Below are 136,655 nucleotides of genomic sequence, written 5' to 3' on the forward strand. Positions count from 1 at the left end.
TAGAGATAATTAAAATGAACACCTCTGGTTGATTTATATATTCATAACCTTGTAAATATTTTGTAATTTATGAGGATACTTCTAAGCGATAAGTTCATTATCCCATGCAATATTCCATATTTAGTTCTTTTTTTAGTAATAGCAATCACATGAGTGAAACTTGGTAAGCCCCTGCCAGGGATTTTACTTTACATCTATAATATCAAATTAGTTCATCTTTGCACTGCATGTGTCTTATGAAGTCAGAATTGACATCACACTTTCTTAAATGTGGCAGTGGAAGTCATAATTGGAAAAATCTACGTTTATAGTGAACTCATTCAAATGCATGTGCAAATGACTGTGCACTCGAGGCTACAATTGAAGTCAAGTGTGCAAATCTGTCTTATGGGGAGTATATTGGAAAGTGTTCAGCATCAATTGGCATGAGAAGGTGCTGTTCACAACACAGGAAAGGTTAAGAAAATGTATTATATATTTCAATGTACTAAAGGTCAAATACTAAAATATTTCTCCCACTGGTTCTAAGATTAGCAACAATACAACAACTAAGAACTTCTTCTAAGATGAAAAACTTCCCTTCATACAAGAATATAAAATGCTATCGAGAAAAGAACAACTGTGCACAGCCACATTTGAAGGCTGCCCTGCTGGATCCTAGTCTTGCTATGTTGATGTGCAGGATGACTCATTTACCTGCTTTGTCACAATATGTACTAAAACTTTATATTAGAGATAACAGATGCCCTAAAAGAATGCTTCCAGCCATCTGCTTCTGTTTGTGCAAAGCCTTGTAACAAATGCAACTAATCCACATATGCAATTTAAATGGGAAATTGTTTTAGATTTTAATTCAGATTTTCCCTTTCCAAATCTGATTATACACATGTTAAAAAATTAAATTGATATTTAAACAGTGAAACTAAATTGAAATATGTACAAAATGTTATACATGATGCTATTAGCATTCCTAAATTTGATTAGATAACATTCAAAACACAAACCTTCATCATCACAAAAGATTAGCTTCCTTCGGCTGCATTGGGACTAATGCACATAGAGAAAACAAGTTAGAAGACAATTAAACCCAAATCATCTTTGTCTAATTCTTTATCTAATTAGTTTTGTTTATATTTTTCCCCATTAAATAAATTAGTGCTTTGCTGCTTAACCAAGAGAGGAAACAACTACTTAATAACTCAGTGTGAAGTAAAGAACAATCAGTTATCAAATCCTGGAGTAGGATTCCAAACTCTCAAACTGAAGATCACTGAGGAAGTCATAGAAAGAAGATAGCACAGCTAACAAGAAACAAAAGGCATAGAAGTGTCTTTCTGATTGGCAAGATATAACAAGTGGCTTGCCACCGGAATGTGCTGAGGCTTCAATATTTAACAATTTAGATACACACCAGATGAAGGTACTGAAGGTATGGTTACTAAATTAGCTGATTACACAAACATAGATGTGGAACTAAGATGTGAAGACACAAACATTATGCGACAAAATGTTACAAAGGAATATAGGTAGATCAATGATCTGGCAAAAGGAGCATAATAAGGAATAATTATAACAAAATAACATAGTGACTGTGTTTGACCAATACTTGCTTGGATATAATATTTACAGACCTCTTTCCCCTGCAAAAACCATAAAATGTCCTGGGAGAACTGAATAAAAAACAGATAAAACCCAGGCTAAATTTGACGACAAATCTGCAAATTCTTTCTCTAACCCATCTCGGCAAATGAAACTAGCTCAAGCGATTATTGCTGAATCTCCTGCCTTTGCATACAAGTGGTGTTTGCCCAAGCCAGAACTGGCTCAACTTATGCTTTAAAGGAGTTTAGAGAGTCAGCACCAGCCCCCATTTGTCCCCGAGGTTCATCTCTCTCTGGAAGCAAAACTTCCTGTTGTCTAACCTAGACCAGGATTAACAAAATTTAAAATTGTGAACCTGATCCTCTGAGTTATTTAGAGCAAACCATTTAGAACACAACATCATACAAGCCTCAATCAGATTATCTCTAAATCTTTGGTTTTCTAGTGTAGCGTCCCACATCTTTTCATCATCTTGATAACCAAGATTCTTTACAGTGGAAATTATTCCAGTAGTATGTGCTGTACTTGATTGTCCCTTAAATGCATCACAACACTGTGTGTGCTGTAGCTATAAGTGCTGCCATATTACTCAGTTATTTGAGGGATGGGCTAAGTTCCCAGATTTGTTTCTATTTCCACCTTTTTAATGCCATTCCCTGAACAGTTATGTGCATGGAGCATTCACCCTGCCTGTGTAATTACAAAACACTTTTCTAAATTAAACAACACTTACCTTTCATGAGCCAAATCATCTTGTGGAAGCCATCAAGAATTATCCATGTCCCATTCTCAATCCAGGCTAGAGGCTCCAGTCTCATGGAGAAGCCTCTTGCATACTATTTTCTTTTACAGATATCTGGAAACTTAAGTGGGAGGTGTCAACTGTGCTTTTGCATCAACTTTATGATCTCCTTTTGAAAAATATCAGATTTAGAATCTGTGATCTTTTTAATGTGTTGGTTTAGGATTTATTGAACATATTACCTATTGCTGATGTCATTACTTCTTTTCAATGTGGAACAACATTGAAGTGTGCTGTGAGCCATGGGCTAGGGGTTCACATCGCAACAAACCAAATGCAATATATATTTTTGGCACATGATTCAAATTTTAAAGCTGCTCTAGCTCACCAGCATTTATTGGATACTAGATATTCTATGTTTGTAATAAAATGCTTTCTGAAATCATCTTTGAAATTGTTCTGTGTGTCCTTAAATTGATGTAATGTACTGATTGAGGCCACTTGCCATGTCATGGTTCTGTCTGTCTGCATGATGCAGAATGAACACTGCAAGTAGTTACTGGAATGAAAGCTGAAAAAAATGTAAAAGCAAAGACTGGCCACTACCCAAAAGTATCACAAACATCACAAATCAGAGAGATGTTGGGCCACTTAATTATAAGAACAGATGGCAGCCAACTTGCATAGCTGTTATCAAAAACTTCTGAAATGAAAGAAAATGAGTGTTGTTGGTAATACTGCCTGAACGCATCCCACATTTCTTGGACTTCTAGAAGGTCAACAGCTGAGCTTCAAACAGTATAGCTTTGTTCTTAAGGAGCAGATTTTAGTGAAAGAGATTCACTTATCAAGTTATGCAGCCTCAGCCACATCTGCTGAACACCTAATTTAATATGTTCCTGGTAGAGTGTTCATATACACATCTGCTGGTTTTGTAGGTCAGGATTAAGATGTCTGTTACAGTTAACAGCTCTTAGCATTTCACTGTGATACAAAATATAGCCAAGTAAAAGGTTAAAGTTGAGTCAAAACTGATAAAGCTATGGCTATAATTCAGGAAAGAACTGGGTAAATCTTGTTGTTACAAAACTGGTCTACAGTTCTAACCAGTAATCAGAAAAGGCAGAGTGACAGGAACATGGGTTCTGCTCTTGTTTTCTATACAGTTGCCTGTTTTTCAAATGTTGCATCAGTGGATGCCTTAGTAACACATTCAATACAATGTCCGCAAGAATTGAATGAATCCATTACAAAAGATGTGTCTATCCTGAACCTCAGTGGCCTCAGGCTTAGAAGAAGCTACTCTGACTGCCTGAGGCACTACAACCAACTACAGGTAAGAAGCCGAAGTTGGGTAATCTTAAATTGAAGAACAGGATTAATTTTCTTTATGTAAGTCTTGGGCATTTTGGGTTAATGTATACTTCTTTTGCAAATTTCAGTTATGGAAACAAAGTGACATTGGAATTTAGTTCTCCAAAGTTAAGACAGCAAGAGGATTTTTATTACAACCAAGTGAAATAAGTATTTTTTTGATCAAAATATTCACCAGTTGTTGAATTATTGCTTAGAGTTTAAAAAGTCACCAATAATATTAATGTATTTGGAAAATGGTCCATCTTCCAGAATTGTGTGGCTTGTTTTGAGTTCTGCTTGAATGTGGATTATGACTATTATAAAGTTTAAACTATAACAACTTTTGCAATCCAAATATGAGAAAATGACATCAGAATCAACATAAAATCCTCTATGTCAAAGCCTCAATGTAGGTGCCAAAAAGTATAGTTCTATAATGTGGCATTACTTTATAACAAAAATCATGTTCATGTGAGATTATTTTGCCTGTTAGTTTAATGGATGTAGTAACCAATTTTAAAGAAACAGTATAATAGCCTTGGAAAAATAAGAACCAAAAGAATCTATACAACAGCTCTGTACTAAATTATGTTGTCATCAATTTTCCAGAGGATAGGATTTGAGGCTTCAAAAGGAAGATATTTTTATCCACCTCCTTTCAGAATAATTCCTACGATGCACAGGTTTATAAAGATCAGGTCAGAAGATACATACTTATGAAGTTTCATGCTTATTGAAGAATCACTGAAATAATAGTCAATGTAGCAGGAGAAGAGGTTAGAAGTTCAGGCATACGAGACCCATTCACCTTAGAGGAAGGCAAATTTTGCACAAATTGCAGTCAGCATCGAGACTTCAGGGCAAGTCCGGCCTCTGTATCTATTACAGCATTCATTGTCCCGAAGTATAGTAATGATGATGTACAACATTGTGCTAGAGCAGTTTGTTGTAGAGATCAGAAATGAAATAATACTTTCCACATCATAACACAAGTTAACAACTGTTCACCATTATAATTATTGATTGCTAATGTTCAAATGTAGAGTTTGAAATATTCATCAGATTTATACTCAACATCAAATAAACTGTTCTGTTTTGTTCAGGTCCTACTTCTGAACACTTCCAACTTAGATACTTTGGATGATACAACATTTTCAAACATATCTAGTATTAAAGAGCTATATCTACAAGACAACAGGTTAATAGAGTTTCCATCCAAACCAATGGTTCCTCTCACTCAGCTCCAAGTCCTAGTTATCAATAACAATTATATCAAGGAGATTAAGTCAGGTACGTCTCCATTGCCTCTCTACACTGACAAGAATTTATATCCTGTTTATGGGATGTTACCGATAGAAAATAATATTGTAATTACTTCTATAATTGATTAAAATAAAATTGTTGGAGGCTGCTGTGAAATATTGCACTTTGGTGAAATAAACCTTATCACAATTTCATCTCAACAAATTAATCTTCTGCTACTGAGTTCTTAGCTACAAATAAGCATGTTTATAAAAGTGAATTTATTTGCTTCAAAAGAGAAGACATAATTACTGACCAGTTTACATGGCTTCAGCACATCCTCAAGCACTTAATAGCTAAATAAGTACTTTAATGTGTAGACACTGTTTAAGTGTGAATGAGTTTAAAAGGGCCGTGGTACCTACAAATATTAATAAAACCAAATTACATGGTTTGATTATGGGTCCCATATATTTCCAGATACATCTGGACAAACTTTAAGACAGGGAGCAGCCTCTGGTTCTCAGATTCTGGGAGAAGTATGACTTGTATTGAAACATCTCCCGTCAAATTTGCACCTTTAGGTCAAGTCCTAGTGCATGTTGACCTTTACTTGTAGCCAATGCTGCAACAGATTTGGTGCTGGAAAGGCCAACTGGTTTGTAATCCTTCAAAACACACTCAAAAACTACAAATGTCAAACAGCAGTTCACGGCAACAAATGATCAACGCACAATAAGAAATCTGATGGGTTTTTGATAGGATGTCACACTGAGAAATCAGTTGGTCAGATAATGATTAAATTTATAGGACTTACACGAAATGATGTTAATTAATACTTTCTTCAACAGAAGTCATTGTTAAATATTCCCCATTATGTGGCCAATATATCATAAAAAAGGGAATTTTCTTTTGGTATTTTAAATACCAAATAAAAATTAAAATATAATAATTTTAACCTTGTCCAATTGATGTAAACATGAAAATTCACCCCACTGCAATTAAAAATGTTATGCATGGATGTTAAAATAATATTATTACAATTAACCTTTGCTTCTGAACAGATGCTTTTCAGGACTTGAAGGAGCTCAGACAGCTTCACTTGGGGCCCCAGGTGCAGTTTCAAAGCTTTGAATATCAAGCCCTGCTCCCTTTGAAAAACGTTAAGGTAAGAGTAAAGCTTCATGGGGGAATAATGAGTTGAAGAATGTGACGGTGGTTACAGATGAATCTTCCTTGCTCGTTGATCCATAACACGTAATTTCAATAGTCCTATCACTACCAGGAGTTCAAGATCACTCAGAAGAGAATGGGTTTGTCAAGAGTAACCTTTGTGTTGCTAGCTATTATCACGTTAACATTTTGTGATCTGCAGTCTGCAGCACAAATTTCAAGAAAGCAATTTCATAATACAGTGACACTACATTTGAATTTCTAATTAGCCCAAACAAATCACATCTTTGCATTTGAATGAAACTGAAACAGCACACAATAAAAAGTTCAAACTCCACCCTACAATGTGATACAGAGGATGGAAGATGAGAGAATTCAACTTTCATTTGACCAAACCCGAATTAATTCCATATTAGCAAAGGATTAGCTCCATAATCATGGGGTAGCAAGGGAGCATTTATACTGAACATAATACTTTATGACTTCCTAAGTTTATTATCAAACTAAATTATAAAGGGATTAATGCAAGGGCAATATTTGATTCTCCCTCTCCACCACCCACTTAACTCTTCTTCCCCTACCACAACTCTGCCAGAGCCATTTAACCATAGACTAGACAAAAAAAACCTCAAAGTTGCAAAGTGTTTTCCTGGACAGAATGTCTGAGTATTGAATGCTTCACTTTGACCAGTTCACACCACAGAGTCAAAGTCAAAGTCGCGTTTATTGTCATTTGCACAAGTATATGTATGCTACAATGAAAAACTTACTTTCAGCAGCATCACAGGCACATAGCATCATTCACAAGAAAAACAAATTATACACAATTTTTTACAAGAAAGAACACAATCAGAACAAAAAAAGTACATTTTAGTGCAAAGTGATCACAGAGTTGCTAAACTGTGGTGATTAGGGTTGTGCTGGTTGGTTCAAGAACCGAATGGTTGAAGGGAAGCAGCTGTTCTTGAAACTAGTGGTGTGGGACTTCAGGCTTCTGTACCTCCTGCCTGATGGCAGCTGCAAAAAGATGGCATGGCCTGGATGGCGAGGATCTTTGATGATAGATGTTGCCTTCTTGAGGTAGCATCTCCTGCAGATACCACCAGTGGTGGGGAGGGATGTGCCCGTGACGTATTGAGCAGAGTCCACAGCTTCTTACATTCCTGCACATTCGAATTGCCGTACCAGATCATGATGCAACCAGTCAGGATACTTTCAACAGTGCATCTGTAGCAGTTAGTTAAAGTGTTCAATGATAAGCCGAGCTTCCTTAACCTTCTAAGAAAATAAAGATGCTGGAGCACCTTCCTTATGCTTGCATCAATGTGCTGGGCCCAGACAGGTCATCCGATATGTTAACGCCAAGGAATTTAAAGGTGCTGACTCCCTCCACTGCCGATCCCCCAATGTACACTGGCACATGTTCGCCCTCCTTCCCCTTCCTGAAGTCAACAATCAGCTCTTCAGGTTTGCTGACGCTGAGCGAGAGGTTGTTGTTGCGGCACCACTCGACCAGGTGTCCTATCTCACTCTGGTAAGCTGACTCATCGCCACCTGTGATTCGTCCAACAACAGTAGTGTCATCAGCGAATTTGAAGATGGCATTGGAGCTGTGCTTAGCCACACAGTCAATGTGTGTATAGAGAGTAGAGCAGGGGGCTAAGCATACAGCCTTGAGGTGCACCTGTGTTGATGATCAGCGAGGAGGAGATGCTGTTACCAATCCTCACTGATTGAAGTCTGCTGATGAGGAAGTTGAGTATCCATTTGCAGAGGGAGGTACAGAGGCCCACGTCCTGAAGCTTGATGGTGAGTTTGGATGGGATGATGGTGTTGGGATGTTTGGATGGACTGTAGTCGATGAACAGCAGCCTGACTAATGAGTTCCTGTTGTCCACATGGTCTAGACCAGAGTGAAGAACCAGAGAAATCACATCTACTGTTGACCTGTTGTGGCAGTAGGCAAACTGGAGAAGATCCAGATCATCTCTGAGGCAGGAGTTGATTCACGCCATAACCAACCTCTTCAAGCACTTCATTGCAGTTGATATAAACGCTACCAGGCGGTAGTCATTGAGGCAGGTCACCACGCTTTTCTTGGACATCTTAGATGCCTTTTTGAAGTAGGTGGGAACCTCAGACTGCAGAAGCCAGAGGTTGAATATGTCCGTAAATACTCCAGCCAGTTGGTCCACACAGGTCTTTAGTACTCGGCCAGGTATGCTGTCTGGACCAGATGCCTTTTGTGGAATCACCCTCTTGAAGGATGTCATAGGCCCTTTCATTGGATGTCATTGGACAGCATAGGCCCTTTGGCCCACCGTGTCAATGCCATCCATCATGCCTATCTATACTAATCCCACTTGCCTGCATTAAATCCACATCTCTCTATGCCTTGTTCATTCAAGTACCTGTCCAGATGTCTCTTAAAATGTTGTTACTGTTCTTGTCTCTATACCTCCTCTGGGAGCTCATTCCAGATACCAACTAGGCTGTGTGAAAAATTTACTCCTCAGATCCCCTTTAAACCTCCTCCCTCTCACCTTAAACCAATGTCCTCTAGTTTCAGACATTCCTACCATGGGAAATAGATACTGGCTATCTATGCCTCTCAGAATCTTATATACCTCTGTCATATCAGCTCTCAGCCTCCTTCGCTCCAGGGAACGGGGTCCAGGCTGTTCAATGTGTAAATAAAAGTAGTAGTTCATCAGCCCAGAATGAGACTCTAGCACAAAGGCAGCAATAGCTCCACAACACAACAAAGAGTGACTGACATGGCAGTAATCATATATTGTTCAACTGCAGTTAATGTGTGACAGAAGTGAAGGAATCACTCGTGATTTTGCCATTCTTTCCAGTGGAGATACTGGTCTGTTTTATCAGTTCAGATGAACTCTCAGATGTTCTAAAATGCACATTCTAACCGAATGCTGCAAAACTGCTGCTAATGTAACTAATAATCCAGCAAATTGAAAATACCAGTGTAAATTCAGCACTTCTGTTACTCAGGTCAAACTGACCACAAACATTCTACTCAGACTGTCATAAAAGTCCAGTTTTAACCAGTTCCACCTTCCAAGGTCTCAGAAACTTTACAATCACAGAGAGTTGTAAATACCTCATAAATCTGATGGGCCGACATCTGTTGGTTCTGTTCATCACCAACCACAAACCACACACACAGTTGTTGTCAGGCAGACATACACATAAAAACAAAGGAAGGCAAAGACACCAGGAATTTTCTTGGAAGAGATGGTAAGCATTTTGAGCCAAGAAGCCTCGATGTGAATATCTCCATTGATACAGTGCTCTAAAAGACATTGACTAATGATAAACTCTTTCCTGCAGGTACTGGTTCTCAGGGGCCTCAACCTCACATTCGTACCTGTCATTAATCAAATGCGGCTGCTTCAGGATCTGGACTTATCTGATAATAAGATTGATAGAGTATTATCACAGTACTTTTATAATCTCACCAAACTCCAGACACTGCAATTGGCAGGTAACACAGACACAAGCTAGTGTCTTATGTTTCTTATAAAATTGTTCAAGGTACTTTAGTAGGGGCAGGCACAGTAGTGTAAATGGGCAGGCACGGTAGTGTAGCAGTTAGCATAATGCTTTACAGCACCAGCGACCCGGGTCCAAATCTGGCCACTGTCTATAAGGAGTTTGTACGTTCTCCCCGTGTCTATGTGGGTTTCCTCCAAGTGCTCTGGTTTCCTCCCACATTCCAAAGGCGTAAAGGTTAGGAAGTTTTGGGCATGCTACGTTGGCGCCGGAAACGTGGTGACACTTGCGGGCTGTGCCAGAACACTATGCAAAAAAAATGTATTTCACTGTGTCTTTCGATGTTCATGTGACTAATAAAGATCTTAGTCTTTAGTGCTTCTAACATAGCAATTCATTGACACCACAGATTAACATTTCTTCCAAAGGGATAATTCTGATATATAGTCTGTCTTTAGATTGACATATAAAAAAAATTACAAAGAAAAAACAGAAAGCACTGGAGGTGCATAATAGGCCCAAGATGTGTAAGTTTTCATTGGAATTAAGGGAAACAAGAATTTTTATAGAACCTTTTTTGCTGCAGCTGAAGTCTCTTATCAATGTGACACATGACGTTTTTCCATTTCCTGTTCCGCTGCTCTCCCCCTCTCCATTCACCGTACTTCTGTCCCATCAGACTTGAACCCACCATACGTGCCACTAACTGCACAATCGCACCATATCTTCTCCTCACCTCCTTATGTCCCAGATGAGCTATTCCCTCCAGAATACTTTATTCATACTTCAAGCTGCCCTTGCCCTTTCACTTTCCAGTGTAGCTACCACTGGAACCATATTCACCTCTTGCCACAGCACTGTCCAGTTATTCAGCAAATGCACACAGGAGTCACGTTTAACTGTTACCACTGGGCAGGAAACCGACATGGCTTGTTGACCACCAATTTCACATCAGCAACATTTTATTTTCCATTCATTCCTTCACCAACTCATGTTCTGTTCTCTCACTGACCTCCAAACAGAAGCAATCCAAACATTGGCAACAGAGATTAAAATTATAACCTGGAAAACCACAGGCTGGATGCACAGTTGTCAAGCTGAGCTTTTGGTTAATGGGAGGGTTAAGGAGGAAAACCTCTCCCAAGGTTCTTGTCCAATCCACTAACTTCCCATTTCAATACTTAATGACACATTATTTCTCTTCACCTTTTCCTGTGTTTGTAAAATGAGGAGAGATTAGTGAAATAGAACCAGAGTCTTTAAGAATTGATAAGTGGTTTATCATTGTAAGATGTACCAAGATACAGTTAAAAATTTATGTTTACATGTCATCCTGACAGATCATTCCATACACAAGTACCTCAAGGTAGTACAAAAGGGAAAATAAAAATAGAATGCAGAACACAGTGTTACAGAGGAAGTGCAGTGCAGGTAGACAAATAAATGCAGGGGCCATGGCAAGGTAGACTGAGAGATTTACCTTGAGAAAAGATCTCATTGAAATGTAGAAAATTCTAGTAGGTTTTGACTGGCTGGATGCAGGGAGGATTTGGCCGCTGGCTGCAAGTGGGGAGGTATAAAACCGGAGTTCCAGTCTCAGGTTATGGAGTAAATCATTTAGGATTGGAATGAAGAGAAATTTCTTCACTCAGAAGGTGATGAAACTGTGGAATTCACCACCACAGAAGACCGTGCAGGTCAAGTTGCTGAATATATCAAAGAAGGAGATAGATAAATTTCTGGACACAAATGGCATCACAGGGTTTGGGGGGTGGGGGTGGGGAAGAGCAGGACCATGGCATCCAGGGGATCAGCCAATGATTTGTATTGAATGGTGGAGTAGGCTTGAAGAGCCAAAAGACCTACTGCTGCTCCTATTTTTTGTTTCCAACTTTCCTCATAAGATACTCGGTAATGTTTTACCAGAAAAATGTAGGGATTGTTATATAACCTTAACAAGTGGGAATACAGAGGAAATGTCACTTGTCTGATGAGCTTTTGCAATGCTTTGATTGATGGTAGAGTTTTGTAACCAGTCCAATGTTTGCTAAATTTACAAACCAAATTATGCAAGCTATTTGCTTAAATATATTACGCCATTTAATCTTTGATCATCTTGCAAACAAGCTTTTACATTTGCACAACTAATATTTGCAGTTAACCACGCATAATATTTACATGATTCAATGTTACTGTTTGCCTCAGTTTAATACATGAAACCCTTCTATACCTTCCATGTATATCTTGAGTTTATTCACTTCAAAACTATGAATTGTTTTTGCAGGGTCTAGATTACATTTATCAGCAAATCAGCCTTCAGTTCTCAGAAGAACCTAAGGCTGTTGGATTTATCTGGGAATGGTCTTGTCACCCTTTTCAAAGAAACACTCAGTCCCATGATTCAGTCAGCAGGCGGTGCTGTGGTCGTTCAATTGGCTCAGAACCCATTTCACTGCGATGCCAGCATGTGCCCGATGAAGAGGTGGTTGGATACTATAAAGGTACGAGCCTGGTTCTTGTTACTGTAAAGAACATTTCAATTTCAAGCCATCTTTTCTCCCCCCAAAAATAATAAGGTGCTAAAAGTTTTCCAGCATGCTAAAAACTGCCTTCCCCCACTTGTTAACAGCTTCACTCCTACTCCAACCTATTCCTCTGAAGTTCAAGCATAACCTGCACACGTGAAGGAGGTGAGACGGAAGGGTGAGTCAGGTGATGGTGGACCTGTCACCTGCCAGCCTCTGCCTTACCCTTCCCTCTCACCTCTTTATACTGGTCATCTCCCCTCTGCACTCTCAGTCCTGATGCAGGGTCTCGACCCAAAAACATTGACCATCCTCTGCCTCCACAGATGCTGCCTGACCCCACTGAATTCCTCCAGCTGTTTGATTTTTTTTGCTCCAGATTGCAGCATCTACAGTCCATTGCATCTCCGTGCATACTGTACATTAATTAAACTCAGTTCTTAAATACAATCACTCTTTAAACCCTCTTGAACTGTTTCAGGTGACTTAACTACATTGCTACAACTGGAGAAACCACACTTAGTCAACTGCTTACAGTTTGGTCTATTTAGAAGGAATATATTTACATTGCAGGCAGTTCAGAACGCTCACTAGATTGGTTTCTTGGGATAAAGGGGTTGTCTTATGAGGAAAAATTGAAGTTAGACCTATACTCATTCATGTTCAGAAAAATAAGAGGTTGATTATATCGACTCCTATTTCTTTTATTTTTATGAAACTATTTACACACCTCCACATAAACACAGCAAGCCTCAGCCACAGGTTTCAGAATCCTTTGCTTTAACCTCCATGGGAACCTACTTACACCCTCACCAGCCCAGCATTATTTCCTATCAGCTGCCCTCTCTCTCAAGCCCAAACACCGGACTCAACATCAAAGACCGGCTAGATTGCCGAACAAAGGTTTATCGGTATCTGCGTTAGTGTAAACATGTTACAGGATCAGAACGTTTTACAGAGTGCAAGGATGACAGCAAATGTGGGGGAAACTGGCGATGAGAATTCAAATGCTAAATGATCTTTTATACGTACCCTTTTAAAGCAAATGTTCATTACTATTTCAGTGTTATAGTGAACTTAGTATATTTCAAACCTTGAGGGTACTGGTCCTGGACTCCCTGGGACAGACAGCCAACTTGATTGGAGCAGTCAGCCAGGGGTGATTCCATTTTCTCTTGCTCAGCATCCCACTGTATCAATTTATTCAGATCAATGACTTAACTTTCAAGCTGATTGAGGAGGTGCAGAGGACAGACAGTACAATGCTGAGAATGAGTGAGCAAACAGGGATAACAAAGAAAGTATGCTGGAAACAAAAAGAGGCACTCTCATAATTTTAATTGGATAATGAACTAAAGTATTTCCCTGAGCAGGGCAATGTAAAGTTCACTGGAAACTTACATTGTGTATTTTCCAGATTTAACACAGGGTGTAATCTTTGATTCTTGTCCTTCACAGTTGCCCGTACAGCTGGACATGATGTGTAACAGCCCTGAGAGCCTCAGAGGACACTGGATGACTCAACTACCACTCACAAATTTTAATTGTGTAAAAGAGCCTATTTTCACACTTCTACCCAAAGCTTCACACATCAACAAAACTGCTATAGCACACTCATTTCTTGGGAAAGGTAACATTCAGAAGTTATTCAGTATTCTAGTTATTAAATCGTGGAATTTTATTTTATCAAAATATCAGTTTTTACTTCAATTGATGATTTTCTTTTTGCATTTTACCAGGAATCACTGGCATCATAATAGTTGCTGCAGCTGCAACTTCCCTTCTCCTCATCTCCATATCATACTTGGCATCAGCAAAATTAATTCATTGGTCATTTCTCAGGAAACACTGTACTCGTCACAGTGCAGAATCCACTCAGCAAGGGAAAGAGGAGGCTGCCACAAACAGCATTCGTCCATACGGCACAACTCTAATCTACCATCACAAAAATAAGACGCATGATCCCAGTCCTTAGTAGATTTTCACTCTTGTTCATACACCTTCATCCAATAGAATGAATGAAGATTTGGAAAAGGAAAAGCTTTCTTTACATACCCCTATTGGCAAAAACATCCAGTTGCTTTTTTCCAGTGCAAAGAATGAAGAAGTATGTACCCTTTTCACCTACCAACAGATCGACCAATTAACCAGAAAGTCCTTCCCATTGACTTCTTCTGGTCCAAAACTTAAAGGAACAATTTAAATTGAAGAACTTTCAAGCTTGATGTACAGATTTTATATTTGTTTTCAATATATTTTTTACACTGAAGTGCCTTCAGCAATCAGGCTTTTGACATTTGAAACAGAAAACTAGAAATACTTAGCATCTGTGGAGAAACAGTGTTATAGTTCTAGGTCATGACCATTTATCAGTTCTCCTTGCACTGATGTTGCCTGACCTGCTCAGTATTTCTGTTTTTGTTTCAGATTTCCAACATCTGCAGATTTTATTTTGCTTGTTGGCACCTGAATTGCCTAAATTATTCTTCCAAGGCTGTGCTTTGACAGTGTAGGTTGCATCCTTAGGATTCATAACCAAAGATATTCTTATTATGTTTAGTGGTCATCTATAACAGCTGGGGAATTTCTTACTCGATCCAAATTAAATGGACTTCCAACCCATTAAACTAAGCTGGGATGAAAGGTGATGAAGTGATGTGGAAAATAATCAACCTGCAAAAAGGTAAAGATTGTACCAAATATTAGTAATCTTACTTCTTCAATAATCTTCCAATGCTGCAATAGTTTCAACATGTATCCCATTCCTACTCATGGGATCTATGTTCTTAGAGACCCCACATTTTTCCATACAACAATCACTATAATTAAAAGTACTTCATTATATGTAAAGTGAATCAAGACATTTCCCAAGCACAATAACATAAAAGTCTGCATTTAATACGTGGGATCTTTATCTGAGAAGTGAATGTTAGTCAGGACATGGGAAGAGCTCCTTACTCTTCTTCAAAATGACCCAGCAAGTATCTAATGTCCACCTAAATATGTTGTTTTGTCCAGAAGATTGTACTTCCAATTAAGCCCAGCTAACTTTAACTAGTAACATAAATGCAAAAGGCCTGTGCTGAGGGCCTGTTTGATGAAAACAATATGTTGAAAACTGTCTGATGAAAACTAATGGAAGAACCACTTATTTTATTTTAAATTAGTCTATTTCTCCTTTGTAATTATAAAGGATTAAAAGCTCGGAAGAAATCTAAGGAACAAAGCAACATATTCAAATCCACAGGATAAATTTTGTTAGAAAGCACTATCTTCTATTTGCAATTTAAAATATCTATTATGCTGAGTGAGATACTTACATTCCATTTACTTTAAAGAAGCAAAGCTTTTGATGTAATTCCTTTGATATTTTTCAACAGAGTTATTTTGCATAAACCTGAAACAATTCTGTACTGGGTCAAATATTCCAACATTAATTAAATGGAAAACAAAACATGAGAGCAAGTTTGTGTTTCTCCTCCAAAGTCAGAGTTTCACAAAACTCAAATTGATTGAGCAGACCTATTACCATCAATATTCATGAATATTTAGACTCTCTATCTAATGGGGATTATGTGACAAGGTCCAAAACTATTTAAACTGCTTTACTTACAAGAAAGCAAAATTAAAAAGAGAATTAGAATTTATGTTTTATTGACAACTCCCTATAAAGAAAAGATCATACTTTAAAGAACTTTTCATTTAAATTACATTTAAAACAGTACATTTAGAAAAATATGCTTCAAATTTGAATTGGGCATTTCAAAACAATTGTGTTAATAAAGTGAAAATGTACATTCAGATATTTCACAATTCTGATGCATTTACTCAGGTTTTTACACTCATGGATGAACACAATAAATGAAGATGGTTTTGTATCTTTGGTAGAATTTCCAAAATCAGTTAAATTATTTCAATGCAAGTGTTCTCAGGCATGCTTTCAGACTGGTAGAGACATCATTATTCTGTATGTCATTGTGAGTAAACAAGGCGTGATCATTCAGAAGCACTGCAGGGAAAACTAGTGATGGAAGAGTTGTACAAAGATGTACTTCACCAACTTTCTCAGTGAATTAAAGATCCTCTAAGGCTTACTGTTCTTGCGAAGGCTGAAACTGGACTGTGTACATCCAGGAAAGCCTCATTATTTAGCAGTGCACACAGTCAGTCACCGACATCACTGTTTATTCTTTCTCTTCTGCTTTCTTTTTGATTTCACAGTTATCCGTTTGAAAGTTTTCTTCTTTCCCATACTCCTTTCTTGGCCTTGTTGCTTGGATTTGTTTGCGGTACCCTCTTCATTCATTTCCAAAGATTTTCGTTTACGTGGCTTTGACTTGTCACTGAATTCAAGAGGGAATAAATCACAAATTATTAAAGCCCTGCCTAATTTGAGATATGAACTTCAAAATGAATGCAAAGGTAAGCAAAAGTGTGGAAAAGTAACATCTACTTTAATTGTGAAGTGACTGAGGGGGTAAGCTAGGACTCACCTGAAGTGGGTCAGGGGTCACCAGGAGCAGGGTGCATTTGACCTTTCAAAATGCAGGGTCAACAGATCAGGTTACTTGATCCATTAAGGCCTTTTATTATGCAAATTGCAGAACCCTCAAAATCATAACTTAGGTAAGGCCCTCCAAACTGCCCAAGTATTAATAGTGCCCACAATTTAGATCACTGATGTCAGACAAAAAGAAAACATTAACCATCAGAAGGAACAAGCAGGCAGGTAAACCACTGCTTGCCTGCTCAGTCCTGCAGGGCAACCTGGAGGTGATTAGAAGGATTGAACAAGAAAATACAGAGAAGAATACACAGGGCATAAAAGGATCACTGTAGCAGTTTTCACATGTACAAATTCATTGAATTCAAAGATTCAACCCCGACAGAAGGAATGTGAGACAGACCCAGCTGAGAAATTTTCACAAGGGAGAATAAGTAAAGGAGTAGGGTGGACTATTAATTAAGATCACAATTACCCTTAGAAAAGCAAGTGTTCCATTCAACCGAAGTTGTAATATTGATGATTTTAATTTACATTGCCCATCATTAAACAGTCAGAAATATTGAGCTTTATTTTATAGAGATCTGCAGAAGTAATGGAGTTGTAATAAGAAGGGAATTCAATCATACTTGGGTAAGTTAAAGAAAATCTGACAGTAGAATGCCTGGGAATTGGTGAATACAACTAGTTATACAGACAAAGAAAAGATTGAGAAAAGAAAAAAAGATGTGAATTGTTTTTAACTTAACATTAGGGTGTCAAACTGCAAATTTGCTTGTTTCAGTAAGATGAAAGGATACCAATCCTGAAAATGACAATAAAGCAGAGAGCTGAGAAATTTGATTAGTCTTTGAAGTTAGAAAAACATTTGATGGAGTGAGTAGGTATGGACTACTGTATTGGGGAGTCAATGATGCGGTGTATTCAAGTTAAAATGGAATGGACCATGATGGAAGTTAGAAGAGGTGACTGTATATAACAGGCTTTCAGAGCATGGAATGGTTTGAACAAAGGATGGCTGATTTGGATTGCTAAAGCAAGGGGCTCTTACAGACCCAGCAACCTAGAAATTCAATCATCTCTCTTTTATGCACCAGGTATCTGATTGAAAGCATAGAATTAATCACTAAACATCGTCAGCATTTTTGAGTCTGTGCACTGCACAATGGAAATCTGAACCACACTTTCATGTGCATGATGTACTTCTGAACAGAGGCCATTGACGAGCAGCAGTAATATCAATCAGAATGCATAATGTTTGATGTCACTGTTGTAACAAAAGCATACAAGTGCACTGGAAAACAGCTAGAGCCTCCACCAGGAAGGCAAGGATTACACAGGAGGAAAAGGGTCTGTTGGAGCTTGAAGGAAAGTCCCTTCCATGCAGCTTATTGGGAGTTCACCATGGAAGACAATGATGAATTCTTCTCCAATGCACTGAGAAACTAGATGTACAGTGCATTTGAAAACCCTTCCTTTAACCCGTGTCATTTTAACATACACTTCTGTACTTGCAACAAGTTCTGGCCCAAACTGTAAATTTTTATATTTACTTAACTGCATCTCATGATTTCAAAACTGATCCCTGCTTGTAAGTTTCAGTATATTCAATAGAAATAATTTGAAGGCTTGTTCTTGCTGTAAATTTTTATATTTCTTTAAACTGTCAGTGAGAGTTTTTTTGAATATGGGATGAATAGATACAATTTACATACTTTTCTATTAACAATAGAAGGAGATATACCAATAAACATTTCTATGGGTAGAGGTAAAAGCAAACTTTTGTTTTCAATGGCCAAAGTTACTTAATAAGCAAGGAATATAGAAAATAATACTGAACCATTCAAATGCTTTATAAACGTTTGTATGGAACTAAAAGAAAACAATAAGGACAGATGAAACATATGAAGGAAGACTCATATATGGTCCTGGCTAAAAGTGAACACATTTAAAGCGATTATTTTTTAATATAAAGAAGTAGGATGACTTCAAGATAAAAAGGATACCCTGTACTTGAACATGGTGAAAGGGTAAAAGATGATTAATTAAGTATTTCACATAAGGTTTGTGCATAGTTGCTTTTAAAGAAAGTGGACTTGCAGACTGCCCAAAGAGGATGTGGAATAGCCAGCAATGAAGATACAGCGCAAACGCAATATAACATGCATTGTTCTATCATCGTTTTGGTATACTGTGGGTATAATCATGCATCCCAAGACTGATATGTTGCTGGGTTTTCTAGCTTTGTTAATGCTATTTGATTGCGTTACATTTACAAAGAACACCTAGTGGATTAAAGGGCTGGGCAGAGTTGCAGCAAATGGATCCCAAGAATGGCAATTGTGAGGTCATGAAAAGTAGCCAGGAACCCATACCAAAGGGAGAGTTGGTATGCATGGGACCAATCCCCCAGTGAGAGAGGGAGTCCATGGGACCCATGCATTTTTATTCCAGGGTCATGGAAAAACAGTAGTGTTCCCATGAATAGGGTTAAAAGGAAATTCACCAGGAGGCATTAACAATGATTTTCAAAAAAAAATGTGGAGGCTGGCACTGGGACAATAATTGTTTTGCGTTTATTGTGGTTAGTGGTCAATCATAAATCAAGGGTTAATTGGACAAAACTGATATAGATTTGTAAAAGACAATGGCTGTTGGCTAAATTCATTGAATTTCTGAGGCAAAGTGCAGAGAAATGATATGTGTGGATTATCAGGGGAGATTTAATAAGGTGGGATGTCACATCAGAAATTTGAGAAAATGAAAGCAGATTGTATTAAATAAAGTGCAGCAACTGAGAAATTGTGAAGGATTAACAAAGCAAAAGTAGGGCTAAAGGAGTTTTCATCCATTTGGTGTGATGTAGATAGTGGTTAGTCCAAACAAGGCGTGTTAGATCCTCTTCACTGTTCTATTTATACAAATCATGTAGAATTACACATAAGAGGAAAGGTGTAGAAGTTTCCTAACAAAATTAATTACAAAAGGTATAACCAGCTGAGAGAAACAATGAAGGGAGTTGAAGAACAGAGAAACAGACATAGATTAGTGGTGTAGATATTGGAGTTAGTAACCCATATCCTCATCACATTGTTATAAGCTGCTAAACCCTTTAAAACAAGAGACAACACTTATTGGTTCTGTCCAACACAATCAGGCAGTTATCAGATTGTGGCTGGGGTGACAGGGAAGAATTTAACACAAGTAGCTCAGAATGGCACTTAACATTCCTTTTAGTTAAGGTTTTGTATTAAATGTCATCACACACTCACGTGATCTTGTTTTGGAATGCTGCATCATGACATTCTCTACGTTTATGCTCAGTACTTCCACAGTTAAAGCATCCACTTCCAGCCACACCACAAGAATGATCCTGAAGGACACAACGACTGCAGGTTTCACAGTGAAACCAAGCTGGAAAAATAAATCACTTCTTAGATCAATATCTATCTGTACTTCAACAGAAAATCCAGATTGCTTTAAAAAATACAAAACAGACACATTTATTATATCATGATTCCAATTGGTTTGTAATTAATCCTTATATTATACTGGAAATAAACTGGAAACAACAGCATAAACCCCCACTCCTTTGTATCCTTTTAGATTACTTCCAGTTAGCAGTACCACCATCTTTATTGTTATTAAACTCAAGCAACTCCAGCAATTAGCACTGTTGCCTCTCGGTTTCAGGAATCTGGAATTGATCCTGATCTCGGGTGTGATCAGTGTGGAGCTTACATATTCTCCCCACGACCATATGGTTTTCTGCCAGATGCTCTGGTTTCCTCCCACATTTCATGGATGTGCTGATAGTTAACTGGCCACTAAGTTACTTTTGTGAGGCAAAAGAATCAAAGGGGAATTGATGAACATGTAAGAGAGAACAGGTTACAGGGAAAATGAGAGAAAATGGCATTGATGGAATGATCTGCTGGGAGTCAACATGGATCTGATGGGATGAAAGGCTTTCAACTGTGCTGTGATAAGTAAGTAGAGATAGATTCTGAGTAGAATTGTCAGCAGAGGGATTGTATCTGTCTCTCTAGACAAGGAAAGTCAACTTGAAACACCACTTTATAGCCCCATTACAAGATTCTCCTCCCCACTAAGTTATTAATTAGAGAACATGCACAGAAATCAAAATACTTCCTCATTAAATGGCACCCAAGGAAGGGCAATATATTTGGGCTTGGCAGTGTCACTCACATCCCAAGAAAGAATAAGGGAAATAAGCTACCAAGATTTTTCTAAAAAGGTCAGAAAATATGCTAAGTGAGAGGGAACAGAGTACAAGTCATTTTTCTCTCCCCCACAGACTAGGCAACATGGTAGTTGCTTTTGCAAACTAAATATTCTTTTGCTTTAACTGCCAATTGATCAATGAAACAGACTCGTTGAACATTAATATACATTAGCTGGTTCTACTCACATGGCTTTACACACTTGTTGCAGATGTGACAGTGCTTCCACTCCTTTCCATCCTATTGGAAATGTAGAACAGTATTAATCTAAGCATGAAACCTTAGAAACATAACCACTAATAACATAATCTAGAAAGCTGGCAGGCTGATATTCCCCATAACAGAATTAAAAGTGATAAAAAGACAACAGAACATGGTCCGTTAAGTGTTTGGTAATAAAAGCATTCCTGTAAACTTGGGCAACCAAAAATCATGCAATCAGTACATTACTTTGAAGGATTTTATTTTTAAGATGATTCCGTGATCCCCAAAGTGACTGTCAGTTACTTCAAACTATTTCCTGTACCATTCTGAAGGCCAGTAGGTATGCAACTACATCTTAGAGTAGATGTTCAGACTCTCCCTCCCTTTTTGTGGGAGCCTGTTGCTCTAAGGTCTCTGGTATAAACTTTGAGGGCAGCACATCAAAAACTGGGAACCCATTACATGAAAGGCAGCAAGTACAAAGCAAAGGCCAGACTACGAGGTCCTTGATAAACACCCTTCACAGGGAAGAAAGACATCTCAGCAGCAAGCAGGTGCTGCAGACGGTTAAAAACAAGCAGTTTCCCAGGCTAGGAATGCAGTGTTATTTACCCAAGATAATCTGCCCTGATATGCCAAATGCTAAACAGAACACAAGAAAAAGAAGCAGGCAATTCATCCCTTCGTGCATGATCAACCATCCAAGATTATAGTTGACCTTTTAACTCAGCACCACTTTGCTGCACTGATCCCATATCCTTTGATTCCCTTAATATCCAAAAATCTATTATTCTCTTGCCTTGGAAATACAAAGCCATTGAGCCTACATAGCCCTCTCTTGGGTGAACTCTACAGATTCACTCCCCTCTGGGAGAGGGAAATTTCTTCTCCGCTCAATCCTGAATGGCTGACTTACATACTTTTGAGCCTGTGACTCTGCTTCTGGGCTCCCCAGTCAGAGGAAAGATCATGCCTGTAGATCCTTGTACAAATCTTGTATCTCTCATTCATGAGCACCTCTCCTTCTTCTGAACTTGAAGGTAAAGGCCTAGCCTGCTTAATCTCACCTAAAAGGACAATGCCTTCATCTCTGGGATCAATCTGGGATACCTTCAGTGCATGTATATTTCTCCTTGGGTTGGGTTGGGTTGGGTAATATGACCTGCACAGAATATTCAAGGTGTGGTCTTACCAGATCCTGTATTATTACATGCATTACATGCAGCCAAACTTGAGGAGAATATTCCACAGACCCTCCTGATTAAAGGAGTGAAAAGTCTTAGTGATCTCAAAAAAAGGTCACACACAATGGCACGTGCTGCTCCCTGCATGGAGTTGCCCTGTGACAAAGATCATGTCCACAGCACCTCGAGATGAATGGAATCTACACTGCAATTCAGGGAGCAGCTCTTTGGCCACTGGGAGGAGGTGATTGAGAAGGATCCCGGAAATGACTTTCCCTGTGGCAGGGTGACCCCTCTATATTCACCTTCATCAGTCTTGTCTGCTTTCCTGACGACGGTCGTCCCCTGGTATAGCCTCCTTTTCCCAAATGTGGACAATGAGATTTGTGAATGATGCTCTTCATCATACATTTGGGCAGATATACCGTCTGCTCCCACGTATTGAGGGATATGGCCTTTTTTAACGTCTTGTTGGTCAGGAGAGGCTCACTGGGCAGATTTCCATAGATGGAATCAAGGGTGCTCACGTCAGGAACAGAACTGCAGTTGGAGGTCTTAGAACTGTTCTTTCCAACGGGCACTGACTGACTTTTATCCCTGATGAGTCCACCCCCAATCATGGCCCTCATTGGGGTAGGACCTTGAGTGCTTGGGCCACAGATAGCCTTGGAAGCACAGAAGGATGTAAGCATGTCATTGCTGTCGGCAAAGCTTCCTGCTTTCTCTCCATCTACCTTCTGTTCTTTACTCACGGGTTTTCAACCGGACTTCTGCCTTCAGCTGGAGCACTGCTTCTTTTCCCTTGGGAAATGGTGGTTTCTAATCAACCAACTTTTCTCACTGCACCTTGCCTCCAACAAACTCCCCACAGAAGTTGAGACAATCTTCGTAACTAATGGGAAAGTGTTGAACCTTTGGTGACTACACTCCTGATTCAAGGTCACCTGAATGTCAATAGTCACACTGCAGTATGAAGGTACTTTTGTTTGCCTGTGCCCAAAGGTCATCTGCAAACCATCATCAACTTGTTTACTTAGGCTTACGAGAAGATGGGCGTTATGCTCAACGCCTGTAGGACAAGAGTCCTTTGCCAACCTTCCCCCACTGTACCACACTACCCTCCAACAATGAAGTTTCACAGTGAAACCCCAGAAAACATGGACCACTTCCCATACATCTAGAGCTCAAAGAAGGCAGATATCGATGGTGAAATACACCATCGTGTTCAATGCATCAGCACAGCTTTCAATCGATTGAGTAACAGGGTTTATAAAGAACCAGACTTCAGACATAGCATAAAACTCATGGTCCTTGCCCTTCTGTATGCTCCTTGCCCTTCTGTATGCTCCTGACACTTGAACAATCCACAGCAGACATCTTAAAACACTGAAAAGATATAATCAATGCTGCCTTGGCAAAATCCTCCAAATTCACTGGGAAGCAAAGCACACTATTGTCTGTGTCCTCTTCCAGGCCAAATTCACCAGCAATGAGACCTTGGTTACACTCAGGTGGCTACAATGTTTATGTCATTTTGCATGTCCAACACCAGACCTCTGGAACAGATACTCTTTTATGAGCTCTAAAATAGGAAGCAATTACAAGGTGGACAGAGAAAAAGATTCAAGAATGTGCTCAAATTCTCCATGGGCAAAGAAAACGCAATATTGCCCGACTCCTGGGAATCTCTATCCCATGACCATTCAAAATGGAGGAGGAGAATTTGGGATGGTGTTGATTCCATGCACCAGGAGCATGAAGAACCCCTGCATAAACGGTGGAAGAAGCTACCTGATAAACTACCCACCTGCCTACTGCACCAAGCATCCATGGGAACACCTAAAGTTCTCGCTTTGGCCTCATCTACTACCTCAGCACCCACAAAACTGGACTACAAGCACATTATCCTCAATCCCAAGAAGAAAGAAGAATCTTTTAAGTGACTCAAGCAGTGGGTTCTCAGATTAGGTAAGGAGAATGCAAAAAATTCTCTGGATCAGTATTTGAAGCATTCTGTCAAGTGGTGCTTTCAGTGCAGGAAGTTTAACCTGAGGTAATGGTTTCCTCATCTTTCTCAATTCAAGGTATTCAGTTAAACCACCATCAATTAGCTGAATTGCCAAAATTTGAACTTTGTTGCGACAGACAAGACTTACAAACTATAAAAATCCAAAGTTGGAAGCATCCAATGGCATTTCTGAGGTTATCAAATTCACTTTGGGTGCTTCTGTTGACCATTTTGATTCATGTTCTAGACCATTTTTTACCAAAACCTTATAAAGTGTTAAATCATAAACAATTGAATGTGGCACAAATAAAAACTTGCTTACTTTAGATGTGCAAGCTTGGCATATCTCACAGTGTCTGTTTGCCGAGGATATGTACCGCTGACAAAATGAACAGTACCTAGGGGAAAAAGACTGGAATTTGTAAAAATACAACTTAAAGCCCAGCAAGACACATTTTTAGGTGTGGAACTATTTCATCAACTTAATCAAATGAAGATTTACTTTCTTGATTAAATTTAACTACTAATCTATAATAAAAGTACACTGTGTAGAGAAGACAACCTTTGGAGGAGGCACAAAAATCCTCAGATTGCAAATGCAAAATATATTTGTTTGATAATGTCATAAAAAGATATACAAAAATTATCTATTGTTATTAATTTTAAAAATAGCTTCCCCCACACATTGAATTGCCTAACAATGACAGCAGCTTGGAGCGAATCATCATATGATACAAGGAGATAATGAGAACTTTCTTCTGGAACATGGGAATGTTCAGTCCTGATATTAATTTCATGGAACAAAACACAATGTACGTCCCTAATAACTCATGGGGCAAATGTCCCTTAGGATGTGGTTCTGAAGACCAAGCTTGACCAGTGCTTTAACAGTTACCTACTTTAAGTGGGGAAAGTAAATCAAATGAGAGAACAGCCATAAGCTTATCAGTATACCGCCACTTCTAGAAAGTGTGGGTGTGAATACAGAGGAAGGACAAGGCAGGGATTGGCTTTGACACCCTCTGATTAATTTTTTAAATACTGAACAAGTGTTACCTCTTAAAAGTCTTAATCAGTTACTCACTGCCAACACGATTATTTGAGAACCACCAAACTGGGATTCTCTCTCTGACTCAGGATATTTGAAGTTAAAAGAACTTTAATATTGGAATTGATTTATTATTGTCCACATGTACTGAGGTACAGTGAAAAAGCTTGTCTTGCATACCATTCATACAGATCAATTCATTACACAGTGCATTGAGGTAGAACAAGGTAAAACAATAACAGAATGCAAAATAAAGTGTAACAGCTGCAGAGCAGTGAAGTGCAGGTAGGCAATAAGGTGCAAGGTCATAACGAGGTAGATTGTGAGGTCAAAAACTCCATCTTATTGACAAGGGAACCGTTCAATAGTCCTTATAACAGTGGGATAGAAGCAGTCCTTGAACCTGGTGGTACATGATTTCAGGCTTTTGTATCTTCTGCCTGATGGAAGAGGGGGAGAAGAGAGAACATCTGGGGTGGGTGGGGTCTTTGATTATGCTGGCCGCTTTACCGAGGCAGTGAGAAGTATAGACAGAGTCCACAAGAGGGCAGGCTAGTTTCTGTGAGATACTGAGCTGTATCCACAACTCTGCAAATTCTTGTGGTCATGGGCAGAGCAGTTGCCATACCAGCCATGATACATCCACATAGGATGCTTTCTGAAGTCAATAACTAGCTCTTTTGCTGATATTGAGGGAAAGGTTGTTGTCATGACACCATGTCACTGGGCTCTCTATCTCCTTCCTGTACTCTGACTCATCGTTATTTGAGATTGGGCCCACTACAGTGGTGTCATCTGCAAACTTGTAGATGGAGTTAGAGCAGAATCTGACCAAGCAGTCATGAGTGTATAGGGAATAGAGTAGGGGGCTGAGGACGCAGCCTTGTGGGGCACCAGCATTGAGGATAATCATGGCAGAGGTGTTGCTGCCTATCCTTATTGATTGCGGTTTGTTGGTGAGGAAGTCAAGGATCCAGAATATTAGAATAGCAAACCATTTTCACTTGGTAACATTTTTGAATTAGAGGGCTACCTGTATCCTTCTTCTGCGGGCAATACGATGGCTTTAGGTGGAAGGTTGGTAAATATGCGCACGGGAGATTGTTTCCGACCACTGTTCCCATGCTTGTAGAGTGCATGGTTATCATAATCCACCTAAAAGTAAAATCATGGTTTTATCATCAGGACTGTATTGGGATCTTTCCATTCTTTTTAAAATTTCCTCGAAATAAATTTCTCTCTACCACTCTAGTCTAGATTTGTATGAGCTACAGATTATAAATATATCTGATCAAATATGCCTTGTACATCCTTGATGTGCTGAAGAAATACTTCCATCACTTAGTTCGTGTTTCAGCTTCGGTGACAGTTTAAATTTTGCTCTGCTACTTGTAATGCCCACAAAGAAAACTCCATCTTTATAAAGCAGATTAAAAGAAGAAAGTTTTGTCCACAATGCTAAATAAGAAATTCTACTTGGCTGAGTTTTTAAAACCTGCAAGCTGCCTCTTGCTGATGAATGCTGAAGGGCAACATTCTTTTACTTTACACAGCTTGCTATTTCTTGCACTAAGCACTGTCAAGAAATTCCAGTTCTTCCACTTACCCAAAGGCAACTTGATTTTCACCCCACCCCAAGCTAAGAACATAATAACAACTGCTCAGTCTCAAGCACTGCATGTGAAGAATGGCCAAAGCCATGGAACATAGGGTTTCAAATGAAAATTAGTATTTTTTTAGGGAAGGGGAAGGAAAGAGATAAGACATATGGCATGGAAAAAAGTATCCCTAATATGGTCAACCACACACAAGACCACAGCACAGGACTCTTCATGTTTCAGTAGAAAATGAGAACTTCACATCAGGAGACTAAAAGCACTGTTGGTATGAGACATGGAAAAATACATCAGCCTATATTCCGGAAACTCACTAAAAGTGGGTTGTGCTGAGTCACAGCACAGTAAAAATGCCAAACAATTTTGCTTGAAACTAGGTACGAGGGGAAAAACTTGCCCAGCAAGCTTTGGCTAGGTTACATTTGACTGGGGATTGAAAAACAGATGCAGGAGGAGCTTTTTAAAAAAATGCTGTTTTCCCAAAGGCAATATTTTCATTGGGAGTCAGAAAAGTTGACTAATTGCTTAAAATAGTACAGCTATACAAATGTCTGCTGATGATCCAGGTCTAAAGGTTCTGTTGCAGAAAGGGAGTTCAGAGCTCTGGGCTGAAGTCCTCCTCCATTTACAAACAGAGGTAGCAGCTGCTTGGCTGACAGGTGCTGACTTAGTTATTGCTTGTATCTGACTGCAAATAAGGAAGAGATATGACAGTACCAGAGGAAAGACAAAACTAATTGCATTGCTCAGTTTTGTTTGCAATTGTCAGAGAGACATATAGCACAGAAACAAGCCCTTCGGCCCAGCTCGTCCATGCCAACTGTGTTGCTCAGCGAGCTAGTCCCATCAGCCCACATTTGGGTAATAGCCCTCTAAACCTCTCCTACGTGTGTATTTATCTAGGTGGCTTTTAGATGTTACTAATGTGCCCACCTGAACCACTATTTCTGGCAGCTTGTTCCAAATACGCACCACCCTTTGTGTGAAGACACTGCCCTGAAGTCCCTTTCAAATCTCTCACCTCTGATCTTAAACCAATGCCCTCTTGTTTTAGCATCTCCTCCCTGGGAAAAAGACTGTGCTTTCACCCTATGTCCCTCATGATCTTATATACCTCCCTCAGGACACCCGTCAATCTTCTACTTTCCAGGGAATAAAGTCGTAGTCTACACAACCTCTCCTTGTAACTCAGGTCCCCAAGTCCAGGCAACATCCTGGTAAACCTTTTCTGCACTCTTTCTAGTTTAATAACATCTTTCCTATAACAGGGTGACCAAAACTGTACACAATACCCCAAGTGAGGCCTCACCAACATCTTGTATAACTGCAACATAACTTCCCAACTCCTATACTCAATGCCCAGATCGATGAAGGCCAGCGTGCCAAACACTGCCTTCGCCACCATCTACCCGAGGTGCCTCTTTCAGTGAACTATGTACTTGCATTCCTCGGTTCCTCTGTTCCATAACACTCCCCAGGGCCCTACAATTCACTAAGTCCTACCCTGCTTTGATCTCCTTGTATTTATCTGGATTGAAGGCTATTTGCCAATCCTCAGTCCACATACCCAGGCTGATCAAGATCCCCCTGTAATTTTTCATAACCTTCTACATTGTCTACAACCACCTATTTTAGTACCATCCACATACTTGCTAACCATGCCTTGTATGTTTACATCCAAATAACTTATATAAATTACAAACAGCAAAGGTCCCAGCACTGACCCTTGTGGCACCCTACCAGACACAGGCTTCCAGTTCAAGCAACAACCCTTGACCATCGCCCTCTGCTTCCTAGCACTGAGCCAATTATGAATCCAATCAGCTTTCTCCCACTGGATCCCATGCGTTCTAGCCTTCCACACTAGCCTGCCATGAGGGGCCTTGCTAACGTCTATATAGACAACATTCATACTCCTTGCTTATCTCCATGAAGACTCCAAGGGATTTGTCAGACACGACTTCCCACACACAAAGCTGTGCTGACTGTCCTGAATCAGACCCTGTCTCTCCAAATTTTGGTAGATCCTGTCCCTCCAGCAATTGGCAGCTTTTTACAATAAACTTCTGAACTTTTGGAGGCACAGCCATTGCCTTTTCTACCATTGTGCCAAAGCTTAAGAGCACAGGGCTCTTGAATGCAGCATTGGCAATTAAAGAGTAGCAAAGAGTGGTTGAGGCATCAAGACCACAGTGTGCCTCAGCCCTTGAGGCTTTTTATTTCAGGGCAATTTCTCAGTGGAATCAGGTGTCATGGATGCATGGAATAACCCATTCTCCTGAGAGACACTGTCACAGGGGTTGTTCCGTCAAATAATGAAGAGAATGTAAAATGCTGCAGGTTAGATGTACTTTGACTGTTTCCTGAATATCAGACACTAATGATGGCCCTGATTGTAAATTGGGGCAACGTCTCCTTGTATAGTCCAGAACACCATTCCTGCTCTCTCTCTGATTAAGGAGGAAATCATTAATAAAATAATGAAACTATTGTTGTCTGGCCTATTCTAACACTGATGTCAGTGTATCCTGCTATGAATGGTTCTTTGCATTATGGAGGGCAAATGTGGAGCAAACAAACTGAATATTATGCACTAAAAAAGTCACCAGTGCTCTTGACCTTTAAGAGAGAAACTGTGCAAGGGCTCATTTGCACCTGTAAAATCAGACCAGAGCTGTTTATAGCTCCATTGATGAGATACCTACCTGGACTCCAGATCTTTAAAAGCCCCCAAAATGATAGAATTTTGGGACAAGCACACAATGTCCTGGATCAGAATTAATAAGCTTTGCTGGATGCATGCAAATTGAGGTTAAGACCTTAGGAGGTCAGGAAGAAACATTCTCTGTGCAAGAGCAGTCGTCGCACTGCAAGTTCAATACATACATAGAACAGTACAGCATTGGACAGACCATTTGACGCATGATGCTGTCCTGATCTTGATGTCAATTTATACTAAATGTCCTCTTCCTGTGTATCATCCATATCCTCCATTCCATTCATATTATGTGTCCTCCCTAAAAGCCTCTTAAACTCCACCAAACTGCCTGCTTCCACTACTACCCCGGTAACCCATTCCAGGCACCTACCACTCCCTGCATAAGAAATTTGCCCCTCACATTACCTTTAAAACTCCCCCCCCTCCCCCCCCACACACACACCTTAAAAACATATCCTCTGGTGTTTGACATTTCTATCCTGGTGAAAAGATTTTCTGTCTGTCCTCCCTATCTATGCCTCTCATAACTTTAAAAACCTCCATCAGGTCTCCCCCCCAGCCTCCAACCCTCTAGGGAGAACAACCCAAGTTTGTCCAAACTTTCCCTATAGCTCATACCCTCTAATCTAGGCAGCATCTTGGTAAACCTCTTCAGCACCCTCTCTATATCCTTCCTATAAAGGGGCAATCAGAACTATACACAATGTTTCGTGCAGTTCGACTAAAGTTTTATACAGCTGCAGCACGACTTCCTAGCTCTTATTCTCAACACCCCTACCAATGAATCTGTGACACATGGCACAACTGTTCCCTTTCATGGATCAGAATTCATAGTTTTACAACAGAAGAGCTTCCTCTCGTCCACTTGTGGGATCCAAAGTTAACATTCCAGGCAGAACTACGAGTAAAAAGATTCAGTGGAGGAACACACTGCTACCATTTGTAAATTCATCAGATATGAGGGCGGCAGCATTGGACTATATTGCACATCACGTGAGCCTGAACATGCAGCCTGGCTGGTGAGGCAAAGCAGAATTAAGTATTTGCTGATCCTGTTTAGTATTTTAACAAATGAATTTCACACTCTGCTCCTTTGTAGATAGAGTGTTTTCCCCCCACCCGAAAGCACCTAAATGAATTATATTTAAAGCCAATGAGTGGCTGCAGGTTTACAAATGACTGCCTTAGCTTTTCTGATGTTAGACAAAAAACCTCATAACTTGATCTAAAATTAATCTGATTTCAGGTATCATGAAATTTCCCCATGCTGCGATGCTGTGTCAAGAAGCTACTCACCTGGTAATCAAGCATGCTGAATGTTTGGAAAACACTGTAGAATGCGAGGTTCAAGAAAGTATGGAAAAAATCCAAAATATTGGTAATTCATCATCTACAGAATGAAAACAAAACAATAATAAGCCACCGAACTGTAAAGATCCTCAGAATAAAAAGCTTTGCATGGAATGAGAAAATACCATTTGGGTAAAAATGCATGTTATATAAGTGCAGGTTCTCTTCCTTCTTTCAGGTGAAATACGCTAACACAGGAGACTGGGAATCAAACTCAGCACCTCTGGCCTTTTACCAGATGATTTTTCTTTGGAGTAAAATATTTACTGATATTGCAGATTTCAAAAGGAACAAAAACCCAGAAAGAATCTATAGCAACTATAAATTCTTTCAGCAAAAGTCTCCAGAGTGTGGTGCAAAGCTGATATGTATTCTGGCCTACGGGAGTTAAATTATGAGGACGGTTGCATTACTTTCCCTTACATAATTGAAAATTGAGGGGGTGATCTGATCAAAGCAGTTAAAAGGATCATCAAAATGAAGGGAAAATTTCAGGCAGGCAATAAGATTTTTATTTTAATCGCAACTAATGGTCGTAATTCAGAATTGCCTAAAGATTCATAACAGCTTCATTAGTTACTTCCAAAAGCAAATTGGATTAAGTATTTGAAAAGAAAAATGTCCATGGCTTTGGAAAAAAAGCAGGAACTGAGACTAACTAATGTCTTCAATGTCCATCTGTATGCGTCCATTCCTGGCAAGTGGTTTTAAACTAGTGGCATTGCTTTGGTCATTCAGATGTAAAAAACTTAACACTTCATCCAAGAATTTATGAGCAGTTGTCATGTGTATTTACCTGCTGGATTCCACAGCAGATCTGCAAACAATCTAGCTTCAAAATAAAGATATCCTAAGTAAAACCATGATGTTTATTACAGCCGCTTTTACATTTGCCACTGAACTTGTTGAGCCCTGAAGACAGATGTTTTAGCCTGCTGCAGGCCTTTAAATTCCAATATTCCATCTTCCCATTGTGTAGCTGCAGATCCAGAAATTTTAATGCACCTGATAGCAAAGAATTTGCCTAATTAGGGTTCCAACAATGCATAGGTAAGACCAAGATGTCCCAGAGGGTCCCACATTGAATAACACAGTCCATGCTCCCCCACAAAGCTCCAAAAGAAAACTGTTTAGGGGTACAAGAATAACACATGGTCAGAGGGGCCCTGTTAAATTTCTAGAGTGACATGAAACAATCCCTAAATGATCATTATTGCTTTTTACTCGTGAAGAAAAAAAACATTTCTAACACTGAAAAGCAACAACATTGGGCAATTGACTCTTACGGCTATAGAGCAATGAAAATTTGGATCAATAGCAGCCATCAAGAATAAGCTAGCAGGATTGAGATGGGTAAATAACTGAAAGCAGCTCATGACTTCTGAGATCAGTTTAAAACAGCAACACTTTTGATATCTTAAATGAGCCAAACTAATTAGTTTGTATCTACACCAGGATCAAGGCCCATTCACATGTGAATAAACAGGTAGTTCAAATATTAATCCCCTTACCCATTGTTTTCCCTTCCTCATCATCATCTACATCAGTATTAAATTCAGAAAGTAAAGAAATCATACATGTAGCAAGTTTGCACAAAGAACATTTTAAAATATGCACCCAGAAACCTATCGATTCACATTAACACTAAGCCCTGCAAAGCAGGTTCAAATCTTGTCTTGTGACAAATATTGGCATGATTGAAAGTGATTAAAGCTGATAAAACTGGTTTTAATAAAACTAATCTATTAATGGCTGTTGGTAGAGTACATGTAATGGCATTATGATTGGCCACCAGTCTTATCTGCTTGGTCTTGGACAGGTACAATGGCTCATTATGAGGACAATAAGTTGATAGAAAAGCAGCCTAGAAGTGGAACCTGAAATTAAACATTAAGTCAATTAGCAATGAGATGTTGCATCTATGTGAAGTCAAATTCTGGAGTGCTTCTGTTTGGTAATCAGTAAACTGTGGGCAATATCATCTAACACTGAATGTTGCCTGGGATTCCCAGACTCAACAAAGTTATAAATCAACTAAAATCTGTACATTCAGTATTGTGAGCTAATTTCTTCTATATGGTCAGGAAGGTATACTATTCATGCTGCTTTTGATCATTTCTCTGTGCAGCTTGGGGAAAAAATCTCTGGATTCAACTAATGTAAAATTGCACATTCTTTCAGAATGTTCATTCATTTTCTTAAAGATTTTATTTTCTTCATCCCTTTTCTCCATAGCCAAGTAAGATGACCAAGTTCACAAATCATTAAGAGCAAGAGGACAAGTATAATGAGAAGTCCAAAAAACGAAAGGAATTTTGACCTTTAACTCGGAGAGGGTGGAACAAAAAAAGTGAAGTGGTATTCTTGAGTTATATGGAACACCGGGTTCACTTTTGCACACCATCATAACTCTCCTTGAAGGGTAAAGAATGTAGATTCAGCTGAATGATACTGGGCTGAGAGAGCTGAGATAGGAGGATTAAATATGGCTTGAACTTCCTTGACTAAAGACAGAAGTGATCTAATGGAGGTGCTTAAAAATACTGGAACTATTTGATAGGGCAGTTACAAAGAAATTATTTCAACCAATGTGGATTGTAAATCAAAAAATTTAACCTAAACTATCTAAGAAAATAACTAGGTGGTATGTTTTCCCCCCCACAGAAACTGGCTTGGAAATCTGACCTCTTTCCCTCAATAGGCTTGGGTTGTGGCAATAATTGGAGCTTCTTTGACAGAGATCATTAGTTATTTGTTAGAAACAAGAATTAAGGGATTTGGATCAAAGTAAGTGGAGTTGAGATTTAGGCAAGGGAAGCATGTGGGATCTTTCATGTACCAGTTAGGTTTTGCAGGAACTGTTCTCAGGGAATGAATGACCTACTCCATTTCCTAATGTCCCTGTACTGTTTCATACAAAACATTCTTCTTCAATGCACTTGAAAGCTTTCTGTACCTTTATTCCGTGATGTCTTCCACACATTAACAATCTTTTTGAAACTGTGAGCTAGCGCCTCCACCAGGCCCCCAAATGGTGGGTCAGTCACCATAATAACAGACTCTCCATTGTCCTGACACAAGAATGTTTGAAATCCTTCAAAGGCAGACTATATTAAAAAAATAAAATGCATCAGTGTCCAGGTCCTACACTTAATTTTTGGGCTTTACAGCTTTACTGACAATTGCATCGTGAAAAAAAGATACACAAATACATTTATTCTACAATATTTGAAATAATGTCATTATTATGCCCTTTCACTGGCAGCACTATTAATGCATATTAAAACATACAGGGGAAAAAGATTTTCTTAGTACATAGAATAATAATTACAGGTATTGGAAGCAATATGGCAGAATGCAAACTACTTCATTCTATAAAGATTCCCACAAATCAATATTTTTAAATCATCAACCCAATGTCTGAAGGGAAATATATGAAACATTCAACGGAATTCAATACACAGTTGATTAAATTGTGCTACTTTAATTCCTTCAAAAGTGGAGTAAAATACAGAAGTTGGAGAAGAGGTCCAGGGCAAGTTTTATCGACACACTGTTTTGTTACTCTATAGTTGTTCAACATGTGCAAAGGCCAAAATTAAAACAAGTTCAGAAAGGCAATGAGGAGAAAGTTCGAAACAACATAATGATTCATTTACGAGGACGAATTATGTAAACTGGGATTACTCTTGATACAGCAGAGATGGTTAAGAAGAAATTTAAAAGAAGTGGTCACTCTCAGAACTGGTTTTGACAGAGTAAGTTATGGTTGGGATACAAGTTAACAGAACCCAGAAGTTGCTATGGTCTGGAAAGCACCATCTATTGTGAAAACTTGATTTATGGGAGCAATGTCACTATTATTACCATTTCTGATTGGCCTTGAGAAGGTACTTGTGTACTGCCACCTTGAACAATTGCACTCAGTATGAAGGCAGTCCTATAGTGCTGTTGGACAGAGAGCCCTGAGATTTAGACCCAGAGATAATGAGAGAATGGTAATACATTTCCAAGTGAGGATAATGTGGCTTGGAGGGAAATGCTTCACTATCTGAGAAGATGCACATAGGACCCAACACTACAGAAGCATCCCCATTTTTGACTTGGATGAGGAAGATGCCCTGAGGAACTCCTGCAATGATTTCCACCAATCACTAGGCAACAGCACATGGGTGTTGTCAGGAGATGAATGCCAATAATACGTTACTTACTATCCAATTGTAAAGGATAATATAAAAGAGCAGCAAGAAGTTTTTAAATCAAACAAAGCCTGCAACTCTGGCAGTTTTCATGCCAAATTTCCTTATACAAATTCAAAATAGTCTCCTTCATTCTCCTTCAAAGCTTAACCCTCACTGGTACTCTTGGAAGTATCTTAATATTCTCTTTGATCTGAGAGCAGAGAGAAGAGCAAAATGGGAATGCACAGCAGAATAGAACATGAATGTACAAGGAGATAAAGAGATGCAAGCCTTGCACTGATCGTTTATGATCTAAGAATTTCATTACAACAGAAACAAAACTGACAGGATTATGGATCAAACCTGAAACCAAAAAAGACTGAAAAGAGCTGCGAATCTCTTAAAAAAAATCAAACAAAAAAGGTAAGATGTTCCAAACTGGATGATACATATATTACTGTAAATGTTTACAGGTCTAATAATATACAATAAACAGTTACTAGTTATTACTGGTATAAACAATGTAAGACTTTTTTTAATTCTACAGTGCATTAATTTGTTTCAGTAATTGAATAGTTAGAAGAGAGATCTAACAAAACCATGTACTTAGCTTACTTGGCAGTTTGCCTGGCTTTAAGTAATATCATAGCAAGTGTCCATAATTATATAAACTAGAGTAAATGGAGAATGCAGTTTGAAGCATAGAGAAAAAACAACTAGATTTCAATGAATGGTATATGTGGTTGAAGGGCTAAGTTATCATTTGAGGGATGCAAAAGCAAAATCAAAAACCAGTTTAAGGAGTCAGAGATAAAAAGCAAAGGTTAAGTGTAAGCATAGAGTTCAAACAGAATGATCTCGTGCAAAGTGAAGCATTTGTACAGAGAGATTATGGAATAAATTGTCAGATAAGGCTTTAAAGCAAACAATGTAAATAAATTCAAGAAAATAACTGAAGTGTCGATGGAGTAAAAGGGTTTGACAAACCAGATCGGGTGCTTGATATTTACAAATGTCAAATAAGCCTGTCTTTTATCTGAGGGGAATAGCAGACTCAAGAAAAATGGAGACCACCAGTCTGCCTCCAAAATAGCTGAACTTATTGCTTTAACTATTACAATCCCAGCATCCAATAATCATGAAAAAAAGGAACTCACAAATCCATATTGATTTTACTGGTTAAAAAATGGATAAAATCAATTGAGGTCATTAAATTGAAATGGAGGTGGAAGTAAATAATTTAATGTAAATTCTGAATGGAGCACCAGAAAGGCCTATGTACAATAAAATGCATGCTTTACTGGCATATCGCAGAAGGATGTATTTAAACACTGAAAACATTTAACAATCTCAGGAAATGCACATCAGGTGTTATACTTTATTGCCCAAATTGGAAAGCACTCGTGTCAGTTGCAGAATTCTGAACTAGCTTTTCACTTATACACCTACACATCATTAATTTCACTCTGGAACAAGGCTCACTTTTTGCGAGGTGACATGTTTAGGATTACAAAAGATACAGATGGAGAAATTTACATCTGAATGTGGGGATTTGTTGAAAATGTTTTGATAGGAAACAGGTTAGATTTGGGCAAAAGCACTCCTGAATTCTTGCGTGCAATGGGAATTAGTTGCTGAACAACTTGGTTTCCCAAGAATAGGCTGCTTTATCTCAAGGGCCCCATAGGCAAAACTCGTGAGGTGCTGAATTTGCAGTATATAAGAAATTACATCACCCAAAACAAAAACAGAATCTTAAAATATATTTAAGTAGACAATGGGAGAAACAACTAAACAAAAATTTTCATTTGACTTTCCTTGCCCTTTAAGAGATCTTCACATTAAGAAATGCACTAATATAGTCAGGTATTATTTCTCATGTGTTGCAACGTACCTTTCCTCCAAAGAAATAATGATTAAACATGTTGTAGTGGCAGAACTCCTCTTCTGAATAAAATTGGGAATACCTAAAAATGAAAAAAAAAACAAAGAAGCACTGTATTTTAATTTTTCCAAGATTTTCACAAATCATACACATTAACTGTGGAATCCGAAATGTGCAAGTTTAATAGGACAGCTGTTGAAAAAAAAGAGTTCAAGGTTTATAGGGATGTTGGCTAGAGGAATCTTGTACGTTTTCTCACGCCAATAAAGGGATCTTTGACATTCTCCCACATATTGCATCCACTGTCAATCATCAATCTTCCTTCAGAATTTGAACTCATTATCTGGGAATGAAATGTAGAAGAAGGACCCCTCAACCTAGTTTGTAATATTCCATAACATCACTAGGGAGTTCTTCTGGTGCCCTGTTCAAAATGTATTCCCCAACTACTACCAAAACTGATTGTTATTGAAATATTAATATATATGCTGTGTTTATGATGCATTCAAGACTCCTCCTATCCTTCTTCATCTGCTTCCCACTAGCAATAACCATCTATTCTCTTCTCCCTGGTTATCCATCCTCCCCTTAAAGTCACATATACTAATCACCTCATCTACTGCCTGTGATAGCAAGTTTCACATTATCATCACTGTCTAGGCCAAGCTTCTTTTGAATTCACTTTTTTGATTTCTTGGTGGTGATCTAGTATTGACGGCCTCTAATTTTACCTTCTCACAAGGGGATACATTCTCTGTGTCTAACATTGCTAGATAATTTCAGAGGGCAGTTTTGAGTCAACCACACTGTTGTGGATTTGGAGTCTCATTTAGGCCAGACAGGGTAAAGATAGCACATTTCAATCCGTAAAGGCCATCAGTGAACCTCTGGGCAATGATCTTGCTTCAGTGGCAGCATTACGGCATCAGAGGATTACAGATAATTCAAATGTCTCGCATCTTGTATTAAGACCTACATTATAAATTAGAAAGATAGAGCATCTTGCCTTTTGGATAGTGATTCTCTGCCAGAATCCTATTGAAAGAACATAACCCAAGAAGTCAGCACAATCCCACTTCATCCCCCACCACCACTCTCAATCTGAACCTCCTCCTCACAGACTTAGCTGTGCAATCCTATTGTATGCACAATTATTATCCATTACCATTATCCTGAAAGATCTAGTTAATAGACAACCGGTAATCTTACCAAAATAGGCAATTCAAAACATCAGGGTTTACCTGTCTTTAAACTCCCACACCTATCCTGATGTGCTTACAGATGTGGTTATCCAGCCTATTTGCGGTTGCTGTCCTAAAGGAAAAAACATCATCTTGTTTTTCCTTCTCTCTCATATCACCCCTGCACCAGGAGTAAAAGACAGACACAGGTTGATATAGGACCAATTGATAACGATGCAGGAGATATTATAATGGACGATAGAGATGGCAGAGGAATTGAATGAGTATTTTGCATCGGTCTTCACCGTGGAGGACATCAGCAATGTGCCAGTTAGTCAGGAGTCTCACGAAATGGAACCGAGTTCAGTTAACATTACTAGAGAGAAGGTGCTAGGAAAACTAAATGGGCTAAAGACTGATAAGTCTCCCGGACTGGATGAGGTGCATCCCCGGGTTCTGAAGGAGGTGGCTTTAGAGATAGTGGAGGCATTGGTGATAATTTTCCAGGAATCGATAGATTCCAGCATAGTTCCAGAGGACTGGAGGGTCGCAAATGTAGTTCCGCTGTATAAGAAAGGAGGGAGGCAGCATAAAGGAAATTACAGACCTATTAGTCTGACATCAGTGGTGGGAAAGTTATTGGAATCTATCCTCAAGGATGGGGTTACGGAATACCTAGAGGTGCAAGGCAAGATAAGTCCTAGCCAACATGGTTTTGTGAAGGGAAGATCCTGCCTGACCAACCTATTGGAGTTTTTTGAAGAAATCACAGGTAGGGTGGATAAGGGAGAGGCGGTAGATGTTGTGTATTTAGACTTTCAAAAGGCCTTCGACAAGGTGCCTCATAAGAGACTGATTAATAAGATGAGAGGTCATGAAATTACAGGTAGGACAACAGAATGGGTGGAGCATTGGCTGGTTGGCAGGAAGCAAAGGGTGGAAATAAAAGGATCTTGTTCTGGTTGGCTACCGGTTACTAGTGGTGTTCCGCAGGGGTCGGTGTTGGGGCCGCTCCTTTTTACCTTGTACGTTAACGATTTGGATGATGGAGTAAATGGTTTTGTGGCTAAGTTTGCGGATGACACCAAGATAGGTGGAGGAGTAGGGAGTATTGAGAAGCAGAGATAGTTTAGGAGAATGGGGAAGGAAATGGCAGATGAGATTCAACGTTGAGAAATGTGCAGTTGTACACTTTGGAAACAGAAATAAACGGGCAGATTATTATCTAAAAGGAGAGAAAATTCAAAGTACAGAAGTACAAAGGGACTTAGGGGGTACTCGTGCAGGATACCTTAAAGGTTAACCACCAGGTTGGATCGGTGGTAAAGAAAGCGAATGCTATGTTGGCATTCATTTCAAGAGGTATAGTGTATAAAAGTAAGGAAGTGTTGATGAGGCTCTACAGGGCACTAGTGAGGCCTCATTTGAAATATTGTGCACAGTTTTGGGCCCCATATCTTAGGAAGGATGTGCTGATGTTGGAGCCGGTTCAGAGGAGATTTACGAGGATGATTCCTGGAATGAAAGGGCTTACGTATGATGAGCGTTTGTTGGCTCTTGGACTGTACTCACTGGAGTACAGAAGAATGAGAGGGGACCTCACAGCGATATTTAAAATGTTGAAAGGAAAGGACAGAGTAGACGTGGCTAGGCTGTTTCCCTTGGTGGGTGAGTCCAGGACCAGAGGGCACAATCTTAGAATTAGAGGGTACAGTTGCAAAACAGAGATGAAGAGAAATTTCTTTAGCCAGAGGGTGGTTAAATTGTGGAATTCCTTGCCAGGTACAGCAGTGGAGGCCAGATCATTGGGGGCGTTCAAGGAAGAGATAGATAGATATCTAAATAGTCGGGGTATCAAGGGATATGGGGATAAGGCCAGAAATTGGGATTAGAATAGTTTTTTTTTCTTCTTCTTCTTCCTCCCCCCCATTTCTCATTTTTTCCCTTTTCCTTGGAGCAGACTCAATGGGCCGAATGGCCTGCTTCTGCTCCCTTGTCTTGTGATCTTGTCTTGTGATTCCACCTTCTATCATCATTTTATCCCAATTTCTACCAAAAAGCAATTGACTGCAGCACTTTACTTAATCTTTGTAGCAATCTAAAGCTGGTATTTAAATTACTCATTCACTTAGTACAGTGAAGAATGTATTGACACCTTGCATTCATTCAAGGAATAAGTTATGCAGTGTTCTGATTATCTCAATGGATCACCAATGTAAATTTAAAATCCCACCACGTCAGCTTGTGAATTTGAATTCAGTTTTAAAAGTCTGCAAGCAAAAAGCTTGTTAGCAGCAAATATGATCAGAAAAAGCTGTTGGACTGCTGAAAAAAAGATCAACTAGTTCATTAATGCCTGTATGTAACTCCAGTCCCACATCAGCTTGAATAGTTTAAACTGCTTTCTTAAATAGCCTAGCAGTTCACTTAATCGCTTTACAAAACCTGCTGCTCAAGAAAGGAACTCAACTAAGTTTTGGCAATAGAATGCCAGGCTTGCCCACAAGAAATAATTGGGAAGAAAGAAAAACAGGTCAAGGCACATCTCAGAGATTTTAAAGTTTCACAGGCACCGGAGAATATTAGAATTGTTTCCAACTTAACACAAATTTGTGGAACAGATTTCCATTAAGAGTCGGATGATCATAGAATCATAGAGTTGTACAGCAGAGAAACTAGGCCCTTTGTCATATTGTGTCTATGCTGACCATGATGTCGATCAGTACTAATCCCACTTGCCTGCATCAATTCCACATCCCTCTATCTGCCCAGATGCCTCTTAAATGGCAGGTGTGTTGTATTGGGAGAATGAGGGGTGCTATTGCTGCCTCCACCACCTCCTCTGGCAGCTCATTCCAGATACCAACATGGTAAAGAATAAACACAAGAACGAGGCATTTGGCTCCTCATGCCTGCCCACCAGTTCAATAATATCTTGGCTGATCTTCCTTTGCATAAGTTCTTGCCCACATCCTTTCAATCTCTTAATATCCAAAAATCTACTGATCTTTGTCTTAAGTATTCTCAGCAAACTGAGCCTCCATCATTCCCTTGACAGTGAATTCCAAAGACTCACTTTTCTGTGGGTGAAGAAATTTCTTCTCACCCGTCCCAAATAGCTGACTTCATTTTGAGACTGTGACCCCTGTTCTCGACACCCCAGTCAGGGGAAACATCAACACAGCATCTACCCTGTCAAGCCCTTGAAGAATTTCATACATTTCCACGAGATCACCCCTCATTCTCCCAATACAACAAACCTACCATTCCTAGAATCAATCTGGTGGATCTTCACTGTACTCCCTTTTATTGCAAGTATATTCGTCCTTGGGTAGGGAGACCAGGCCTGCATGCAATACTCCAGATACTATCTCACCAGGGCTCTAAATAATTGCAAAACAATGTTTTTGCTCTTGCACTCAAATTCCCTTGCAACAGGTACTAACATGCTACTTGTCTTTGATTCAAATACAACTGAGAGCAGGGGTAAGGAAAGGTAAACAATGCCAACTAAATGTATACACTACATAAGAATGCTTAACTTGTAAATCAGTGAATATTTTAAAGTCAATGAAGAGATGCTGATTGGAACATAAACCTGTTAGAGTTTCTATGATTGATAAAGGTTTCAAAAATTATTTCAAGAAAAATTATACCACAAAAATACCAGGCACAGTTCCTGAATTTTAGAAAGAATTATTATTGGATTGTTGCTGCTTTTTACTAATCTGAACAAAAATAAGACTATTAATAAACTTTAGCATTTGTATTTTCATGTAGGAGACCAAAAATATCAGTACCTGGTTATGTAAGATATGGTTTACACAGTGATTTACAGAAGTCTGGACCATAGAAGGCTGAGAGGTGACCTTATGGAGGTATATAAAATCATGAGGGGCATAGATAAGGTGAATGGTCACAGTCTTTTACCCAGGGTAGGGGAGTCTAAAACTAGAGAGCATTGGTTTAAGGTGAGAGAGAAGGATTTAAAGGGGACCAGAGGGTCAATGTTTTTCCACAAAGGGAGTGGTGGGTAGGTGGAACAAGCTACCAGAGAGAGTATTAGAGGTGGGTATCAGTACAAAGTTTAAAAGTCATTTGGACAAGTACATAGACAATAAAGGTCTAGAGGCAAATGGGACAAGCTCAGGTTAGCATTGATGAGTTGGGCCGTGCTGTATCACTCTATGACTAACTTATTCAAAGATGTACTGCAGTGTTGCCTTACACTATTTTGTGATAGAACATATCTAAATAGCAGGGAATTGTGTTACAGACTCTGCCAATCATTGCACAGGGTTGATCTGGATCAGTCCACTTCTATCATGGGGTCTCTCACTTTGGGTCTTTTAAAAAAAATGCACAATATATAACAAAACTAAGCTACCTAAAGTAAGTGCTGATCAGGTTTACCCTGTGAACTGTTAATGATAAAGTAAGAAACCAACACAAAAGAAAGATGACATTAAAATTGACTTTTTTTTTACTTCCTTATACTGTCATACCTCTTGGTCAAAACCAATTCACAGCAGCTGCATGTATTTACTTCTATCGAAACTCTGCAGGTAATTATTTTCAATCCTGCATTTAAGCCGATGCTGCCATAAGAAAACAGAGCTTTTTTTTCCCTAATCATACAGAACAAAATGAAAACAATGCATCTTCAATTTATTTGCAATTACTGAAGCACCAAGATTCGGTTGGCAGAAGTCCACATTTTCAGCAGTATCTCAGAACAGAGCAGAAATGAGTGCAGCGCAACTATTACCAAAGGTAATTGTTTGATTAAAATACATTACTTTTGTTAGAGTCATATGGAAGTGATGTGTTGAAAACTGATAAAATTTATTTTATTGTGTTTGAAAGCAGAAGGCTCAAATTCAAAAGAGGGAAAACAGCCTGAAAGTGCTGATATGTACAAGGCTAGCCCTGGCTAGTTTGAACATTATAAGTGTGCAAACTTGCATATGGGAGAGGAACCAAACACAGATATTGCAGTGACAGAAAATTTTCCAAGGGAATTGAAATAAATCATTGAGGATGATGGCTAATCTAAATTAGTGTTTAATGAGGGTGAGACAGGACTATTTTGTAAGAGTACACCCTCACACACATTCATTTCTAGGATGAGAAAACTGCTGGCATCAAGGCAGCCAAAATTCACTTTACTCTTCTCCTTAGAGACAATACCAAGGGAGACTGTGAGCTTAAATCTCTATTGATCCATCATTCTTCCCTTGAGGTTGTTAATTTTGAGTTATTAGTGGCACCAGGCAATATTGCTAAACCTGCTAAACGTAGCTGGCTAATTCACTCTGCATTAATAAGTCCATCAGCTTTGAAAAAAATGTTGACCATGCCAAGAGCCTACAAGTACCTTAACAAAAAAGATTAAAAGAATTTGAGTTAAGTATAAAAGGCAGGTTAAAATTTATTTTGGAGAACTGCATCATTCAAGTTAGGCACGTAGATTGCCATAAAATTATTTATGGATCACAGCAGAAATGGCCTTTGTATCACATATTAGAATCTCCACGTGGTCTCTAGAGGGCAAACAACAGCACTTAGTGTTTAAAAATGTCATACATAGCCGGTTGAAAACAGTTACATGTGGCACGTCCAATCAACCCAGCATTTAATACACTGTTCACCACTGAATGTATTGTTCATAATTTATTCTGCATATGCACTGGGCCATCTCACCAATGATACCACACTGCACACTGAAAAGCTCTTGAGCAAAGTGCTTCATCTGCAGCCAAATGTGGCGAGAGTTCAAGGCCAATTTTAAGATGTGCTATTTTAAATTAACTGAACGATAAAATGACCTGTTATGCTTCAACACCATGTGCTTGCATAAATTTATCAATTATCTTCCACTGCACTTCAGAAAGAGCCGTAAAAGCCACTGATTGAGGCTGCTACACAGTATTAGTGGCAGACAGATTTACCAGCCATGTTTAAGACTTCGTGACATCAAAGTGGCAGCTATTCAAAAATCTTTTTAGTCAATGCCGAGTATACATCATCAGATATTAGAATAAAACTTGAGCTCCAATATGATCATCAACCGAATAGCAAATTTGACAGGGTGAGAGCTTGACCCAGGTCAAGCCCAGTTTACACAGTCATTATTTGCAGCAACGGTGTGTAAAAATTTCAGTAATTTACACACATTAATGCTAATTCACTTAGTGCTGTTGTTTGCCCTCTGGAGACCATGTATAGTTTCTAACACGTGATACAAAGGCCATTTCTGCTGTGATCCATAAATAATTTTATGGCAATCTACATGCCTGACTTGAATAATGCAGTTCTCCAAAACACATTTTTAACCTGCCATTTATACTTAACAAAGACTGAAAACAAAAATTGAATTATGATACTTGTAGGCCCTTGGCATATCAACATTTTTTTCCAGAGCTGAGGAACTTATCAATGCAGAGTGAATTAGCCCCAATTCTGCACACAGATGAACAATCGTAGATTACTCAGTCATTGTTCATATAATGCTCAACCAGGACTGAAACATTCCGTGACACAGAATCAAGCATTCATCTTATGTGGAGAAACTGATTGATATGTCATGAAACAGGGAGCTATTGATTAAATATATGTTTTGTGAAAAAGTTAACACCTTATATACAAAGCTAATATCATAAAGTTGTGTGATATCATTTATCCAATAGATGGGCTGATATTTAATATGAACCCACCTAAATGTAAACACTTTCCAAGCAGAAAAATGATATATTCAAATATGTTAATGCAAAATCACAAGGCTGCAAATCTGAAATAAAGCGAAGTACTGTAAGTTCTCAGCTGGTCAAGGCAACATTTGTGAAGACAAAGCATAATTAACATTTCAGGTATTGGCCTATCATTAAAATGTTAGCTCTGTTTCAATCTCCACAAATGCTGCCTGACCTAATGAGTATTTCCAGTACTTTTTTATTTTAGGTTGATCAAAAATCAATCTATTTTCATGTATTTTGCAGGTGCCTCCAAAGCAGTGCCTTCTGGACCTTTATACTAAAAGAGATAAAGTGGAAGCACATCTTCAGTCTCTGAAGACCAGGAACACTGTTCTCACAGTGAGTGCACCAATATAATGCAGAGTTAAGAATCTACCAATGAACAAGCAACCTACAGACGAAATTCAGCAGCACCGAAAAATTATGAGACTAAATTTTACATCTGGTCAAAACAAAACCAAAAGAATTTGCAATAATAATTTATCTCAGATCAAAAATTTGTTGTATAATGATCACAGAGATATGTACGAGATGGAAAAGAAACTTTATTGGGCAATGATCAAGCCGAATTGATAAAAAGTATCACCAACTGGATCTGGAATTGTCAAACAATAAAAACCCCCGCTGTAATTCACATTTGGTACCACTAATGTAGCAGTTAGTGTAACACTTTACAGCGCCAGTGACCTGGGTTCAAATCAGGCCACTGTCTGTAAGGAGTTTGTACGTTCTCCCCATGTGTCTGCGTGGGTTTCCTTTGGGTGGTCCCGTTTCCTCCCACATTCCAAGGACGTACAGGTTAGGAAGTTGTGGGCATGCGATGTTGGCGCCAGAAGCGTGGCGACACTTGCGGGCTGTCCCCAGAACACTACGCAGGAAGATGTATTTCACTGCGTGTTTCGATGTACGTGTGACTAATAAAGAAATCTTATCTTATAACATAAATTTCAATCCTTAATAGCTACGTGCCGTGCCAAAGACCTGCTTGTGAAACTTAACTGGAGCAAAGGTCAACCAAGATAGCCTCAGTGTGCAATAAAGGCCAACTCCAAAAGAGTACTTAAACAAAAAATAAATTTAAAAACAGGAATTAACTCTTTAGCTTATATCCATTTCTTTTTAAGGATGCATCAAAGTAACTCTCAAATCCATTAATAGTGTCACTTCAATATTATGATGATTCCATAACTCCCCACTACTGAGGAAAAAGTTCACTTCCTCCAACCTTTTAAGTTTTAGGTCAGCTAAAACTTCAGTCCGGTGAACAGATTGCCTGGATTAATATTATTAATTCCTTTATAATTCTTAAAACTAGAATCAGTTTATCAAAAAGACTCCCTTATTCAAAAGGGGCAAACACAGCCTCCAATTATAGTAACACTTCAAATAAATGAAATCATCTTTATTGCTCAACCCTAACCTTCAAGAACAATGATATCTTCCTGTGATTAAACAGCCAGTTTTGCATTCAGCATTCTTGATGATATCTGACCTGGGTAGAAGCAGTACAACATGATTTGTCTTGCTTGGCAGTTTATGCAGCTAAACAATGCCTCAGATGCTTTTACATTGATTCTTTTTAATTTCCATGCCCGAAAACCAGACTCCATAAATCCAAACTAAACAACACCAATATAAAAGCAGCTTTAGATTTGCCCATTTTAACCACCGAATAGAATCTATATTCAGGACACTACTACTAATCCATCTTTTGCTAAGATTTATTTGCATTAATCCCAACCAGATTAAATTGGACACATTTGGATTAGTCTGTAAATGATCCAAAGAGTCAACTTGCATCATAAATTCACACTGATAGCAAAGTTGAACCAAACAACAGTGCAACCTGGAGGACAGAACCTTGTATTGCTCTGACATGGCATGTAACACAATTCTAGTGTACTGACAATCCAGATGTACAAAATGTCTGGATGTGTTACAAGATTGTAACAGTAGTTTGTTAGAATCAATTTTAAATGTTTAAGAAATTGAATACTGTCATCTGTGCTGCCTAAGCTCTCAAAAGTTAACTGCCAAGGCAGCAATTCTACCAATATGCACAAATATTCTACCAATATTCTACCAATATGCACAAAGCTCTCTTCCAGTCAAGATTCATACAAGTACACAAATAGTGCACCGCCCAGCTGAAACTAAGACTGCAGCTACCCACCTCACACTTTCAGCTGCAGGATAACTGCATCTTTGGAATCTGGTTGTGCTGTGTGGTTCAGTGTCTTCTTTCTAACACGGAGTTTCTAACTCACATCCCCATTGTTGGCCAGAGCTCGGCAGAACACATCAAACAGCAGATTTCTGATCAGTATGAAACAATAAGAAAAGTCCTGAACAACGATGAAAGAGCAACATTGGAACTCATTGACAACGAAAAGAGGGTCGCTTTGGGGAAAATCCAAAAGATCATCAAGGAATGGACCAACAACTTGGATGAAATAAATAAATCCATCAAAACAACACAAAAGATCATTGACCAAGAAGAAAGCAAATTGCAGTCAAGTGAAGATCAAGAAAAAAGCCAAGTACAATCAACAGGTCTACAAGAAAACCGAAGCAACCCAAGTCAAGCCACAGTAAGTCCCTTTCTTGATGTTTCCAGTACGTTTCCTCTAATTCAAATTGTTACCAATTCAATGTTACTAAATATCTAGGCAATTATATTAAAATGCCATACGCTTAAAATATAGTGTGTTTAAGCTGGTTAAGTGCCATGCAGAACAACGTCATTCACTGAACAAAGATCAACATTTTTCTATCAATCTAAATTAAGCTTAATTACTTTAACTAGCAGTATATGTTAGAAGTTCAATTCAAAGTTTGTGGCATATTACTATAAAAATTGAACACAAGGAAGACAGACTGAATACAATATTAGCCGCATCACAAAATACATCCTTCAAATTACCAATTTGGCAGCTCTCCTGTAACAACCTCAAACATTCTAAAATATTGCTTTAAAGTCTCTTAATTTCAATACATAGGAGTATGCATTTTAGATAACCTGGTATATATGTTGCACTGAAACTCAGCCAAGATACCAGCCCAATGTTTCCGAATCATTGACACCTCTAAATTCTGACAGATTAAGAAGTCTTAAGCATACATCACACACCAACAGAATTCCAAAACAGTTCACAGCTTTCAATCAAATTTCAGGAGAGAAGAATGATTATGCCGGGAATGATGAACTTACCAGGAACTTTAAGTCCTAACTAACTTGGTCTTTGGACCTCTCCTCCAATCTAATGCTGGCCTTGAACACTGGTACTCCCCTACAAATGCTCTTCATTGTCATTGTCAAGAGACAACAAAAAAAAACAAAATAATACCCACTCCTTGCTGCAATCCTCTCATCCTGGAGGAAGGGCTGTGGTCTCAATGAATCGATCAGTCATCTCTCAAAAAGACTCTGCCCAAGTAGAATCTGGGTCACCCTGAGAAGGCGATCACAAGATTAAACACATTCTGTCATCAAGTCCATAATTATGCCTTCTTCCAATTAGCCAGCAATGTTTATCATTCTCAATTTGCCGATTTAAATGTATCCATAAGAAACATTAACTCAAGAATGCTCAATGGTTGGCAAGATTCATTGTTGTCCACATTGTGTCTCCCCCATACTACACACATCTTTCTTTATCTTTCAATAGTTTACTGTAAAGGTAGTGCTACTCTTCACAATGGGACAAACTAAGGGGAATCCTGGAGGAGGTCTTTGCAATCACTTAAGGAAATAGATTGCCCATTGCAAGAACACTCATCCCACTCCCTGTAACGCAAAGACTTCACCCTTCTATTATGGAAGGCCAAAGGTCTGAAGTGCTCTTCCTTCAGTATACTCCACTCATTCCCAAACTCCAGAATCTTCCATCTCCCAAAGAAAACTGAATAGACTACTGATGGGTGTCTCAATTCTGGAATTCAGTTTCACTGAAGTCAGAATGACTTTCAGAGCGGAGCATATTATTTCACAACACATTTACTTATACCAAACTGGGATGAATTACTAGCCATCGATGCTATAAAAATGTGATTCAGCATTTCTAATAACATTTTACTTTCTTTCCAGAATGTCAAGCTAACAGAATATGGGTAAGATGCCACATTTTTAAATGTAACTGATAGAAATATATATTAATTCATTTGTATTTTCAGTATTAAAAATAAGAGGCAATTCTTATTTTTGAATTGCAAGCAACAATAATCACAATTCAGTACTGAAGCTGTTAAGCCTGCAATGGGCCTTCTAATGGTCATATGTGGTACACACCCTATACTTACACATTATGTTTTCCAAGTGTCTGTGTCTTGTCACACCTAACCATTGGTTTCATCTGCAACCATCAATGTTTTAACCAAGCTGAAGGTTTGACTGCAAATCACATCATTAACATGTCCCCAAGGTCCCTCCTTAATCACGTCCCTTCCCCTTTCATCCTCTTCTTCACTGTCTCTGCCCTTTTTTCTTTCATTTGCCACCCCTACTCTCCCCACTCACAAGACCTCGGACCAAGTAGCCTCCCCAACATTAACTCTGCTTGGTTCCTAACACTGAGCCTGATCTTGACTATTACAGGACACCTGGGAGAAAGTAGGTGAGCTGGAGCAGGTGGGTAACTCTTTCGGAGCTGGCACAGGCACAAAGAAACAAAGGACTATTCTGGCAGTCACACTTGCAATGTATGATCCCATGTCCCTGGATAAACTGTACTATTGAGAAATAAGTTATAAGATCAGGTAGGAAAATGGAGTTGAAACGAACTATCTGATCTTCCATGATCTAACTGCATGGTGAAGCAAATTCAACCAGCCATCTTACCATTCTGCACTTCTTATGTTCAAAGATCTGGTGAAACATATTTGTGCAAGGATGGACGATATTTCCAGAACAGGGGAATTTTAATCTTAAATGACCAGAACCATACAAATCAAACCTCACAATGTGCATTGAGTTGAATACACAGAACTTCTTGTGGACAGCTCGTTATAGAATTATGTGGGGGGAGAGGGATGCCCATTTGTAACACTAATAAAACTTACAGCAATGTGAACATTTAGAAGATTCATGATAGAACAGAGACATAAAAATTCTCATAAAAATTGAACATGCATTTTAACTCACTGGTGGCCTTTGCCAAAATTTAAAGATGAAAGAGTTGAAAAGACAAGGCAAGTACCAAAACAGGTACAAGAATAATTTTTATTTACATTTTGCTTGAGGCACAGAAAAACTCCCAAAGATGGTTCAACAGCAAACTAAACATAAATGTTGAGTAAAGGGGGGTTAAGCTCTTAAATGAGCAGGCAATGGAGGGTTCTAGGCTGGGATTTTTGTAGTCCAGGAGGATGATGAGCATTTTAAAATCAAGGAGGCAGTGCTTAAAGAGTGGACGCATTACAAAGTCAAGGTGTCTGGGACAAGTCAGCAGTTTAACATGAATGTCGTTGAAGGAATAAGAGAAAGATCTCATGGACGACATGACTCTGCATGGTAGATATGAAGAGGGGACGGAGACAGAGTGAATAAGGGGTTACATTAGGCAAGGAGAAAGCAGTAGGGCTTTCTGAAAGAATATTATCAGTCACTGAATCTTGCAGCACACAGGAAGTTTATTCCTTCTGTCAGTGCTGCTCTTTGAAAGAGCTGTCCAAACAGTGCTACTCTTCTACTCTCCCACCATAGTTTAACAATATTTTTTTTCATTTTAGGTATATATCAAATTCCACCATTCTTTCAGTCTGCACATTCAATACACAAAACAATTTCTTCACATCCACCTTTGATTCCCTAACCAATTATATGAAATGTGTCCTTTGGTTCCCAACACTACATTCAGTGAATTCTACTTCAGCAAAACCCATCTACTCCATCAAAATCCTTTACAATTCTGAACATCGCCCCTTCACCATCTTAAGAAGAATTCTAGCTTCTCTGGATTTTCCATTTGTCAGTTAAGTCTTCTTTTAATGTTGTTTGAGGGGAGGTAATAAGATCCTCACATGTTATGAGGAAAGGATAGAGAAGACAAGGGAGAACTGTAGGATCATCCAGACCAAGATGATTTCTCAATAGTGGGTAGCTACATGAGAAGAGAGCAAGACAGCATAAAACCTGATGTGCTCTATTCTGATCTTGCAGTAGATTAATTTGCACTAACTGTACTTGAAACATGGAGAAGGTATTTTGGGTTTTCTTGAAAGAGGGATAAAACAAAGCTGAAGTGCTGTGATGAACAAAGATTCAAAAGCACAGTACTGCATGTGTAAAAACACATTGTATAAAAGCAATTTGGAGGAAGTTTATTCTCCTCCAAAAGCAAATGCTGAAGAGGATAGGAAGACATGGATGAGGTATGGAAGAGTATTAAGCAACTGAAACCAAAGGAGTGGAAAGGCAACCCGAGCCAGTAACCCATGTTAACCATCCATGCTGACCATAAAATACCCATTTACACCATTCCCATCAACTTCCCCTGCTTCTCCTGCCACCTACCCATGCTAGGGGTAATTTACAGCAACTAAATAACCTACCAACCAGCACAACTTTAGGACATGGGAGAACTCCCAATAACCCAGGGGAAACCCATACAATCACAGGGAGAATGTGCAAAGGTCAGGATCAAATTTGGGTCAATAGAGCTCTGAGGGAATAGCACTAATTGCTGCAACACTATGCCAATGTATTGAGTGTATTTACAAACAATTATTATTTTAACTTAACACTTGTTAAATTTTCAACTGCAATCTTTATTTCCTTTTTTAAATCCAGTTATTCAAAGAAAACGGAGAACGAAATATATGCCATTAAAATAGATGAAGCCAAATTTCAGAAGCTATCAAAATTCATACGGAAAATTTCAACCAATCTGTATTCACAATTGCAAAGGAAAATATTCTTACTAGGTACAGTATACTATATGTTTAAGTACTATCGTCATATCTACGGGTGCATGTTAGTCAGCCTAAACATTTTGTCAACTTAATTAATCAGGAAAAACAGCTGGAAAGAACAGAAAAGTAATTTTCCAGAAAACATACTGGTGAACCATGTCACTTGTACTACAGTCAATTCAGTCAGCACTAGGTATGGACATAGATAGCTGCTATATTTCCAATACGCTGTGATATAGATTGAAGAAGATAAATCATATTACTTTATGTATAAAATGTTTGTCTATTAGCAATTGAAATATCAACAAATACAAATGATAACAGCATTATTAAGAGTTGGATCGAGGGGCTACAGTACTCCAAAGGAAAACAGCAGTATTCCATAAATTTTCTTTTAAAATAAAAGTTTTGCAGTGGCCTTTATCAATTTCCAGAATTAGGAGGAAGGGTCAGCAGAATTGATCCTGTCAAATTTCCATTAGGACAAATTAATCAAATATCCACAGGTCATAAGTCAAAGAAAAGGAACGTGGTGGTAGGTGAAGAAACTTGGCTGGAACTTCTTCAGCTAACAAGTGATACCCTGTAGAATAAGTTACCCATTGAAAGCCATTGAAATATGCATCATAAGGGGACTTAAACACCAATTACTTTTGATGGTGGAATGATAAGAAAAATATAAAATGGGAGCTTGATCACTGAAAGAGACAAGCAACAGGATTTTTCTAATTTTTTGAACCACTTTATAAATTGACTTTTGTTTAAAAAATGTATGATAAAACATTAATATCACACTATAAAAACTGTATTAATCTGATCCTTATGAGGAATGATTTATATTTCCACGCAGCTCACAATGCCAACCTCTCCCATGCATTTTACAATTTGGCTGACACGAGTTCTAACAACCAGGAGCAAAGTATCAAAGGTTTACGTTAAAACAGGTTCCAAATAGTGTGCATTTATCTTCGCCTTGCCTAGCAGTTCCCTCTGCTTTTAATTACAAAGAATCCCCATTAAGTGATACTGGGACACGAAAATCATTTCACATCATCTTAAAGTCAAGATAAACACAGTTGGGAGCTTTGGCGTATCAAGGGCCAGGGCTTGGGCCAACTGGAAGTTAGAGTGCGAGATGAGTAGACACTGGCAGTGAAACGTTTGGGAAAGAGCCTGGGTGATAGAAGAGTTATAGCACTTATTTTGGTGGGAGTATTTAGGGCTGAGAGCCATTTCCTGACCCAGCAAAATGCAAAAGAAGGAATAACAAAGCACCACAGTAAGTGTGAGAAAAATCACCCCCAGATTTCCTAAAAAAAAATCAAAATATTTTAATAATTCCAAATTATTTCACCACAATATTCAAAAAGTAAAGCTCAATTTTTCTTAAAATTCATCACAAATTTAATGTTGCCCTATATATTTGATCACAATTGAAAAGGTACTATGGACAGGACTGAATGCGAGAACACTCATTTGAGTCTTCGCATCACTTCAGCAACTCAACCTGCCACTTTCCAGTGCACATCTTGCTTGCACATCAGATCTGTGCCATTCATCCATTACAAAATTTATGCTGCTTATTGCCAAAACAAAAATTAGGCCACATTGATCGTCACTGGGCACTCCCAGGATCACGGTCCTTCCCACTGAAGGGACTCCAATACATTCCTTCTATCACTATTACAGAAGGGACTACACTTGATTGACAAAATAAAAGAGTATTCTAAAAAATTGTACAAGTATATTAAGAGCAAAAGGATCCCCTTAAGGATCAGTGCAGTGATCTACGTGTGGAATCACAGAACATGGGCAAGGTCTCAAATGAATATTTCAGATCTGTATTTACTGTGAAGAAGGACATGGAAGCTATTGAGTTCAGGGAAGGAAACAGTGATATCCTCGAGCACATCTACATTACACAGGAGGTGGCGTCCGAGGTCTTGAAACAAAAAGATGGATAAATCCCCAGGGCCTGACCAAGTGTATCCTAGGACATTACAGGAAGCAAGAGAGGAGATTGCTGGGGTATTGGCAGAGATTTCTGTATCATTAGCCAAAGGTGAAATACCAGAAGACGGAGATAGCTAATGTTGTGCCTTTATTTAAGAAGAGCAGTAGGCATAAGCCAGGGTACTACAGGCTGGTGATCATTACATTAGTTGTGGGAAAGATATTGGAAAAGATTCTGAGGGACAGGATTTATTTGCATTTTGAAAGGCAAGGACTGATTAGGGATGGTCAGCATAGCATTGCGTGTGGGAAGTCACATCTCACAAATTTGATTGAGATTTTTGTTAAAAGAGAATTGAGGGGGGCAGGGTGATAGACATAACTTACATGAACTTTAGCAAGGTTTTTGACAAGGACCCGCATGGTAGGCTTGTCAGGAAGGTAAGAATACATGGGATCCAGGGCGAGTTAGCAATATGGATACAAAATTGGCTTGGTGGTAGGAGGCGGGGGGAGGGGGGTGGGTGGTGGTGACAGTGGAGGGTTGTTTTTCAGATTAGAGACCCGTGACCAGTGGTATGCCATAGGGATCTGTGCTGGATCCTCTGTTGTTTGCCACATATAATAATGATCTGGACGAGAATGTAAATGGCATGATTAGTAAGTTTGCAGATGACATTAAAATTGGTGGTATAATGGACAGTGAAGAAGGTTGTTGAAGGTTTACAATATAGATCAACTGGGAAAGTGAGCAAGGGAATAGCAGATCGAATTTAACTAGGACAAGTGCAAAGTGATGCATTTTGGTTAGTTAAATCAGGGCAAGACATGCACAGTGAAGGTCAGGGCCCTGGACAGTGTTGTTGAAGAGAGAGACTTTGGGATACAAGTACATAGCTCCCTGAAAGTGGAACATGGGTAGACAGGGCAGTGAGGCAGGTATATGGCATGCTTGCCTTCATTGGCTGAGACATTGAGTATAAGAGTTGGGACGTAATGTTACAGTTGACTACACTGCAACTGGAGTATGTGTGCAGTTGTAGTCATCACAGGAAGGATGTGATTAAGCTAGAAAGGGTGCAGAAAAGAATCATAAGGGTGTTGCCTGGAACAGAGGGCTTGAGTTATCAGGAGAGACTGGATAGGCTAGGTCTTTTTTTGCCTGGAGCGAAGGAGGCCAAGAGGTGACATGTATATAAAATTATGAGAGTCATAGATAGGGTAGATAACCAGTGGCCATGGTATGGGTGTCTAAAACTAGAGTGCTTAGGTTTAAGGTGAGAGGGAAGGATAAAATTTTGACACTAAGAGCGGTTGGTATCTGGAATGAGCTGCCAGAAGGCAGGAACAATCACAACGTTTAAGAGACATCTAGATAGGTACGATTGAGTAAGATATAGAGGCGTTTGGAATTAATGAAGGCAAGTGGGATAAGTATATATAGACATGATGGTCAGCAGAGACATAGTGGGCCAAAGGGCTGTTTCTATGCTATACTATGACATGGGCCCCCTCTCAATTGTACTGACACCACCATCCACTGATCTCACACCCCAACTCCTGAGTGGCCCAGATCTCTTGCCCCCAACCCCCCCCCCCCCCAGATCCTAGTCTCCCATTCCTCAACAGTCCCTAATCTCTAGCCATCCCACCACACCCCCAGGAACCTGCTCTGATCACTGTCCTGATCTGACCTTCTGATCACAGTCGCCACTTCACATCCTGGCCCCAAACCTCTAATCAGGGTAACGCCTTTACTCATCACCCTCTGATCCCAGACATGACTGCATTCCACAGCCCCAAGGCTTTGACCACCAACATCAACCCTGGACTCCATCCTCTGATTGCGCCTCAAGCCTTGGAGTAGGAGAGGCACACTGCACAATAACCAGATGGTGCTCCTGTAAAGCTGTTCTACAATTTCTTCCCTGCTGTCTGTTAAAACCATTAGTTTCATGGTCTAGTAGGAATGACATGAAAACTTATGACTTTAGGCACATATATTGACTAAGAATTATCTCACAATAATTATTTTAAACACAGAGATTAGGCTGATTTTCGAGCAGTTTACCAGTTATTCAATCTTGCTGGGAATGCTAACTCTAACCTTTTCCCTCTTTCTCCAGAATACTCACCAGTTTTCTTTGATATTGCATCAGCACATAAGAATGTGCTGGTTTCAAAGGATCAAACTAGCATATGTGTGACGAGTGAAGCACAGTGTGTTCCTGAGAGCCCTTTACGATTTGACAAGGTCTACAATATTTTGGCTGCCAAAGGACTAATGAGAGGAAAGCATTATTGGGAGGTACAGGTCAATTCTTCCACTCAATGGTCTGTTGGAATTGCATACGGATCTATAGAAAGGAAAGGGAAACACAAATCCACAAAACTTGGGAGAAACAGACAATCCTGGTGTATTGAGTTAAAGGCCAACCAGCTATTAGCATGGCATAATGACAGAAAGGTCAACTGCAGCATGAAGCCCAATAAACTGGATAAAGTAGGGGTGTACATTGACTATGAGAAAGGACTTGCTGCATTTTACAATGCTGATAGCATGAAGTTGATACAAGAATTCTCCAGCGTCACATCAAGTCTTTTCGACAGAATGCATCATCATTTCACTGAACCAATTTACCCTGCTTTTCGTCTCTTTCCAACAGCTTCTATACACTATGATAGATTGGAGTTATGCAAATTTGATATTTAGAAAGCAGCCATAACAAAGCACAATAATCTGAATTTATGGGGCTTGTTGTAATTCACAAGGTTCTCATTTTGGGGTTACACAGTGAAAGGCGTCCAAGTGCTTCCACACACGATGAAGAGAAAGGCAACTGGCTGCCAATTCACCCCAGCTCATTTGTTCTTAGATTTCTAATTATTTGCAAAAGTCAACCATTTAAACAAGTAAATATAGTAAATATGGGAAGTTATATGTGCATCTACTATTTGCAACATAGCCAAGCAGGTGATTCTTCAAAATAAAAAAAACATAATACATGGTGCTTAAACTTTCAGGGGTGGAGAGGTGCTGCAGAACAGTAATGCGATTCTGAACTATATAAAGCCCTAGATATACAGATCAGTAATTATTCCAGTGGAAAGATCAATGTTATAATGACCATCTTTAGAGACAAGGGAGTGAAAGAACTTCTACACAGTGAAAGACATGTTAAAATGGAACTGTGCAGGAAACCATTACCAATTTTATGTGAGGCAACCCCTCTCTCTGCAAAATTATTCCATTATTTTGTAGACAGGAGGTTGCAGAGAGAGCCATGATTTAGTAATAATCAGGCACAAGGACCATGGCATCATTTGTACTAGAATAGGTCCTACACTTCGAGCCCTGGATGAATATCTTTTCACATAGCAAGTATGCTCCGGCAGCATGGTGGGGAGGTGGATGTTTGGAAATGTGATTGAGTGATGAGATGTTTGGACACAACAGGACCCCAAGGGACATCTATTTGCATCTTCGTGTGAGTGTATACTCCTGCAAGACAATGGACACTAAGGCTCGCCTATCAAGGAAATAGATATTGAAAACCTACTGTCAGCATAAAACCTACACTTCATTCAGAAATTTAAAAGAATAAAATCTTTTCACCAAATATTTGGGGACATCAAAAAATAAACTTTTCAATCTTGTACAAATACACAAAAATTTGTGTTGTATTTGTATTCCAAGTTGCCAGTTAAAATATTCAGCTCTTATAACCTTTACAGTTTTTCTTAAAATCTCCAGTCTTGATCACCGCTACTTCCCACTATATAGGCTAGCGATCATTCTTGTGTATATCATTAACTTAGACTGGAATTGAGTTAGTTGAATATAATTTTGGGATCTCTACCTCCAGTTTGCCTTCTATTTTAAGTGATTTTGTTTAGTTTGTTATTTAATTAATTTGGTCTGTGTAACACTTTCTTTTGCACTGGTCAAAGCTGGTAAACAAAGCAGATAAACAACAGTAACTTACATCGTGAAACCTTGATGTAGCTTATGAAGTTACACAAATATTCTCCTTAAAAACCAGTGTTGATACCATGCATCATGTAAAAATAGATATTGTTCTAATTGATCAGAATTGCTTAGTAAATTTTAAAAGCAATTATGCTTCACCTTCTCTCTTCAATAAATTGTGCATAGTTTAAAACAAAACTTTGAGGCTTTAACATCAAGATGCAATATGAAATGGAAAGGACAAGTATAAGTTATTTGCAGATTTTATGTATTTAGCATAACCAAAGGCAATAACTGAAATATGTGTTTTAATACACTCTTTACCTTAACCTCCAAGATCTCAAGGCCCAGACCTTACTAACTTCAGTCCTCCACGCAAAAAAGCTACCCAAGGTACCCCCATCCCCATGCCAGTAATTACCTAGTCCAGGTGCAGAGGGCCAACCTTGCTGGAATGAAGCATCCTGGATTCCAGCAGTGTGGTCTGGACAGGAACATGGTGCCTGGCAGCACAGTGAGGGAGCTCTGCTCCCGAAAGCTTCAAATAGGCAAAAAAAATCATGGTGCAGGAGTTTACATATTGGCATGAATGATAGGCTAACAGGAAATTGTAGACATGAATGAGTCTTCTACTCATTGGCAAGATGTAATGAGTGGTGTGCCATGGAGATCAATGGTGGCGCATCAGATTTTACAATCTATAAGTGAAGGAGCAAAGGTATAGTTGCTAAATTTGCTATTTGCACATGTTTACATTGGAAAGTACACTGTGAAGAGGACATAAAACACTAACAAAGGGATGTGGATAGGTTAAGTGAATGAGCAAAGATCTGCCCTTTTGAGAGGAAAAAATGAAAAAAGCATGTAATCTAAAAGAGATTAATCTAAATCTGAGAGACTGCAAATCTCTAAAATGCAGAGGGATCAGGGTATCCTAGTGCACAATTCACAGAAGATTAATAAGCAATACAGCGACTAATTAAGAAAGCTCACATAATGTTATTGTGTATTGCTGGGGAATTTGAATAAAAAAAGGTTAGGCTTCATTTATATAGGGCATTGGGCAGACATCTCAAGTATTGTGTACTATATTGGTCTCCATTTTTAAAAGAAGATTGCAAATTAAATTACATTTGAAGTTACAAAGGCAAATAATTTTCTAATTCACTATTTAAAAATGTTTACTATATTTTAACAGTGCAATTAAAAACTTATTAAATTGATTAATCTTTCTAATACTGCAATTCATCTTTTTAAAATTGCTAAACAGCAGTACTCTAAGTATTTAATAGAATAGAAACTGCAAAGAAAACAAGCTTACCTGAAATCAATATCCAGCAGCTGACTCTTTATAACTGGATTCTTCTTTTCACATTGGCGCAGCTTTATTAGCTCATGAAGCCTGAAAATTATGCAAAGAATTACTTTATTGAGCATGGGATACCAAATACCTTAACAAATCCACTTGGTGTGAGAGCCGATCTTGTATCGCACAGAATCCATGAGTTAAGTCAAGTCACCTGGTCAATTACATCAGAACTGCTCAAAGAAATCACAACTAAAGCTAGTCATCAATTGATATGAGAGATACATCCCAAAGCAAGTCTGGATTAATAATGTCAATGTAAAAGTAATTATATCTGGAGAATAATAAAAATAATTTACATTTAAACTACAACAGCATGACAGAACTGTGGAAGTTGAATTTCAGGAATTGTTCACTTCCACTGGGCAAAAGCTTCAACACTGATAAATGAACACTTCTCATCAGCACTGATCAGGTTTGGGATGTTTAAATGCAGGAAGGTGAAAGAACTGTAACTGCAAAGACCTCATTAACACTGACATTTGACAGATGAACATACCGTGGTGTTCCAACACACAGCACTCTTCTGAATCCCAAGGAAACAATTAGATCCAACAAGAACTGGCAAGTGCGATCAGCAAACAGGTACTGAGCATTGGTCTTTTTGTTTTCAAGTGGGAGCAGCAAATGGCTGGGTCTTTTCAGCTGATGAAGAGAAACATCCCCCAGCCGGTGATGGGATGTGTGTTCACTCCACTCCCCAGGCAGCAACAGAAGCTGGCAATCCAAACAGAATACCCTTTTTGCCAAGGGTAAAGATACAAACTGCTGATATCTGCAGGTAAAACAAAATAAATAAACAATCTCTGCTATGTAATAATTTCTGAACAATAAGAAGCTGCCATATTTCTAATCTGCAGTAAGGTACAAATTCTGTCTGTTTAAATATGGCAGCTTTCAGGTCAAAAATTAACATAATCAGAAACTGTCACTGAGAATCATTCTACTGGTCCTACTGTACTGTATATTTTGGTTCCACTTTAAAACTGTCATTGCAAAAATCAATTGAAAAGTGAAGTACAAGATCTTATGGAGCCATAACTACTCTGAAACTTGACAATAACATACTTTAATAAAATTACTCTTAAAAACCCTATAAAATTTAGGTAAAATGGTTACTGCTGTGTTAGAACATGATAGTGTTTATCATGAATTAAATCGTTCATATTTTATTGAAAAGGAGAGACCAATCTTTGCTAGTGTTTTTCCTCCATGGGTGTTTCTCAAAGGTTATCCATGTTCATTATCATGCTGGATATGTTCTTTAATATCCCACTTTTTCAAAGAACTATTTAACAAAGGAATTCATTAAACATAATTTATCAGTGATTCAAGACAAGGCATCATTCATGAAATAACTAAATATTTACAATATGTTTGGTTGTTTAAAGGAGTTGATATGGAATTACTTACTCTGATGGTGAACGAAGAAACAAGGTGGCACAACATTAAAATTAGTTAAACCATACAGGGATGATATTAGGAAGCTTTTCTTTCTACAAAGGGTAATGGAAACCTAGAAATCTCCGCCCCAAAATGCCTTTGAGGGTAGATCAACGAAAAACTTTAAAACCTAAGTTGTTAAGACTTCAGTTAGACACAGCTATTAAGGGTTAAGGATGCAATATGGGCAGATGTAGTCAAGGTACAAGTCAGCCATCGTCTGCTTAAATAGTAGCTTAAGAGGCTGAATGGCCTAGCCAGGCTCCAGAGGGATGTCCTATAAAAGAAATTAAAAAGGTATAAAAATCTCCTTGGCAAACCCACTGGGTGGCAGCAGAGGATAAACACTGATACAGAGAAGAACTTTATAATGCCAGTAAGACTGCAGCCCCTCCCACATCTATAACGTCTGTAAGTAGGTCAAGACAGTGAAAGGAGTTAGCTGCTACAATGTAAATCATTCCAGGAGCTCACAATTTCACTCTCTGCTCATTCCAAGTCAAATCTTCCCTCTGCCCAATGAAACTGCAAACCTTCTCCCCAACTTTGAATCACGAAGAGAAGTAACAACAGAGGCCATTCAGCCCAATTAATATGGGGCAGGTGCTATGCAAGAGTAATCTAGCGAACCCTCTCCTTTCTTCTCCTACTGGATTTGAACCTGTAAATTGTGTCAGCACGGGGGGTGGGGGGGGGTGGTGGAGGAGGAGGAGGTTTATCTAATCTTATTTCCCACCTAGGCTTAAATATCTGTCCCTTTTCACAAAAGAAAAAGTCTCCAGTTGTTTTCACATCAATCCCAATAGAGAAGCAATAATTTAAAAACTCCTATTGCACAACTGCTGGGACAGCATTGGATATTTAAAAACGCATCAATAGTTTAAATTGCCACTAGAATGACCTTAACAAGCAGTCTGTCCAGTACAAATAAACATAGCAAAAATTTACATGGAGCTAAATTTTCCACTCCTGTGAAATATTGATCTCGTCACGTCAGAAAGAACAAAGTCAGAACAATATACAGTACAACCTTTTCTGCTCAACTTCTCACTCCCAACTGAGAGCTATCACCAGTTCCAAATGCACAATGACCTAGTTTAGGTGACATGCTTCCACCCAAATGGTGGTACTTTGTTTCAGTCTGATACAAAATCCTGCAAATACATCCCTCCAGGAAATGGAACACACATCCTTACCAAACCCCTTAGAGCAGTCCACCACGTTCTCCTACCACACCTTCCTCCAACTGAGACTTGAGTTTTCTGGTCTACTTTTTCTCCAGCCTCCTCTTCCACAAGCTCTCCCCCAAATCCCAATACTCCCTGATCCTGCTTTGCATGCTTTATTTCTGTCCCCTCCTTTCATTCCTCCCAATATTTATTAGACATCTATTATCTTTTCCAGATTTCCTTTAACCACGCATCTTTTCCCTCTCCCAGTTTGGTTCTACTCACTTAAATCCTTGTCATGCTGCGCATGGTCTAAACTCCCCAAGTGGATCACAGGAGATGTACAAATTGTAATATATGAAATGTATTTCTTTCAAATGCAATACTGCTCTTAACTTTATTTTTTAGATGAAAGTCTTCAATAACTGTAAAGTGCACTATATGAAAGAACTGCAGACACAGCCTGCTTTCACCTACTTGCATCAATGTAATTGATGCAGAAATAGAAAGAAGAGATACCTGACCACCAGGACTGATATGCACTAAATGTCTTAGTCCTTTTAACGTCTTGCAAAAAGAAAAGTTCCCCTTTCATTTTCTTTCCACATCTGTAACTCCTACATTCAGCATTCCTCTACCTTCCTCTTGGACTTGCAACTTAAACAAGATCAGTTTTGAAATCAGTATTACAGAAGGAAAGAAAGGTCAATTAAGCAGTAACTTCCAAGAACTCTTAATGTCAAAGTTGCTATGTCATTTCAATTTTGCATTCCCAGCTTTTCATGAGCAAAATATTTAAGGGAAAAGAGCACAGTGACAGTGGATGGTACTTGCTAATCTCCACTGTAATTTTTGACGGAGTAAATATACAAATTTGATCCTTAGATTCTTGAGCTGCTAAGAATCTCTTGATAACGTCAACTTCCTGTCAAATCCAGTGTAAAATTCATTACCTCTCCACGTATTGCTTGTGGGTAAATGGTGACTGTCGGCTTTGATTAAATTCTTCTCTTGCTAATTGCCTGGCGACTGATACCTGAAAGTGACGATCAGATATGAGCATAAGAATTTTCTCCCATCATACTTTCAGGCAGTACATTCTACACAATAAGTTGTCCCAGTTTAGAAGAATTCTCTCTCATTTTATCCCTGACTCTTTTTCAAATTATCTCACATTTGTGTCCTCTGATTACCAAACCTCTTCCTGCTATAAACAGCTTTGCTTTATTTACATAAAATCATTCTTGATTTTGAACAGGTGCACAAAGTATCCAATGCCTGTTTACCTCTTGTCTCTTTGCAAGCTCCTAAATAAAAGTAGCATTTATTTTGTCTCACTTCAAATCAAAATGATCTACAATAAATTTCATCTTTCATTTGCCTCTTATTTCACTGTTGTCATCCTTAATTACTGCCTGCCTCAACACAAAGCAACCTAGGATTCCCATCCAGCACTGGAACTGCAGAGAAGACTTGGCTGTCACATCACTAAACATACAAGGTTAGTTGTATGTTAATCTTTTAACCTCTCTTTTTTTCTTCTATTCAATTATTTACATATACCCCTTTGTGTTGATAACTTCCACTTAATGTTAATATCCCCTTAAACCTACATAAACACTTCAATTCCTGTACTTACTAACTGTTGTTTCTCGATACTTTGCACCTCCTTCCTCTCTGCAATAAATTCTTACCAAATTTCCATCATTTTGGAATTAGCTGCATATACATTGGTACCTCACTTAATTCTTAGAGGGTCATTATAGTACTATAAATATTGAGATGACAGAGCTGCTGTGCAAGGAATTTGGCACAAACCCCTGTTCTCTCCGCTGCTGCACACTGTTATGCCAGGAATCCAGCAATGAATGGGGCAGGCACAGTAGTGTAGTGGTTAGCGTAACGCCAGTACAGTGCCAGTGACCCGGGTTCAATTCTGACCACTGTCTATAAGGAGTTTGTACGTTCTCCCTGTGTCTGCGTGGGTTTCCTCCCACATTCCAAAGATGTATGAGTTAGGAAGTTACGGGCTGCCCCCAGAACACTCTGCACAAAAGATGTACATATTTCACTGTGTGTTTCAATGTACATATGACTAACAAAGATATCTTATCTAATTGCTTACAGCTCAGTGTGGAGAGAATGCACCTAGGATCAAGAGAAGTGGTGTAAAAGTAGATTTGGGCTTCATTATCATGGAAACCAGTATTATTCTGCAACAAGCTGATAGAAGAGGCAAAAGAACACCATTTTCCCTCTACCCCAAATTCTCTGAAACATTTTGCGGTTGCACCTGATCTACGTTTAGTGTTTTCCTGCAACCAAGCACATCACTATCTGCGTTTAAATCTACATCCTAACACATTCTAACATGGCAGCAGCATGCCTTTACTATGGCAAACATCATAAGGTGCTTAGAAAGTAAAAAATAATAAAACAAAACCTGACACTGATCCACATGAAAAAATATTAAGGTAGATAATCAAAAGCTCAGCCAAAGAAGCATCTTTCAAGGAGGCAAGAAAAATCTGAAAAGAGCAAAGTACAGAGATATAGGGAAGGAATTAGAGCTTAGAGCCTTGGCAGCTAAAGGCTTGACCTCCAAAGGTAGCAGGATTACCTCTGGCAATCAACAAGCGGTCAAACGCACAAACTATATCACTCAGATCTATGTTCCCAAGATGTAGGACTTTGGGGTGCATAAGAGTGCATTCCTCTTTATGGGCTTAGGGAAAATAAACTAATTCTCCAGTGATGTGACTAAGATTTTTCTGGAAGTGTGGTCAGTTTATTATTTTTCCCTACTTTCTCATTTTCCCACTGGAAGAAATTGCAATCCTTTCGGTCTCGGCAGGCTGCACAGGCATAAAACCTCCTGGCTTCTTGCTCCTTACGATTTATCTTTGCAAACAACAGAGTTGGACCTGCAACCAAAATAAAGAAGAAATGTATTTCTTTGTACAAGAAACTTGACTTTATTTTTCTCTCTTAGAAGTAGGTCAGTATTTATCAAATGCATTAAAAGCTCAATATTTTATCATCAGTGAAAAATTATTCCACGTAATGGATTAGTTGAATGAGATTCAAAGATATTACCAGATCAACTTCATTTGGGGAAGAGTAGTGAGACTTTATCATAGAGACGGCACAAAAATTGGAAGATAATTCATGCTTGCTCAATTGCAGCTTTTTATCTTGATAATAGAAGTGCGAGCAAAATCTTGAATGTAATCTTCCTTGGTAACAACATGAGACATAATCCTATTCACATTTATCTCAGAGTAAGATGGCAGCCAGCAAAACAGAGTGTTAACCTGATGCAGAAACTAGCAAGGAGAAATTGGGAAGCATCTGCATTAGTAGTGCAGATACCAGGGATAGATCATGCATGTCCTCAGCCAAACATTGTGCACCATTATAGACCAGATGCAGCCAGAACCACCTTGGCCATGCCTCAATTTAGCATGGTGCATCACTGGAATACATAATTCCACTCCAGCATCCTGGCTGCCTGTGCCGTCAAACGATACTTCTCCATATACCTACTGTAATTCCCAACCTTTCATGAAATCCAATGAATTGAAGAAAATAAACACCTCCCTGTTTGCTTAGACTTAATTGGTGTCTCCTCCAGCATTTTACATCACGTAAGCTCTTCAGGATCCACAGGGTAAATTCACAGTACAGCAAGGCACTTTCAACCCTGAAGCAACTTTGCTGGGAACCAGCAACAATAATAATGGAATAAAAAAAATTGGTTACCCCAATTAAATTGCAATTAATCCTGATGCAACTAATGTTACAGCATACATTGATGAAGAAAAATGAACTAGAAGCCAACATAGATTTCAAAGTAGTGAAGACTTGGAATATTCTCTCCTAAAGGCCATGGAAGCTTTGGCACCATATGTTCTCAAGACTGAGGTTGACACATCTCTATGAGGTATCACAGGATATAGATCAAAGGCAGGTAAATGGAAATGAGCAGTTGGTCAATAATATTTTAATTAAAAAAGTAGAACAGGCTCGAACGGTTGAGTAACTTAACTTGTCCTGGGTAATGCTTAACAATTCTGATAGGAGGATGGTGGGGGGAAAAAAAGTGGTAGAAAATTTCATTAATAAATGACCACAAAGGAGAATAGTGGCAAAGTCTGGGGAGTTATGAATTAGGGACTTAGAAAGTTGTAGTAAAAACTGGCCAGAATGAAGACAGAGGTCTTCAAGCTCCTGGGAGTGAACATCACCAATAGCCTGTCCTGGTCTAACCATGTAGACGCCATAACCAAGAAAGCACACCAGCGCCTCTAGAGCGTGGTGGACACAGCTCAGCACATCATGGAAACCAGCCTCCCCTCCATGGAGGCACAAGAGAGTGTAGCTCCTGGAATCTGAGGCAACATAATCTGCTGGAAGAACCCTGCAGGGTTTCGACCCAAAACATCAACAATTCCTTTCCTCACACAGATACTGCTCCATCCACTGACAGCACCCAACCACAGCAGATTGCTTGTTGCTCTCCTCCATGGACTCTATCTACATTTTTCGTTGCCTCAGTAAAGTAGCCAACCTAATCAAAGACCCTACTCTCCCCAAACATTCTCTCTTCTCTCCCCCTCCCATTGGGCAGAAACCTGAAAGCACATACCACCAGGCTCGAGGGTTGAAAACACGCAGAAACACTCCATTCCCACATTGCACGGGGTGCCTGAAGTCCTACAGCGCCAGCAAATCCATCCCCATCCATCCCATCAGTCTTCCAAACACTCGTTCGTATGTATGGACTGCCAATAAGTCAGGTTTTCGTAACCTGGGAATAACCTGTATTCAACAGCCAAAGATTTTAATGCAACTGGACTGCTAAATGGCATGAGGCATTTAACTTAGTGAGTACCAAGATTTTCACAGGATCTCTTGACTTAGTATGGGACTCCAGGCCTGGAGTTGGAGGAAAGGGTGTAAATTCGATTGCACTTGATGAACATAGCCCTTATAACTACCCAAAATACCAGTCAACAAGGCAGAGGTTTTGAGGGGCAAATCACAACATCTAACTCCTGCTTCCTCATAACTGATTAAGATGGAAATTCCAGGCAGGTTCAAGGTCAAGCCACAACCCAAAAACAACACGTTGCCAAAAGTTGCCTTGTCAACTACACCAGTTTCTGACACAGCTACGTGGTGAGCAGCATGAGAATGCTTGGTTGCAGTAGTGAACAGGTCAGGGAGCCGTGTAAAACTCAGGTTAAATAATTGAGGTGCCAGACTATTGGTGCCAATTATACGATGCAACAAGGTTGTGAACCTGAAACGCTGTACCCCTCCCTGCCCATTCCCCACCCCTCCCTCCCTCCCTCCCTCCCCCCTGCACACCACTCCATCCCTCCCTCCCAGCCCCCTGCCCACCCTTCCCTCCTCCACCCATTCATCCATCCATCCTGCCCCTCCCCCCCACGCCTCCCCCCCTCCTCCCCTCCCCCACTCCCCTCCGCCCTCTCTCCTCCCCCCTTCCCCCTCTCTCCTCCCCCTCCTCCCCCCCCTCCCTCCCCTCTCCCTCCCCTCTCCCTCCCCCTCTCCCCTCCCCCCCCTCCCCTCTCCTCTCCTCCCCTCTCCTCTCCTCTCCTCTCCTCTCCCCCCTCTCCCCCTCTCCCCCCCTCTCCCCCCCTCCCCTCTCCCCCCCTCTCCTCTCCCCCCCTCTCCCCCCCTCCCAAATTACACAAACCACAGTACTTCCTCCGCCCGCTGCGTGCACCGATATAGCAGCAGGTCTTGCGCACTGCGGCTGCGCCGTTCCCCTGCCTCGCTCCTTCCTTACCGTGTGGGCACAGGGGAGCTTTGGACTCCGCTTCCTGGTCGATGACCAGCTCGATTCCCGCCGCCTCAGACATGTCGCGGTCACCAGGCCCCGCTACCCCTGGCGACAAGAGCACGTGACCTCCCGTCGACGTCACTCGCGCGACCTCCCCGCATCACTGCCGTTCCCGGGGTAACCGGGGAAGGGGCGACGTTCCCTCTCCTCAGCCCGGCCGTCACGGGGGTGGTGTTTGGGGGGGGGGGGTTGGAGGAGTGGGCTGGAGTTGGGGGGGGGGGGTTATGGTGGGGGGGGAGCTGGGAACGCAAGTGACGTGCAGTTGCTGAGGTCGCAGTGGCTGTTGATTGCCGCCGCTGTGCTCGCCCGTCCGGGAGCTGCGCTGCACCGGTTCCTGTGCACAGACCTGCAAACTAACTGTGCATGGAAGCTGTAACTCTAAATTCGCTGGAAGGTCGTCACTCTCAGTTCATTTACAGGCTGTCCCCCGGTAACGAACGGGTTCCGTTTTTCACAGATGATCACGTCGATTTTGTTCATGTTGGAAAATACACAAGACTCACTCGCCATGGTAATCATGTCTCCACACTATTGTAATGAATGGCGTCAAAAGCACATAAGACTGATAAAGAAAGAACAATTACTCAAGGTGGAGAGAGAGGGGAAACTAATTCTGCCGTTTTCGGAACAATTGGTATTGGTTTATTATTGTCACGTACCGAGGTACAGTGAAAAACTTGTCTTGCAATACTCATACAGGTCAATTCATTATACAGCGCATTAAGGTAGTACAGGGTAAAAACAATAACAGAATACAGAGTGAAGGGTCACAGCTACAGAGGATGTAAGGTGCAGGTAGACAATAAGGATCAAGGTAGATTGTGAGGACAAGAGTCCATGTTATCGTACTAGGGGACCATTCAACAGTGGGATAGGAGCTGTCCTTGAACCTGCTGGTATGTGCCCTCAGGCTCCTTTATCTTCTGCCTGATGAGAGAGGGAGAAGAGAGAATATCCTGGGTGGGTGGGGTCTTGGATTATGCTGGCTGCTTCACTGAGGCAGTGAGAAGTATAGACAGAGTCCATGGAGGGGATGTCCACAACTCTGCAGTTTCTTGCAGTCCCGGACAGAGCAGTTGCCGTACCAAGCTGTGATGCATCCACATAGGATGCTTTCTATGGTGCTTTGATAAAAGTTGGAGAGTGTCAAAGGGGACATGCTAAATTTCTTCAGCCTCCTGAGGAAGTAGAGGTGCTGGTGAGCTTTCTTAGCTGTGGCGTCTACATGGTTGGACCAGGACAGGGTATTGGTGACATTCACTCCCAGGAACTTGAGACTCTAAACCCTCTGGACCTCAGCACCATTGATGTAGACATGTGCATGTGCACTGCTCCCTTCCTGAAGTCAATGACCAGCTCTTTTGCTGACATTGAGGAAAATATTGTTGTCATGACACCATGTCACTTAGCTCTCCACCTCCTTCCTGTACTCTGACTCATTGTTATTTGAGAAACAGTGCACTACAGTGGTATTACCTGCAAACTTGCAGATGGAGCTGGAGCAGAATCTGGCCACACAGTCGTGTATATAGGGAGTAGAGTAGGGGGCTGAGGACGCACCCTTGTGGGGCACCAGTGTTGAGAATAGACATGCTGGAGGTGTTGCCGCCTATCCTCACTGATTGCAGTCTGTTGGTCAGAAAGTCAAGGAAAGTCAAGAAAATGTAAGACTTTTGAATGTAATAATATTGTAGGAGCTCATTTGTGTGTAGGGGATGTCCATTAAGTCAGGCATGTGTAACCTGGGGACAGCCTGTAAACATTTCCGTTGCTTTTGTTTACAGGCACAGAATGTTCAGTCCATAATATATAGGAGCAGAATTAAGCCATTTGGCCCATCGAGTTGGCTCTGCCATTCAATCATGGCTGATTTTTTAACCCCATTCTCCCACCTTCTCCCCAAAAACCTTAAACCCCTTACCAATCAAGAACCTATCAATATCTGCCTTAAATACACCAAATGACTTGGTCTCCATGGCTCTCTGTGACAACAAATTCCACAGATTCACCACCCTCTGGCTGAAGAAATACCTCCTCATCTCAGTTCTAAAGGGATGTCCCTTTATTCTGAGGCTGTGCCCTTGGATCCTAGACTCCTCCTACTATCAGAAACATCCTCTCCACATCCACTCTATCCAGACTTTTAAGTATCTGGTAGGTTTCAATGAGATCCCCCCTTCAACCTTCTGAGCTTCATTGAGTACAGGCCCAGAGACATCAAACACTCCTCATATGTTAAGTTTTTCATTCCTGGGATCATTTTTGTGAACATTCTCTCCAGGGTCAGCACATCCTTCCTTAGATATGAGGCCTAGAATTGCTCACAATGGGTTCAGAGTTCTACCAGTTCATGGGATGACTCTTTTCTTAACTTGAGCTGCCAAGTTCAATGTAATTTTCTTTCTACACTCTCTGCCTTTTAATTAAACTTAAAAACTAATAGAGAAATTTAGGGGAGCTTATGTAATATTTATCTAATCCCAGTGGAGAAGTTGATAAACCAACTGAGATTCTAAATTGTGGTGCAGGATTAAAAGTAAGGAGGTCGTTCTAAAACTAAACAACTTTTCCATTAACCTGCAGTTAGAATATTGCATTCAGTTTTTGATCTTTATTTTAATATGTGAACATAGTGAAGAGGTTCCAAAGACACTTAAATTAACACAGAGGTTAAAAGCATTTTCACGTTGCAAAAAGGTTTGATTAAAAGTGTTAAAGGATGAAGAGTGTTGATAAAGTTAATATGGAAAACGAGCTTTCATTGCTTGACCAGTTTGTGACTTGAGTAACACAAAACTAATGAATTAAGATAAATATGTTTACAAAAAGTTTTGGTCCTATCAGAAACAGTGGTTGAAATTTAGTGCGAAGAGAATAAGTCTTTAAAAGATAGTGGAGAAAGACCAGTAGAATGGGATAAATTGAATAACATTTTCCAAAGGCCCAGAACGGGGATCAGTTAAATATTTCCCTCCAATGCTGTGCTCAACGTTTCCCATGGAGCAAAAAAAACTTCAAAACTGTGACCCTTTCTCCTCAATAGCATTCTAGTAAACCCATTGCTTTTATATTTTTCCCAATATTGTACACAGAAATTAAATTGCTCCCTAACAACACTTTTGCACAAATCCAACATTACTTCCTTACTTTATGAAGCATCTTGGGACATTTTAATGAACTATTACAATGGATATGCAGCTGGTGTGCCTGCATACCAATGTGCTGATTCCAGAGCAAGGGCCCTTGGCAATGCTGGCACGATCAAAGAAATTGAAGTCACTTTTCACTGAATCACCATTATTTAAGATATCTGATTTCCTTTCAATGCAAATCAATGAAGATTAGGCAATAAAACAGAAAATGCTGGAAACACTTATCAAGCCAGCCAGCATATGTGGCAAGCATAAGAAATAAGAGCAGGAGAAGGCCAATTGGTCCTTTGAGTCTGCTGCAGCATTCATCAAGATAATGACTGATCTTCCACCTCAACACCATTGTTCAACACGATCCCCATCGCTCTTGATTCTCCTAATGCCCGCAGGTATATCAAGCTCTGAATGAACAAATAATTACTCAGCATTCACAGCCATCCAGGATAGAGAATTCCACTCACCCTCCCAGCGAGGACATTTTCAACATCCTTCCTGCATCTTGCTTGTCAAGCCCTTTACAAATTTTGTAAGTTTCAATGAGCTCTCCTCTCATCCTTCTATACTATAAAGGATACAGTCCCAATCGATTCAATCTCACCTCACATGGCAAACCAGAAACCCAGAAACCAGTCTAGTGATTCATCACTGTACTCCTTCTATGACACGTACATCTTTTAGGTAAGAAGACCAAAACTGTATACAGTATTCCAGCTGTGGTTTCACCTGGAGTATTGTCTCCCATGAATAGCAAAGTCATTGTTTCAGGTCAATACCTTTCATCAAATGCCAACTTATGCAAGTTTTGGGTTTGTCATGCAGTTTTACAGCACAGTCTTCATTTCATGAGCATGTGCAAATAACAGGTACTCAAAGGCCTGAAAATTTATAGAGTAATTCCATCACGTAAAACTTTCACTTACCAAAAGCTCTTTAACTATTGCCTTTTGGATTGAAGTTGCAAACTTTGTGTGTGGCTCCTTATATTTGCTTTGCTTGCTGGTTCTTGTCTCTTTATTTTCACCCCACCTCCCTGTGCAACTACACCTGGCAAATGTATTTTAGATTTAGAAAAATCCCCTGATGAAGGAGAAAAGGCAAAAATCATAAGCCAATGGCACACATTTTCAAGCAGCTTAGGAACTGCCTCATACGACCCACACATTGACCTGGGCTCTGGCAGAAATGACCTGCTTTCATGCGAACACTTCAGCAGACTGGACTGAGTTGTATCCATGTACCACTTCTCACATTGAGACAGCCCTAAACGTTGTGGTTCAACTTTCATGCTACTGATTTATTTCAAGCCGCCACTGATGAAATTGTCATAACTGTACACAGAAATAAGTGAATGAGCAACCAAATTGACAGACATGTGGGGACCAAGACACTCTTCGTTATCCAAAACCTAGAGATGTGTAAAATAACAAACACAAAGGCTGATGCCTCCACCCAAGAAGCTCGTCTGATATCTAGACAAATAAATTGCAGTCCTACCCAAAAAAATGTTAAAATTCATTTGCTTCCAGTGCATTTTTCTTGAAGAATGTAGGAATAAATTTATTTAGAGAGGGTGGGAAGATAAGTTTGCAGGAAAGGAGAAAGAAAAAAGATAATGGGTTCAGGAAATGCACACAGGCAGTCAGCTGTACTGAGGCTAGTGTGCAAACAAATGTGATTGACTACATCCTTCCTGCCTCACCTGTTGTCTGCTTCCAAATTCATTTCTAATTCCAAATGCTATCTCAGTGAGAGGAGCAAGTGTAGCATTACCCTACTGCTCTTCACTCAAGATCCTGTGGTGACTGCTGTTTCTTCTGGGTCATTAGAAAGTGTTGCCACAATTACTGACAATCAAGTTACTATGACTCCTCCTACTATAAACTGATATGCAGTCTGCTTGGGTGTTTTTGCATGGGTGGGTAGCTACTGACCTACAATATCAATTCTTTATTCATCACTGAATTGTGTGAAGGCAGATATACTAGTCCTGAAAGAAGAACAAATTAGATCATGTGAAAATTAAACTTCACCAATCTTAGAAATAAATAAGTTAAAAAAATCATGCTGGAATCCAGCCCCACCCAGAATAAACTAATCCCATACAGGAGCTTTCACCAATTAACATATTTGCTGCCTTCAAGGAAGGCCTTAAAATGAAGCATTTTTTAAAATAAATGCAAGGACACTAACAGGACAAGTTTAAAGGCTTTTATTTTCTTTAGTTCGCTAAAACATTGATCAATGTAACCAATAGATTGTTATGTATTCCAGCTATGTAAAACTAGGTTATTTGCAAGAACCACACCATTCATTCTGATTAAAATTCTTAATCTTTTTGTGTTTTAATAAAGCTGTTCTGTTACCACAGTTTATAGTTTATCAACAAATGTTGATGTGACTTTTTTTTAAAACATTTCATTCTAAGATACTGTCTGGTTTTGCTGGTTTGTGGAAGATCTTACATTTGGTGATGATAAGTTTGAATGGAAACTTGGATAAAACTCATGTGAATTAGTGCAATTTTAAGCACAATTTGTATCTGGACATCATCAATTAAAACAGCTCAGAGGGCTTTATCTCGAAACCTTGTATGACCTACTTTTACATTGGTGTCAATCTGCTGCATGACACTACCTGATAATTTTTACTTTAAATTATATCTGTCAGGCAAAAGTAAGGTTATGAAAATATTAATTATGGACAAGAGTAGGTCATGGGATCCCCTCAAGCCTGCCTCTCCATTTAATAAACTCATGACCGATCTCTAACCTCAACTCCACATTCCTATCTTCTCATGGTAACTTTTCACTCCATTGCTTATCAAAGATCTACTTACCTGTGCCTAAAAATATTCAAAAGCTCTAGTTCCATCAGTCTTCAAGAAAGAGAGTTCCAAAGACTTATGGCCCTCTGAGAGAAAAAAAATGCTGTCTTAAATGGGCAAATCTTTATTTTGAAACACTGACCTCCTAATTCTGGATTATCCCACAAAAGTAAACATGTCAAGACCCCCCAAGATCTTGAATGTTTCAAGCATGCCTCCATCACTCTTCTAAACTCCATCAAATATTAGCCTAGCTTGTCCAACCTTTCCTCCTAAGTCAATCTGTCTATTTCACATATCAGTCTCATAAACCTTTGCTGGACTGTTTTCAAGGCACTATCACCCTTCCCTAAGTAGGCAGAACAATACAGTACACAATACTCCAGATATGGTGTCAGCAATGTCCCATATAACTGAAATATAACCTTGCTACTTTTGTATTCAATTTCCCTAGCAACAACTGATGACATTCTGTTTACTTTCCTAATTATTTTCTTACCCATTTTCTAGCCTTTTGCAAATCATCACAAAGATATCCAGATTCCTCTGTAGCTCAGAGCTCTGCAATCTCCTACCGTTTGGATAATTTGGTTTTAAAAAAAATTCCTACCAAAATGGACAATTTCACATTTTCCCACATTACACTCCATTTGCCAAGTCTTTGCCCACTCATAGACCTATCCATATTTGCTTGTAGTCTCCTTCTGATTTCACAACTTACCAAACTTTGTGTCATCAACAAATTTAGCAATCCTGCTTTCACTGCCTTCATCCAAATCTTTTATGGAAATTGTAAAATATTGAGGCCCCAGCACTGTTCCCCATAGTATAACACTTAATACATCATGCTAACCAGAAAAAGATCCATTTATACCTATCCTCTGTTTCCTGTTAGCCAGCCAATCTTATATCTGTTACCTCCTTCACCATGAGCTTTTATTTTTCATCATAATCTTTGATATGGCACCTTGTCAAATGCCTTGTGAAAATCTAAGTATACCACATCCACTTGTTTAAAGAACTATTAAGTTGGTCAAACATGATTTCTCTTTCACAATATTGACTTTGCCTGATTACCTTGAATTTTTCAAAGTGCGATAAAACTTTGAATGATAGCTTGTAACCTTTCCCTATGATAGATGCTAAATTAACTGGCCTGTGGTCTCCCTTTTTGAATAAAGGTATTACATTTGTTATTTTCCAATCCAATGGAACTTTCCCCGAATCTAGGGAACTTTGGAACCATCATATCAACTATCTCACAAGCCACTTCTTTTAAGATGCTCAGATAAAGTCCATCCAGACCCAAAGACATCTCAGCCTGCTGCTCCAACAATTTGCACTTCCCCAGTGATTGTAATTTTCCTGAGTTTCTCCAATTCTCTCCCAATTCCCAATTAACAATTTCTGGATGTTATTCGTATCCCTAAATAGTTAACATTTCAGGTCAAAGTTCTGGTCACCATATTAAAGGAAGGATATGATTGCACTGGACAGGCTGCAGTGGAGATTCACCAGGATGATGCCTGAGATGGAGCTTTTGAACCAGGAGAAGGGATTGGATAGGCTGGGTTTGTTTTCTTTGGGGTGGAGGAAACTGAGCCAGAACCTGATAGAGGCATATAAAATTATGAGGGGCATAGATAGGGTACATAGTCAGAAACTTTTCCCCACCCCTAAGTTATGGGTTTAAGGTGTGATGGTAGGAGATTCAGAGGGAATTTGAGGAGTTTTTTTTCACACAAAGGAATCTGGAGCTTATGGCCTTAGGGTGTGGTGGAGGCGGGTGCTCTCACTTAATGTGTTTAGATGAACACTTGAAATGCCGAGGCACAGAAGGTTACCAGCTGAAAATGGGATTAGTGAATGGTCCAAGTATTTTGTCGGGTGCCGCATGGCGCCGTACAACACAGTTGTGCACAGTCGCAGAATAGTGCAGTGTGAGTCTGTTGCATACATATATTTTGATTATATTTGGGAGCATTTGATTATCTGTTGCGTTGAAAAGTGCCGTGGAAGGGAAATGTATTCGAAAGGTAGAAGTGGCCTGAAATCTAGAATGATTGATTGTCAAAACAAAGCGTGCTCTGGATAGGGTACTTGATAGCCTTGGCAACCAAATCCATTCACTGCAGGGTTTTGTCCACTCCTGGGAGCTGACTGATAAGAACTATCATGTAAAACAGGAAGTTTCTCTGTTCTGATAAAACCCTACACACTTTGCACAACGCACAGCTTATTCATGAACATTTTCTTCTTCTTCTTCTTCTTCTTCAGAGACTCTTCATCAAAACTGGGAAATAGAGAAAACAAGTTTTTTTTAAACTTGCTGATAGGGTGGGTGAGGGAAGGAATGAATAGATCAAAGGGAATATCAGATGTTCCAACAAAGGGTCTTCAACCTGAAACATTGACTCTGCTTCTTTTTCCACAGAAGCTGTCTGACCTGCAGTGCATTTTCTGTTTTTCTTTCAGATTTCCAACATCTGCATTTTTTAAATTTTAACTTCTGACACTTTGCCCAAAGTTTCCGTAATGCAAACTGGGCCACATTCATCCACAATCAGGTAACTTCCTCAATGAAAATCAACTAGTTTGGTAAAATTAGACCTATTATAATAGAGTCTTGTTGGGTGCTTTGAGTAACCTAGGTAGTCACACAGAATCTGTCTAATGCCCATTAATAGTCATTTACCCATAATCAAGGTTAATGAATATATAATTTCCCGGTTCCGATCTGTTGTCCTTTTTGTGTTGCAACAGCCGAACTGGAGATGCTGCTTGTTCCAGAGTATATCTTCAGTACTGAAGCTGGGATGCCGGTACCCATTGTCTTTAATATAACTAATGCATTCAGCAGTTATCCAGAAGGAAAGTACCGCAGAAGCTGAAAAGCTGAAAAAACAGAAATTGCTGGGAATTCTCAGCAGGCCAGGCAGTTTCTGTGGAGAGCAAACAGAGTTACTGTTTCATTAGGGTGGCACAGTGACAAAGCTAGAGTTGCTGCTCCACAGTGGCAGAGACCCAGGTTCACTCCTGACCTCAGTTGCACATGTGAGTGTGTGAGTTTCCTCTGGATACTCCCACATTCCAAAAATGTGCAAGCTGGTAGGTTAATTGACCACTGTAAATTGCCCCAAGTGTGTAGATGAGTGGTAGGATCTGGAAATTAAAGGGAATATGAGAAAAATTTAAAAAAGGGATTAATTTAGGATTAGTGTAAATGGGTGCTTGTTGGTCAGCACAAACTCAGGGGGCCGAAGAACCTGTTTCCATGCTGTATCTTTCTCTGACTCTGTAACTTCAATGAAGAATGTGGAAGAGTATGCCAGAAGCAGCATTAGGCATACCTAAAAATGAGTTGCCAAATCTAGTGAAACTACAACACAGGAATTTATGCATGCTAAACAACAGCATAACTAAGTGATCCAATGATCTGCTCTATATCTTTTCCACTTAGCATTACAGATGTTCCCACATGCTAGAAGATGTCCTCTGTGTCTGGATTGTACTTTGCCTTACAAGAAATGTACAATAGACAATCCTATTAATACCATTATAGACAGACCCAAGGGACATAAGTAAATTGACAAGAACAGGTCACGTAGATTTTTCCCTCATGTTGGTTTTTGTGCTGTCTGTCATACGTGCTGAGAGATTAATTGTCAACATTGTGAGTCAATAATCTTATAACTATAGGTGTTGTTTTTGAAGTTCATGATTCATTTTGAAGACTCAATATAATTTTCCCTAACTTTAAATTTCAAGTTCAAGTTCAAGTTTTTTCCAGAGTATTGCATCAATTAAAATGCAGCAAATATCTTAGGAATGATTCACAAAAGGCAAACAAACTCATCTGAACAAGTGGGTTTGTGGAGTTTCAGAGATCCCCATGGGTCAGTACTGTATGAAGGACACTATTTATTGAATGAGATATCAGCTAGATCTTTTAAATCAGTTTACTGAAGTCAAAATAAAAGCTTTTTAATTATCCTCTAGTTTGCCTTCTGACTCTGGAGGTCTATAAGAGCAAAAGTCATAGACTTGAAGACATTACCCCAAATACAGGAAAACTGAAACAGAACTACTGTTCAGCCTCTCAGACTCATGCCATAGCTTTCACTTTCATGGATTTGTCTTATATCCATTGGTGGACTTACCTAAAAAAATAAATTGATTTCTTATTAGAAAATTTCAACTGATACAACATCCACAATTCTTTGGGATCATTTTGGATTTCCATTACCCCTACCAAACTTCTACAGCTGCACTATAGAAAGTATCCTGACTGGTTGCATCACGGCCTGGTTTGGCAATTCCAATTCCTGGTTTGGAATTCAAGAGGCTGCAGAGAGTAGGGGACACAGCCCAGTCCGTCATGAGTATAGCCCTCCCCACCATTGAAATCATCTACAGAAGGCACTGCCTTAAGAAGGCGGCATCAATTATCAAGGATCCCCACCATCCAGGTCATGCCCTCTTCTCCCTGCTACCATCATGCAGGAGGTAGAGAAGTCTGAGTGCTTAAGCCTAAGAAGCCCAAGAACTAAGTGTTGTAATCAACAAGAACGAAGTGGAGTACCCCATCGACCGTCCCTTCATGGCAGGAGACTTTAAGATAAGATAAAAGATACCTTTATTAGTCACATGTACATCGAAACACACAGTGAAATACATTTTTTTGCGTAGTGTTCTGGGGGCAGCCCGCAAGTGTCGCCACACCTCCGGCACCAACATAGCTTGCCCACAACTTCCTAACCTGTATGTCTTTGGAATGTGGGAGGGAACTGGAGCACCTGGAGGAAACCCATGCAGACACGGGGAGAACGTACAAACTCCTTACAGACAGTGGCCAGATTTGAACCCGGGTCACTGGTGCTGTAAAGTGTTACGCTAACTGCTACACTACCATGCCTGCTAGCTTGAAGTATTGAATCAGGCTAGCTTGAAGAAGTCTCTGCCTAACTACTACCAACACGACACCTGCAATATTAGAGGACTCAACACACTCAACCACTGCTATACCACCGTCAAGAATGCCTACCGCTCCATCCCTTGCCCGCACTTTGGTAAATTCGACCACCTGGCTGTGCTTCTTCTGTCTGAATACAGACAGAGGCTAAAGAGCGCAGCACCAGTGAAGAGGACTACAAAGAGCTGGATGGCAGAAGCAGAGGAGCAAATTCGAGATTGCTTCAAGTCAGTGGACTGGACCATGTTCAGGGATTTGTCAGGGGACCTAAATGAATATGCCACAGTCGTCACCAACTTCATAAGGACACATGTGTACAAGTGTGTATCCACAGAAACATTCCGAGTCTTCCCCAACCAGAAGCCCTGCTTGAACCAGGAGATTAGTAATCTGCTGAGGGCTAGATCTGTGGTGTTTAGGGCTGGCGACCCAGAGTCATATAAGAAGTCCAGGTATGACCTCCAGAAGGCCATTGTGAGTGCAAAGAGGCAATTTTGGACTAAACTGAAATCACAGATGGATGCTCGCCAGCTGTGACAGTGCTTGCACAATATAACTTCCTACAAGGTGAGATCGGGTAGTATAAGTGGCAACGACCCATCACTCCAGGATGAGCTCAATGCCCTTTATGCACGTTTTGATAGGGAGAACTATGACACACCCACATGAGCCCCCACATCTCCAGATGACCATTTTATTTCAGTCTCTGAGGCCGACGTCCGGCCATCCTTCAAGAGAGTGAATCCACAAAAAGTATTTAGTCCAGACGGTGTACCTGGCCAAGTACTGAAGATCTGTGTGGACCATCTGGCTGAAGTATTTATGGACACATTCAACCTCTCGCTTCTGTGATGTGAGGTTCCCATCTGCTTCAAAAAGGCATCTATTGTACCGGTGTCCAAGAAGAGCGTGGCGACCTGCCTCAATGACTACCATCCAGTAGTGCTTACGACAACCGCATTCAACACAATCATCGCATTCAAACTCATCATCAAGCTTCAAGAACAGGGCCTCTGTACCTCCCTCTGCAACAGGATACTCGACATCCTCATCAGCAGACCTCAATCAGTGAGGATTGGTAACAACATCCCCTCCTCGCTGATCATCAAGGCAGGTGCACCTCAAGGTTGTGTGCTTAGCCCCCTGCTCTACTCTCTATACACATGATTGTGTGGCTAAGCACAGCTCCAATGCAATCTAAAAATTCACCAATGACTCTACTGCCGTTGGACGAATCCCAGGTGGTAATGAGTCAACTTACCCAAGCGAGACAGGACACCTGGTTGAGTGGTGCTGCAACAACAACCTCTTGCTCAGCATCAGCAAACCTGAAGAGCTAATTGTTGACTTCAGAAAGGGGAAGGGGGGGCGAACATGCGACAGTCTACATTGGGGGATCGGCGGTGGAGGGAGTCAGCAGCTTTAAATTCCAGGGCATTAACATATAGGATGACCTGTCCTGGGCCCAGCATATTGATGCAATCATAAGGAAAGTGCACCAGCGATTTTACTTTCTTAGAAGGTTAAGGAGGTTCGGCTTGTAACCGAACACTGTAACAAACTTCTACAGATGTACTGTTAAGTGTATCCTGACTGGTTGCATCATGGTCTGCTATAGCAGTTCGAATGTGCAGGAATGTAAGAAGCTGCAGAGAGTAGTGGACTCTGCTCAATACATCATGGGCACATCCCTCCCCACCATTGGCCATGGCTACAGGAGGTACTGCCTCGAGAAGGCAACATCTATCATCAAAGATCCCCACTATCCGGGCCATGTCATCTTTTCATAGCTACCATCGGGCAGGAGGTACAGAAGCCTGAAGTCCCACAGCACCAGGTTCAAGAACAGCTACTTTCCTTCAACCTGTCAGTTCTTGAACTAACCTGCAAAACCCTAATCACCACAGTTTAGCAACACAATGACAACTTTGACCACTTTGCACTACAATGGACTTTTTTTTGTTCTAATTGTGTTCTTTCTTCTAAAAATTGTGTATAATTTACAGTATGTTTAATTTAAGTTTTTCTTGTGAATGCTGCTTATATGTAGCTATGTGCCTGTGATGCTGCTGCAAGTAAGTTTTTCATTGCACCTGTGCATACATGTACTTGTGCACATGACAATAAACTCGACTTTGAGTTTGACTCGGTCTGAAGTCCCACACCACTGGGTCCAGTAACAGCTATCAGTAACAGTAACAGACAATCAACACTGCTGTACTTCAAGGATGCATGCTTAGGCCACTGCTCTACTCTCTCTACACTCATGACTGTGTGGCTAGGCACAGCTCAAACGCCTGGTATGGAGACTCCAATGCACAGGATCAAAGGAGGTTGCAGGGGGTTGTAGACTCAGCTAGCACCATCATGGATGCAACCCTCCCGCTATCGAGGACATCTTCAAGAGGCGGTGCCTCAAGAAGATGGCATCCATTATTAAGGACCCTCACCACCTAGGACATGCCCTCTTCAAGTTACTACCATCGGGTAGGAGGTACAGGAGCCTGAAGACCCACACTCAACGTTTCAGGAACAGCATCTTCCCCTCTGCCATCAGATTTCTGAACGGTCCATGAACACTACCTCGTTATTCCTCTTTTGCACTATTTATTTATTTTTGTAACTTAGTAATTTTTATGTTTTTATGTCTTGCACTGTACTACTGCCACAAAACAACAAATTTCACAACATACAGTATGTCAGTGATAATAAACCTGTTTCTGATCTGCTTTCCTACAACCATGACATTCTTGAACCGACCTGCACAACCCTCATCCTACCTCAGCAACAGAACACTAAAGACCACCTCTTGCACTACCATGGACTTTCAGTTTGTGTTTTATTTGCACTAATGTTGTTTTTGCACACTTTTTCTTCACTGTCTTGTATAATTTATGTATAATTTATGTTCTGAATGTTGTTTGAATCTACATGCCTGTGATGCTGCTGCAAGCAAGTTTTTCATTGTACCTGTACCTCACCATACTTGTGCATAAGACAATATACTCGACTTGACTTAAAAATTATTTCCTGATTTCACTCCTAAATGCCCCACCCCTAATTCTGAGGTTATGCTCTTTTGTTCTGTGTTCCTCATCAGAGGAAATTATTGACCTCCATCTGTCCAAGGAATTTGTCTTACCGTTTTACATGTTTTCTGAATCTTCCAAAATTAAGGGACACATCCCACATTTATCCAACTTAGCCTTTCTACTTAACCTTTTTAGTGCCTGTATCTTTCTGGTAAATCTTCTTGTTCAGATCCGTCAGGGCAAGCACATTGATTATTCAGATAAACCATTCACACAATAAATGTATTGCTTTTCATTACCAAATCTCTGTTACTCTCAGGCTGAACAGAAAATACCGCAGTTAAAATAGGAAATGGAGATCATGCAGACTCACTCAACTGCTGGGAATATCAGTGGTTGTATTCAATGATCAATTATTTTACCATATACTACTAATGATAGCAATGAACATCATATGCTTCTGTGCTACTTCATACATGTCACTAGCAGCAGACATCTCATCATTGGCTTTTGTATGCATGAGAAGAAATGGGCATTCATAAGTTTTTGAAATCTTCACCTTGGTTAACTGACAGTATTATCCAATTAAGACAAAGCCATTGTTGCTTGCAGCCTGAATGTCTGGTTCCAAGGCCACAAGAGCAACAATGGAAGCAATCAATTGGGATGCTTCTACTATGAGTAAGACCTCAATGACTTGCACAACAGTCAAATCAAACCGAAGCATTGTCTAATGCTTGCATGGAAATTAGTGACTGTTCAGATGGTCCCCATGGTTAGCTGAAAGTAGGACTAATACTAAGGCCTGTCCTTTTAAGCCGCTCAATAGAAACAATGAACATGCTTGGCCTCGGTTCCATTAAGCTTCTCCCTCATATTGGTTTTGTTAGGAGCCTATTTATGCAAGGTGATGCAAATTTTTGTAGGTATAATCCATAGTAAGGAACTTTTCTAGCATGCTCACCTTTCAGAATATACTTTCCAATGGTGTGTATACGCCCTGATTTTGATCAGGCAAATTCATGTTCAAAAGTGGGGAGCCAATGGAAGGCAGTGATGATAGAGGTACTCGGGATACTTTGTGTGGGTTCAGATTCAGGCACGAGGCTTTGAAAGAGTTTTGATTTGTTCAGCTGAAACCTGGGGAACAATCATGTATTCATAATAAAAATACCAAACATAGAAATATGTAATTATAGTTCATCACAATTATGGTAAATGTTGTTTGGTTAAGACGCCCAATTAACAAATGTGAGTAATTTGACCTGGAAAAGTAGATCAAGTTTTTCATATTATCATACACAATTCTTTAGTTTAGAATGCCCAGAGGAGGAATTGAATTGGGTGTATACAATTCTGTCATCCTATCTAGATGAAGTAATTTTCCACAGAGCAAAACTACCTCCATCCACTTCACTTCCTGTGGAATATCCATATTTTCTTATGATCTAGAAGGAGAACATTTGGCCCATTGAAACTATCCCAGCTTGCAGAGCAATCTCATTTCCCCAACTAATTTTTTTCTGTAACCTATTCTCCAACATCTCCACCTCAACCCCCATTCTACCTTTCACTTGCACACTAGAAGCAACTCCTAAACAACCAGACTGCATACCTTTCACCTCTGGGAGGACCTGGAGGAAATCCAATCATCATAGGGAATATATACTAACACCACAAAAACAGCATGGGAGTTTAGGATTGAAACTGAGTTGCTGAAGCTGTGAGGAAGCAGCTCTACCAGCTGTGCTACTGTGCTGGTAGAGGTTGTCATAACTGCACCGGAGTGAAGGGAAGAAACCTGGGAATCCTAAGAATCTAAAGCCTTTTTAAATTTAATGTTAAGATCTCATTTTGTTTTTCATTCTTTTCCTGCCCACAGCCAACTAAATTAACAAGTTGCCATTTGCCATGTGGGAAGACATGAGGAAAAGGATTCTTACTTGGTCAGAGGAGGGTACACAAGCAGGAAATCGAACTGGACAGCCAGATGTCAAAGTGATCAGAAAACAACTGATGACTGAAAATTTACAATGAATAAAAGCTTAACTCAGTGAAGTCAATTCACAGCTGCCTGTTTTTACCAATCCACCAGCCCAGCTGACCCTCACCCTCACAAAATCCTTCCCTTTCTATGATATCTCTATATGTCCTTCATCAGGAACAAAGCCTGTCACTTCCTTTGTCATTAACCACCCCCAAAAGTTGTAAGCATACAGAGAAATGAATCCACCTCTCTGTGAGACCAAGCCACTGTTTAATAACAGTAATCATCAAAACTGTGAAAAAAAATCAAAATTTCCTTTGATGCAGTGATTTCTTAAACCTTTGTACCAGTTAATTTGCTTGCTTTAAATCTTATGCAGGGATCCCTGAGTTGGATGGGGCTCAGTGGTCAGCTGCTGCAATGGTTTTTGGGAAGTTAGTGATCCAGGATAACGAATCCCAGCATAACAGTTGTTCTAGTTTCACATAACCTGACACTTGCAGTAGCTGAGCTTGTACCTGAAACTCCCTCATGTGCATGAACTGGAGGAGGCAATAGGAAAGGTAACTAATCTCCAGATGGAGAGCTACATCTGCACCAGACCTTGCAACCCCATGACTGCAGGACAGAGTAACTACTGACTAGATCTAATTGTACCTTGAAATTTTATGAAAATGTCCTATTCCAATTATAGAGTGTTTACTTTGAACTTCCACTTTGGAAATCACAAGAGCTAACAAAAAAACTTGATGCCAGATCCATCTACCATGCTGTCGGTCATGAGGACACTCTCTGGCTCTGTGTAGATCACACTATCACTACAGAACAGGGGTGGGCTAAAAGCTGCACACTTAATGGACATCGTATCTACCACTCTAACAATTCATACTCTCCACCACTGATGCACTGTGGCTGAGTTTGCCATCGACAAAATACACTCCATTGACTCACCAAGGGTTCTTAAACTACATCTCCCAAACACATGGCCTCTACCACCAAAGGCCACACACACATTGGAATACCACTACCTACTGTATGTTTGCTTCTAAGATGCACAATATTCTAACTTCTGAGTATATTGCCATTCTTTCTTTCTTTGCAAATGGGTCTAAATCCTGAAACTCTCTATTCAACAGTGACAACTGGAGCAGTTCAAGAAGGGAGCTCATTGTCACCATCTCAATGACATTTGGGGATTTTTATTTGACATAGCTGCTTCTGGTGAGCCCAAACAAAGTCCAGCTTACCAGAACCAACTACATCACATAAGAATCCTGCAGGACGGAAACATTAATAGTTCTACTGGTAAAAAAAATGCAAGACTACTTTGCCCAAGGTGTTAACTGCCCTACTATTGTTTTTGCTTATTTCCGATATACTATTCAAGGTCTCTTGTTTGCACCTGAGCATTTTACTCTGAGTCAAGTCTTAACCATGACTCAGTGATATTACTGTCACATATGAGTCAGAGGCCCAAGAGACCGAAAAACAAATTTTGGTCAATATTCCTGTATTGACCTAAATTGCATAGGTTCTGTCTTTTGGATGAAATACTAATTAATTATTCCATTATAAAATTTGGAGAGTGACAACATTGTTCCCTCTTGGTTCTGACCCAACAACAGTCAATCAACCACCATCACTAGGACAGATTATCTTGTATTGTTACTTTGCAGTTTCTAGGACTTCGCTGTGTTTTCTATAATACCAACTATATTTCAAAATATCTTCATTGTCTGCATAACGCATTGTGCTGTCCTGAAGTTATGAAGAGTGCCATAAAAATGCAGGATGTTTGTTCATATTTCCTTAGCTAGAAGAATTAGGAAAGGTGGGATTGCTCTCCTGAGACCAGTGAAGATTCAGGAGACATTTAAAGGGGCTTTTCAAAATTATGAGAAGTACTGAGAGAGTGAATAAAGAGAAACTGTTTCCACTGGCAATCACCAATGGAGGCAGATTTCAGATAGTTGGGTACAGAACCAGAGAAGAGATCATATTTCATGTTGCTTCACCTTCAAGGGTAGTGATATCAGATCATATACCAAAGTTTCAAAAAGGCAAAGAAATATAGTTTTCAAGGAAGCTTTTGTGTGACATTGGGAGTTAGAATAGGAATACAGGATTGGCAAAAATCCCATACTATACTGGATTTCCTGCATCTGGAAAGGAAGTTGTCTGCATGGTATGACGTTGGCATGGGCACCAATTCTCCCTAAAAACAACCAAGAAATTTAAGAGGAGTGACTTGTAATGTCATCAACTATTTTTCTTGAATATCTGGATGAGCTCTCTGGAGGCTGCACCTGAAGACTCTAGGCAAGGACTTGAATGCCTCCCATTGACTGTATGGTTCCCAGGGCCCAGCCAGTGCACCAGGCATGAAACATCAACATACAACTTGTTCACCAGGGTCCAGTTAGGTTCTGGGCAGGTCTCTTATTGGCATGAAGTTCAAAGCATTCTTTTAAAGAGCTCCTACTGGCAAACTTGGCTGTGAGATTCTTTGAATACTATTCATTTCCAGACTCCCAGATTTTAGTCTTATTCAAGGGCCATGTTATTTGAGGATGAACCATGATTACAGGGACATGTGCCTATGTGTATACGTTCCAATAGAACAATACAGGCAATTTCTCAAGCTTCTCTATATTTTGATTTTTTTTTCGTTGTACCTTCCTCAGTCATATGCATAACCATGCAATCTCTGTCTATGGCTGTTTTATGATCTCCTGAGAGTCAAATGGACTTGTTAGATGGGTGAATGCCCTGCATAGGCTGGCCTTTGTGAGGCTCTTGAAACACAGCTCCCTTTAAAAACTACCATTCAATCTGCTTCCTATGCAGGTAATAAAAATACAGATCAAAACAAAACATTCTTCCTAATATTCCCTCTTCTTCTTTCACCAATTATCCTCAATCCTTCTCCTCTCATTACTCATGTATTGCTCTTTTAGACCTTCCCCCATTAATTTCAAACACTGCTTTTTAATCACCATTGCTCCTGCTGTTTTGTAAATGAAAGATGTTTTCACAGAGTTACATAGAACATAGAACAGTACAGCACAGGAGCAGGCTCTTTGGCCCATGGTGTTGTGCTGAACTAATTAAGCTAATGACACGTAATTAAACTAATCCCTTCTGCCTGCACATGGTCCACATCCCTCCATTCTCTGCACAATTATGTGCCTCTCTAAGAGCCTCTTAAACACCTCTATTGTATCTGCCTCCACCACCACCCATGGCAGCACATTCCAGGCACCCACTACTCTCTGTGTAAAAAAACCTGCCCCACACATCGCCTTTAAACCTTCTCCTTTTCACCTTAAATACATGCCCTCTAGTATTAGACATTTCAACCCTGGGAAAAAGATACCAGCTGTCTACTCTATCTATGCTTCTCATAATTTTATAAACTTCTATCAGGAGTTAAAGCCATCCAATACTCAACTGAACAGGGTTAAGTGTAATGCAGTGTTGAGGCTGTTTTTAGCTCAAGTGGGAAAGAGGATTGTGCTCAAATGTAGTAGAAATGGGTAGACTTAAGAAACTGCAAGGGTAAAATGATCCTGATGAAATTTATATTCAGGCTGCTGAATAGTATCCAGGGTGTGGGGTACAAATTACAACAGGAGATAGAAAAGGCATGTAAGAAGGGCAATGTTGCAGTGGTCATGGGGGATTTCAATATGCAGGTAGATTAGGAAAATTAGATTGGTACTGGATTCCAAGAGAAAGAATTTGTAGAATGTCTACAAAATGGCTTTTTAGAGCCCACTAGGGAAAAGGCAGTTCTGGATTTGGTGTTGTGCAATGAACTGGATTTGATTAGTGAGCTTAAGGTAAAGGAACCCTGAGGAGGCAGTGATCATATGATAGAATTCACCCTGCAGTTTGAGAGGAAGAAGCTAAAATCAGACGTATCGGTATTACAGTTGAGTAAAGGTAACTACAGAGACATGAGAGGGGAGCTGGTCAAAGTTGATTGGAGGCTTCCCTTGCAGGGATGACGGTAGAGCAGCAATGGCAGGAGTTTCTGGGAGTAATTCAGAAGATGCAGGATCAGTTCATCCCAAAAAAAAAGAAACATTCCAAAGGAAGGATGAGGCAACCGTGGCTGACAAGGGAAGTCAAAGATAGCATAAAAGCTAAAGAGAGGGCATACAATATTGCAAAAATTAGTGAGAAGCTAGATGATTGGGAAATTTTTAAAAACCAACAGAAGGCAACTGAAAAAGCAATAAGAGGAGAAAAGATGAAATATGAAGGTAAGCTAGCCAAAAATATAAAAGAGGATACCAAAAGTTATTTCAGATATATAAAGAGTAAAAGAGAGACAAGAGTGGACATTGGATCACTGGAAAATGACAGTGGAGAAGTAGTAATGGGGAACAAAGAACTGATGGACAAACTGAATAAGTATTTTGCATCAGTCTTCACTGTGGAAGACACCAGCAACATGCCAGAAATTTGAGAGAGTCAGGGGGCAGAAGTGATTGTAGTCACTGTTACTATGGAGAAGGTGTTTGGGAAACGGAAAGATCTGAAGGTGGATAATTCACCTGGACCGGATGGACTACACCCCAGGGTTCTGAAAGAGGTAGCTGAAAAGATTGTGGAGGCATTAGTAGTGATTGTTCAAGAATCACTAGAGTCAGGAACAGTTCAGGAGGACTAGAAAATCACAAATGTCGCTCCACTCTTTAAGGGAAGGAGGCAAAAGACAGGAAATTATAGGCCAGTTAGCCTGACTTCAGTGGTTGGTAAGATGTTAGAGTCCATTATTAAGGATGAGGTTTCGGGGTACTTGGAAGCTCATGATAAAGTAGGCTGAAGTCAGCATGGTTTCCTCAAGGGGAGATCTTGTCTGACAAATCTGCTGGAATTCTTTGAGGAAGTAACAGGCGGCACGGTAGCGTAGCGGTTAGTGGGACACTATTATAACACCAGCGATCGGGGTTCGATTCCCGTCACTGTCTGTAAGGAGTTTGTACGTTCTCCCGTGTCTGCATGGGTTTCCTCTGGGTGCTCCGGTTTCCTCCCACATTGCAAAGACGTACAAGTAGGTTAATTTGGGTTTAAAATGGGCGGCGCGGACTCGTTGGGCTGGAAGGGCCTGTTACCACGCTGTAAACAAAATATAAAACTTAAAAAATTTTAAAAGAATTTAAATTTAATTAAAAATTTAAATTTAAAATACTTCTGTGCTACAACAAGTCTATGATACACATAAAGACCAGACCAGGTAAGGACTTTAGATTTCCTTCCCTAAACTGTACAAGCCATTCAGTTACATCCTAACCGTTGCAACTCTTAGTCACCAGATGTGTTGATGAATCAAGTGCTGGTCTAGATACTTGTCACCCAGATTACTTCTGTCAATGGTCTGTTTACCAGAACTGGTACTGGCATTGGTTGGTATTGTTTTCTTATTGTCACGTATACCAAGATACAGTGAAAAACTTTTGTTTGCATGCCATCCAGGCAGATCATGCTAGACACAAGTACATTGAGGTAGTAAAAGAAAATAGAATGCAAAATATAGTGTTGCAGCTACAGAGAGAGTGCAGTGCAGGTAAACAAATAAAGTGCAATGGCCACAACAAGGTAGACTGGGAGATCAAGAATTCAGCTTAGGCATATGAGAAGTCTGTTGAAGAGTCTGATAACAGTGGGATAGAAGCTGTCCTTGAGCCTGGTGGTATGTGCTTTCAGGCTTTTGTATCTTCTGCCCAATGGGAGAGGGGAGAAGTGAGAATGACTGGGATGGGTGGGGTCCTTGATTATGTTGGCTGCCTTCTCAAGGCACCAGGAAGTGTAGACAGAATCAATGGATGGGAGGCTGTTTTACGGACAAGGAAGGTCTGTCAGTGTACACTAATGACTTCACACAACCTCTAGAGACTTCTTTATACTCAAAATGATTAATCAACCACTGTGCAGAACCTCTCTCATCAATTTATTCCCTGGCAGCACCCTTCATCAATTCTCCCAAAGTTAAATTCACTGAGTTGCAGCAGAGACTGCAGATGCTGGAATCTGGAACAAAAAAAACTGTTGGAGGAGCTCAGGGGATCAGTCAGCATTTGTGGAGGGAAAGGAGTTGTTGATGTTTTGGGTTGAGATCCATCTCCAGCAGTTTGTTTTTATTTTGCATTAAATTAATTGATTTCTTGCTCATTTCCATAACTAACCCAAACTTGACAAAACCCCTTGCTAAATAAGTTTTTCAGGTCTCCGTCTTTCCAAATCCCGAGTAAACTTGAAAACAAACATGGATTTAATTTTAATGCAGAGCTCATACAGGTGGAAGAACAAGGGCAATGAATTTATCTTTCTGCACTTAAAGAGTCAAACAGCATGGAAACAGGCCCTTCAGCCCAACTCGTCCATGTCGATCAAGATACCCATCTAAGCTAGTCGCATTTGCCCACATTTGACCCATATTCCTCTAAATCTTTCCTATCCACGTACTTATCCTAGTGCCTTTTAAATGTTGCTATTGTACCCGCCTCAACCACTTCCTCTGGCAGCTCGTTCCACTTACATACCACCCGGTGTGGAAAAAGTTGCCCCTCAGGTTCCTAATAAATCTTTCCCCTCTCATCTTAAACCTATGCCCTCTAGTTCTTGATTCCCCAACCATGGGTAAAAGACTGTGAGCATTCACCCTATCTATGCCTCTCATGATTTTATACACTTCCATAAGATCACCTCTCAGTCTCCAGCGCTCCAAGGAATAAAGTCCCAGGCTGCCCAACTTCTCTCTATAACTTAGTCCCTCCAGTCCTGGCAATATCCTAGTAAATCTTTTATCAGGCCCTCTATTTCTTTAAATAATCGCTTATTCTTCAGCTCCTAGCACACACCTACTTGGGGAAAAAAACAAATTCCTCCCACTTGTTCGACCTGTTTGTAATTCTTTCACCATCACTGCTTCTGATCCAATACTCCAATGAAAATGGGCAACAACCGATGACTGCAACGGACCAGGTTCAGCATGTGAAAATTTATAAAGTCAGCTCATACCTGGAGGCACATGATGTCACTCACTCATCTGGATAAATTATAGTGCATTCACTCGTCTTTTTTAAACTGCTTTGGCTGGGAAGTAGTAGTTGGTATCGGACAGCAAGTAAGCAAGGAAGCAAGAGAAGTAATTTGCTCTAGTGGGTGTTTGTCCCAACGGTCAAAATGAGCAGTGTGAATATAGAAGCGGCGAAGATCGAGGAAGTCAAGACTCGGGTACCGACGGTCAGAGTATTAAAGATATTGACAATAATCTCAGCCTTGCTGTTGGTTTTAATAACCGCAGCGCTGGTTGCTGTGGTGTTGGGTGAGCGATGTTATTTGTATTTATAGACAAATTCTTAACCAGCTTTGATCATTTCTATATATTGTTAGTTTATTAATTGACGGTAATTATCTTTATCAATAAATTAAGAATATATTCAATTATTTCTGCGAGATGTGATGAGCTCTAAGTTCAAGGATAGATCAGTCTGCATTTATTACTCCCTTGGGCGTTCTGATGGAGGGCTTGCTTATCTCCACCGATGCTGAGGTCTTTCTGAGCTTCCTTGTCGCTATTGAAGTATTTGTCAAATACATCGGTTATAATCCAGCTTTAGACTTGTATTAAAGCTGAGGGTCTTGATTTTTATTCGTGTTTTGCTCTTGATGTGTAAGATTGCATCTGTTGCAAAACCTTGTGCACTGAGCTTGGTGAGTCTTTTGCATCCATGTTAAGATGATGTGTGACTTGGTGGTTGTATTCCTTTTAAAGTTCTTGCTCTACCTGATATATATGGAACTAATGTTTCCATAATGGAACCAGTCATGTTTCTGGTGATGGGATCATGACAGGAGCACAAAATGAGCAAAGTGGTTAGTCAGTCTTGATGTTCTTGTTTGGTTTTGATCACTTTCTCACTGGAATCCTGGTAAATTTTGCTTGGAAAAGTCTGTTAGTGGGACTATCACTTTCTAACATCAGATTAGACTAATGATATAATTAAAGTGAAGAAAAAAATCTTGCTTTCGGAAGAGACTTTAAAGTAACTCCGTCGGGTGTATTCTTGCTAGAATCTGTGTGAATTGGGTTCAGTTGTGACTTGATTTTTGAACTGGATGTCTGAATACACAATTTTATTGTAATAAAGTGTTTTGAGATTAGTTGACCATGCACGAATACTTGATTCTAAAATGTTCACTTTTTATTGCAGTCTTTTACCTTCCTCACAAGTGTGTGGACAATGAAGCTTGCAAGACATCTGATTATGTTGCCTGTGGTAAGTAATATTTAATATTTAGACTGACAAACCAATGTAGCATTGCTGCACTGTTGGTGTATTTCGGATGAGACTCGAAACAAGCTTTATCTCCTCCCAAGTCTGTTTTAAGTCTGTCTTGGAATAAAAGCCTACAGTTTAAAATTCCAGATTCTGTACACAAGACCACTTTGTGGTAGATTTGATTTTGTGTAATCTGTTAATTGTTGCAATCTGGCACATCTTAAAAGGGCAAAAAAATATTAGAACCATGGGAGCAGTAGATAAAGATTTACCAGAACAAAATCTGAAGTAGTAGAATAGTTTTAAAATTTGTTCAGCTGGAATGTTTCCTAAAGTAACAAGAGTTCAATGATTATTCATACTCTGTGTACTTGAGACCCAACTCCCAAAAGATTAGAAGATAATTTGAATACTTCTTTTTTGTATTTGTTTCAGCATGGGTGTTGAGTCTTGTTGTATGAGAATGAGTGGCTTTGGATGTGGTGAGCTGATTGGCCTCTCCTCATTTTATTTTCTGAAAACTTTTTGCAGGTCATAACATGAATTGGGAAAATCTTTGTTACTTTGACATACTTATGTCTTTTTTTTCCTTGGCGAAAGGTTGTGGACAACGTAAAGTTCGACCCTTCCACCACAGGATTGTAGGTGGAGTGAGCACTCGTGATGGAGAATGGCCATTTATAGCAAGTTTACAATACAATGGACATCATGAATGCGGAGCAACGCTAATCTCCTGTAGATGGATTTTATCAGCTGCACATTGCTTTAAGAACACCACGTAATTATCATCTACCAATTTATATTAAAAAAATCATTAGTCTGCAATAGTTTTGATTGTAGTATTACCCTGTTCCTCCAAATATGGAAGGTTAGGACCAGATTAGAACCATAGAACCATAGAACCGTACAGCACAAAACAGGCCCTTCGGCCCACCATGTTGTGCCGTCCATCAAATCACCCTCTCACCATCTAAACCTTTCTTCCTGCATATCCCTCTATCTCACATTCCTCCATGTGCCTATCCAACAAACTCTTGAACCTGTCCAATGTATCTGCCTCCACCACCACTCCAGATTAGTACAAAAATTCTGAGTGTTTAGGTATCTCTGTAGCAAGCCAGGTCAGCATGGTGTAAATGGTGCTTTAGTTCAGATTTAAAGTAAACAATGTTATTTTAATTGGACTTGATGAATCACTTGAATTAGCTATAACCAGTCCAATGCTTCCTGCCTATGGATTGCCTTGGAGCATATATTTTTAAAATGTTTTTCTCCAATGCAGAAACCTGAATGGGAATCTAATGAAGTCCATTAAGAGAATTTACTAAGCTGAAAACAGGTGACTGTGTGTGCTAACTACTATGGAAATATCAGTAATTGTGATTTTTTTTAGGAACAAAGACCATTGGTCAGGATTGTAAATACCTACTATCTGTCAGTCTTGCTTTCAAAAGATTCTGGATGTAATTGATGCTTATGGTCTACTCTTCTAGAGAAAACTTGATTTCAAGAAACCTGGACATTTAGAAAAAGTTGCCCTTGAGATTTGACAATTCCAGTTGCTCATTATTATTTGGCTGAGGAAAACTTTTGTTTCAACAAGTTAGTTTGAGGACAAATACAAAAGAAGGCTTTATGGCCCATCTCTCTATATGCCAACTCGTGGGGAAATGAGTAATTTAGAAGCTTCCTTCTAAGAGCTGGTGCAGCAAAATTGCCTGAAGCTATCTCATACCCACTGTCAATGAGTCTTGCATTAAGAAGATCCTAAATGTGATTAATGCCGCTTGGTCTACTTGTCCAGTGAACCTTTAGTTTCAAGGAAACTTGAACATTAGTGAAAAATAACTGTAGTGTTAATGTCAAATCTCAAGTTGCTCATTATCTGGCCATGTAACTAAGGGGAAAAAATGCATTAAATCAAAGATGAGTGCAGATGGCCTATACAGAATTCATATCTTTTTAATAGCCCAAGCCTTTGGAAGAGTAAATTCAAACATTTGTTTTTCATTGAATTCTAGGGATACAGACAACTGGACTGCAGCGTTTGGAGTCCATTTCTTGGATCAGTCAACAAACAGTGTCCAGAAGCGAACAATTGCAAAGAAAATTATTCATCCTCTGGCAACATCTTCCTATGATTACGATGTTGTCCTTTTAGAGTTGTCCCAGCCAGTTGAATACACTGACTTTGTCCAGCCGGCTTGTCTACCTGCAGTCAATGCATCTATTTCTGGCAGAAGATGTACAATCATCGGATGGGGAAAAACAAAGGAATATGGTATTGATCAAAGATTGTTTAAATTTGCTTCTTGCTATTACACCTGTTCCTCGAGGTCACTAAGATTGGCTTTTGAATTTCTGTTCCAGCAGTATAGATTCTGGGAAGTGTTGCTATCATTTTGAATTAAAACATTGGAATGGATAAAAGTGGTTCTTTTAGCTGAAGTATTTAAAATAGTAACTCTCTGGCTTGGCTAGTTCAGTTTTTTTTGTTTCGCTAAATTGATCAATAAAATGTTCTAACGGTAAATGTATGCTTGGCCATTTACCTGGAGTGTTGTAGTTGTGGAACATAGTGCAGTCATAAAGGGGGACACTTCAGTGCACCTATTTTCAAAATACTGATCCCTCTAATTGAATGGCCTTGAATGAATATTATTGAATTGTACGTATGTTATTACAACCAATCCTGCTTTTGCTGTAAGTTCCCATGGATACTCAGTAATTCTCACAAATGGAGCAAGCTACAAGACCTTATCTGAAGAACCCCACCCCTCCATCTTCAGAATATCATTAGCTGCCCAGAATGGACTGCTGCGCAGAAAATTGAATGGGTAGACTATGGCCAGCCAACACTAGTTTAGGAATGGGTTCCAGGGTACTTGTTCTAGAAGTGGTGAGGTCTAATGTAATGGGAGGCCATACCTTCCTCATGGAACCCACAGGAATGATCCTGTCCCTCTCATCTCATTTGTCTCTTGGGTTTCAGACCTATGGCACATGGGAGAGCCACACCAACCCAAATTGGACAAAGATGAAATTGCAGGCAGTCCCAATGTTAAGTGCAACATTGCATGTCCAAAGGTGGCTTTCAATGTGATCAGCAGGTTAAATTATGAATGGTGGGACCTCTGACATATGCTGCCAAAGTGCAGGCCTTAACCTGCATGGTTTTTAACCATCCTTGAGGACTGACTCCTGCAGAGGAGGAAACAAAACCGATTTTTGTTACAAGCATTTTAAATATAGTTTATTCTGGATTATAAACTGATATTGTACTATTTTCCTTGCCAATAGGATCCACAAATAATGAACTTTTGGGGACTGAAGTGGATGTTTATGACAACAGCCAGTGCCAGCGGTACCTGCCAAACATAACTGAGCAGATCATTTGTGCAAGGGCACCTGAAGGTGGCAGAGATGCATGTCAGGTACAGATAGTTCTTTAAATATTATTGAAGGTACTTTTCATGAGATTCTGGTGTAAGTATATCTTGGGCCTTGCTGAAGGGTAACTCCACAAAATGGCTTGGAGCTGTATCACTAAGCACTAAATGGCCAAGGGATACTGAGGGATGACTTCTTCAGAATTTGAAGCGAGTGGAGAAGTCAGTAGCTGAAAGCTTGGCTGCTTGTGGTGTTGGAGGCAACTTGATGGTGGTTGAGGATAGAATATTAGGGTGGCAGAAATGGTGCATTTTGGTTACAAACTAGTTGCCTAAGTTTATTAACTACACTTGGGGCTGTATAAAATTGTAAACTTGTCCTTTAGGGTGCTAGTTTGAATAGTTTACTTTTCCTTTTGGGATGGACACATGGCATCTTCATTCCATATTCTCGCTGGATCTTCCTCCAGTGAGAGAAGCTGAACATGCCCTACTATGTTTGTCAGAATGAATTGGTGAACGCCAGCTATAACATAGAATTGGAAACCAGCAATTGTTCTTTTGGGAGTTGTGCAAGAACTGCAGAATGAGTGCATCTTTCTCTAGATTGCCATTCTTAGATTACAAGCCGATTTATTCCTATGATTTTTACAAATCTCCCATGAGGGGCCATTCAAAAACTAGCTGTTGCATTACCTCTTTTCCAATCATGAATACACTTCTAAATTTGTTGGAAAGCACTGAGCCTCCCTTGGTGTAATAATATTTGTGATAACAACAGAAGACAGACATGTGCTGTTCACTGTCTCCATCTCTTATCTCCACTCCTGACTTCCCTTGTAGGTAAGACGGGAGTAACCCAAGGCACCCTGAATTGCACAACTTCACGTTAACCCCTGCTTTATAAACTGTCGTATAATTTGTTCCTGGCTTTAATTGAGGATTGTTACATTTTGTGTTGTGGCATATAATTGGTTTGATTAAAATTGGTTTCATCTTGAGCAGATTTGACTGGGCAAGGGAAGGGGTGGGGGAGAAGAGCAGTAGAATTTGCTCCTTAAATTTCTAATACACTATATTTCGCATTTAATGCCAAATTGCTGCTCTCCACTTCCCCAATGAGTCCTGAACTCTAAACCTTTTAGAAATTCTTCCTTGGGACAAGGGTACCAGGAAAACAGGATTTGTTTTTGACTCTAATGTGATTGAATTGCATATGAGGATGTGTAACAACCCCCTGAGTGCTACAGATGCTAAACTATTACAAATAAAGCCTTTCTTTCTTTCTTTCCTTCAGGGAGATTCAGGAGGACCCTTGCTGTGCCAAAATGAGGATTTTGGGGTATGGATGGTGGCAGGAATTGTTTCTGCTGGATTTGGCTGTGGAACAAATGATTATCCGGGTATATATATACGGTCAGCAGCAAGTAGGGATTGGATAATGGAAAGAATGAATGCATGAAGTGTTGCTGGCAGCCTAATTTATGACTGTTGTATTGTTTCTGACTATTACCGATTGTTGTGGTAATGCTAGATTTATTACAACAAGAAAATGGTTTTTACGGATCAGTTACTTCATGCTACATGGAGTCGTGTAAAAATTAGATTGGTTCTCTGAATGAGATTCTTGGTCCTGGATTTTAAAACATCCAACTTTAGTTTATTCACACTTTGTAACACTGTTTTCATTTTTGTTGTCTTTCAGTAATACTATGCATAAAACAAATTGTTTAAATATTGTCTCACTATAACTCCTTACAACTTTGAAAATGCATTATTTGTCAAGCCTATAAGTAATACTTTGGCAACACATCTAGGCTAACTAATTATCACAAGTGGTGATATTTTTGTATGTTACAATGTGACTATTTATAAATATTAATGTATTGTACCGAATGATGTTTGCAATAAATTATAAACCTTCCATTCCTTGTTTGAGCTAAGATTTGTTTGCATTTGTGATTGTTTTAAATTTTGAGGTACATATTTGCTTTAAATGTATCCCTATAGTAAGTCTGTAGCTAGCTTTGTCCATAAGAAATAAAGGCAGGAGCAGACCATTTGGTCCCTTGTACCTATTGCACATTCAATAAGATTCTGGCCATTTTTACCTTAGTGCAGCTTTTCTGAACTAACCTCAATCTTTCTTTTAATCTAAAAATGTATCATGTGGCAAAATGTCATCATTAGTAGGAAAACTACAACTCAAACGTATATTGTTCTAATCCTCGTATTTCAGTGCAAGTGCTGATGGTGGACGGAGACCCCACTTGTAAAGTACGATTTACAAATGTGAGCATCTCAAAGCTAATAATTGTGGATCCTGTAATAAAAGAAATGCAGCAGATAACTTGTGCACAATAAGCTCCAATGTAATGTGAACCTAAGACCAGGTATTGGTCAAAATGGGTGTTGTGCAGGTGAGAAAAGTATAGGAGGAAACCCCTATTCAAATCAGCTATACAATCTTTCTCCTGGGATCATACAGGGTCTTCATCTCTTCAAACTGATTTGCCATAACACTGCTCTTCACTTGTTTTTTTATTTTATTTTATTTTATTTTATTTTATTTTATTTTATTTTATTCACAGTGTGGTAACAGGCCCTTCCGGCCCAACGAGTCCGCGCCACCTATTTTAAACCCCAAATTAACCTACCCGTACGTCTTTGAAATGTGGGAGGAAACCGGAGCACCTGGCGGAAACCCATGCAGACACGGGAGAACGTATAAACTTCTTACAGACAGCGATGAGAATCGAAACCCAATCGCTGGTGCTGTAATAGCATCGCGCTAACTGCTATGCTACCGTGCGTTGTTGATTTTAAAGTTAACTTGAATAGCCAGAGATGATATTTGCTGATCCATTAGCTTAGTTTTCAAACATGTCAAACTTTGCCTTCCACATGCTGACGTAGCAAGGTTACAAGAGGTGATCTTACCCTAGTGTAGTTTGGGTGAGGAATTCGTATTGTTTTATTATTGTCACTTGTACCGAGGTACGGTGAAAAACTTGTCTTGCATACTATTCGTACAGATCAATTCATTGCACAGTGCAGATACATTGAGTTAGTACAGAGTGCAGTGAGGTAAATTTAAAAGTGTAGAACGACTATAGTAAAGGTAATGAGTAAATTTGTAGACAGCAGCTTGCAATGAGTCGCCATGCTCTGGCACCATCTTGCATCATTTTTTGGTATCTGAATTAGCTTCAATTAGTGCAACTATTTCACGTTAACTCATTTTATTTTATAACTGGGCTATATACATGGCAATTGCTTGGAATAATTATTTCTAACTATTCAGAAACAAGATATTAAAAGTAATTGAACTATATCTCCATATTCTTAAACTTTTAAATGAGCACAAGTTGTAATTCCTCAGACCATTAACTAGGGCCCAGTGGTTTCCTATGGGGTGTAGTTTACTTCTAATTTCCATATTTCTGCCAGCAATATACTTTGCCAATCAATGATGGACTTCACTGGCTCAACTGTCAATAGTATTAGAAAATGAATTTTGAAGTGTGGGTCGCAGGAGGGGAAATCCTAACCATGTGTTATCATTTGCATCAGTTCAGGTGAAAGAGGAGACTGGAGTTGATTTCATTATTCTTTCAATGAATCAGTACAGGCAAGGTGGATTCTTTCCATGCTATATCACTCCAGGACTCTGTGATGTGATCTGGTAGGACATATAGAATAAATGGTGGGGACCTTAGGAATATTGATGTATAGGGAGACTTTGGGTTGTAAGTCCATAGTTCCCTGAAAGTGTCAATACAGGTGGATAGGGTAGTGAGAAAGGCATTTGGTATGCTTGCCTTCAGAGTTGCAACATCATGTTGTACAAAACATTAGTTAGATGGCACCTAGAGTATCATGTACAGTTCTGGTTGCTACACGACAGGGAAGATGTAGTAGCAATAGGGAGAGCACGGAAGAGATTCACCAGGATGTTGCCTGAAATGGAGTGTTTTAGTTCTAAGGAGAGATTGGATAGGCTGGGTTTATTCTCACAGGAATGTAGGAGGCTGAGGGTGATCTTATAGAGGCTTATAAACGAATGAAGGGCATTCGTAGGATAGATAGTCAAAGTTTTTTTTCCCAGGGCAGGGGAGTCTAGAACTAGAGAACACAAGTTTAAAGTGAGAGGGGAGAAATGTAAAAGAAATCTAAGGGGTAAGTTTTTCCACACCGAAGGTGGTGAATATCTGGAATGACCTGCCAGAGGAGGTGGTGGACACTGATAAAATTCCAGCATTTAAAAGGTGTTTGGACAGGTACTTGGATAGGAAGGGCATAGAGGGATACACGTCTAATGTGGGTAACTGGGAATTAGTGTAGATAAGCATTATGGTCAATATAGATGAGGTGGGCCAAAAGGGCCCATTTCTGTGCTGTACGTTTCTATGATTCTATGATCCTTCTGTAACCTTCTATGGTTTTAATTATGTATTGGATGGAATACCAATTTGAGTATCACTCCAGTTAAAACAGATTAAATTTCAGCTCCAGGTGACTCAAAACCTTGTGCAACGGTCAACAGAGCAGCTGCCTTTGAAGCTCATTCACAGGAAATCGAAACACTCCCCAAGCTACAAACTTCCCATTTTTTTTCAAACAGATTACCAATATTGAAGGAAATCCAGTATTTTAGCCAACATTACATTTGGAAATAAAAATTCCCAACAATGGCCTAGCCAAACAATGTGTGGATATGGTTAAGTGGCCAATTGTCTTTCTTTTGAAATTGCATATACGGAATTGACTGCCTCAGAAATGACACTTCTTTAAAAGTCATGCAACCTACTACAGTAAGCTCAATTTCAAATGAACTAAAACACCACAAAAGATGGGCTCATCTAAAATGATGGGCTCGATACTCGATATGAACATCGAATTACTTTGGTCGTCTCTAACCTGATGGCATAAACATCGAATTCTCTAACTTACGGTAGTTGCTCCCCTCTGTCCCTTTCCCCTCTTTTTTCCACTCCTGATCCAACTGGCCACATCACCCTACCTTTCCCCTCCCTCACTTTCTCTATCTTCCCATCACCCACACATCCCCCCCACTGATTCCCCCCCCCCCCACCTCCTTCCCTTTATTCCATGGTCCACTGTCCTCTCCTATCAAATTCCATCTTCTTCAGCCCTTTGTCACTTCCACCTATCACCTCCCAACTTCATACATCCTTCCCACTCTCCCCCCTCCCTCACCTGCCTGTCACCCCTCTCACCTGGATCACCAATCACCCACCAGCTCTTGCTCCACCCCTTCCCACCTTTTTATACTGACTATCTCCCTTCTTTCTTTCCAGTCCAGATGAAGGTTCTCGAACCTGAAACGTTGACTGTTCATTTCCCTCCACAGATGCTGCCTCACCCACTGAGTTCCTCCAGCATCTTGTGTGTTGCTCCAGATTCCAACATCTGCAGTCTCTTGTGGCTCAATACTCTTGGTGATTTACATGCATTGAAACAAGACAGTGCAATTTCCTAGACATCCGAATCTAGAAATGGAATAAAGACAATATAATGTAAAGATTCTCCCTTCCATGGACTCATGGAGGAGTTGTTGCCCCTTGTCTCTCCCAGTGGTCACCAAGAAAAGGCAATGATGGAGGTGCTTAGTGAAAAGTTGGCTTCAGTTTTCATACAGGCAGGGCACATGTGGATGTACAAGAGGTGGATTTAAAATTCATGGCATTTCTTGGAAGAAAAAGTTATCCCCTATGCTCTGACCATTGCTTATCTACTGATCAGTGCCATTGCAACAGATTATTAGCTCAATTTAACGTGACTGTTTCTGTGATATCATTGGTCAGAAATCGGCTACCAGATTTTCTGTATAACTATGGTGACTACTGTTCCAAAGTACTTCACTGGGTGCCAATCAACTTGAGACATTGTCTAGGGGGCCTTACAACTGCAACTTTATATAATCTATGATTAGTGATCAAACTAATGATTTTAAAAAGCATAGGATAATTGAGGAAAGCAAGAATTTGTTAAAGACAAGTCACTTTGGACACTTTAACAGAGCATTTTCAAGATACAGATGGTATAGTTAAAAGGAAAATAGTTTTAGTGTACGTAGATTTTCAAAAGCATTTGATAAGGTGTCTTGCAACAGGCTTTTTGTGAGACGTGATATAAAAGGATTCACGGTGGCTCGTAAAGAAAGTTGATGATCAGGAAACAAAAAGATCAGATTTAATGGATGTTGTTTGAATTGGAGAAAGGCAGATGTACACCAAGGGTCTGTGCTCATGGAATATTCATAGTTGATTTTGTTTCAGAAATAGGGAATACCATATAGAATATTTTCTAGTGATGGGAACTTAACATGGAACAGTACAGCACAGAACAGGCCCTTCGGCCCACAATGTTGTGCTGACATAGCTATTCCCTCCTACCTACAGCACCAGCGGTACCTAAAAATAAAATGTTACCCTGTGGAAGCTGCAATACAAAACTTCATGCTTGATAAACAGCAAAAACGGCAATCAGCATGAGAAGGAGGTTCCAGCAACATTTTCCATATTCCCTTCAGTTCCCCTGTCTCTCTGGATGCTTGGTTCCTTAACAGATCTGGAAGGGTATTTATGCCTCCTTTGTGAAGACAGAACCAACATGTGTGTTTAATTGTTCTGCCATTTCTTTGTTCCTAATTATAATTCCTCCCATTACTAACTGTGGCGGACCTACATTTGTCCACCAAACTTTTTTTCTCTTCATACACTTATAGAAGCTTTCACTGTAATGCTTTATGTTCTTGAAAGTTTACTCTCATACCCCAACTTCACCCTTTTCATCAATCGTTGTGTCCTCCTTTGCTGAATTCAAATTCCTCAGGCCAGCTGCTTTTTCTGGCAATTTTGTATGCATCCTTTTTGGACCTAATAACATACCAAATTGCCCCCTAAGCCATGGTTTATCCAAAATTTCCTGACTTATTTTTGCACCAGATAGGAATGAACAATTATTATATTTCATGCATTCATTCTTTAAATTTTATCCATTGTCCTTTTATCCATTAAATTTTCTCAATTTAAATTTTATCCATTTATCCATCACCATCAACCCATTTAGTAAAATTCCCCAATCTTTCATAGCCAACTTGCACCTCATGCCCTCAAAGATTCCTCTGTTCAGATTCAGGACCCTATTTTCTTATTCAACAACTTCAGCCACTATCTTAATAAGCAATTCCATCATGTTGTGGTCGATCTTCCAATGCAATTGCTTTCTCCTTTGCATTTGTTTATACATGCTACAGTTTATTTTTGTTAAGAATTTTAACTACACATTTAAGCCCAAATCAAGTTACAATCTTTTAAGAAGGATGCACCAATATATTGCACACAATATATTGCAATGACTTTACCACTGTGCTACAACGGTATTGGACACATAGGCCAGAAACTTTGATTGAAAATCCAGTAGTTTGTGTTCAAATCCATCCTTGGAATTTGAATGCAGTCAATAATCTGGATTTTTTTTTAAAAGTAACTAGTAATGATGACCAGGAAGCTACCAGACTGTTGCAGCTGGTTCACTAATGTTCTTTAGAGGAAATCTGCTATCCTTATCCAGTTTGGCCCAAATATGACTCCAGGCCATGTGTTTGATGCTTAAGCACACTTTGAAATGGTCTAGCAAACCATTTACTTCAAGGACCATTAAGGATGTGTAATAAGTTATGGCCTTGCCTGCAATGTCCAGATGATAAAACATGAAGGAAAACAGTACTTGGTAAGTAAATGCCCTGCAATAATGATGATGTCTGATGTGTTCTGTGATGGGTGGAATCCATGTGAACACAGGGCCGTGGCCATTGGGAGGTGGTGCTGAGAAGGATCCTTCTGATGACTCTTTCAGTCTTCCGGTAATGGCAGTTGGGCAGAGGTGCTGTCTTTGAGAAACATGCAGAACATTGGGAGATCACACTCTGTTGACATCAGGCAATATTATGTAAATGGTTAAGGTTCTTGCAAAGCTTTCAGAGGAGGCCCACAATGGCCTCTCTCAGACTGCAGGTACTGAACAGCATGGTCAGAGGAGGAATCATTCAGTTAGCCTCAGGCTCCACAGAGCACCCAACTGAAACCTTTCCCAGGATTTCAACTAACTTGGGCAGCATCGAGCTGACATCTGTGAATTTGCCCAAGGTTCTGACCAAGTGGACAATATACTTATCCAGAGTGTTTTTTTTCCCATTGGGGGTGGAAAGTGGGGCTGAAGGCTGGGTGACAGATCAACAGAGGGGGCTGAGAGAAGGAGTTGGAGGAGAGAAGGAACAATCAGTGAGAAAAGGAACAGGAGAGAGAAGGGGTGGGGATGGAGGGGTAGCAGAGAGAGAACAGGAGAGGGAGGGAAGCCTGTAGATGGGAAGGAAGATGAAAACATGATGATGCTGGAGGAACTCAGCAGGCCAGGCAGCATCCGTGGAGAAAAGCAGATGGTCAACGTTTCAGGTCAGGACCCTTCTTCAGGACTGAAGATAGGGAAAAGGAAAGCCCAATATATAGGAGGGAAAAGCAGAGCAGTGATAGGTGGACAAAAGAGGGGAGGTGGGGTGGGCACAAGGTGGTGATGGGTAGATGTAGGTAAGAGATAGCAATAGGCAGGTGCAGGAGAGGAGGGGAGAGCAGATCCACTGGGGGATGGGTCAATGGTGAGGAGAGAAAAAAAAAGAGGGGTAGAAAAAAAGAGATAGGCTAGGAAAGAGAAGAAGAGAAGAAGCGTGGTGGGGGTGGGGGTGGGGGTGGGGAAGTGGGGTGGGGATTACTTAAAATGGGAGAATTCAATGTTCATGCCATTAGGCTGAAGGTTCCAAGACGGAAAATGAGGTGCTGTTCCTCCAGTTTGCGCTTGGAATTCTCCTGGCAGTGGAGGAGGCCGAGGACTGACATTTCTGTGATAGTGGGGGGGGAGGGGGAGTTGAAGTGACTGGCAACGGGGAGATGCAAATTGTGGTTATGGACAGAGCGCAGGTGTTCTGTGAAATGGTCACCTAGTCTATGTTTGGTCTCGCCAATGTAGAGGAGGCCACACTTGGAGCACCGAATGCAGTAGATGATATTAAGGGAGGTGCAGGTGAATCTCTGTCTCACCTGAAAGGACTGTTTGGGTCCCTGGATGGAGGTGGTGTAGGGGCAGGTGTTACAACTATGGTGGGGGCAGTGGAAAGTTCCCAGGGTGGGAGCAGGATGGGTCGACAGGGGTTGGGGGGGGGAGGGGTAGAGTGAACTAGGGAGACGGGGAGAGTGCAGTCCCTGTGACAGGCAGAAAGGGGTAGGGAGGGGAAAATATGTTTGGTAGTGGGGTCCCGTTGGAGATGGCGGAAGGAAGATGGGGAAAGAAAACAGAGACTGAGTGAAAGGGTGAGAGAGTAGAGGTGGGACACAACAGAGTAGTAGGGAGGAGGTTAGGGATGGAGTGGACTGAAAGAAAAGATTTTCAGGTTAGGGAAGATGAAAGGTGAGCAGAACCTAGGAGATGGTAAATGAGAGAGCAGGGCCAAGGAGGAGGTCGTGGGCCAGGATATCTCTGCCAGAGTCCATACCTTTATGTGTGCATGTGTGGATGTGTGTGTGTGTTTGTGTATGGACAGGTGTTTGCATGTATGTCCATGCATGTGCATCAGGCTGACAACAAAACCCAAATCAAGTACCCCATTACTTCCAGTTTTCTCATTTCTGAGCTATGGACTGGTTGGTGATGTTCTCATTTTGAAAATCAGAAATCCTTACAAATACTTGAACAACAAAATCGAGATTGACACCTTGATTCAGAAATAAGGAAGTGTTCTGTTATTGATGGTCTGCTCCTGCCCCCGAGGATTAGATCCTGAGCTGAGCACAAGTCAGGGGTGTGAAGAAATACATTCCACTTGCCTGGACGGGCACAGTTCCAACAATGGTGAAGGAGCTCGGCTTCTCAGACATTGCAGCCCCCTCGACGGGTACTCATCTGCCATCCTAAATATCCCTTCCTTCTCCCACTAGTGCACAGTGGCTTCAGTGTGGGCCATCTACAAAATGCACTGCAGTTACTTGCCTAAGTTATTCTGACAGCAACTGCCAGGATTCTGTCACCTCTACCACCCAGAAGGGGTTCAGGCTCCACCTTCGTGCTCCCCTCCTAATCACACATCAGCCTGATTTGGAAATACATTGCCGTTCGTTCAACTTTGCTGGGTCCAAGTCCTGCAACTTCCCACCAAGTAGTTCAGTGGGAGTACCTTCACCCAAAAGGATGGTAGTGGTTCAAGAAGGCAGCTCAACACCACCTTCTCAAAGGCAATAAATGCTGGCTATGCCAGCAAAGCCCAGATCCCGAAAATCAATAAATAAGATTTGCTCTCTCAACTGAATATGAAAGATCTCAGGTCACAATTTTGACAAATAACGGGAAGGTGTATGGCATGCTTGCCTTTATTAGTCAAAGCATTGAGTTCAAGAGTCAGGAAGTTTTGTTGCAGCTTTATAAAACTCGAGTTAAACTGCATCTGGAGTATTGCATTCAGTTCTGGTCACCCCAGTACAGGAAGGCTGTGGAGGCTTTGGAGAGGGTGCAGAAGATGTTTACCAGGATGCTGCTTGGATTAGAGGGTATATGCTATGAGGAGAGGTTAGACAAACTTGGGTTGTTTTCTTTGGAGCGGCAAAGTTTAAGGGAGACCTGATAGAAGTTTATAAGATTATGAGATTATGAGAGTAGACAAGGTCAAAATGTCTAATACAAGAGGTGAGAGGGGGTAATTTCAAAGAAGATGTGCGAGGCAAGTTTTTTTTCTCGTGGGTGCTTGGAATGTGCTACTGGGGTGGTAGTGGAGGCAAATACGATAGAGATGTTTAAGAGGCTCTCAGATAGGCACATGAATGTGCAGAGATTGGAGGGATATGGACATTGTGTAGGCGGAAGGGATTTGTTTAGTTAGGCACTTAATTACTAATTTAATTAGTTCAGCACAACATCGTGGGTCGAAAGGCCTGTTCCTGTGCTGTATTGTTCAATGTTAACAATGGAATTATCTCTAATTTCCTGACCAATATTTATCCCTCAATAAACATTAGCAAGAAGAAATTCTCATCATTATTACATTAGTGTTTGCAGAAACTTGCTGTGCACAAACCACCTGTCATGTTTCCTTCATTGCATTATGGCTGTACTTCAGAAGTGCAATTGGCTGCATATTTTGGGATATGCTTAATCATGAAAGTTGAGGTATGAATGTTTTTCTTTGATTGTTAACATGTTGCGTTCATGAACAATCAGTTTTGTTACCTATAAATCTTTTGGCTACCTTAACCTGCCCTGCAGTGCAATTGTGTCAAACCTAATAATCATCTAATTGCTTTTATCAGCCAAATAACAAGTTGCTCAAAGAGAAATCAAAAACTATGTGAAATAACAAATGATTTATCAGCAATCCACTGAATTCCTAAGAAATTACAATGCCACATTGCACAAATATTACTTGCTTCCATTGCCTGAGTAATTGTGTGTTTGAGTATTTGTGTGTTTGTGTATTGGAAGGCCAATACTCACTATCTAAGCTCACATAAAGGATGGCAACTTGGGAAAGCTTCTTCAGAGATATAGGGACTCACTGACTCATACCCCAATAGGCAAGTGGAGAGGGGATGCATTGCAGGGAAGTGTAAATGTGAACAATGACGTTGAAATTCCACATATTCAGAATTGTAAAGTCAATGGAGGCCAGTGAGGATAGAGGAGCCAACAGATGTGCAAGCTCAGATCCAGGCACGAGGCTTTGGAAGAGTTCAGATTTGTCTATTTGAAGCTTGAGAAACCATGCAATTATTGAACTTAATGCAAGTAATGCAATTGTCGTACTTTTAAAAAATGCAGCTATAACTACTAGGATGTTTGGTAAAATGTTGTTCTAGTTGAACCTTTGCCAATTAATGTAGGTTAAATTATTCACATTTTCATGATCAGTCCTTTATTTAGGAAATGCCCAAAGGAGGAATTGAATTGGGTGTGTCTGTTCCTATCATCCTTTCTAGGTCAAGTTGTGTTTACAGCAGAAAAAACATGTTCTAACACTTCACTTTCTGTGGAATGGTAGAGATTGTCGGAACTGCACAGGAGTGGAAAGAGGTATAGTGGAACTACTAAGGATCTGGAGGTCCTGCTAAATTTAATGTTAAGATCTCGTTTTGTTTTTCATTCTTTTCCTGCCCACAGCCAACTGAATTAACAAGTTGCCATTTGCCGTGTGGGAAGACATGAGGAAAAGGACTCTTACTTGGTCAGAGGAGGATACACAAGCAGGAAATTGAACTGGACAGCCAGATGCCAGAGTGAACACAAAACAACTAATGACTGACAATTTACAATGAATAAAAGCTTGACTCAGTTAAGTCAATTCACAGCTGCCTGTTTTCACCAATCCAGCAACCCAGCTGACCCTCACCCTCACAAAATCCTTCCTTTTCTATGATATCTCTATATGTCCTTCATCAGGAACAAAGCCTGTCACTTCCTTTGTCATTAACTATCCCCTAAAGTTGTAAACATACAGAGAAATGAATCCACCTCTCTGTGAGACCAAGCCACTGTTTAATAACAGTAATCACCAAAACTATGAATAAAAAAATAAAAGTTTCCTTTGATGCAGTGATTTCTTAACCCTTTGTACCAGTTAATTTGCTTGCTTTAAATCTTATGCAGGGATCCTTGAGTTGGATGAGGCTCAGTGGTCAGCTGCTGCAATGGCTTTTGGGAAATTAGTGATCCAGGAAAACAAATCCCAGCATAACAGTTGTTTTGGTTTCACATAACCTGACACTTGCAGTAGCTGAGCTCGTACCTGAAACTCCCTCATGTGCAGGAACTGGAGGAGGCAATAGGAAAGGTAACTAATCTCCAGATGGAGAGCTACATCTGCACCAGAACTTGCAACCCCATGACTGCAGGACAGAATTACTAATGACTAGATCTAATTGTACCTTGGAATTTTATGAAAATGTCCTATTCCAATTATAGAGTGTTTACTTTGAACTTCCACTTTGGAAGTCATCAATGCCAAGAGATTTCTTGATGCTAGAGCCAGCCTCCATGTTGTTGGTCTCTAGGTCTCGGGAAAACTCCTAAAATTGCTGCAGATAGAACTTATGGCTTTATTTTGTCACCTCAAATATTTGTGTAGAAACTATGGACTCAACATGGAAACAGGACAGTTGGCCCAATTTGTCCACACTGACTGGTGAGCACCCTTCTGTATTAACCCCATTTCCTGTAGCCCTCTATACTTAAGCAATTCAAATGTTAATCTAGACACTTCTATATGCTGTCAATGAACCAGCTTCAACCGTTCTCTCAGGCAGTCCATTCCAAGTACTTACCACCCTCTGGCTGAAGAAGCTCCCCCTCAGATTCCCCTGAACCTCTTCCCCCTTACCCTAAATCTATGTCCTCTAGTTTTATCTACCTGTGTTATGGGGAAAGGTTTTCTGCAGTCTACCCTAAAATCCTCCTCATAATTTTATGCAACTCAATCATGTCCCCTCTTAATCTCCTCCACTCCAGGAAGAAACCTAATCACTCCTCATAATTGAACTGCTCCATACCAGGCAACATCCTGGTGAATCTTCTCTGCACCCTCTCCAGTGCTATCACATCTTTCCTATATCTTGGTGACCAGAACTGCATGCAATACTCCAGCTTAGGTCTGACCAAGATTTTATAAAGTTGGAGCATAATCTCCCTACTTCTGTATTCAATGCCCTGACTAATAAAGGCCAGTATCCCATATGCCTTTATAGAATATATAGAAAATAGAGGCTGTACATTTTTTATTCATAGTCTGCTCTGTGTTTAAGATAGCTGCTGATCTCCTTAAGATGGCCGCTGGGCCTCCTTCTTCTCCAGCTCGAGCGCGGGAAACTCTTAGTGCAGGAAACATATAGCTCATTAAACAAATAGCCCATTCCTAGGGAAACACTTTTGATCTATTGTACCTCATTAACCAGATGGTTAGCCCATTCCTAGGAAGACACTGTTGATCTACTGTGGAGCTAATAGTTGTTATGGCTAGTGCAACTAATGATTTTGTAGCAGTTCTGTAGCTGATAGTTTTCATAACTGAAAGGTGCCAGCGAGTCTTAGAACTCATAAATAATAGGGGCACATTGTGATGTTTTATAACTGCTAGCCTTGTAGCTAATAAGCCTAGTATTGTTTTATAACTGAGTTCTGTAGCCTAGTTCCAGTACTCCCAATGCCCATAAATAATTGAGGCACCCTGTGATTGAGTCAGGAAATGACTATGGCGAAAGACAAATGGTTGTGAGTCAGGAAACAACTGTGAACGGAGGCAAATGGTGAAGGATGAAACTGTGAAGATGAGAGAGAACATGATGGATTTTGATAATGTAATTGAGCTATGAAAAAGGTATAAAAAAGGCCCGCGAGCTTTGCTCGGGGGCAGTCAGAGAGAGCAGTAGTCAGAGGGTGACTGGTAACTGACTGTCTGACTGACACAGCTTTTGTTTGCAAATAAAAGTTTAACTTCTTGAGGAATCTTCTGTGTCTCCTGGTTATTCTCAAATCTCGGTAAACCACAACACCTTCTTAACCACATTGTCTACCTTCAAGGATCTATGGACTTGGACTTCCAAAGTCTCTCTGTTCATCAATACTCCCAAAGACCTTACCATTCATGGTGTATATCCTAGCCTCTTAGTGCTCCCAAAATGCAACATCTCACATTTGCCTGGATTAAACTCCATCTTCCATTTTTCACTCCATTTCACCATCACATTGCTTTACGTCTCTCTGCAGACTTCCTTCCATACTATCAACAGCTCTGTCACTCTTCATTTCATCTGCAAACTTACTGACCTTGCTTCCCACAACCACATCCAAGTCATTCCCTTATATTACAAACAACAAGGGTCCCAGTATCAATCCTTGTGTTATACCACTAGTCACAGGCATTCAATTGAAATAAGAACCCTCTACCATCATCCTCTGTCTTCTATTGCCAAGCCAATTTTGGATCCAGTTTGGCAACTTTCTCTGGATCCCATGGCCCCAACCTTTTGAACCAATTGCCTATGTGGGACCTTGTCAAAGGCTTTACTAAAGTCCATGTAAATCGTATTTAGTGCCTGGCCCTCATCGATATACTTTGTTACTTCAAAATATTAAATCAAATTGGTCACACCGGATCTGCCTATGACAAAGCCATGCTGACTATCTCTGATTAGTTCTTGCCTTTCCAAGTGATCATTAATCCTGTCCCTCAGAAATTTTTTCCAATATCTTGCCTACCACTGATGTTAGGCTCACTGGTCTATAATTACCAGGCATTTTTTGAAAAGGGGAACAACACTTGCTGTCCTCCAGTCATCTGGTACCTCATTTGTGTCCAGCAAAGATTTAAACTTCTCATCCAGGGCATGAGCAATCTCTTCCCTTGCCTCCCATAGCAGCCTGGGATAAATCTCATTTGCTTCTGGGGAATTATCCATCTTTAAGCCTGTTAAGGCGTCAAGTACCTCCTCTTTATTTATGGAGACCTTCACTAGATTCTCACCTACCCCTTCACTGAATTCTCCAACTACAAAGTCTGTTTCCTTCATGAAAACTGATGAAAAGTATTCATTTAGGACCTCACCTATACCTGCTGACTCCATTCATAGAATATCCGTTGTCCCTGGTGGACCTTACTTTTTCTCTGGTTATTCTTTTTCCATTCATATACTTATAGACTGCCTTCAGATTTACCTTAATCCTGTCTCCAGTGATTTCTTGTGACTCTTCTTTGCCTTCCTAATTTCCTTTTTAAGTGCCTTCCTACACTTCTTTATACTCATAACAGGCTTCCCCCGTCATTAGTTCCCCATACCTATCATATGCTTCCTTTGTTCTCTTCATCCAACCCTCAATATCTGACAACATTTTGATGTCCCTGTACTTGTTACCCTTGGCTTTTACCCTTGTTGACCTTGAACTCTTGCTATTTCTCCTTTGAATGCTTCCCACTGTGAAGATGTTGTCTCACCTGCAAGTAGGTGTTCCCTATTTACCTTTGCCTGGTCCTCCCTTATGTTAATGAAATTGGCTTAACCCCAATTTAAGACTTTAATTATTGGTCCATCTCTATCCCTTTGTATAACCACTTTAAAATATATGGAGTTATGGTCACCATCTCCAAAATGTTCCCCTACAGACACTCCCTCTACTTGACCAATGACATTCCCCAAGATCAGGTCCAATAATGCTCCTTCCCTCATTGGTCAATCTACATATTGTGTCAAAGAGCTCTCCTGGACACACCTCAAAAATTCTATACACTCTGACCCTTAACACTTAGGCAATCTCAATTAATATTTGGGAAACTGAAATTCCCCAGTGCAATAAACCTATTTTCATTGCATCTCTCTGATGTCTGCCTACATATCTGTTCCCCTATCACCTGTTATACACTCCCAGTAAAGTCACAAAACCCTTTTTGTTTCTAATCTATACCCACATGGCCTCATTTGAGGAGTCTTCTCAGGATATCCTTCCTCAATACCAAAGTAATACAACATTTGGCTAACATTGCAATATCTCCTCCTCTTTTACTTCCCCCACAGTCTCGTCCGAAAAGTATACACCCTGAGATATCGAGTTGCCAGTGCTGTCCATTCTTCAATCATGTCTCAGTGATGGCAACAGTATTGTTGACCCCCATGTTAGTTAAAGCTTTAAGTTCATCTACTTTGCTAGTGATACTCCTGGCAGTGAATTAAATGCAATTTAGCTTTTAATTCCCTTGATGTTCACTTACTATCTTGTTTTGCCTACTGGATGCTAACTTTTTGTGTTCCAGGTGCTTGTAACTCTCCATCTGAATAACTGCTCTGAGCCCCCTTCCCCAGACAAGTCAGTTTAAACCGTCCACAACAGTGCCAGCAATCCTTCCATCAAGGATGTCGGTTCCACCCTGGTTAAGGTGGAACCCATCCCGCTTGTACAGGTCCTACTTTCCCCAGAAACAGTCCCAATGATCCAGGAACCTAAAGCTCATCTCCCGCACCATCTCTTCAGCCATGTATTCACTTGACCGATCCTTCTATTGCTATACCCACTAGCTCACGGCACCGGAAGCAATCCAGCAATTACAACCTTTCAGGTCCTGCTCTTTAAATAGCTACCTAGCTCCCTAAACTCATGCTGCAGGAACTCATTCCTTCTCCTACCTATGTCATTAGTACTTATGTGTACCATGACCTCTGGCTGTTCACTCTCCCCTTTCAGAGTGTCCTGCAGCCACTGCATGGCATCCTTGACCCTAGCACCAGGGAGACAACACACCAATCTAGAGTCCCTTTTGTGGCCACAGAAATACCCGTCTGACCCTCTTACAAGAGCATCGCCTACAGCTATCGCTGTCCCAGTTTTGTTCCCAGCCTCCTCTTCTGAACAGAAGTGCCCACTGTTGTGCCATGAAATGGCTATCGCTGCTGTTCTCCCCAGGAGCCTATCCCGCCCCCCCCTCCCCCGCCAACATGCTATGCTTGTTAGTGAAGGGAATGACCACAAGGGACTCCTGCACAACCCACATGCCCTGACTGTCCTTCCCAGTTGTCATCCATCTCCTCTCTTCCTGTACTTGCGGAGTGACCAGTTCACTAACCATACTATCTACCGCATCTTCTGCATCCTGAATGCTCCACAGCAAGTCCATCCACAACTCCAACTGCTCTAGACAAACCGCCAGGAGCTGTATTAACCGATAATCTATACTCATCAGTGACTGTGCTCACAAATCAAGGAATAGCCCGTTGACAACAGGCCAAAGGTCACTAAGTCTCCCTATTCCATGAAGGAACTTCACCAGAGTTCTCATTCATAGAACATAACAGCACAGTACAGCCCTTCGGCCCACAATGTTGTGCCGACGTTTTATCCTGCTCTAATATCTATCTAACCCTTCCCTCCCACATAGCCCCCCATTTCTCTATCATTCATGTGTCTATCTGAGAGTCTCTTAAATGTCCCTATTGGTACTCAGTGACATTCACATTGGTACTCAGTGACTCAGGAACATTAAAGCTTCCTGCCTAATTCATAATGAATGGATTTCCCTCCACTGGATAGTGGCAGGTCAGGTGCCAGGGCACAGTTGGAATATGGTAGTGGATGGCAAGATTTAAAAGATATACGGCTGAAGGAAATTTTGTTGGAGGTGATATGGGAATAACGTGGGTAAATGCAATTAAGACTATTTATTCCTGTGAAAAATAATCCCCAAGGTGGACTAGTTGGGCTAAATAGCCAGTTTCCATGCTTTAACATGTATTGTCCATGTACCATATACAGTCTGGAAATGCTATTACAAGTGAGATAATGATTAACTAGAAATTTAACACAGAAATAGTGTAGAAAACATAAATAGCGCAGGTCAGGGGTGGGCTAAAAGGTCAGAGTTGATGGGAACCCCATCTACCACACTAAATATTCATACTCTCTGCTACTGCTGCACTGTGGCTGAGTTGGCCATCAACAAAATACACTCCATTGACTCACCAAGGGTTCTTAGACTGCATCTCCTAAACCCCTCACCTCTATCACCTAAAAGGACAAGGATACATGCGTATTGCAACTCCACTATCTGCAATTTCACGTTCAAGATGCACAATATTCTGACTTCTGAGTACATTGCCATTCCCTCTTTGTAAATGGGTCTAAATCCTGAAACTCATTATTCAATGGTGTCATGGGATTACCTACACCAAATGAACTGGAGCAATTTGAGCAAGAAACTGATTATTGCCATCTCAGTGGCAATTGGGAATGAGCAGAAAACATCTACATCACATAAATACAAAAAAAATCCTGCAGGCAAAAAGTCCTGATGCAGGGTCTCAACTGAAGGCATTGACCATCCCTTTGCCTTCACAGATGCTGCCTGACCTGCCAGGTTCTTCCAGCAGTTATTTTTTTGTTCCAATTTCTGGCACGTGCAGTCTCTTGCGTCAACATTAATTGTAGTTCTGGTAAAAAAAAATTAGCAAAGCAAGACTATTTTGCTCTAGGTGATAAATGCCCCACTTATGCTTATTTCCAGTATACTATTCAAGGTACTTTGTTTGCACCTGGGCATTTTTCTCTAAGTCAAGCCTTAACCATGACTCATAACTCCATAGTAACAATAAGGTTAGAAATCCTGGAGTTTAATTCCAAGACACTGAAAGACAAAAATGTAGGTCAATACTTTTGTGTAATGTTGCATAGATGATGTATTTTGTATGAAATATTAGTTAATTATTGCATAATAAAATTTGGAGAGCAACAGAGATGTTCCCTCTTGGTTCTAGCCCATCAACAGTAATTGAACCATCCTCACTACAACAGATTATCTGGTCATTGCCATAATACAGTTTCTGTGACTTTGCTGTGTTTCCTGTAATACCAACTACATATTAAAATAACATCATTGGCTGTATAATGTGCTGTCCTGAAGATTTGAAGAATGCTATAAAAATCCAGGCCTTTTGTTCATCTATCCTTAGCTGGAAGAATTAGGAAAGGTGGGATTGCTCTCCTGAGACCAGTGAAGATTCAGGAGAGATTTAATGGGGCTTTTCAAAATTACGAGAAGTACTGAGAGAGTGAATAAGGATAAACTGTTTCCGCTGGCAATCACCAATGGAGGCAGATTTCAGATAACTGGGTGCAGAACCAGACAGGAGATCATAACTTGTGTTGCATCACCTGCAAGGGTGGTGAATTTGGACAGGTTAGCAAATTTCCAAAAGGCAATGAAATACAGAAGCATTTGGGAGTTAGAAAAGGGAATATAGGATTGACAAAAATCCCTAACATGCTACACTTCCTGCATCTGAAAGGGAAGTTGAATGTCTGGTATGACTTTCGCGTGGACACCAATTTTCCCCCAAGAAAAAAAGTGAGAACCTTAACCTGTGATGTCATTAACCACTTTGCCCTGACAATCTGGAAGAGCTCTCTGGAGGCTGCTCCTGAAGACTCCAGTCAAGGACTTGAACACCTCCCATTGACTGTATGGTTCCCAGGGCCCAGCCAGTGCACCAGTCATAAGACATCAACAAACAACTTGTGCACCAGGATCCAGTCAGGTTCTCAGCTTCCTGACTAGCATGAAGTTCAAAGTGTTCTTTTAAAGAGCTGTTACTAGCAAATTTGGCTGTGATATTTTTTGAGTATCATTCAGTTCCCAGACTCTCTCTCAGATTTTAGTCTTATTACAGACACACGTCTAGATGAATATGGGATTCTCACGTAAAGCTGCGAAGCGCAGTTGTATTTGAGGGGGAACTATGATTACATGTGTTTGTTCCTGGGTATGTACACTCCAACAGAACAATGCAGGGGATTTCTGAAGCTTCTCTACTTTTTGATTTTTTGAAGCATTTCCTCAATCATTCGTATAGCCATGCAATCATTGCCTATAGCCATTTTATGATCTCCTGACAGACTATTTAATTATTGTTAGATAAGTTAATGCCATGCATAGGATGGCCTTTGTGGTTTCTGGAAGTATCCTGTGAATTGAAGAGCCTAGAAACACAACTCCCTTTAAAAAATACTGCTTCCTCTACAAAAATCCCGATCATAACAACACATTCCTCCTAATAAACCCACCCCCTCTTTGTTCATCAATTATTCTATATTCTTCTCTTCTCATTATCAATCCCACTGTTCAAGGGTAAAGATTCCAATTTATTGCTCTTTCAAAATCTCCATTAATTTCAAACACTTTTATTAACATACCAAATGGGATTTCAATGACAGTAGTTTTCATTTCCAATCCAGTGTAACAGACTGACAGGATTACTCTACTGGGAACTGACATAGAGTCCATGGGAGAAATGGCTGTGCTGCAACAATTCTATGTCACACATAAAGACTAGACTAGGTAAGGACAGCAGATTTCCTTCCCTAAAAAGACACAAGCTATTCAATTATATCATAGCTGTTCTGTTAAAAAGGATAACCTAAAAAGGATAACCGAGCCCAACCTGTTCATTAAATTCAGACAAGGCAAAGTTGCTGCTGGCCCTGTCCACCTTCCAACGTTCTCCTCACAAATATCTGGGGAATGGTGTCCAAGTAGGGACAGCTGTACCACATACAAGTCAAGCAGCAGGCTGACGTGGTTATACCCACAGAATCATCCCTTCCAGACAAGAAACCAGATTCCTCCATCAGAATGCCGATTGGAGACACAAAAGAGATTCTGCAGATGCTGGAATTCTGGAGCAACATGCACAAAATGCTGGAGGAACTCAGCAGGTCAGGCAGCATCTACAGAGGAAAATGAACAGTCGACGTTTCAGGCTAAACCCTTCATCAAGAAAGTCCTGATGAAGGGTCTCGGCCCGAAACTTCGACTGTTCATTTCCCTCTGTAGATGCTGCCTGACCTGCTGAGTTCCTCCAGCATTTTGTGCGTGTTGCTCAAAATTCCAATAGTTGTTCTCTCCCACTGGCAGAACAGACACACCAGAGGGGGTGGTACAGTGGGATACAAGCAGAAAAGAGTTGGCTCAGCATTGGATCCAGACCCCATGAGGTCTCCTGCTATCAGGTCTTAAGTGGGAAGGGAAACCACCTTCTGCATACCACCTACCATCCTCCCTCATGTATTGAAGCGATTCTCTCTCATGTTCAACAACACTTGGAACAAGCACTGCAAGTACTCTTGGTAGGAGACATCAATGTCCATCGCCAACATTGATTTGGTTGTACCACAACTGACCGAGCTACCGGAGTACTGAAAAATATACCGAAGACTGTGTCTGTGGCAGGTACAGAGTGAGCAAACATGAAGGTGGCAGGTACTGAGTGAGCGAGCATGAAGGTGGCAGGTACTGAGTGAGCGAGCATGAAGGACAAACCTACTTTATCCCATCTTCAGTACTTCATCTGTTGCAAATGCATCTGTCCACGTGCCCATTACTGGAAGTAACCACCACATATTAGGTTACCCTACAATTGTGCTAAACGACATCCAGAACAGATCTGGTGGCTGAAAACTGGGCATCTACGAGGCACTGTGGACCATCAGCAGCAGTAATATATTTCATTGTAATCTGGAATTCACAGCATGTCTCTCTCTGTATCTACTATTACAAGCAAACTAGGAGCTTGTCAGGAGCGGTAACAGACATACCTGGAAAATGAGGTGCCAACCTGGTGAAGCTGCAACAAAGGACTGTGTACGTGTGAAACAGCAAAAATAGAAGGCAATAGACAAAGTAAATTGGTCCAAATTATTTGGCCTCTGAAATATTGAGCCTTAGTAAAATGAGCTAACTTCCCAATTCATCACTGCTGCTCAGTGAAGTGGAGAAAATATTACATGGGTTTATTGCCCTTTATTTCACAGGGGTTTAATTGCCGCTGATGGCTTCTTAACATAATTCCTGATTCAGAATCCTGTGAAGGATCAAAGCTGGAGATTCACACCTTCCATTCAGTGATTATCAACCTCCTTGCTTAATGTTCTCAGAGACTATTTGGCAACCTCTAAAATGTCGATTCAGACTGAAAACACTCTCCATTCTCTGTTCTTGGATGGTTGTGTTTAAACTTCTGACTTCCACAGCCCTCCCCTTTAATCCTGAGGGCTATTGCAAAAGTTCACCTCAAAGTTATGGGTCTCTTCAGTGAGTAACACAAGTGCAAGTTGCTCTACAATCAATTGATTACATTGATTATAGGTTTAAATCAATAAAATACAAAATACCGCATACAAAAACATATAAAATGGATAGGATTATTGGTGTTAATAATCCATCATACTATAAATTATGGTGGTATACTTGTCTTTGCCCTTCACTGTTTATTAATTCTGAAACTAATAACCTGAATATTTTCACTTGATAGAAGTTGTCATTTTAAGGGTTTGCAGTCTTTTAGTGTTTGTTGCAGCCTTTTAGTGTTTGTTGTAGCTTTCCCCTGTGCAGTTCTTCCATTACTCCAGCACTGCGGTTTCAGATCTGTCCATTGCCTTGTGTTTTAGTTCTCCCACTGCACATTCTGCTGCAGCTTAATTTGTAAATATTAACTTTAGCACTCAGGTAAACTTTCAAAACCATTCAAATTAAAACAAGTATGTTACTTTTATATAAATGCTTCAGTAAAACAAATATATAAAGGATGTAGCATTTGTAAATGTACAAAGACTATATCTTTTATATATTTACAGCTTTAATACTGCTTTCAATTCCATGACTTCACTGCCTTTGCATCAAACTATTCTATCTCTATCACCACCTCCCCATCAATCTCTCCACTCATAAATACTTCCCATTATCATCATTATCCCTTCAATATCATCCACAATTATCAACCTCCTACACTCATTAACACCTCCTACCTGGGCTAATGCAAAAATAACACATACAAAATGCTGGAGGAACTCAGCAGGTCAGGCAGCTTCTTTCTTTTTTTCAATCTTTTTATTAATTTCAAATTAGTATACATAACAATAGTAATCATACACATGATATACAGAGATCGGAATTACAATAATAACAGTTAACATATACAAACATGAAGAGTAAAGTATGTAATTTGAACCTCCCAATCTCTTAATAATTGAACATGAAAAAGATTTAAAAGAAATTTGATTATATGAAAAAAACCCAAACTAAAAAATAGTAACAAAACAAAATGAATGGCAATAATAAACAAAAACTAACCAAGAACTAAACAAAAGCTGGGCTATTGTATTTCATTGATTAAAAAAATTATGTCATTAACTCTGCTCCTCTATATTCAAATTGAAAATTATTGAGAAGGATTCGGAAAAGGTCAGCTTACATCGTATGAAAATGCTGGATAAATGGGCTCTAAGTTTCTTCAAAATTGCCCGAAGGATCAATCGTACCACTCCTAATTTTTTCTAAGTTTAAACATGTTATAGTTTGGCAAAACCATTGTAATGTAGTAGGAGGTTTAGGATCTTTCCATTTAAATAGAATGGATCTTCTGGCTATTAATGTAACAAATGCAATCATATGACAAACTGAGGCAGATAAATGGCCAGAATCCATCATTGGTAACCCAAAAATTGCAGTAATAGGATGTGGTTGTAAATCAATAGATCACAAAAACATGTTATTCCCTTCATTTTCCATAAAAGAAAAGCTAGATCAATTCTAGATGGTTGTGTTACGAACCAGCAACAAAAGAAACACACTGAGTCATGATTCAGTGTTAAAAATTACTTTATTAATAACTATTTATGATAATAAGAAAAATAAAAGTAAAAATGTTAGAATGTTAGAAGTAAAAATGTTAGATCTTAAATATTAACCCCAGAAACTAAACTCATCGTGTGTGTGTGTGGCAAATTCCCAAACTCCAAGTCCAGGAATAGTTTTCAAAGTTCAGTTCAGCAAGCCGTAAGGTGAAACATGAGCAAAGGCTTCTTCAACAACCACTGTTGTCTGAAGATAAGATGTAGATGTAGAGAACATAGAGAGTAATTACCAAATCCAAATGTTCCACGATGGAACCCAATTGACACCTCAGTGTTTACTTGGTAGTGACTTCCTCACCTCGAAAAGCATCCGAATCATGGCCGTCCACACAAATACCTGTTTCCCTCTAAGGTCAGCAGCAACATGAACTCCACCGGATTACTCCCAATTTCCATACGTGGATTGTAGTAACAGACATAGTTTTTGTTTCTCATCCATCGATAGAGAAAACTAGCAGGCTGGTCTCTCTCTCTCTCTCTTTTCTCTCTCTCTCCTCTGACTGACTTCAACTGACTGTTTCAAAAACGTCATTACGTCCTTTATCTTCAGTTGACGTAAGCACGCCCCACACACACACACACACACACACACACACACACACACACACACACACACACACTACTAACTCTATCTAAAAGGGACATTCACCGAGTCCGTAACACCTCCCACCTAAAAAGAATTTTTTTTCCCAAAAGAAATTTAACCATGCACACAGTTAGTAATGTTAATAATTATCATTCTACACAATTACAGAATATCAGATTAGTAAAGCTACATGTTTTAAAGAGAGGCCATCCACTTCAATTCCACTTCCCATTCCCATACTGAGATGTCTATCCACGGCCTCCTGTACTGCCACCTTGAGGCCAAATGCAGGTTGGAGGAGCAATGCCTCATATTCAGTCTCAGGAGTTTCCTACCTGACAGCATCAACATGGATTTCTCCAATTTCCAGTAACCCCTCCCCCCCTTTGTTTTCCCTCATTCCCATAGCCCCCTCACCCCTTCTCTTTCCCCTCCCCCACCCTCATGACCTGCCCATCACTTCCCGCTGGTTCCCCACCTCCTTCCCTCTATTCCATGGTCGACTGTCCTCTCCTTCCAGATTCCTCCTTCTTCAGCCCTTTGCCTTTTCCGCCCATCACCTCCCAGCTTCTCACATCCCCCTTTCATCCTCCCCTCCCCCATCCACTTACCTACCTATCTTCCCCCTCTCACCTGAACTCACCTATCCCCTGCCTGCGTGTGCTCCTTCCCCTCCCCCTCCCCCACCTTCTTATTCTGGCTTCTGCCCTCTTCCTTTCCAGTCCCGATGAAGGGTCTTAAACCGAAAGGTCAACTGCATATTTCCCTCCATAGATGCTGCCTGACCTGCTGAGTTCCTCCAGCACTTTGTGTGTGTTGCTCCAGATTCCAGCATCTGCAGAACCTCTTGTGTCTCCCTAATGCAAAAACAAACATGGATTCGATTTCCACATAGAGCTCAGACAGGTGGGAAAAAAAGGGCAATAAAATTTCCTTCTTGCATTTTTGTCAGGTCATTTATTTCTTTAAATAATCGCTTACTATTCAGCTCCTTGCACACACCTACTTGGGGGAAAAAACAAATTCCTTCCACTTGTTCGACCTGTTTGTACTTCTTTCACCCTCACTGCTTCTGATCCAATACTCCAATGAAAATAGGCAACAACCGATGACTGCACCGGACTAGATTCAGCACGTGGAAATTTACAAAATCAGCTCATACCTGGAGGCACATGATGTCACTCACTCGGCTGGATAAATTACAGTGCATTCGCGCGTCAGTTACATTGCTTTGCTCAGAGAGTAGTGGTTGATATTGTTCTGCAAGCGAGAGAATTGACTTTAGTGGATGTTCGTTTGTCCCATCGGTCAAAATGAGCAGTGTTAATATAGAAGCGGCGAAGACCGAAGAAGTCAAGACTCGGGTACCGACAACCAGGGTTTTAAAGATACTAGCAATAATTTCAGCTTCGCTGTTTGTCTTGATTGCGGCGGCACTAGTTGCTTTTGTGTTAGGTGAGCGATATTGCATTTTAGTGACGTTTACAGACGAATTCTGTAGTTTTGATTTGAATTTCGAAATTAATCTTTTTGCCTGACAGTAATTATTTTAATTCTCAGCAAGTTGAGAATGTTTAATTGTTCCAAAGGTAGATCAATATGTATCTGTAAAATGAAACGTTAAGTTTCTTTTAACTATGCCTCTCTGATAAGGGAGCTGCATATCTCCTGTGGTGTTGGGTTCTTTCTATGCTAACGCTTCCTAAACCCTATTGAAATGTTTATCAAATACCACTTCATAGTTCAACTTCTGATTTGTGGTGGCGCTTAGGGTCTTTATTCTTCTGCCCTTGATGTGTAAGATTGTAATCCTGTTGCAAATTAGCAGGTGCTGAGTCTTTTCTCTAACCACCCCCTTCTTTATGGCCCACTTAGTTGAGTAGAAGGAATATCAATTTAACTTCATGTTAATGTGTGTGATGAAGATGGAATCCTGTTAACTTAATGAAATAAACTAACCTAATTTTTCTGTAATGTAACCAGTCACCTTCTGGTGTAGGTGCAGGAACATCAACTGAGTAAACTTGGATGTGCTTGATGTCTTCTAATTTGAACTAGATTTAAAAACTGCTGAAATTAATGTAAATGATGTATGGAAAACATAATGGAACATCAGTTGGACTGTCATTTTGAATTTCTATTATTGGGCTAAATATAATTAAACTGACCAGGGATCTGGCTAATGAGTACAGAAATGTTGCTAATGCTGGAACCTCCTAAACTGATAGGTTGGAATAAAGAAATGGCTGTTTCAAATACACAGCTGAAAACTTACTTATAAATCCATGGCTATTTTTGGGAGCTTTTGGCATACTTGGCAGGTAAACATCTCAAAATGTGTGCTTTTGAAGAGATTATTAAAAGTCATTGTTAGGAATATTTTTGCTACAGTAGTTTGGATTTCAGGGATTGGGTGAAAGTGCGCATGAGTACTTGTTCCTTTCGGGATAATGTTGGTCCTGGGTTGATAGGCTTGAGAATAACTTGAAGTCTAAGCTGCAGTCCTTGTAAGGTTTTTAATGAAAGCCTTGAAGATGAGTTGGCTATACATTATAGCTTTGCAAAATATTTTGTATTGCAGTCTTTTACCTCTCTCACAAGTGCATGGACAGCGAAGCTTGCAGAGGATCTGATTATACTGCCTGTGGTAAGTCATACTGATATAGAGATGGAGCTGGGTCCTTCAGCCCTCCTGAATACTTATTGTCTGTCAACCACCAATTTTTGTGCTAACTGCATGCTAAACTATTATTCTCCCCACATTTCCATTGACTCCTTCCCAGATTCTACCCTTTGCCTACAAAATTGGGTCAACTTACAGTGGCCAATTAACCTGAAAACCCTCATTCTTGAAGTAATGGGGGGTGGGGGGCAGGCGAAGAACTAGAGCACCAAGACAAAACCCATGTGGCCACAGAGAATGAACCTGGGTTGCTGGAGTAATGAGACAGTAGCTCTACCAGCTGCACCACTCTGCTGCCTGACTGCACATCAATGTAGCATTAAGGTACTCTGTGCTGTTGCTATTATTTGAAGTGAGTCCTTAAACAAACTGCCTCCTGAGGCTTTAATTTGAAGAGCCACTCTGATAGTCTTCAATTCACAATTCTAGGTTCTGTGCACAAGTATACTGAATACTCGTAGTTTAAATTTGCTTTTGTGTAATCTGTTACTTATGCTGCAATCTGGCACATTCTTTTTGCAAAGGGGGGGGGAAGAAAGTAGAACTATGGAAATTTTTCAGAATGAAACCTGAAATGGTAGAATACAGTTTACAATTTGTTCAGTGATGATGTTTCCTAAAATAATAGAAGAAAGAAAAGGTAATTCATAGTCAGTGTACTTGTATATGAAAGTCCAAGATGACTAGGTCATAGGAATATTTTTCCTCATTTGTTTTAGCATCTAATGAAAATGGGATTGGTGGCTTCATTTAAAAGTTTCAAAAAATGAAGCTATAGTCTTTTTAAAAAAAATTTTACAGATCAAGAGGGAAAATCTTTAATAGTTTGGCATAGTAATGTGCTTTTTTTTTGATAGGCTGTGGTCAACAGAAAACTCGATCTGAGAGGATTGTAGGTGGATTGAGCACATATGATGGCGAGTGGCCTTTTATGGCCAGTGTACAGTACAATGGCCAACACATCTGTGGAGCAACACTTATCTCCTGTAGGTGGCTTTTAACAGCTGCACATTGCTTCAGGGACAGGTAAATGTCATTGCCCTCCATTGCAGACTTTTTAAAATATTGCTTTGTATTGTATTGTAATTACTTTGTAATTGCATGGGAGCAATGATACATTTGTATTGTTGCTTCCATGTAATTAGTTTATCGAAGGTAGCCTGATCCAGATGTCGTATAACAGCAGTAAATGTTAATGTAAGGTTCTACGGCCTGAAGACCAAGTTTAAGTACTTGGTGCAAATGTCCTTCAGTTTGCTGTAAGCAATAATCTATTAATTTGAATTCAAGTAATTCAACTTCAAAAATCTGCAGTTGTGTACCATCACAACACTTCTGTGCTTCCTCCATGTGGATTGCTTTCAGCATTCTATTTAACTCGCTTCTCCATCTACAAGCTTGAGTGGGGATCAAATATAGTTTGAGGAGAATTCTAGTGCTGAAAAAGTTGGTAATCTAGGATGTTATCTGAATGAGAGATGTTCTGTGCTGTACTGTTCTAGGTTCTGTCCAGTGAACATTTAGTTTAAAGGAAACATGAACACTAATGGAAAATTAACTTGAGATTTGACTCCAGTTGCTCATTATTTAGCTATGTAACTGAGAAACTTTCATTAAATCAATGATGGGTACAAATGATCCATATGGCCTTGTGTTCAATAGACTAAGTCTTTGGAAGATAAACTCAAACATTTGTTTTTTTTCCCCTTTTTTTGAATTCCAGGGATACAGACAACTGGACTGTGGTGCTTGGAGTCCATTTCTTGGATCGTTCAACAAACGGCATCCAGATACGAAAAATTGCAAAGATAATTATTCACCCTCTGGCAACACCTTCCTTTAATTATGATGTTGCCCTTTTGGAGTTGTCCCAGCCAGTTGAATACACTGATTTTGTTCAACCGGCTTGTCTACCTATAGCCACAGCATCCACTGCTGGCAGAAGATGTACAGCCATTGGATGGGGAAAAACAAGTGAAAATGGTACTGATCAGAATTGTTAAATTTGCCACCTTGCTGTTACACCTGTTCCATGGGTCACCCAAGATTGGCTTTTAAATTATTTCTGTTCTGGCAGAATAATTCTTTGGTTTAAAATGAAAGCAAGCCTAACTTGGATTGAATAGTGGTTGTTTTTAACTGGCAATATTTAAGGGAAGTAGCTTTCCGGCCAGTTCATTCAGTGATTTTTGTTTTTAATTGTTAATGATCAAACTGTAAATGTATGTTTAGCCATTTTAACTGGAGTGTTGTGATGATGGAACATGGTGCAGTCATAGGGAGGCTTGAATGACACTTGGCATGTGTTGTCACTGTTTTGGATTACAAATTAACTTTGTGCTGTTCCTTGCCAACAGGATTGCCAAGTAATGAGCTTTTACAGACTGAAGTGCAGGTTTTCAACAACAGCCAATGTCAGCGGTTTATACCAAAAATAACTGAACAGATGATCTGTGCAGGGGTTCCTGAAGGTGGCAGAGATGCCTGTCAGGTATGGAATTGTTCTTAAATTAGTTTACTTGTGGGATTCTAAACTTGGGTTACTCAGATGTAACTGCTTGCTGCAAAACGGACCAGAGCAGAATTACCAAGCATTGAGGCCAATGCATGGTGATGCTGATGAGTAATTAAGTTCTGGTCATTACTAAAATGAGTGGAGAGGTCAGTAGGGTCTGACAGTTTGGCTGCTTGTAATGTTAGAGGTGGCTTGATCAAGGGTAGAATTCTAGGGTGGCAGAAATGGTGTATTTTGGTTATACCACATTGCCCAAGTGTGTTTTTAAATGTGCATATCCTGTAGGGTGCTAGTTTGAACAGATGGCTTTCCTCCTGTCCTTGGATGGACACATGGAACCTTCATTCCATCTCCCTCACTTCCTCCAGTAAGGAAAGGTTAACGTGCGCTACTGTGCATTGTAAGAATGAGTTGGTGATCACCAGGTATATCCAAGAATTGGAAACTAGCAATTGTTCTTCTGGGACTTGTGCATCCATTCTGTAGTTCTTGTATATTTCTCTAGCTTGTCATTCTAGAGCAAGGCTAACTACTCCTTGTGGGATTTATAATTTGTATTATCCATATGCAAGCCTATTTGAAAAATAGCTGCTGCATCACCTACATTTCAACAAGTGTGTTTCTAAATGTCAGTTGGAAAGCACTGAGCCTTGGTGTAATAAACTTTGTATAACTTTACATAAGATGGAGTCATGTGATATTCACCTTCTCCTGATTTGTTTTTGTTTTAAGTCCCCTGCTGCTAAGATGGCCCACAGCAACCCAAGGCAGACAAATGCAATTCACTGCATAAATAAAAACAATGCTGGAAAAGGCTCAGCAGGTCAGAAGCATCTGTGGAAAGAAACAATATTTTGGGTGTGAGATCCTTTGTCAAAACCTGATGGATCAGACCAGTTAGGGATGCATAATGACCCCTGAGTGCAACAGATCCTAAACTAACAGAAAAATAAAACCTTGCCTTGTCTTCTCTCCCCAGGGAGATTCTGGAGGACCATTGCTGTGCCAAGATGAGAATTCTCGGGCATGGATAGTGACAGGAGTTGTTTCCTTTGGAACAGGCTGTGGAAGACCTAATTATCCAGGTGTATATACTCAGACAGCAGCTGTTCGGAAATGGATAATGGAAAGGATAAATGAATAAGTGTTGCTGGCAGCCTCACTTGTGATGGTCATTCTGACTGATTGTTGCTATGATTGGGATGTTGCTGAGACTTATTATAACAATCGTTTTTAATCACTTCATGCTATATTGGAGTCTATATGTAGAGCATTTTGCTTTGGAAAAAGCTTTGTCTTGGATCAGATTGTAACAAATCTCATTTAGAGAAACTCTGGATTTTAAACTGTCCAACTTTTTATTGCATTCAGCCAGCTAAAGTGCAGTATTCTCATTTTTGTAGTTTTCACTAATATTGCAATGCACTAAAACAACTGCTTAAATTGGTCTCATTAGAAATCACTGCACTTATTTTTAGAAATAAAAGTTGATGCTGTCAGACTTATAATATTTTGGCCACACCTGGGCTAATTAACCATCATAAGTGGTGGAATTCTGTATGTTACAATGTGACTATTTGTAAATTGCACTGTTCACTAATGTAATGAAAGATATGGCAAACTGGTTACAATAAAACTTAAACTGTGAATTCCCTGTTTGGGCCAAGAGGTTGTCTTTAATAAAGCTTTGCAAATTCAAAGGAGAGAATGGTGATGTATTTTCTTAAATGCATCACTACTGTAAATGCGTAGCCTTATTTTCCATAAGAAAAATGCAGGAACAGATCCTTTAGCCATTTGCACCTACCCTGCTATGCAATCAGATCACAGTTATCTTTTATCTTGTACCAATTTCTTGAACTAATTCCATAATCCCTTATCTTAAAATGTGCTTCTTCCCAAATTGTACCTACATGTTCCACAGTGCAGTACTCCATCTATGTCAATGGGGGGGGGAGAAACATCATTGATAGGAAAACAAATTCAAACCTACAGTGTTTCAATCCTCATACCACTGGGGTGGCGGGGGAGGGGGAGAAAGAACTTGCATTTGTGAAAATACCTTGGGACAATCTGTTTTGTGAATGGTAAAGCCACTGAATTATTGTGGTCACTGTACTATGGGACATGCAGCATATAGTTAGTGCATAGGAAGATTCCACATGTTACTGAGGACCAGAATTTGTGCTTTGAAATGTCTACATGTGTTGTGAGGGTAGGGAGAAAATTAGACAACTCCCTCGGCAGAATAGCCACACACTTTCCTTGCTCCTGGGAGGAGACAAGTGGCAGTAGAAGGTTAATTCCTAGAATTAAAGGGTTAATGTATACAGGGAGGTTGAGCAGATTATGCTATGCCGGCTATCAAAGAATAAATCTTATTGAAAAATGTAAGAATTTGAGTGTGATTGATAGGAGGATGCTAATTGGATGCCTTTTCCCTAATAAGGCTATGTGGAACTGGGGTGCATAGGTTCAGAACAAGGAGATGCCCATTTCAGATGGAGATAGAGGAATTTCTTCCAGTGTAGTGGAGGCAGAGTCATTAAATATGCTCAGGGTGGAGGCATTTGAACAGCAGTGAGTCAAGGGATACGTAGAGAGAATGCAAAAGTGGTGTTGAGGCCAGGATTGGATCAGCTAGGGTTTTGCTGAAGAGTGACAGATGTGGGGGGCCAATTGGCTGCTTCCTGTTTCTTGTGAGTAAAAATGTTCCTCATTTAATTGTTATTTTTTTAAATGATTTGACTGTAAACTGTGCTTAAGTATTGTAATTCAATTTGTAATTTCACCAAAATTTGAAATGCCATAGACTTTTGTAATGGGCTAGGAAGATGAATAGGAAGTTCAGCCTATTTAAAGTCAAGGCAGTGAGGATTATTAGTCTTATCCCAATTACATTAAGCCCAACATGAGTCCTATACATTTTTAGAATAAGTTGTTTTCTTTCAACCTGCATCCCAAACAAGGGAGGACAGTCCTGTAAAATAGAGCCCACAGGAATTTAAAGCAGAGATTGTTTTATTCCAAAGGTCAGCTAAGGGGAAATTTTGTTAAGGACCTAGCTTGTACCCATCCCTGAAGCTCCCACTGATTTTGTTGACCAAGGTATATGAAGGTCATGGGAAAAGTGCTGGGAGACAGTGTATAGCTGCCTGGGATCGTCAAGGCAAACAGGTTTATGAAAGTCTGAAAGCTAGGAGACTGCTGGAGCTTTGGCTGGTGTGAGGGTGTTTGAATGTATTTATTTGCATGATCAATACCTTCCAGCATTCCTTTGTTTTGGAGTCTTAAAATTCCAAATTCTCCTTGAGGTATGAAATGCAAAAGAAATGTGTGAATTTTTTGAGTTTTAAACTGAGAAAAATAGAGAGGAAGAGAGGCTGTATTTTTAAGTTTGCACTGGGGGGAAATTTGAATTAATTCCATGTTTTAGTAATGGTGTGACTTAAGAGGGAAGTTATTTACATGAAATAAAATTTTAGTACCTCTCATGTTTTAATCAACAACATCTTTTTATAAAGTTGTGAAATATATGAGGCTCCACTTTTTTCTTTTCTTTCATTCTTTAAAATGAACGTTAGAGTTTACTTGTGGTAATTAACTTTTAAAGATTTAGTATTATTTGAAAAAGTTCCCAAAGAATGAAATCAGCAGCGTCAACATTATTTTTATCCACATTTAAAACAAGACTTTTTAATTTCCATTCCTTTTCCCTTTGGTTGTTATCTGAATTAATATTGGGAGGAATGAGGTTCTGAATTCCACAATGGTTGTGTGAAATTCCACTTAATGTTGTAAATTATATGAGTATCTCTAATTTCCTGCATTTTAGAAATTAGCAATTATGAACTAGCACTTTAGGAAATTGTTTGAGACAATTGTCGTCATCCCAAAACTTACCTTTCTCAATGAGAATGATTTTTATTTCCCCAGAAGATTAGTCTTGATGTTGCTTGTGATTTTCTTGTTCTGGAGTTCTTTTGAAAACCTTACTTTTTTGATTTTGTCAAGTTTAAAAACAACTTTGGTCTAAAACAAATGCAAATTAAAATGAGTGGTTTTGCTTACTATCAGTTGGAACATTTAACAGTTTGTTTAATAAGTTATTATCATATATGTGTAATCAGCATTGTGGTCTGGTTTGTGAGGAAACATTTATTTGTGATGGAATAAGATAAGGATGAACATACAGAACTTTGAGAGAATTGTTTAAGCTACTGAGGGTGGCAAGTTTTAAGGATATTTGTCTGCTCCACCCTGCTTCCACATACAAGCCTCATTCAAGCATAAAGTTGATGGTCAGAAATACATAATTTATCTTCTTATAACACAGAAGGAGGGTGGTTTACATGCCAGCTCTCAACAGAGCAGTGTCATGAGTCCTACTCACCCTCCTTATTTTCCTGGAGCCTTGCAGCTTATTCTCTCCCCCATGTCCAGCAACCCCTCTTTGATTCTTTTTGCCACATACCTACAAAAAGGGATAATTTGCAGTAGCCAATTAACTCACTACCTAGTCTTTGGTATGTGGGAGGAAACTACAACACCAATTGGATACCCATGCAGTCACAGAGAGAATGTACAAACTCCAACAAGAAAGCAGCTGAGAGTCCCTGGAGCTGGGAGGCAGCAATGCTAACTGCTGTACCATCGTACTGAGCAAAGGGTCTGAAAAGGAAATTGTTTAAATTCTGTAATCCCTAAGCCTGCTTCAGAGATACCTTTTCTCCTGTGTTTTGCAGATAAAGAAACTTCAAGAAGCTGTGGGGGTTTTCACTGTGGGAAGCTTGTGTGGTAGAAATAGCCATCGTAAAACACAATGAATGAAAAAGAGCAATCAAGCACCCTTTGTAATTAATGGGTAAATATTAAATGAATTATAGCCAGTGTTTAATGAAACTGTGGTTAAGGTTCTTGAGATCAGGACTGGGAGGAAGGTATATATTAAATGTTGTGCACAATCTAATATCGCATCATATAAGCAGACAAGGTTAAGGGAAGTTCCTTGGACAATAAACCTAAGGGGATATTAATACTGGATGGCAAAATTAAAGGAGGGATGGTGTCCAATGCTACTATTAGTACGTGAACTGCTATTGGAATCCTCAAAGGAAACCACCGAGTGGAGAATGAAGGATATGATAGCATATTGGCCCTGATCGCATCTGTCTTTATAACATAGTGAACCTTGCTATACTAGTGTACAGGTTTGATAGGGACAAGTATCCTTGGACCTTGACCTTGACAGTAACTTCAGATCAACACTTCCCCATGCATGAATGAAAGGGGAGCATTGTGTGATACCATACGCTGGACATCTGGTATGGGAACATAATGACCTGATGTATTGGGACTTTTTATTTTATTCCAGTCCAATCTATAAGAATTAGGAAGTGGGTTTCATTAAATATATAGTCAAATGAACTCACAAATGTAATGGCATGACAGGGGTTAAAGGAACAATTACATCACTAAGCAGATTGGACGTGACTTTCCATACTTGCAGAAAACTTGGTAGAGCTGACGAAATGAGTCAATCTGTCTCAAAGATGTTACTACACCCTTATAAACAAGTAAAAGAGCAGAGTATGACTCATCAATCACCTCTATCATTTCCTTTCCTTGGTGACTACAGGGGAGGGACGTCTTGGAAAATTCCTAACATAATGCATTAGTGATATATTTTTCTTAGATATATGAGGTCTGTTAAAAATGGATTCACTGCCACCTGGGGAGTATTTCCATTTCCTGTGAATGAGTTTCAAAAGCACTTGCTCTATTGTTCTTTGTGTAAGGTTTTGAGTCACCCAGAGTTAAAATTTAGTCTTTTTTAATTGGAGTAACACTCAAGATGGTATCACATCCAAAACATAATTAGAAGGATACAGAAATATCGTAGAGTCCTGGAATGACATAGCATGGAACGATACCTTGCCTAAACTGGCTCATTGAAATAGTGATGAAATCAGCTCCACTCCTCTTCTCTATCATCCCGATCAATGCAAGAAGTGACACAGGGTTACAGTAAAGTGACAATAAACCATACCTGAAATTATTAGAGAGGACAAGCATCTAGTGTCCTGGACTGAGTGCTAGGTTTTGAATGCATATTGTTGTTGGTTGATAGATAAGATACAAAAAGATCAAGTTTAATGGATGTTGTCTGCATTAGAGTAAGAGCAGAGGATGCATGCTCACAGAATATTTTCAGTCGTTTTTGACTCAGAAAATGGGAACACTCTCTTGAAATTTTTAGTGATGCAAATTTAAGGAGTTTGAAAAACAGCAGGGATTGTGAGATACTTCAGGAAGAACAGAGATAAACAAGTAGAAGGAGCAGGCATATCAAATAAATTTCATCACTGGGAGTATGAGCTCATAAATTTGGGATAGAATGCAATGAATGAGAACATCATAGAAAACTTTTGCAGGTTGTGGAGAATTTGAAAGATCTATAGCTTCAAATACATGACACTTCAGAGAAGTGATTTTGGGAAGATAAACATAAAAAAAGATTATTAGCATTTTGACACTACAGTTGTGATAACTGAGTGGACTCAGAGCAGATCCAGCAGCTCAAAACCAAGTACCTATGAGATGCTGTGGACCATCATCACCAGAAATGTATAGCACCACAGTCTGTAAACTTTAAACCCCCACTTTACTGTTACATTCAAAACGGGAGATCAACCCAGTTCAATGAGGAGCATGGAAAGTGCAGTACCAGGCATATCTAAAAATGAGGTCCAACCAGATAAAGCTGCAATACAGGACTTTATGCCCAATAAGCAGCAAAGTCTGCAATTAATGTGAGAAGGAGGCCCCAAGAACATCCTCTGCCTCTTGTTTCTTGATTCTTCTTACATTAAAATTGCTTAAAATTTATCTCCTCTTTTGGAAATATCCAAAGGAAAGTTGAAGTACAGATGGGGCCACTGAAGGGTAAGAAAAATGAACCCAGAAATAATGACAGAGAAATGGCAGTCATATTGATATACTATTGAGCTCAATTTTTTACAATGGAAGATAACCAAGAAGTCACTTCATGGAGTATGTGCTTTAAAATGAGTATGTGTTTTTAAATGAGATGCTTGTAGACATGGTTTCCAGAAGGATTTTGGTGTTCTCTTACTCTAGTCAGTGAGCAAGCAATGAAAGCAAATTTTATGTTAGTCTTACATTAGTTAACAGGAAAGGGAGGAAATCTACGTGCAACAACATAGGACTTCAATGAGATCACACCAGGAGTACGAGGCATAGTTTGATCCCCCTGCATAAGGAAGGGTACATTTGCCTTCATTGATTTGTGGAATGAGACTAATTAACGCATCTCAATGTTTAGTGGCAATTTCATGGAAACATATAAAATTCTTGTAGGGGCTTGATAGAGTAGACAGTGAGAGGCTGTTTGCTCTGGCTAAAGAGTACAGCCAATTGGGATTGAGATGAAATATTTCTTCATCCAGAAGGTTGCAAATCTGAGGAATGTTCATGTTCTCTGTCACTTAATTATTCTGGGAGAACTAAGCAATCCCATAACCAATGGAAAAGATCAAAACTCTGCAGTCCACCACACAAGGTCATGTATGGTGGAAGACAGTTAAACAATTAGCAGTGTTACGAGCCAGGTTGCTATTTGGTGAACGTCCCTCTAAGGCACCTGGACAGTAGAGTAGTAGTGTGTGTGTGTGGTGTTATCAAGACAGCAAGACTAATGTGCTGACTGTTTTGCTCAGTGAATTGAGGGGAGTCGAAGGGAGAAGAGAGAGAGAGAGAGAGACACTGACTGCTGGTCTCCGTATCAATGGATGAAGAACAATAGCTACGTCTGTCACTACAATCCATGTATGGATTTTTGGAGCAAATAAGTGAAGTCCACTTTGTCGTTAACCTGTAGTGGGAAACAGGTATTTCTGTGGGTGGCCAGACAATTCGGAACAAAGCAATAGAGATCATCAGTGATTGATGTGTCATCCATCGAGGAACATGTGGATTTTGTAATTTCTCTCTACATTCTCTCTACATTTTGTCTTCAGTCAATGGTGGTTTTGCAAAATCCTTTGCTCATGTTTCACCTGATGACTTGCTGAACTGAACTTTGAGAACTATTCCTAGACTTGGAGTTTGGGAATTTGCCACACACACACTTTGAGTTTATTTGATTTGGGGTTAATGTTTAACATCTAACATTTTGCTTTTCTTATTATCACAAGTAGTCATTAATAAAATAGTTTCTAACACTTATACATGACTCGGTGTGTTTCTATTGTTGCTGGTACGTAACAGCAGAAGAAGGAAACTCCAAGAACAAGTCTGACCTTCATGATGAAGGGATCCAGCAGGCTAGTACAAAATATGAAATTGAAGCATTCATTACTATATTCAGCCATGAGTATAGAATGGATGAGCCATTCAGTTTCCTTTTGAGATCCCACCACTGCAGAAGCCAACCTTCAACAAATTTGAGCTGCTCCCCCTCATATCTAAAAAAGATTGAGAGCTAATTCTCTGAGACCAGACAATATCCTGGATTTAGTCCAGAAGACCGACTCCCCAATGCTTCTAGCAAAGCTGCTCCAATACAGTTGCAATACTGGAAACTACACAACGATGTAGAAAATTGCCCAAAGAATTTTGTGTTTGTAAGAAAACAGGACAAGTCTAGTTGTGTAACTTATTGCCCAATCAACTTCCTCTCAACCAACAGGAAGTTAATGGAAGGTATTCTCAGATTAATTTTCATTGGTATGTAGTCACTCCGCTGTCTTCTCAAAGACAGGGACAGGAAATAAATGCTGGCCTTACCAACAACACCCACGTCCTAAAAATGAATTAATAAAAAGGAAGGCTCTCTGCGAAAATTGAACTGACTGACTGTTACTCAATATAATGGCCCATAATAATGATTACATTGTATTGACTTTAAGGGGATATTGATAGATTAAGTGAAATTGTCCATTTTAGTAGGAAAAATAAAAAAATAAACATATCACTTAAATAATGAGAGATTGGAGAGCTCTGACATGCAGAAGGATCAATATATGTGTTGGAAAAGACTGTAATGCAGGTACAGCACAGAATTCTCAACAGGTCAAGCAAAATCTGTTGAGAGAACATGGTTAATATGAACATATGAATATCTAAATTAGGATCAAGAGCAGGGCTACCCTGCCATCTAATAAGATCATGGCTGATCTGGTTGTAATGTTAACTTCACACACCCACCTATTGATAGTAACCCTTCACCCCCTTGCTTATCAACTATCCATCCACCTGTGCCTAAAGAATCTTCAAATTCTCTATTTCCACTATCCTTTGACAAAGAAGGATCTAAAGACTTGCATACCTCTGAGAAAAAAAAGTTTAATCTGTCTTAAGTAGATGATCCCTTACTTTTAAGTAACAACCCCTCGAACCTGATTCTCCCACTCATCCTGTCAAGGCCATTTGGGATTCTGTAAGTTTCAGTTATGTTGCTTCTGCCTCTAAGTGCCAGCAGATAAAAACAGAGCCTGTCCAACACTTCCTCAATAAAAAAACAACTCCCCCATTCCATTCTAATAAACCTTCACAGGATTGCTTCTAACACGTTAAAATTCTTCTTTAAATAAGACCAATACCATAGACAGTATGCCAGATGTGGTCTCACTGAAACATAACCTGCCTACCTTTGAATTGAATTCCCTGAGCAATAAAATATACCATTATGTTAATTTGCCTAATTTCATGTCGTGCCTGCGTTATAGCCTTTTCCAAATCATATACTGATCCCTCTGCATCTCCGAGCTCTGCAATCTCTCATTATTTATGTAATATGCTTATTTTTTTATTTTTCCTACCAAAATGGACAATTTCAGTTAACCTATCAATATCCCCTTGTACCTTATGTTATCTTCACAACTTACTTTTCTATCTATCTTGGAATCATTGCAAATTTAGCAACTGAGTCTTTGGTCCCTACATTCAAGTAATTGATATAAACTGAAAAAACTTGAGGACCAAATGTTGATCCCGAAGGCACACAACTCATTATAATTTGCTGACCAGAGGAAAACAATTTATTCCTGCTGTATCTGCTTAGTCAGCCAATTCAAGATGACTCAAAGCCTTATAAAAAGAACAATAGAACAATTATAGTACTTCTGAAAAATGTTTGTCAGGAAATGGAAATACTCCTCAGGCTAAAATCTATCATTTCTTTAGCAAGTTATAAACACCAATGGAAAACAAATGACAAATACCTTACTGGGTACTGACATGTAGCTTACTTTAGTTTAATACATTCAGATTATCCAATAATGGGTTAGCCAAATAGTGTGCAAGTTTGGTGAAGTGGCCAGATGTTTTTCTTTAGGAGCTCAACAGACAGAATTAACTTAAAAACAGGCAATACAGGAAATTCTTGGTGTGCCAGGAAGGCTGAGATGCTGAACATTTCCAGCATTTTGTTTTTATTTCAGATTTTCAGCATCTGCATTTTTTTTAGATTCTCCTCAGACTGCATTGACTAGTCAGTCAAATTGTGGAATTATAAATGTAATTTCTTTAAAAATCATCCAACTTACTACAAATCTGCTGAGCCCAATTTCAAAAGAGCTAAATAACCTATCAGTGATAGTTCCTAAAATGGTGAGTTCAATGTTCTGGTTGATTTATGTTCATTGAGATAAGTCAATGCAATTGCCTAGACTTTTGAAGGGTGCACCATGTATCCAGAAATTCATAAAATTAATTAAATTCTCATCTCCGTAAACTCATGGAAACTTGTTGTGTACTTACATCTTATTTCCTGTTCACTAGCCAATCTTCTATTCAGACCAGTATGTTACCTTCTATACCAGGAGGGTTTATTTTCCAAAATAACCTTACCAAATATCTTTGGGATTCTAAATATAGGACATGTACAAGCTTCCCTTCTTCAAAGAACCCCAATAAATTGGTATGCATGATTTCCCTCACACAATAAACCTACTACAGCATCTTTAATAATAGCTTCCAATACTTTCCCCATAACAGATGTTAAACTTTCTGGTCTGGAGTTTCTGCTTTTTGACTCTCTTCTTTTTTGAATAAAGGAGTTACATTTGTTATTTTCCAAACATTTACTACATCATTTCCTGAATGGTCTTGTTTCTCACCCCACAATACCTATCGTGCAGTCATGTTTTGTTTCTATTTAACATTTCCAGTATTGTCAGTATTTAGTTCTTGTAATGGAGACAACA

General features: G+C 39.8%; 5 protein-coding genes across 6 annotated transcripts; 4 read left to right on the plus strand and 1 right to left on the minus strand.

Annotated features, from left to right (window-relative positions):
- Positions 1-3,482: 3,482 nt before the first annotated feature.
- On the plus strand, positions 3,483-14,357 carry LOC127583961 (leucine-rich repeat-containing protein 4B-like). Its single transcript, XM_052040425.1, has 7 exons — positions 3,483-3,680; positions 4,804-4,990; positions 6,007-6,110; positions 9,467-9,616; positions 11,920-12,129; positions 13,612-13,783; positions 13,893-14,357. Exons 1-7 carry the CDS (start codon positions 3,483-3,485, stop codon positions 14,126-14,128), a joined length of 1,257 nt encoding a protein of 418 aa, XP_051896385.1. The 3' UTR covers positions 14,129-14,357.
- A 1,366-nt stretch (positions 14,358-15,723) lies between these two features.
- Positions 15,724-67,776, minus strand: zcchc4 (zinc finger, CCHC domain containing 4). Its single transcript, XM_052010232.1, is given in 15 exon segments — positions 15,724-16,496; positions 19,930-20,071; positions 21,090-21,141; positions 24,620-24,695; positions 26,379-26,500; positions 30,977-30,997; positions 30,999-31,043; positions 31,045-31,070; positions 33,987-34,137; positions 37,106-37,178; positions 59,186-59,266; positions 59,730-60,005; positions 62,796-62,878; positions 64,648-64,766; positions 67,658-67,776. Coding segments are annotated over 15 exon segments (1,506 nt in total). The 5' UTR covers positions 67,731-67,776; the 3' UTR covers positions 15,724-16,330.
- On the plus strand, positions 42,850-57,567 carry si:dkey-219e21.4 (zinc-binding protein A33). Its single transcript, XM_052010233.1, has 6 exons — positions 42,850-43,050; positions 45,276-45,371; positions 47,318-47,623; positions 49,120-49,142; positions 51,820-51,953; positions 56,021-57,567. Exons 1-6 carry the CDS (start codon positions 43,024-43,026, stop codon positions 56,605-56,607), a joined length of 1,173 nt encoding a protein of 390 aa, XP_051866193.1. The 5' UTR covers positions 42,850-43,023; the 3' UTR covers positions 56,608-57,567.
- Positions 67,777-90,859: 23,083 nt separating the features above from the next.
- LOC127583968 (transmembrane protease serine 9-like) lies at positions 90,860-96,823 on the plus strand. Its single transcript, XM_052040439.1, has 6 exons — positions 90,860-91,014; positions 91,904-91,969; positions 92,573-92,750; positions 93,994-94,253; positions 95,273-95,406; positions 96,659-96,823. Exons 1-6 carry the CDS (start codon positions 90,873-90,875, stop codon positions 96,821-96,823), a joined length of 945 nt encoding a protein of 314 aa, XP_051896399.1. The 5' UTR covers positions 90,860-90,872.
- Positions 96,824-121,482: 24,659 nt separating this feature from the next.
- On the plus strand, positions 121,483-130,291 carry LOC127566586 (transmembrane protease serine 6-like). 2 transcript variants are annotated; one of them, XM_052009072.1, is made up of 7 exons: positions 121,483-121,684; positions 122,811-122,876; positions 123,770-123,938; positions 124,636-124,895; positions 125,270-125,403; positions 126,407-126,512; positions 130,173-130,291. In XM_052009072.1, exons 1-7 carry the CDS (start codon positions 121,543-121,545, stop codon positions 130,226-130,228), a joined length of 933 nt encoding a protein of 310 aa, XP_051865032.1. In that variant the 5' UTR covers positions 121,483-121,542; the 3' UTR covers positions 130,229-130,291. The 2 variants fall into 2 exon arrangements, with proteins under 2 accessions (XP_051865032.1, XP_051865023.1); XM_052009063.1 differs by lacking the exon at positions 130,173-130,291 and having other exon boundaries at positions 126,407-127,063.
- The last annotated feature ends 6,364 nt before the right edge of the window (positions 130,292-136,655 follow it).

Source organism: Pristis pectinata, chromosome 2, assembly GCF_009764475.1.
Source record: "Pristis pectinata isolate sPriPec2 chromosome 2, sPriPec2.1.pri, whole genome shotgun sequence".
Classification (NCBI taxonomy): Eukaryota; Metazoa; Chordata; class Chondrichthyes; order Rhinopristiformes; family Pristidae; genus Pristis; species Pristis pectinata.

What these genes read in the sequence shown, in the direction of transcription:
- LOC127583968 (XM_052040439.1), top strand. Translation starts at nt 90,873, where the DNA reads ATGAGCAGTGTGAATATAGAAGCGGCGAAGATCGAGGAAGTCAAGACT. An exon ending in GCTGGTTGCTGTGGTGTTGG is followed by an intron (nt 91,015 to 91,903) that starts GTGAGCGATGTT and finishes TTTTTATTGCAG; the next exon opens with TCTTTTACCTTCCTCACAAG. An exon ending in ATCTGATTATGTTGCCTGTG is followed by an intron (nt 91,970 to 92,572) that starts GTAAGTAATATT and finishes CCTTGGCGAAAG; the next exon opens with GTTGTGGACAACGTAAAGTT.
- LOC127583961 (XM_052040425.1), top strand. Translation starts at nt 3,483, where the DNA reads ATGGGTTCTGCTCTTGTTTTCTATACAGTTGCCTGTTTTTCAAATGTT. An exon ending in TCCCTTTGAAAAACGTTAAG is followed by an intron (nt 6,111 to 9,466) that starts GTAAGAGTAAAG and finishes TCTTTCCTGCAG; the next exon opens with GTACTGGTTCTCAGGGGCCT. An exon ending in ACACTCATTTCTTGGGAAAG is followed by an intron (nt 13,784 to 13,892) that starts GTAACATTCAGA and finishes GCATTTTACCAG; the next exon opens with GAATCACTGGCATCATAATA.
- LOC127566586 (XM_052009063.1), top strand. Translation starts at nt 121,543, where the DNA reads ATGAGCAGTGTTAATATAGAAGCGGCGAAGACCGAAGAAGTCAAGACT. An exon ending in ACTAGTTGCTTTTGTGTTAG is followed by an intron (nt 121,685 to 122,810) that starts GTGAGCGATATT and finishes TTTGTATTGCAG; the next exon opens with TCTTTTACCTCTCTCACAAG. An exon ending in ATCTGATTATACTGCCTGTG is followed by an intron (nt 122,877 to 123,769) that starts GTAAGTCATACT and finishes TTTTTTTGATAG; the next exon opens with GCTGTGGTCAACAGAAAACT.
- si:dkey-219e21.4 (XM_052010233.1), top strand. Translation starts at nt 43,024, where the DNA reads ATGAGTGCAGCGCAACTATTACCAAAG. An exon ending in CAGCGCAACTATTACCAAAG is followed by an intron (nt 43,051 to 45,275) that starts GTAATTGTTTGA and finishes TGTATTTTGCAG; the next exon opens with GTGCCTCCAAAGCAGTGCCT. An exon ending in AAGGAAAATATTCTTACTAG is followed by an intron (nt 51,954 to 56,020) that starts GTACAGTATACT and finishes CTCTTTCTCCAG; the next exon opens with AATACTCACCAGTTTTCTTT.